This window comes from Phoca vitulina, unplaced genomic scaffold (assembly GCF_004348235.1).
Source record: "Phoca vitulina isolate PV1807 unplaced genomic scaffold, GSC_HSeal_1.0 scaffold165, whole genome shotgun sequence".
Lineage (NCBI taxonomy): Eukaryota > Metazoa > Chordata > Mammalia > Carnivora > Phocidae > Phoca > Phoca vitulina.
Window position 1 is genome coordinate 1 of NW_022589868.1, and position 139,582 is coordinate 139,582.

The following is a 139,582-nucleotide window of genomic DNA, read 5'->3' on the forward strand; positions in this document are numbered from 1 at the left end:
GGAAAGGCGCATCACTCTGGAGCAGGAGATAATAAAATATTGGAAAACCGAGAAGGGTGGCCAGAGAGGCATTTTAGCAGCTAAATAAGACCTCAGTGATGATGTGGAAGGGGGATGTAAGGAGCTTCACCTTCAAAGCACATGCGCAGATCTCTCACAGGTCTTTGCAATGCTTACAAAGTGCCTGATACAAAACAGTAGTTTCACATGGAATCCTTTTGATTTTGTGAAATCTGATACATGGATTTTATATTACCGGCATAAGTAATAATCCCAATAACCTAGATTTGAGAGTGTATTTTCTAAATCTTGATTCATACGGGCCATCAAAGCCAAAATGAGAAAATTCTGTAACATGAGGTGATAGAAAAGAAGTGCTTTGATTTCCAGGTAAAACAAACAGTGAATCACCCAAAGAAATAGTCACCCCATTAACCTGTCCTCACCAATTCTTTTATGTGCCGGAAATTTTCATTCTTGAAAGACACAGAAGGAGACATGTGTCCTATTTTCAGTGGATTTATTTCGGCATTACAGCTGATGTCACCAGCCTGTAAGGAAGGACATCCAATCAGTCTCAGGAAGCAAAATTATTTCTGATGTTCCTTTTAACATGTTAGGAAATCCTGAGGTCACATGTCGGGGCAGGGGAGGGATTTTAGGCTTCTTTCACCTCCCCGACCCTGCCACCCCTCCTGTAGCCATTCACGTAAACCTGGAAGTATTCAGATCCTCCTGATGCAACTGGGGGGGGGGGTGTGTGTGGGTGGCACTGGTTCTTACAGCCCGATACGTAACAAGACCATTTGCAATAATAATAGACTGTAACTGACGGAATTCAGGGCTCTCTGTGGACCATTTTAAGACTTTGATTTCCTGACGTCACCCGTGCACACCACAGGAGTAACTACCGGAGAGCCAGCTCTACGTGCCAGACAAAGGCGGAGCCCATGTCAAGGGGTTTGGCTCGACAGTGCTTCTCCACCCGGGCTGCACGTTAGAGCTACCTGGGGGTGGGGGCTCCTAAGGAATCTTTGGTGCTAGAGCCATCGCCCTGAAGATTCTGATTTAATTGACTGGGGGTGGGCCTGAGCCTGGGCAGGAAACCCAGCTGATAAAAACGAGGAGCCAGGGTTGGTCACTACCAGGTCAAAGTCCAGGCGGGCATCTTAAAGACCAGCTACTAATTGCAGCTGTGTAGACCAATTAGTCTCCCACAGTGGCAGTCAGCTAACATCTCCATAAACAGGACGCTGACAAAGATCTTCACCTGGCCAAAGCCGAGCTTTAGCAATAATTTCTGCCATCTGTAACTGTTTCCATATAACAATAACCTGCTTCTAATATGAAACTGACTGCTAGTTAATTGGCACTTAGGATGCAGAGCATTTATCTTCTCAGTTTTCCATCTGTACGATATCAAGACATGATCACCCTAACCTCATGGGGGTATTTCCATAATGAAAGTGCACACTTTTATAGGCAATTCAGTTGCCCTTACCTGATCTGTGTGCACCTCAGTCAGGTACATCAGTGGGTTCTTTTCTTTGGTGTACTGAGGGATGTGGATGATTACAGATGCCATGCTTACTGGAACACTCCCTGTTGTTACCTGCATAATATGGAAGAAAACATTCTGGTTATTGCTGCAATATGCACATGTTGCAAAGAAAATGATCAATAACCTCTATGTTGATGGAGGGCAACTATTAAGTGGTGAGATTGAGTCCATTTGAAAGTAAGTCTTGGGGCGCCTGGGTGGCTCAGTTGGTTAAGCGACTGCCTTCGGCTCAGGTCATGATCCTGGAGTCCCGGGATCGAGTCCCGCATCGGGCTCCCTGCTCAGCAGGAGTCTGCTTCTCCCTCTGACCCTCCCTCCTTTCATGTGCTCTCTCTCTCTCTCTCTCTCTCTCTCATTCTCTCTCTCAAGTAAATAAATAAAATCTTTAAAAAAAAAAAAAAGAAAGTAAGTCTTGTTAGAGTCAAACTCAGGTGGGTCTCTGTGTCTCACCTGTTCGTGGAGAATCTCAACATCTATAATGTGAACTGGTAAGTAATTTGTGACTTAGAAGTTGGTTAAAAACACTTAGTGTTGAGTTGGGCTACCAGGGCTGAAGTCCCACTTTGCCCCTGACAAGCAGTGTGGCTTGGGCAAGATACTTGACCTCTGTATGCTTGTTTTCCTCATTTGTAAAATAAAAATAGCAACTTAGGGGGTATGTGCAGGTACAGCATTTGTTCTCATTGGTGGGGAATCTGTTCTAATAGGCCAGTGCTCATGTCCTACTGGTTGTTAAATAATTTTTTAAAGATTTATTTGTCAGATATATATATATAGAGAGAGAGAGCACATGCGCGCGCAATCGCAAGCACGAGCAGGGGGAGCGGCAGGCAGAGGGAGAAGTAGGCTCTCCGATGAGCAAGGAGCCAGATGCAGGACTCAATCCCAGGACCCTGGGATCATGATTGGAGCTGAAGGCAGACACTTAACAACGAGCCACCCAGGCGTCCCTATTAAACATTTTAAATAACAACCATGGGGCGCACCTGGCTGGCTCAGTCATTACAGCATACAACTCCAGATCTTGGGGTTGTGAGTTTGAGTCCCACACTGGGTATAGAAACTACTCAAAAATAAAATCTTAAAAAGAAAATAATAGGAATAATAATCCTACCAATCTTATAACTAACCTGGGAATTAAATTCTTTCTACTTTTCAAATTTTCTATGATTTGTTATAAAATAGCAATTTTTCACAAATTTCTCTTATAATTGATAACAATCTTTAGATTATAATTGCTTATGAATGCTAATGTAAACTGACTGAAGGTATTTGTGTATAAATGGTTAGCTTCTCAAGAAGAAGTGGTCTCCAAGGATAAACTGGCATTTTAATTATATTCCAGAGACTTTTGCCCACAGTAATACCATTATATTAACACTTCGTTGATTAATGTTAAACATTTGCCTTCAAAATACATCAATTTTTTACCCAGAATACATAGCTATGCACAAAGCTCAGCTGTTTACTTTTTGGAAGTCCTAGGGGTTCTCAAAGTATAGCACTGGGACCAGCAGCATTAGCAACACCCGGAAACTTGTTAGAAATGCACACTTTAATTTTTTTTATTTTTTAAAGATTTTATTTATTTGACAGAGACAGCGAGAGAGGGAACACAAGCAGGGGGGAGTGGGAGAGGGAGAAGCATGCCTCCTGCTGAGCAGGGAGCCCAGTGGGCTCGATCCCAGGACCCTGGGATCATGACCTGAGCTGAAGTCAGACGCTCAACAACTGAGCCACCCAGGCGCCCCAGAAATGCACAGTTTTAGGCTCACCATAGATTACTGAATCAGAAACTCAGAGGATGGAGCCCATGACATGTGTCTTAACATTCCCCCCAGGGGATTCTATTGCATGCTCAAGTTTGAGAACTACTGGTATATTTCAACTTTTTACTTCTTCTCTTCCTGGTCTCATTTTTCCCCCCTCCCCCTCCTCCTGATTTAGTATTCTTATGACAGGCTTACCAACCTTAATGGAGAAGATGAATTTTGGACCAATATCTTGAAAACTGTGCATGACAGAAGGAACATTCCCATCTGAGGAGACTTCATAAAAATTTATGTTGGTGGATCTGTTGGATGATGTTTGTAAAGCCAAATATTTTAGTTTTGCTGTTGTTCTCGAAGCTTAATACTTCCTTTATTTAAATATCTTCTAGCTTATATTACAAGTAAACGTTTATATTTAGGTCTAAAAACCTAATGAAAACAAAAGCTACTTACAGGCTAATGTTTCCAAGACTAAAACAAATTCCTTTAAAAATATATCCCTTCATGATCTTTATGCAAGATTCTTTGTGTTCTATGTTTACCAGTTGTACTTTAGAACTAGTAGAACTCAAGATTGCTATTACACTGACTGGTGTGCTAATGCAGTGCACACTTAGTCCTTGTTGATCGGATGAATGGATTGATAAGCCAGAGGATTTTCCACTTGGGTGGCTGAAATGCAATGATAGGGTATGGAGTTTTAGCTCCTGCAGTATTTTGTACTGGATGCCTGTAAAATAGGGCATACATTTTCTTTGTTATTCCTTCTCCCTATCCTTCTCTGGTTCCAAACCAACTCGAATGCTTTTGGTCTGAATTGAGGTTGGTCAGTCTGTTGCCATGACTAGCGTAGAGACCGCGTTTATGAAGGCTGACCTAGAGGTTTCATCAGACTAAACTTAGAGGTATCAGATGATTTGATCTCTTTGCTTGGGGTTGCCAACTAAGGTTTGCAAGTGAAGGGAGGACCAGGTCACAGGAACCCCGACAGGACTGCTCAGACTGGAACATAACTGGATACCCTTCCCACTCCTCTTCACTCATTTCCGGGGCTAAGGCTGGATTCCAACCAAGCTAACCTCATTGGGACTGTGGGGGCCTCGGTAGCAGGCATAGGGGTCCAAAAAGCAGTATTTCTTCCCCCTGGGCAGTGTATCATAATTCTAGGATGATGATTCTATTTCAAAAAGAAATTTGAACTAGACATTTTCTGAGATAGTTTTTGGGCTTCTTTATGGAACTTCTGTCTTTTTTTTTTAATGCCTAAAACTTTTCCAAATTCTCTAAAGGAAAATATGTCCAAGGAGACTCAAATAGATGTGGCATTTGTCAAGGTTATGTAGATGAGAGGAAACAATGATTTGTCAGCCTTACATGGAAAATGGGAATACTTACTAGACTTTGAAACAGAAAGCCTAGCTGTATTTGCGTGAATTATTCCCTTTACCTTCCAGAAGACCTTTGTGTGAGCCCCTAAGAAGAGTTAGTTTCTAAGTTAGTATATTCCGCTTTTGCATTTTAAAGTGATCTGACATTTTTCCATTTGTTACTTAAGTTTTCCTTAAGTTACTTAAGTTTTCCTTAAGTTACGTAAGTGTGGATGATCAATGTATTTATAAGCAGTTAGCTATGCTCAGGGGGCCCCTGTTTTTAAAATAATTCTATCATGATTTCCACCCATAATATTTGCACAGTATAATTGCAGATTTATCAAAGTAGTTGCTACACTGCTTAATGATTGGGTAGGAATTTTTCAAAAAGTTTAAAAAAAATTTTTTTACAGTACTTGTGATGGTTAAACAAAATAAATCTGCAAAACAAATCTTATTGTGAACTGGTTACATAAATTATGATCCAGCCAGGAATAGGATAAGTTAGATCTGTATGTCCTGATATAAAAACTTCTCTAAGATTACATAAAAAGCAAGGTTAGAGAAGGATTTTATCATTCCATTCGGGTGTGTGTGTGCGCACATGACGTGTATATCCCGGTAGACAGACAAATCTTGCATCTGGAAGGTATTCTGAAAAATAGCTGAGTCATCTATGGAATTTCCAGAGGAGGTGGGAGGGATGACTTCACTTTTCATTGTCTTTCTGTAGTGTTTGGATTTTTGGTTTCTTTAAAAAAACATGAAGAGGAATTATCTGGGTGGTGGGATTAGGAGCCATTTTAATGTTTACATATCATAATTCTCCATATTAATTTGTAAAAAAAAACTTTTTGGTATATTTTAAAGAACATCAGATGGTCTTAAAATCCAGTTTACCATCACAAAAATACAGAGCTAAGATGTTACTGAAAGTGAAGTCCCACTTCAATCTTATATTTATTTCATGTTAAACTATCTGGAAAAACTGGCTGTGGTGTGAGACTAGAATCCTATAAAGGCTGTGTTAAGAAAAAGCATTTAGGGTAAGAATCAATGTAGGTAGGAAGAAAAAAAAAATCAGGTACTGTGGTAATAACAATCTCTCTGGATGCATTGGTCTTCAGTTCTTTGAGCACTGCGGGTCCTTTTGGAATCTGCAGTTACTGATTAATTTTTCAGGGATGGATGACTTGGGCTGTATTTTGTTCTGCTTTTGCTGTTTGCAGAAGCATTCTTTAATCTTTGCTCATGTGTCTCATGCTCTCGACATAATGACACATTTTCCTTTTTGTTTTTGCTCAGTGACCTACTGCATGATCTGTGTTCCATGCTTTTAAGGGGTGCGGCGATGTGGCAAGTTGGAGAAATTCGCTGTCCCTAAACACTGTTTGAGGCCTGGCTTCTTGGCAATACACTGCAGCGCATTTTCCAGGCATGACCGATGTGTGCTAGGAAGCTGCCTCCGTGCCTCACCAGGTGGAGAACTCTGGTTCCCAGGCTGGGAGCGGGGCATCACCTTCAGCCTGTGTACCTGCATAGCTGTGCTCGTATGTCTGCGCCCATGAACCTGCTTCCCTTCTTAGGGGGAGTTAAGGTGATGCGTCACCCTATTCGTGCCTATGGTGTTCCACGTGTTAGCCACTTCTCAGGACACCTGCCCCTCTGAACAATTCAAGATAGCTGCTACCAACCAGGATCATTTTGCCACTGCTTTCAGCTACGCTTGCTCTGGTCAGGCAAGAAAAGGGAATAAATACAGTATTTCTTTGTAGATGACTTCCTTTGGGAAATGCCTCATTTCCTCTCGGTTGGAAGAAACCCCTAATCGGTTATGTCAGGAATGTTCCACCCAGAAGCTGATTTTCTGTGATGAGATTTTCTATTTGTGGTGGACCTGCTATGTGCAAAGCATTGTGCTTGGGGCTTCAGTGTTTAGGGATGGGGCATTGCTTGCGAGCTCATGGGGATGGCAGGAAGCAGGCGTGGAGAAGGAAGTGGTGGCAACTCCTCAGGGCCCAAAGCGTTCTGCTGTGGCCCTTAGGGAAAGCGGGCACCTCATCTGAAGGCCCGCAGAGGTCTTTCCCTGTAGCAGGTGGCAGAGGGGCTGCTCCTCTGGCTCTTCTGGTCTTGCTCTCAGTCCATAAATGACAAAGTCACTCAAGGTTCTCCTAAGGACGCACTTGTCCCTGGACTTCTCTTTTAGTTGGCAAGGGGGAAATATTTAATTCAAATTTTCCAGTTAAGAATGAACATATAGAGGACTTCTTTAGTCACGAACCAAATGTGTTACAAACGGAGTGATATCAGTGGCCAGAGGCTACTCAGTGCTTCACCTACCTCGTTATGTGAATATCGGCATCATACCGCAGAGGAATTTTGAGGTTGACCAAATTATCTGCCTTGTTTTCTTCATGGCTTTCGCTATTGAAACAGACATTAGGAAACTACTTAGAGAGAAATATTATTAAAGCCCATCTATTATCAATTCATGGCTTCATTATGTTTTACCTTAAGGCTTGGAAATGGACAGATGCCTGATTCTGAAGGTTTTGAAGATTGAAGTCAAAGTTAATAGTGAAAGTCACCTATACACAAAATTAAAGTTCATTAATCTGGGATGGTTCATACACAGGGACCAATTAAAGAAAAAGTTCCCCAGAAAAGCAAACTCACCCCAATTTGATTCTGAATTGTATATGCCTTAAGCTTTCGAACTTGTAGAATATCTGTTCATCCACCTTGCTGTACTTAGCACGCCTCACCTTTAGAATTAGAGGGCCTACACCTTTCAAGTCGCGTGTACAGATCTTCACATCACAGGCATGGCTACTTGTCAGAATGTGAGCGTTCTGTGCCGAAGTGAAATTTGCTTACCAGGGGTTAACAGGATAGCCGTGACTGTACAGCACTCGGACCAGTGTTGGTCAATATACTCAGTAAAAAAAAAGAACTCTCCCTCTTGTATGTGCTTTTGAAATGAATTGCATGGGGGAAAATCCCACTTTTATTAATAACTTAAACCACTCAGATATTTTAAAAACTTCCTGTAAATATGCAGTTTGTGACACCTGTCAAATGATGTTACCTAACAATGAAGATGGGATGGTGGCGAATGAACACTAGTACCGAGACGGGCTAGTGTGGATTTGAGGATGAAATGCAAGTTGTACCTGTTGCTCCCTCTTCAAAGCAGGGTAGCCAACATCACAGGTAACAGTCTTCTGAGATGAAGCAATCTGGCATGTTACTTCTGTCCCATCAACCTGAAAGAGACCAAGGAAACCATGATCAATATGTAGAGTGCATGTGTGTGTGTGTGTGCATGCACACGTGTGTGGGCATGCATGCGTGTGCACATACATGCTGAAGGATGTATAAACCACATGGGCATTTTAGCAGTAAAGCTGGTTCACAATGAATTTATTGTCCCCGAAGACTCAAAAAACTTACATTGTCCGGGTAGCTATTCTATTTTTATTGCTAAGCAGGACACCCAATAAGCCAAAAGTGAGGTCAAACACTGGAATTTTCCCCCAGAACTATAAATCATAGTTCTTATATTTCAGAAGCACAAAAAACTTTAATCCAATATTTAGAAAGGCTGTCTTTAATACATACCTTTCTCTCAATATATTTGAAATTTGTACTTTCAAGAGAAGAAAGCAAATCATATGTTGGTGTTTGTATTTTAAATAATTTAAAGAATCTTTTTTAGTTCTCCTTGTTTTTGTTTTTTTTTTTTTCCTCTTTAAAATAAGAAGTTCCCATTTGGCATAGGAAATTGAACACCGAAGTCAGAATAGATTTAGAACACGAAATCTGTTAAGTTCGACTTTAACTGGGAGGAAGCCATTTTTAATCCTTTTATCAAGTAGTGAATTTGGGAAATCTCAGCTTTTCTCTCCTCTCCCTTTCATTGCTTGGTGGCAATGGAGGGGCCAGAGGGGCATTCATGGCCAAGTGTGTTCCTGGTATAGTGATCAAGTCAACGTGATTAACTGACCTCGCTGGAATGCAGCATCCTGGCAGTAGCAAGACTTGTGGTTACAGAGCTTGGCCCGGGCGCTAGGGGACTCTAACTTCTCGGAGCAAGTGCAGCTCGGAGCCTCTGTGCGGCACCACGGCAGCCTCATCCCACAGATGGCTTGAGAAGAGTTATGGTTGTGTCTGGCCAAGTCTCAGGGCAGAGGAAAAACTGACCAAGCTGTGAAGCAGAATTGGTCTAGATACAGAGCCAGGCTACGCTCTCATGTGGTTTAACTAGTTGGGAGCCCCAAAGTTAGGATTGATCGCACTTAGGCGTAAGGTGCTTCTTCAGATAGCATACAGGACACGGGGGTGTGGGTGTGAGCAAGGTGGTCACTAATGTCAGGCAGGAAACACAAGAGCGGTGAGCCTGGAGCGTCGTCACCTACCGGCATGGACCAGGAAGCAAAAAACAAGTTTTCTGAAAAATCAACAACAATTCTAGTGTTGTATGCACTTTCTCTTTTGTTTTTCAGTGTTATTGAAAATGTTAACCTTCTGTTTTGGTTGCTGACAATAAAGAGTTGATCTCTGTTAAAAGGAAAAAGGTAAAAAAGAGAAAAAAAAATTAAGGTTAAAAAGGCCAGTGTTCAAATACTTCACTCATTTTAAAAATAAGATAAAACTCTTTAGATTTGGAGGACTGAGAAAGTTGTTTAATAAACCATCTTCATAGTAAAATGATGCAGACAACAAATAAGTCAATGCTATTAGATCTTCTTCTTCATTGATTTTAATTACATTGCAGGGAGAGGAACGAGCCCAAATACAAATGGTTTGAGATTTCTTACTGTTTTACTCCTTTATGGATGGTAGAAACTGAAATTCAGATTTTAAGGGTCTTTATTAGTTATGGATGTTTCTTTTGTAGAAAAAATCTCCATAAACATTCACTTGAATAAAGTGATCTAACGTGTCTTATTTCTACATTTTACACTGAGCTCAAGAGCAGACTTACTGAGTGGCTGACAGTTGTTGGACATCTAGAACTAGATCCGAGATACAAACTCCATCATCCCCACAGTCCTTGTAGAAAGGGATCTACAAAAAAGGAAAAACAATCCCACACATTTGCTCTTGAGTTAAAAACCAGACTGTGGAAGAATACATGTAGAATTATTCCATTTATATAAAGCTCAAAACCATGCAAAGCTAAACAACATTTTAGGAATATATACATGGTTAGCAACATAGGAAGAAAGGCATCAATAAAGGCAAAATGCAAGGTGATGATTTGCCTGGGGGAGCAAGATGAACGTGGATGCAATGGGGGTAGGGAGGGATGCCGAGAACATAGGTTTTGGTAACATTTTTTAAGTGGGTGGTGAGCACAAGGTGTTTGACTTTATGGTTATTTATTTCTTCAAAAAATATTTATTGAACACCTCTGGTGGGCCAGGCACTGCTCAGGGGGCTGGGAACAGAGCAGTGAAGAAGATAAAAATCCCTGTCCTTCATGGAACTTGCCCGCTGGTGAATTTTGCACATATAGGTATTTTCACGTAGAAGACGAACAGTTGAAAAATTATGTCCTAGGTAGCTTTCAAACACGACCGCAGCAACTATGAAGCTTTCTTAGCCAGTCTGAATTCCAGGAAGGGCAAACTGAACTCACACTGAAGACCTTGGCCTTCTCAGAGTAGACTTCAAGGGCGGGGCTGGTGCCAGGGTTTTCCAGACTGATGTTCACACACAGATCCAAAGAGTTGACAACGTCAGAGGGCTTCTAAACACAGACAGAGCAAGGCAGTTTACTAGGGCACGGCAGCTTCCAAACAAGAAAATGACCACCAATGTGTTCATAATTAAGAACACAGTCCCCTCTCCATTATGGAGAATATCCTTGTTTTGAATTTTCCAGACTCTTGCTTCTTTTCTGTCTTAATTCTGCCCTTAGCCTCTCCACTACCAAGAAACTTAGAGACTTGGGTTCAAGTAAAAATCTGAAGCAGCAATTCTTAGTTAAGCTCACCAGTAATCTTGTTATTCATACACAATTTATAAATATTTAGAGGATATGCCCAGTTTTAATACTTGAAAGTCCTATCAGTACACGGCTCTCAGGTTGTTGGCTACAGTCTTCCCAGTTCCTACTGCCAAGACTTAGGAGTCCTTAGGTATCCTGACCAAGTCTCCGCGAGGGCCTATTATGACCTAGATGGGAAGGTGCTCAGGGCTGGCTATCAGGAAATGACAAGAGAACTCCCTTCCTTAGAGCCTAACTCTGCTCTATAGAACCAGGTAAAGGGGGGTTCCTCAACTGGCTGCAAGGCTGGCACACAGGATGGGCTTGGGATTGATACCCAATACGGTGTGTTAACTGAAACAAGATCTCTTCTCTGACCCAAATCACACACATTTTCTTAAAAACTTCACAAGTACACATCAGCATGAACAGGATATATATGCGAACAACAGCTTGGCTGACTTCATTCCCCCCCAGGTTTCATTTGATCTATGACTTAGCACAAAAATAGCAGAGAATGAGAGCCGGCTTTTAGCCCTTTAAAGGATGTGTATAATTGGCATCTTCACAACAAAAAAGGTCCAGGCCTTCCTAAACAAGACTCCTTTAACATGAGCAAGAAATTAAACAATGCAATTGATTTTAATTCTTCTATTAACTCTGTTTTTCCAACTCATATTTCGTAGTTTTTGATATGTGATCTCTGTATCATTCATCTATATCAAAAATATCTGGGAGTACTCCTTAAATCTGCTTTTACCTTCGGCCTTTAAACCCAAATTTCTGGTGGTGGGAACCCAGAATATGCACTTTATAAAAGTTCTCTTGGCAATTCTTATGGATCTTGAACTCTGAGAACCATGTTCTAGGAAAGTTCTTAAGCAGCTCTTTTAAAAATGGTTTCCTGAGGAAATCACACTTTCAAACACCATTACATGGTTCTGGGGGGAAACAGTCATATAATTTATAAAATCAATTTTCTGTTGGAAATTTTCCCCTGAGAAGCATTTTTCTTACTTGCAAGACTTTCAAAATTCATGTCAACTATAGTAACTATGGCATAAGACTGGAGCAAATAATTTTTACCTCATCCTTCACCTATATTAATTTAAATCCAATAGTGGAAATCACAAATGGAATTGTCCTTTTCAGCAGCTTAAAAATTTTCCCTGATAGGAAAATGCTAGAATAAAACTTACTGTCTACTAAAAGCTCCTTCCTGTTAAATGTTTAAGAAAGCACTGTGTTTGATTTCTTTAAGAATCCTACTTTTAGCCTTTCAGTTGTAAGCCCAAATAAAATTTCACGCTAGTAACATATTAATAGAAGGCGACCATATGCTAGCATAAAGAATATAGGATTTCCTACTTATAAAATTAGACAAGAAAAGCATTAATTAAAAGGGCAAGCATTTTCTAACTCCCAAGCTTCCTTTTTAGACTTTGACCATTCATGAGTCATTCAGAGGAAAAGATGAGAGAGAGGACTGAGGCCTCACCTGTATGTGGATGGTGTGCTCAGCGCAGCTCTGTGCTTGGCTTATGAGCATATTCTTCTGCAGGCACCTTTCATTATTTTCTTTAAATAAACCTCTGGAGGTTACTCTGGATGAATACAGGTCTGCATCTATTGTGATGTTGTAGATAATGGCTATGATAAAAATCACAAAGAAATTTTATTGCAAATAAACATTTACAGAAAAACCATCCCTGCCTTATTGTGTCTTACTGGGTGAAGTCAAGGACTTCAAGAAAATATAAAAACAGTCTTTCCATGAATGGATTGTGAGCAGTGGATGGCCACGGCATTTGTAATTCAGACTCTGGTACGATATAGGGGACTGTGGTTAGAGAGAGAGGGGATTCAAAGAAGCATGGCTTGAAGAGTGGGGAACAAAGTGGACTTGCCACCAGGAAATCTACAGAGGGAATTTGGTCAAATTATTCACATCCTCAAGCATCGGTTTTATCACCCCTAACATGGTGATATGATAAAGGAGGAGTTACTGAGTGCCTACAATTGAACACATTCTCAGATGTTCCCTTATACTGGAAAGTGGATATGATCTCATATTTCAGATACTAAACAGAATAAAAGAGGTAAAATAAACCAGCTCCATTCACACAGCTAGGTCACCGTCAGAAATAAAGCTAGGGCAATTTTGAAATCAGGGCTCATGTTCTTTCGGCTTCCATGCAGTTGTGAGGATTAACTGTTATTTGAGATCAACTCTGAGGGAACACCCTAGATGCTTTATTTGCGGGGTTGGGGGGGGAAGGCATGCAACTCCACAGTAATAAGTTTGGAGTCAGACAGACTTGGTTTGAATTCTAATCCACGATTTATGAGCTCTATGACTTTAGGCCATTTGTGTAACCTCTTTGAACCTCCATTTCCTCATCTATAAAACAGAGATAATACTACTAACCCAGGGAAATGAAAATGAAAAAAAAAATGCAATAACAACTGATGTTAGTAGCCAATATACAAAGTATCAGAGCCTTCAACTAGAGTCTGCTGTCCAAAACTGAGAAAGAAGACCTGATGATATTCAAAGCATCAGCTGCCTTATCTGGGGTTACTCCAACTTATTTTACTATTTTCAATATTTTAAAGGTTGAATGGACTTCCAACATACATTAATTCTACAGGTTACCTTTAAAATATCTATTAGAGATGTTGGATAATTTTTCTTGCTCCAATGACTTAATGAAGTTAACAAAGATAGATAAAATATAAGTGAATCAAATGAACTAAAAAGTGGTGAAAATGATATAAAGGAAAAATGCCAGGGAGGCGAACATAGCCAGGATAGAGTTAGTACACATGGTAATACTAGCTCATTTTCCTCAAGTAGCCTGGTGAAAAGGATAGCCTCATAGGCAATATATCAATTTTTTAGGTTATTAACTTTAAACTGGAGCGAGTACCTGATACAATAAATAATAAAGACCATATGCTTTAGAAATTTACTTCTCAAAGTTGTGAAGATGGGATTCTGGTCTCACATACTATTATTGCCAGACAATTAAGTGACAAATGATCATGACTGGCTTGTCTGTGTGGACCTGGAGACATCAAGGAAAAGGTCCCCTGTGGGAAGAAAGCCCAAGTAAGGACCTTCTCTGAAGGCGAAAAGCTGCTTTCCAGTTACAGCAACAAAGCCCCATCAAAAAGAGGAAGATTTAGGAGACAAATCCATGCTTTCAGGCCAGGAGAGTGAACCAGCCAGCCATTTCTGCCAACTAATATATTTCCCGACTTAATGTTTTAGGCAGACTAGCCACTTAATGTTCCCCCCCACCCCAAGCTTTGTTGAGATGTGATGGAGATATAATATTGTATCAATTTCAGCTATACAGTGTAGTTACCTTATATATGTAAATATTGGGAAATGATTACAATAAGGTTAACAGATCATCACCTCACACAGTTGCAATTCTGTGTGTGTGTGTGTGTGTGTGTGTGTGTGTGGTGAGAACTTTGAAAATTTCTCTTAGCAACCTTCAGATAGACAACCCAGTGTTGTTAGCTGTAGTCCCCATGCTGTACCTTGCATCTAGCCACTTAGTGTTTATACAGGAATGGTTTTTGACTCAACTCTCCTGGCTACTCAAACGGACCTGGTACAAGACAGATCTGTGAGATGTGCTACTCAGAGTTGGGTCAGCATTTGAACGCCTGAACGGAAAAATGCCAGAGAGCTATAAGAAGTAGGAAAATATGGAAAGCGTGCAAAAATGCGAATCTAACTTCTGCTTTCTGTTTTTAACCTATGTATTTCTTGGTATGAATCATGACAAAGACTGAAAATAGAGAGGCAGGTTAAGTTGGTTTGTTAACCACTTAATGAAACACTTGTAGGAACTACAGGTGTCTGAAGGTTAGAGCCCAAATCTGATGGAAGGGGGATGAGAACCCATGAAAAAGCAGCGAGAGGAAGAAGGCAGTGTTTAATCAAGTGCTAAGTCCATTGCCATGCTCTGTGGGTGCTGGAGCAGGAGAGATGAGAGTGAGGGGCAGTGGTGTGGAAGGACTCGGTCACACCCTGAAAGAGGGCTCGCTGGTCCAAGAGAGAGATGACAATTCCTGGTGACATTTGTCCAATTTTCCTCACTCTTCCTTGCTGGCAGGACACGTTTCAGATTTTTACCCACTTCTCCAGATTATTTAGAACATTTAAAACACTGGGCACAAACTACATATTGTTTATATTTTCTATTATCTCGTGCCTATTAATTCCTCAAGAATAGGAATATTTGGTACTTGTGCTATACACACTGTATCTAGATCATGTCATAGTGGACATATGGCATAAAATATGGGTGTAACGTCAGTGTCATCTGTGCGTGCCCAAGGTTTGAGGTAAGGAACCCATGGGTAAAAGACACTTAGATAGAGTTGGGAGAGCCTGGGACTAGGTCCAGAGATGGTAACATTCTGCTGCAGAAATTTACTTTCTAGAAAAAATAGAGGAAGATCTAACCACATCTTCCATACCTAATTAACCATTCTCAGGCACCTCAAATGTGTGGCAACTTAAATATCTGCAAGACCCTTATTCCTTCTGGTCTATAAGCCCAAAGTATAGGTTATATTCAGGACTAAAACTCCACAAGCAAACCTATCTCCACACAGATTATTTCAGGTCAACCCACCCACTTGATCATTTTGCTTAGTAGGTCTAAACTTGGCACTGAAACAGAGTTGGAGTTTTATGTCAGCATTCTTGTTGAACAAAGTAATTTTTTCTGGTGTGAACAAAGCTTCCACAGATACATCAGCAATACTCTGTGACCTGAAAGACATAAATGGAAACAGATAGGTTACTGCCAAGTGCACATGTTATAACCTTTACTTAGAGGACCCAGGGCCAGCATTATCAAATTATTCTCTGCATGATCTAAGCACTTGGGCAGTATTTCATATTTGAAAGCTCTAAAATGGCAGGTAGGAATAAGGTCTTCTGTGGTTGTGACCGCACTGCCAGCCCAATCCACATTTAATATTTTTTGTTTGTTTGTTTGATGCATGCATAAGCGCAGGATGTGAGTCTGCAACCTCTTTGCAAATAAAGTCAAAGTCACGGTCCCTGTTGCCTATTCCCAACCACAAACGGTGATGTTTGCTCTTCCACAAAGGAAGGGAAGAGAGCAGGTGGCAAGGTGGGAGTGGCGTGGCTGATGACCGAGGAGCGAGCGTGGCCGTGGCCGAGGAGCATGGCCGTGGCCGAGGAGCATGGCTGTGGCCGTCTCCCTGTTGCCTCCCTTAATGGCTGGCAGCAATTCTTTGATGTGTGGCATAGGACCATGATGGTGACAACTAGTCTGATATCAGAAAATGGCTGGGGAGTCTCTCAGGCAGGGTGCTAAAGACTTCAGACTCTGGCACAGCCCTTGAGATATCTAAAAATCTCTCACATACACATGGCCTCATTTGCCCCTATAACACTCCTGTGAAATACAATATTGTCTCCCTTTTATTAATGAAAAAGTCTGAAACAAACAAAAAACATTTAGTAACTTATCAATTTACTGAGTAATAGCTAGCATGTGAGGAGTTAGAGCTCATGATCTCCTAGTTCCTCTGCCAGTAAAATTTTGTACTTCAGCATAATGACCCTGTGTGCACACGCTCCGTTATTTACAGAGCAGTCAGTAGTGTAATTAGTAATTTCACTGTTCTGAGAAGTACCGCAAGAAGATGCAGAAGACATTTTCTCTTTCATCTCAGGTACCATCTGAAGGACTTGAGTCAACTGAAAAATTGTTTCATCAGTTAATCATGTACCTATAAGGCCCCCTAATAAGCAGCCATAAAACATCTAACAACAAGTACACCACGTCCTCAAACCTACAAGATCTAAAATATCTAAGTGAATGTTTTCTGTAAGTCAATCTCTTTAAGAGAATCTTTTATCCCAGTGGAGATGGTGGCATTGATTGAAATGATTTTGTAAACTTTTTTTTTTTTTTTTATTCTCAGGAAGTTACCCAGAAAATCTAGTCTCAGCACCTTATAGGAATGGGACCACAAAATGGCAAGAATCTAGCTTGACTGATCACCTCAATAAATTGACCTGACTCCATGTGTCTTGACTTTTTGAAGAATCAAATCCACCTTTAAATAAAAAAGTTTGGCCATCACTGGCAACATTAACAGGGAGTATCGGGGCATCTGGCTGGCTCAGTCAGTGGAGCATGTGACTCTTGACCTTGGGGTTGTGGGTTCGAAACCCTTGATGGGTATAGAAATTATTTAAAATCTTTTTTAAAAAAGGGAGTGTCATAGTATAATAATTACATAGGCTATGAAGGATGAAGCCTACCAAGATGGCTGGAGGGTGATGTTCCCTGGAAGGTATTTTTTAAAAAATTTATAAGAAATCGTAAGTCCTGTGACTATGTTATCACACCTTGTATTTTTCTAATGGCATGTTACTCTTAACTGACTTTATTCAGTAAATATATTTTTTTAATGTGTCAGTCTTAAGTATGATCTGTGCATTGTTTTCCTCCCAGGTGAAGTTTTCATTAAAATGATGCACTCAAAACAATGCACTTCATTTTTTAAAAGCACATGTGAAATATTGTAGTCTATGTAATGTTGTTCGGTTCTTGAAGTATTTGGACATTTAAAACACAGTTTTCAACAGAGACAAATGAAATATATTTGGGGGGACTCTTGATCGAATGCTCAATTTCTTTCTGATTCCAATCCCTGGCCAACCCAATATATTTATATTTGTCCTTGAATCACACAGCTCTTGAATCCCCTATTGCTCCTCCCTGCTCTTCAACTCCTACTGAGGTCAGTGAGAGGTCAGCTAAACCTAAATAATGGCTTCTTGTTTATGACTAATAATTTCAAAAGTTACTTCATAACCACATGAGAAGTTATACTTCACTTGTGTGGTCTGAGTGTTCAGTATTTTTAGAGCATTCTCATGAGGCTTCCTTTCTGTGAGCTGAGGTAAGGTTATTTGGAAGATAATATTCAGAAATATCTTGGATACCATTTCAAAGGCTCTGTCTTTTCTATGTCCTTTATCTGCTCACCATATAGAGAAGAGGAACTTGACAGCAATGTCAAATAAATATTTTTCTTCCCCCACAAGGAAAAACACATTTCTTCCTTTGACACAGAAACTATGACACATAATTGTCCTGGAGTCTTCTAGAATGCATGTGGCATTTCCACAATTTCAGCACAGCTATCTGCTCTACTTAACAGGTCATTTTTTTAGTTAGCTAGTTTGTGTCTGGCTCTCAGCTGACTCACCAGAGCTGAACGACTTGCCCAAAGGCACCAACAGACACATCGGTGATAGAATCCCCATTTAAGTCACCATAACCATCCAAAGATCTCCCAAAGTACTGGAGCTGGCTCCTAAAGGCTCCATCGGATCCCAAGATTTTCTGAAAGAGCAAGTTTGACATGAAAGTATAATGTGTAACAACTGAAATGGGGGGGGGGGAAAGGAGCTTCTATACTGCACTGTTAGATTTTCTATATAGCCACTTCAAGTTTTTTATTCTCCACAAAATCCCATTGATTTTTCAATCACAGCTTTTCTCATCTGTTTATCATGCTTGCAGCCACATTAAAGAAACAGCATGAATCTTTAAACATAAGATCACAAAGCAGCAGATCACTGGGCTGAGCAGGATTTAAAGCGAGCTCAGGTATGATTGCTCTCCTAGACCACGTCTTTTAGGACTTCCCTGGAAAGTTGCCTGATCAATGAGGCCCCCTTGGTCACCCTTTAAACTACCTAATAACTCCCATTCCTTAACATTTAAAAAATTTTTTAAATGCCTTATCATTTATTATGATCTGGAACACTTTATCTCACTTACCTTATTTTCCCCTCTGTCTCCTCCACAAAAAATGTAAGATCCACAAAGAGCAGAATTTTATCTGTCCTGTTCTTTTAAGATTTTATTTATTTGACAAAGATCGAGAGAGAACACAAGTAGGCAGAGAGGCAGGCAGAGGGAGAGAGAGAGGGAGAAGCAGGCTCCCTGCTGAGGAAGGAGCCTGACTCAGGGCTCGATCCCAGAACCCTGGGATTATGACCTGAGCTGAAGGCAGCCGCTTAACCGCTGTCACCCACCCAGGCACCCCACCTGTCCTGTTCTTTACAGTATCTCCAGACCCAGGACAGTGCTTGACACAGAGTAGGAGGCTCACTAAATGTTTGCTTAATGAACAAATGCAGTTCTAAAATAAGTGGGATGGATCAGATTGTCTGCATGGTACTCTGTCACTCTAACATGATGATACTCACAAGTGAATGCATCACTATGGAACTCCACGGATTACCTGAGAATATCTAATGCGAATGGTGCTCTCGTGACCGTTGTAGATGTACACAGCTCCAGAGTTCTGATTTTCCAAAGGTGAACCAACTATTACATCGTTAAAGCCATCCATGTTGATATCTGAAAGAGCTGCAATCGCTGAACCAAACCGAGCATTTTCAATACCCTCAGGGCCTTCAAGAAATTGGTGCCAATTCAAAACGCCCTTGCAAAGGGGAAGAGAGGGATGATTAAAGCAAACCTTCCAACTTTTATCATTAAAATTCACAGCAAATGATGCCCAAACCAATTTGTAAACTGTTAAAAAGCAGACAGGATTTCAAACCTAGATTTCAAAATTCTCTATGATGAGAATTATAAATGAGAATTCTAGCAAGTAAGCTCATAGGATGTGTGCTCATAAACCAAAGTGAAAGGAGCAAATTCCCTACTGTGGCTGCACAACTACATAACACTGCCCATATCTTTGCCTCTTTTCCCCCCTTAATATTAGAATCTTTACCTGTTTCTGAAACTTTTAAAATTTGCTGATGAAAATCTAGTATCTTGCATAAAATTAAGATGGAGACACAACAAAAAACACAGTATCTTATTTTAGACCTTTTCTTAAAAATTACTGAACAGTGGCATAATTATAATGGGACAGGAAGTAGAAAATGAGACCATTAGGTTCCAGTTCAAGATGGTAACCCTGAACTCACCCCCCTTCCCTGGAACCCATCAAATTACACCTATTAATAGAACAATTCCTCCTGAAAAACAACACAAAACAAAAAGACAAAAAACAACCGAGGGCTGACTGAACAGCTACTGAACAACCAAAGATAGAGAAAATGACAAAAGAACACAAAGAGAGGCAGAGACACAGTAACAAAGGGAAACTGATGCGTGGGGATGCAGAGTATGGTGAGGGCAGGCACAAATTCCTCTGTCCTTGGGCACAGAAAATAAGCCATAGTTTAAAAGAGCAATTAGCATCTGAAAGAGACAACACTAGAACTCTGCCACATTGTGGAGGAGCTGCACGCTAAGCTCTCCAAGTCAGAGGGACTGGAAAATGATGGTTTACATTATTACCATTCCACCTTAAAACCTCGGGCAGAACAGGGTCTGATCAGCAGATGGGCAGGTCTGGTTGTCTCTGTGAGCTCTCAACCTCACTGACCTCAACAAGCCCACGGTCCTCAAGCCCACACCAGTCTCAGTGGTGTGGTGCTGGGACACAGAAAAAAAGCCACAGTTTAAAAGGGCCAAGGAGTGGTGGGAACACTCTCTCCCCCTCCACCTTTAAGGCCCAGACTGGAGCAAGGGTCCAAACACAATCACCAGTGGATTTAGATGCCATAACATACAGGTCCCAACCCTATAAATGGTAGGGTTCAGTCATCAGAGGGGGCTTGCAACATCAGCAAGCCCAGGGTCCATAAGCCCATACCAGCCTCTGTGGTGCCAGGGCACAGAAAATAAGCTGTGGAATTTTAGTTCTTTTTTTTTTTTTTAATTTTTTAATTAAAACAAGTTTTTATTTTTAAATTAAAAACTTTTATTTCCTCCTTTTCTTTCAAATTTTATTATTTTCTTTTTTCTGCAAAAAGCCACAGTTTAAATAACTAGCATATACAGCCACAGCTCCAGCCACCAGAAAAGTCACCAAGCACACACAGTCTGCAAAGGGACACCAACCTTCAAGTTTAGGAGCAGTAGCTGTTCTGCCTAATCCACAGAAACAAACACAGAAAGTCAAGCAAAATGTGGAGACAGAGGAATTTGCTCCAAAAGAAAGGGGGAAAAAAAAAAACCTCAGAAAAACAACTAAATGAAACAGAGATAAGCAACATGCCTGGTAAAGAATTTAATAATTGTGAAGATAACTGGGCTGGAGAAAAAAGTGGAAGATCTTAGTGAGACTTTCAATAAAGATATAGAAAATATTAAAAAGAACCAATCAGAGTTGAAGAACACAATAACTGAAATAACAGGGAATTAACAGTAGATTAGAGGATGCAGAAGAACATACCAGCAACCTGGATGACAGGGTAATGGAGAACAACACAAGCTGAACAGCAAAAAGAGAAAAGAATAATAAAAAAAAAAAGATAGATTAAGAGATCTCATGGATGACAAAGTGAACAAATATTTGCATTCTAGGGGTCCCAGAAAAAGAGAGGAAGGTGTAGAAAACTTATTTGAAGAAATAATTGAAAACTTCCCTAATCTAGGGAAGGAAATAGACATCCAAGTCCAATAAGCACAGAGAGTTCCAAACAAGATGAACCCAAGGAGGTCCACACAATGGCACATAACTAAAATGTCAAAGGTTAAAGATAAAGAGAGAATCTTAAAAGCAGCAAGAAAGGAACAAAAAGTTACTTAGAAAGGAAAATCTATAAGGCTATCAGCTGATTTTTCTGCAGAAACTTTGAGTATATCCTGCTACTTTCTTCTGGCTTGCAAAGTGCTGAAAGGAAAACAAAACAAAACAAAACATACAGCCAAGAATACTCTACCAGACAAGATTATCATCCAGATTTGAAGGAGAGATGAAGAGTTTCCTGGACAAATGAAAGATAAAGGAGTTCATCACCACTAAAGCAGCCTTACAAGAAAAAATAAAGGGACTTCTTTAAGTGGAAAAGAAATGGCCATAATTAGAGATAAGAAAATTATGAATAAAAGATGTAAAATATGACAACATACACATAAAATGTAGAGAAGGGAGTGAAAAGGGAAGAAAAGGGGAAAAAGAAAAAGCCCCCCCCCCACCTTTGGAATGCCTTTGAACTTAAATGACCATCAAATTAATATAGACTGCTCTTTACTTGGAATGTTCTATGTGAACTTCATGGTAACCACAAGCACAAAACCTATGATAGACACACAAAAAAGAAAGAGAAAGAAAGCTAAATATAACACTATAGAAACTCATCAGTCACAAAGAAGAAGGAAAAGGAATAAAACAACCAGAAAACAAATTTTTAAAATGGCAAAAAGTATCAATAATCACTTTACATGTAAATGGCCTAAATGCTCCAACCAAAAGACATAGGGTGACAGTAGATAAAAAAACAAGACCCATCTATATGCTGCCTACAAGAAACTCACACCTCAGACCTAAAGACATATACAGACTGAAAGTGAAGGGATGGAGAAAGATATACCATGCAAATGGAAGTGAAAAAAAGCTGGGGTAGCAATACTTATATCAGACAAAATAGACTTTAAAACAAAGACTGTAACAACAATTATTACATAATGACAAAAGGATCAATCCAACAGGAGGATATAACCATTATAAATATCTATACACTCAACACTGGAGCACCTAAATACATAAAGCAAACATAAATGGACATAAAGAGAGAAATTCATGGTAATACAATAATAGTAGGGGACTTTAACACCCCACTTCTGTCTGGACCATCCAGACAGAAAAATCAATAAGGAAACAATGTCTTTGACCATCTTTGGACCAGATGGACATAACAGATATATATGGAACATTCTATCCCAAAACAGAATACTCATTCTTTTCAAGCACACATGGAACATTCTCCAGAATAGATCACTACCAGGCCATAAAACAAGCCTCAATAAATTTAAGAAGATTGAAATCATACCATGCATCTTTTCTGATCACAACAGTACGAAACTAAAAATAAGTCACAAGAAAAAAGGAAAAACACAAACATATGGAGACTACACACCATGATACCGAACAACCAATAGGTTAATGAAGCAATCAAAGAAGAAATAAAATACATGGAGATGAATGCAAATGAAAACACACGGTCCGAAATCTTTGGGCTGCAGCAAAAGCGGTTCTAAGAGAGAAGTATACAGTATACAGTGATACAGGCCTACCTCAAGAAATAAGAAAAAGCTCAAACAATCAAAACTTACACCTAAAGGAACTAGAGAAAGAAGAACAAACAAAACCAAAGCAAACAATAAAGATCAGAGCAGAAATAAAAGACCTAGAAACAACAACAAAAAAGAAAAAAAAAGAAAAAAAATCAGTGAAACGGAGTTGGTTCTTTGAAAAGGTAAACAAAATTGACAAACCCTTAGCCACATTCATCAAGGAAAAAAAAGGACCCAAATTAAAAAAAAAAAAGAAATCAGAAATGAGAAGAGCTGATACCACAGAAATACAAAGGATTGTAAGTGAATACTATAAAAAATTATATACCAACAAATGGGACAACTTAGATGAAATGGTTAAATTCCTAGAAACATACACTCTTCCAAAACTGAACCAGGGAGAAATAGAACATCTGAATAGACCAATTACAAGTGACAAAACTGAATGGCAATCAAAAAAATATCCAAAAAAAAAAAAAAAAAAAAAGAAAAGAAAAGAAAAGAAAAAGTCCAGGACCAGATGGATTCACAGGGGAATTCTACCAGATACTTAAGGAGTAATACCTATTCTCCTCAAACTATTTCAAACAACAGAAGAGGAAGGGAAGCTTCCAAATACATTCTATGAGGCCAGTATTACCCTGATACCAAAAGCAGGCAAAGACACCACAAAAATAAAACTATAGGCCCGGGGAGGCAGAGCAAGATGGCAGAGGAGTAGGAGACCTGGATTTCATCTGGTCCCAGGAATTCAGCTTGGATAGGGATCAAACCATTCTGAACACCAATGAACTCAACAGGAGATCGAAGAAAAGAATAGCAACAACTCTCTGAACAGAAAAGTGACCACTTTCTGGAAGGTAGGACGTGCAGAGAAGTGAATCTGAGGGGATATTCGGGAGGATAGACGGCGGGGGAGGGGGCCTCCATCAGCCACTACCGGCAAGTGATAGAGCAGCGGGGCACAAAATCAAAACTTTTAGAAGTCTGCTCCGCTGAGGGAAGTCACTCCAGCGGCTAAGCGGGGGGTGGAAACTTCGCTGGGAAAGTGTGGTCTCAGGACCCTTGGGGTCACAGAAAGACAGGGGGTGCCTGAGTGCAGCAGAGCTCCCCCAGGTATCAGAGCAGGGAAGCCGGCTGCAAAGACGGAGCGGAGGAGTGGGCTCTCCAGCTCGGGGTTGCCATAAACCGTGATCCGCAGCACAGTTGGGCCACTGCTCCTCCCGCAGGGACCCAACAAGCAGCAGATCCGGGGAGACTCCCCTTCCTCCCCAGGGAGGAGCAGCATGGGAGCGCACTACAGGGATCTGCTGGGTTTGGAGACTCCATACGGGCCGGGTGCCAGAGATAGAAACATTTGGTCACAGGCCGGGTGAGCACGGAGTATGGCCAGAGACCGGGGAGACGGGAGTGATTGACTGCTTTTCTCTGGGGGCTCACTGAGGAGTGGGGCCCTGAGTTCTCGGCTCCTCCGGGTCGGAGATTGGGAGGCTGCCATTTTCATTCTCGTCTTCCAAAGCTGTACGGAAAGCTTGCAGGGAACAAAAGCTCCCGAGAGAAACCCAAGCAGATTACTTAGCCCAACCCGGTAAGGGCAGGGCAATTCCGCCTCCAGCAAAGACATTTGGGAACTGCGACAACAGGCCCCTCCCCCAGAAGATCAGCAAGAACAGCCAGCCAAGACCAAGTTTACCGATCAGCGAGAATGGCAGAACTCCAGCGCTAGGGGAATACAGCACATAGAATTCATGCCTTTTTACCATGATTCTTTAGTCTTTCAAAGTTAATTTTTTTTAATTGTCTTTTTAAAAAAATTTTCTTTCTCCCTTTTTTAACCAACATCTTATCAATCCCTTTTTTAAAAAAATATTTTTTATTTTTCATTTTTAGAGTCATATTCTCTCCCTTCATAGTAGTTACCCTTATTTTTGGTATGTATATATATATATATATATGAGTTGTTCTCTCTTTAAAATTTTGAGATACAGTTTCTTCTAACAGATCAAAATGTACCCTAAATCTCTAGTGTATGGCTTTGTTCTAGTCTCCTGCCTGATCACATTCTCTCCCCCCCTTTTTTTTTAACCTTCTTTCTTTTTTCAACCAACTTCTTATCTAATCAATTCCTTTTATAAAATCTCCTATAAGTTTCATCTTCACAGTCGTATTCCATTCCTTCATTGTATTAACCTTTATTTTTGTACATATATAAGTTTTTCTTTCTTTAAAATTTTGGGAGGCATTTTCTTCTAATAGACCAAAATATGCCCAGAATCTAGTGTGTGGTACTGATCTATGCACCAGCCTGATCATATTTGATCATATTCTGTTTTTTTTTGTTTTGTTTTTGTTTGTTATTATCTTTTCTTTTCTTTCTTCCTTTTTCTTTTTTCTTTCTTTCCCTTTCTTTTCCCCCGGTTTCAGGTCTTTTCTGATTTGTTTAGTGTATATTTTCTGGGGCGTTGTTACCCTGTTAGCATTTTGTTCTCTCATTCATCTATTCTCCTCTGGACAAAATGACAAGACAGAAAAAATCACCTCAACAAAAAGAACAAGAGGCAGTACTGACTGCCAAGGACCTAATCAATACGGACATTAGTAAGATGTCAGAACTAGAGTTCAGAATGATGATTTTAAAGATACTAGCTGGGCTTGAAAAAAGCATGGAAGTTATTAGAGAAACCCTTTCTGGAGAAATAAAAGAGCTAAAATCTAACCAAGTTGAAATAAAAAAGGCTATTAATGAGGTGCAATAAAAAAAATGGAGGCTCTAACTGCTAGGATAAATGAGGCAGAATAGAGAATTAGTGATATAGAAGACCATATGATAGAAAATAAAGAAGCTGAGAAAAAGAGAGATAAACAACTACTGGATCACGGGGCAGAATTCGAGAGATAAGCAATACCATAAGATGAAACAACATTAGAATAATTGGGATCCCAGAAGAAGAAGAAAGAGAGAGAGGGGCAGAAGGTATATTGGAGCAAATTATAGCAGACAACTTCCCTAATTTGGGGAAGGACACAGGCATCAAAATCCAGGAGGCACAGAGAACCCCTCTCAAAAATCAATAAAAATAGGTCAACACCCCAACATCTAATAGTAAAACTCACAAGTCTCAGAGACAAAGAAAATCCTGAAAGCAGCTCGGGACAAGAGATATGTAACCTACAATGGTGGAAACATTAGATTGGCAACAGACCTATCCACAGAGACCTGGCAGGCCAGAAAGGACTGGCATGATATATTCAGAGCACTAAATGAGAAAAATATGCAGCCAAGAATACTAGATCCAGCTAGGCTGTCACTGAAAATAGGAGGAAAGGTAAAAAAGCTTCCAGGACAAACAAAAACTAAAGGAATTTGCAAACACGAAACCAGCCCTACAAGAAATATTGAAAGGGGTCCTCTAAGCAAAGAGAGAGCCTAAAAGCAACATAGACCAGAAAGGAACACAGACAATATACAGTAACAGTCACCTTACAGGCAATACAATAGCACTAAATTCATATCTTTCAGTAGTTACCGTGAATGTAAATGGGCTAAATGCCCCAATCAAAAGACACAGGCTATCATATTGGATAAAAAAACAAGACCCATTCATATGCTGTCTGCAAGAGACTCATTTTAGAACCAAAGACACCCCCGGAGTGAAAGTGAAGGGGTGGAAAACCCATTTACCACGCTAATGGACACGAAAAGAAAGCTGGTGTGGCAATCCTTATATCAGACAAATTAGATTTTAAACCAAAGACTGTAATAAGAGATGAGGAAGGACACTATATCATACTTAAAGGATCTATCCAACAAGAAGATCTAACAATTGTAAATATCTATGCCCCTAACATGGGAGCAGCCAATTATATAAGCCAATTAATAACAAAAGCAAAGAAACACATCGAGAACAATACAATAATAGTGGGGGACTTTAACAACCCCCTCACTGAAATAGACACATCATCTAAGCAAAAGATCAACAAGGACATAAAGACTTTAAATGACACACTGGACCAAATGGACTTCACAGATATATTCAGAATATTCCATCCCAAAGCAACAGAATACACATTCTTCTCTAGTGCCCATGGAACATTCTCCAGAATAGATCACATCCTGGGTCACAAATCAGGTCTCCACCAGTACCCAAAGACTGGGATCGTTCCCTGCATATTTTCAGACCACAATGCCTTGAAACTAGAACTCAGTCACAAGAGGAAAGTCGGAAAGAACTCAAATACATGGAGGCTAACGAGCGTCCTACTAAAGAATGAATGGGTCAACCAGGAAATTAAAGAAGAATTAAAAAAATTCATGAAAATAATGAAAATGAAAACACAACTGTTCAAAATCTTTGGGATAGAGCAAAGGCAGTCCTAAGAGGAAAGTATATAGCAATACAAGCCTTTCTCAAGAAACAAGAAAGGTCTCAAATACACAACCTAACCCTACACCTAAAGGAGCTGGAGAAAGAACAGCAACTAAAGCCTAAACCCAGCAGGAGAAGAGAAATAATAAAGATCAGAGCAGAAATCAATGAAATAGAAACCAAAGAAGAGTAGAACAGATCAACGAAACTAGGAGCTGGTTCTTTGAAAGAATTAACAAGATGGATAAAGCCCTGGCCAGACTTATCAAAAAGAAAAGAGAAAGGACCCAAATAAAAAAAATCATGAATGAAAGAGGAGAGATCACCACCAACACCAAAGAAATACAAACAATTATAAGAACATATTATGAGCAACTCTATGCCAGCAAATTAGATAATCTGGAAGAAATGGATGCATTCCTAGAGATGTATCAACTACCAAAACTGAACCAGGAAGAAAAAGAAAACCTGAACAGACCTATAACCACTAAGGAAATTGAAGCAGTAATCAAAAATCTCCCAACAAACAAAAGCCCAGGGCCAGATGGTTTCCCAGGGGAATTCTACCAAACATTTAGAGAAGAATTAATACCTATTCTTCTGAAACTGTTCCAAAAATAGAAATTGAAGGAAAACTTCCAAACTCATTTTATGAGGCCACCATTATCTTGATCCCCAAACCAAAGACCCCATCAAAAAGGAGAATTACAGACCAATATCCTTGATGAACATGGATGTAAAAATTCTCACCAAAATATTAGCCAATAGGATCCAACAGTACATTGGAATAAAAGGATTATTCACCATGACCAAGTGGGATTTATTCCTGGGCTGCAAGGTTGGTTCAACATCCACAAATCAATCAATGTGATACAATACATTAATAAAAGAAAGAACAAGAACCATATGATCCTCTCAATAGATGCAGAAAAAGCATTTGACAAAGCACAGCATCCTTTCTTGATCAAAACTCTTCAGAGTATAGGGATAGAGGGTACATACCTCAGTATCATAAAAGCCATCTATGAAAACCCCACAGCGAATATCATTCTCAATGGGGAAAAACTGAGAGCTTTCCCCCTAAGGTCAGGAACATGGCAGGGATGTCCACTATCACCACTCCTATTCAACATAGTATTAGAAGTCCTAGCCACAGCAATCAGACAACAAAAAGAAATAAAAGGCATCCAAATCAGCAAAGAAGAAGTCAAACTCTCACTCTTTGAAGATGATATGATACTTTATGTGGAAAACCCAAAAGACTCCACCCCAAAACTGCTAGAACTCATACAGGAATTCAGTCAAGTGGCAGGATATAAAATCAATGCACAGAAATCAGTGCCATTCCTATACACCAACAACAAGACAGAAGAAAGAGAAATTAAGGAGTCTATTCCATTTACAATTGCACCCAAAAGCATAAGGTACCTCGGAATAAATCTAACCAAAGAGGCAAAGAATCTGTACTCAGAAAACTATAAAATACTCATGAAAGAAATTGGGTAAGACACAAAGAAATGGAAAAAAGTTCCATGTTCATGGATTGGAAGAACAAATATTGTGAAGATGTCAATGCTACCTAGAGCAATCTACTCATTCAATGCAATCCCCATCAAAATACCCTCCACTTTTTTCAAAGAAATGGAACAAACAATCCTAAAATTTGTATGGAACCAGAAAAGACCTCGAATAGCCAGAGGAATGTTGAAAAAGAAAAGCAAAGCCGGTGGCATCACAATTCTGGACTTCAAGCTCCATTACAAAGCTGTAATCATCAAGACAGTATGGTACTGGCACAAAAACAGACACATAGATCAATGGAATGGAATAGAGACCCCAGAAATGGACCCTCAACTCTATGGTCAACTCATCTTCGACAAAGCAGGAAAGAATGTCCAATGGAAAAAAGACAGTCTCTTCAACAAATGGTGTTGGGGAAATTGGACAGCCACATGCAGAAGAATGAAACTGGACCATTTCCTTACACCACACACAAAAATAGACTCAAACTGGTTGAAAGACCTAAATATGAGACAGGAGTCCATCAAAATCCTAAAGGAGAACACAGGCAGCAACCTCTTCAACCTCAGCCACAGCAACTTCTTCCTAGAAACATCACCAAAGGCAAGGGAAACAAGGGCAAAAATGAACTATTGGGACCTCATCAAGATAAAAAGCTTTTGCAGAGCAAAAGAAACAGTCAACAGAACCAAAAGACAACTGACAGAATGGGAGAAGATATTTGTAAATGACATATCAGAGAAAGGGCTAGTATGCAAAACCTATAAAGAACTTATCAAACTCAACACCCAAAGAACAAATGATCCAATTAAGAAATGGGCAGAAGACATGAACAGACATTTTTCCAAAGAAGACATCCAAATGGCCAACAGACACATGAAAAAGTGCTCAACATCGCTCGGCATCAGGGAAATCCATATCAAAACCTTAATGAGACGTCACCTCACACCAGTCAGAATGGCTAAAATTAACAAGTCAGGAAATGACAGATGTTGGCAAGGATGCAGAGAAAGGGGAACCCTCCTACACTGTTGGTGGGAATGCAAGCTGGTGCAGCCACTCTGGAAAACAGTATAGAGGTTCTTCAAAAAGTTGAAAATAGAGCTACCATATGATCCAGCAATTGCACTACTTGGTATTTATCCCGAAGATACAAATGTAGGGATTCGAAGGGGTACATGCACCCTGATGTTTATAGCAGCAATGTCCACAATAGCCAAACTGGAAAGAGCCAAGATGTCCATCGACAGATGAATGGATAAAGAAGAGGTGGTATATATATACAATGGAATATTATGCAGCCATCAAAAGGAATGAAATCTTGCATTTGCAACGACGTGGATGGAACTGGAGAGTGTTATGCTGAGCGAAATGAGTCAATCAGAAAAACATGTATCATATGATCTCACTGATATGAGGAATTCTTTTTTTTTTTTTTAAAGATTTTATTTATTTATTTGACAGAGAGAGAGATAGTGAGAGCAGGAACACAAGCAGGGGGAGTGGGAGAGGGAGAAGCAGGCTTCCCGCCGAGCAGGGAGCCCGATGTGGGACTCGATCCCAGGACCCTGGGATCATGACCTGAGCCGAAGGCAGACGCTTAACGACTGAGCCACCCAGGCGCCCTGATATGAGGAATTCTTAATCTCAGGAAACAAAGTGAGGGTTGCTGGAGTGGTGGGGGGTGGGAGGGATGGGGTGGCTGGGTGATAGACATTGGGGAGGGTATGTGCTATGGTGAGCACTGTGAATTATGCAAGATCGTTGAATCACAGATCTGTATCTCTGAAACAAATAATACAGTATATATTAAAAAAAAAAAAAGATGAAGATAGCAAGAGGGGAAGAATGAAGGGGGGGAAATCAGAGGAGGAGATGAACCATGAGAGACGATGGACTCTGAGAAACAAACTGAGGGTTCTAGAGGGGAGGGGGTTGGGAGGATGGGTTAACCTGGTGATGGGTATTAAAGACGGCACGTTCTGCATGGAGCACTGGGTGTTATACACAAACAATGAATCATGGAACACTACATCAAAAACTAAGGATGTAATGTGTGGTGATTAACATAACATAATAATACAAAAATAAATAAAATATAAAAAATAAAACACAGCCAATGCCAATTAAAACTAAGAAAACAAAAACAAAACTATAGGCCCATATCCCTGATGAACATAGATACAAAAATCCTCCACAAAAAATATTAGCAAATTGCATACAATAATATGTTAAAACAATCATTCCTCATAATCAGGTAGGATTTATTCCAGGGACCGAAGAATGCTTCAATATTTGCAAATCAATCAATGTCCTACACCACACCAACAAAATGAAGGGTAAAAATCATGATCATCTTAATAGATGCAGAAAAAGCATGTGACAAGATTCAACCTCAATTTATGATAAAAACTCTCAACAAAGTGGGGGTAGATGGAATATACCTCAACATGATAAAGGCCATATATGAAAACCCACAGCTGACATCATACTCAATGGTGAAAAACAGAGCTTTCCCTCTGAGCTCAGGAATAGGATAAGGATGTTCACTAATCATTTTTATTCTACATAATACTGCAAGTCCTAGCCACAGCAATCAGACACAAAGAGGAAATAAGAGGCATCCATGTTGGTAAAGAAGAAATTAAACTGTCATGATTTACAGACAACATGATACTGTATATATACTATATATAGAAAAATCCTGAAGACTACACCAAAAACTTACTGGGAGTAATAAACAAATTTAGTAAGGTGGCAGGATACAAAATTAATACCCAGAAACCAGTAGCATTTCTATACTCTAACAATGACGTTGCAAGAGAAATGTAAAAAACAGAACAACAAGAACAACAAAAAAACCCAACACCATTTACCACTGTGCCAAAAATAAAATATCTAGGAATAAACTTAACCAAATAGGTGAAAGACCTGTACTCCGAACAGTATAAAACACCGATGAAAGAAATTGAAGATGACACAATTGAAGATGGACTAGAATATTGTTAAAATGTCCATATTGCCCAAAGCAATTTACAGATTCAGTGCAATCTCTGTCAAAATACCAACAGTGTTTTTCACAAAACCAGAACAAATACTAAAACTTGCACAAAACTACAGAAGACCCTTAATAGCCAAAGCAATCTTAAGAATGAAGCTGGATATATCACAGCTCCAGGTTTTAAGCTATACTACAAAGCTGTAGTAATCAAAACACTGTGGTACTGGCACAAAAACAGACACATAGATCAAAGGAACAGAGACTCCAGAAATAAACCCATGATTATATGGTCAGTTGATCTATGATAAAGGAGGCAAGAATATACAATGGGGAGAAGACAGTCTTTTAAATTAATAGTGCTGGGATTACTGGACAGCTACATGCTATAGAATGAAACTAGACCACTTTCTAACACGAAACACAAAAATAAACTCAAAATGGACTAAAGACATATATGTGAGACCTGAAACCATAAAAATCCTATAAGAGGACACAGGCAGTAATTTCTCTGACATCAACAATAGCAACATTTTTCTAGCTAGGTCTCCTGAGGCAAGGAAAACAAAAGCAAAAATAAACTATTGAGACTACACCAAAGTAAAAGGCTTCTGCACAGGGCACCTGGGTGGCTCAGTGGTTAAGTATCTGCCTTTGGCTCAGGTCATGATCCCGGGGTTCTAGGATCAAGCCTTGCTTCGGGCTCCCTGCTAAGTGGGGAGCCTGCTTCTCCCTCTGCCCCTTTCCCCTACTTATGCTCGCTCTCAAATAAAATCTTAAAAAAATAAAAGTAAAAGGCTTCTGCACAGCAAAGGTTTGAAACCACTGACAAAACAAAAAGACAACCTACTGAATGGGAGAAGATACTTACAAATGATAGAGCCAATAAGGGGTTAATATTCAAAATATATGAAGAACTTATACCACACCAAAAAACCAAACAATCCAATTAAAAAAATGGACAGAGGACCTGAATAGACATTTTTCCAAAGAAAACATACAGATGGCCGACACATGGAAAGATGCTCAACATCACTCATCAGAGAAATACAAATCAAAACCACAATGAGATATCACCTGACAACAATTAGAATGGTTAAAATCAAAATGACAAGAAATAGCAAGTGTTGGCAAGGATGTGGAGAAAAAGGAATCCTTGTGCACTGTTGGTAGGAATGTAAATTGGTATAGCCACTGTGGAAAACAATGCAGGTTCCTCAAAAAATTAAATATAGAAATACCATATGATCCAATAATTTCACTATTGGGTATTTACGCAAAGAAAGCAAAAACACTAATTTGAAAAGATATATGCACCCCTGTGTTTATTGCAGCATTATTTACAATGGCCAAGATATGGGGACAACCTGAGTGTCCATCAATAGACAAATGGATAAGGAAAATTTGTACACACACACACAAATATTACACAACTATAAAAAAGGAGGAGATCGTGCCATTTGAGATAACATAGAACTAGAGGGTATTATGCAAAATGAAATAGGTCAGTCAGAGAAAGAAATATTGCATGATTCCACTCATAAGTGGAATCTAAAAAAAAAAAAAAAACCGAAGCAAATGAATAAACAAAAAGCAGAAGCAGACCTATAAATACAGAGAACAAACTGGTGGTTGCCAGAGCCAGTGGGGGGAGGGGGGCTAGAGTGTCAGGCAAAATAGGTGAAGGGGAGAGGGAGATACAGGCTTCCAGTTGTGTCATGAGTAAGTCACAGGAATAATAAAAAAAAAATTACAGCATAAGAAATACTGTGAATGAACTGATGATGTAAAGGGACAGATGGTAGCTATAATTGTGAATGAACATAGCATGATGTATAAACTTGTCAAATCACCTTGTTGTATACCTGAAACTAATGTAACATTGTGTGTCAACTATACTAAAAAAAAAAAAAAATAGAGACTGTTAATGTCACATTATAAAAAATAATTCTGCCCAAAGACTTTTTGTTTTTTTTTTTTTCTTCTAGATTTTGAAATCAGGAATGGAAATATTTTATGACTTCACAAGAAAGCGATGCTTCTCAACCATGAAACTAGGTCAGTGTTGATTCTTCTCTATAATAATTTTACGGAAATCACTTTGTAACTGAGATTGACAAATTATTAGGAGATCTTCTCATCTTCAACAACTAATGATAATTCAGAATATTTGAGAAGTAACAAACATTTAAGAAACTAGGGATTTGTTAAATTTTTAAACAAGTATTTATGCCCCTTCCTTACTGAATACTCAATTATACATTCTTTATATGCTTTAGAATTTTTTTAAGTTGGGGGGGAAGAGAGAGAGAGAGAGAGAGAGAGAACACACTGAGTAGGGGGTGGGAGAGGGAGACGGAGAATCTTAAGTAGGCTCCATGCTCAGTGAGGAGCCAGACCCAAGGCTCTATCTCATGACCCTGAGATCATGACTTGAGCCAAAATCAAGAGTTGGATGCCCAACAAACTGAGTCACCCAAGCACCCCTGCTTTAGAATTGTTCTAATTGCTCCTGTTTGAGAGCTAATTTTTGCATTCATTTAAATAAATAAGGTAGGACAAACTATCACAACAGCAAAACATAATATTTACTATATTAATCAGCTACCCTTTTTTTCCCACCCTTTCTCCAGTTTTCTAGGTCAACTTGTGTCTTTAATTTTGGTTTTCTTTTCAGCTCCGAGTTCATTATACTATGGATGTGGATTTAAAGAGCTCAGTCTAGTTAGAGGCTGCTAAGTTTTAGGTGCAAGGACTAAAATTTCCAAGAGCTGCATATAACTGTTATATTAAACAACAGAATTTCCTGACTAATGTAAAAAACATCCAGGATTAAACAAAAATGTGCAAAGTGCCTGGTACAATTTGTTCTTTTCACTGTAAAATGTTAATAAGATAGTTTGTTCTGTTATTATGATCTCTTTACAGTGAAGAAGAATAATTGAAGGAGGTACTTGGGAAATACACAGATGTTTGTATGTGCATGCATTTCAAAAATGACAATACTTTGGATATATATTATATATATATCTTATATATTCAAAGACCTTTCATAGAAAACGACAGTGCAATAAACTCTTTCTCTGAAGGTTATGCTTTTTAATGTGATTTTAAAAATTATAAATAATGGTTATATCCTCAAAATGATGAAATATAAACCATACTACATATGAAAATCATTCAATAATTCTTTATTCTGCAAAAATGCAGATTGACTTTTATTTACCAATACTGAAGTAAATTAAACTAAGTCAGTTTAATAATTTTTCTTACCCTTGTGATGGTAAACAGGTAGACTCTTCCTTCCTCTTTCTTTAAGTCGTTCATGTACATTGGTGCACCCACCAAGAGCACATCTGTAATGGTGTCTTTATTCACATCGACGGAACACAGCACACTCCCAAAATAGGAGCCGATCTGGAATGAGAAAGCATATTAACCTTAGGATTCCTAGGACTCCTATACTCCTAATGTTACACTGAACTTTCATTTACTCATTCAACAAACAAAAGTCGAGTGGAACTGTCCGTGGCATGATATTGGACGGGAGGGAAGTTCTCAGATGGAGTGGGACCGAGGACCAGGTGGAGATCCAGTGAAGGAAGAGAGGTTGGCCATCTGAATGTTCAGTGCATGCCTACGTGACTACCTCTGCAGGATTCAGAAACGGATAAGAAAGCATTCGTTCTAGGGGCACCTGGGTGGCTCAGTCGTTAAGCGTCTGCCTTTGGCTCAGGTCAAGATCCCGGCGTCCTGGGATCGAGCCCCGCATCGGGCTCCCTGCTCAGCGGGAAGCCTGCTTCTCCCTCTCCCACTCCCTCTGCTTGTGTTCCTGCCCTTGCTATCTCTCTCTCTGTCAAATAAATAAATAAAATCTTAAAAAAAAAAAAAAGAAAGCATTCGTTCTAGAACACAGTCATCGTTTTTCTCAAAATAAAAGCACCCTTCTTTAAAGTAGTAAAGAGGAGAGAAAAATATGTGACCATAGCTGGTTTGTGGTCAGGGAAGTCAAAGACTCATGTCCTCTTACTCCTGGAAAATCCATAGAGACAGGAGCATCACACTTAATCCCGGAGAAGGGAAATCTAAATGGTTGGTTTCTGACTCAAGGAAGGAAAATTTCTGTTGGTTGTCAGAGATCAGGGTTGCCCGTTTCAAATATGTGCCAAGCCCATGGGCCAAAACTGCTTAGTAAGGAAATAGGAATCTGTCAGCTGGCCTCTGCTCCAGCAGGCCACGACTGGGAGTCATCAGCGGTTCTGACTACCAAACGGTCATGCTGAGGAGAAAGCGGTAGAAAAGAGAGTTGCTTTAATTTTAGAAACCTCAAAGCCACAGGACACCTAGACAGGCCCAGATGTAGTAGCTCAGTCCTGACAATGCTGTACTGCTCTCGTCATTTTTCCTCTAGATCATTGGCTCTTAGTAGGAGCTTGCCAACAGAGCCATGTTCGGTGCCTGTCATTAGGATCAAATAAGACCCGGGTGTTATCAATCTGGGGGAGTCAAAACCTTGCAGTTGGATATAACCAAACAGCATAGGCTTTGAGGCCGCACAGGACAGGGTTTTAATGACAACTCAACCCCATGAAAGCTATTTGACCTTAGGAAAGTAAACTCTCAGTAACCTGTTAGAAGAGGATGGTAGATCTCAGTGTTGTGAAGATTTGAGGAATATATATATTTTTTAAATTTTATTTAAGTTCAATTAACATAGTGTTATTAGTTTCAGAGGTGGAGGTCAGTGATTCATCCAGTTGCATATAACACCCAGTGCTCATGACATCACGTGCCCTCCTTTATGCCCATCACCCAGTTATTGATTTAAGGAATATTCAAGTAAATACAGATTACAGAACCAGCTACAGGTCGGTACTCAATAAATGCTAGTTTCCATTTCTATCAACTCCCACTCCTCCTCTGCCCCAGTCGTCCCTACAATTTCATCTGCTACACCATGGCATTTACCTGGTCACCTCGGTGAGCCTGAATAACTGTGACATTGCCATTCTCATTAACACTGTAGAGCACGATCTGGCCGGTATAATTTGCCCGAGGAGCACCAGCAACAAAATGGAGGTCTTTTTCAGTAGAAATCGCAGCCACAGAGTAACCTAGGAGAGAAGAGGTTGCAGAGTAGGGACTGTTGAAATGCTCAGCCAGATAGGCTCGAAAAGTTAGTAGAGATGACCAGAGGTCCTTTTTCGTTGCACGGTGGGGGGTGGGGGAGTGTGTTAGAAGGTGGAGAATGGTCAGTAGTGTATCCTCCAGACTGAGAAGGTATTTTAATGCTGAAACACAAAGCAAGCCGCTCCGTATAGTTTACAGGTTTTTTTTTTTTTTTTTCGGTGTAACTTACTGACAAGGGCAATCCAGCAGGCAGGCAAGCAGGCACAGACAGACGGACAATCCAAGACACTATGCAACTCCTCTCCACCCCTACTCAGAGCTTCATCTCCAGCTTTTATGGAGCAACAGACATGGTGGTGAGGTCACAGGGTCGTTAGCTAAAGTGGGGGCACCCGCACCAAAGGGCTCGCTCTTCGTTAGCTGAAGTGGTAGAATCTGTGTGCTGGAGAGGAGCTCAACGCAGAAGGCCAAGGAGGGAGTCGCTGTTGTCAGCACTCCTTCCCGGGGGATGCACAGTTCCCAGTGTCCCCGGGCGCATCACTGCGGGCTCATCTTCCTTTTCCTAAGATGAACTGCTCCTGCCCTGTGACGGAAGCACTGCCCTGCAGAGGCAGGACACCTACCTATAAACCAGGCCCTAGATTCGGGGTTGTCCCATCAGCCGCTCATGAGCTTGGCACTGAACAAGTATTTCTTGAATGGATAATTACATGAATTTAAAAGGTAATGTCACGCAGTGTAAAGAACATAGGCTTTGGAATCAGACCGTCCCAGGTTCGAATTCTGGATTTGCCACTTACTAAGTTATTTACCTTTGGGAAAGGTATTAACCTCTTGGGCTCTCAAAGTAAAATGGGGATAATAATACTTTCTTCAAAGGGTTGTTGGAAGGATTTTTTTTTTCTTAAGTAGGTTCCACACCCAGCTTGGGGCCCAATGCAGGGCTTGAACTCATGACCCTGAGATCAAGACCTGAACTGAGATCAAGAGTCAGACACTCAACCAACTGAGGCATCTAGGCGTCCCTGGAAAGATTAAAATGTTTATGTAGATAGATTTGCCAGCTCAGGAACTGTCCCATAGTAGGTGCTCAAAATCCGTGGCTGCTTATTATAGGAATAAAAAGACTAAGAACTCTAAAGTAATATAAGACTACCACTTACTATATTGGCTTTTAGGAACTATTTCCATTTTAGAGAAGCACAATCACAGCTGCTTGAACAGCCAGAAGAGATCAGCAAGTGTAATACGGTGTGTCATTAAAGTTTTAGGATAAGGCCCGATTTGCAAAGAGGCAACATAAACATGTGCAATAAATATAATAATTAGATGACACTTCAAGGGCTTTGCTGAACAGATCCCGAGATTCGGCAAGGGGCTCGTTTTAAAAAAGGGAACTTAAATTTGCTGAGTCAAATGCTGCTATGCCTTACCTAAATACGAACTGTGATTTTTATCTTGCAGAATTTGGTCAAAGGCTTGGTTAGGAAAGATCAAATGTCCATGAGATGTCTGCTGGACAACAGTCCCGCTCCAGGCATAAGCTCCTACTGCACCCAGCATCAGAATATCCTGAAATAATTGAAAAATGAAGATCATGAGCACAAACTACCTTTAAAGCACAAGAATGCAGCGTATGCAAAACATTGAAATAAATGGCCTAGATTTAAGGAGAAAATGATGAAGTAAAACGTATATGAATGTATGCTGATATATGTCCACATTGTTTTACTATATTTTGTGCTGGAAAACCAGCCTTCCCCCAGGCCATGTTACCGTGATACATTCTGTAGATAAATCTCTACCACCCTACAGGAGGAGCACATAGCCAGCTTCCAATTTCCATTCAAAGGTGTACATGGACAAATGCCAAACAGTTGTGAGCCTCCTGTCCCACATACTCATGAGTAAAGCTCAGGGTGGGATGTGAGGCATGCCTGAGAAGTAGGAAGTGCGGCTGGCAGAGGAGGAGAGGTGGGGCCCTGCTGCTATCCAGCCACATCCTCTTGGGAGGCTCTCTTCTGACCTATTCTATTTTCCAATGTTCTTCCTCTTTCCTCTTGACTCCTTCTCAAATGTTCCTCCATCATCTATATCCTAGTCCATCTATTGGAAGATAGCAGAGCTACAAAAGGTTACCATAGGGTGACATTCTATCTACTTGGAGAACAGCCATGGGTCAGCACAGCACCAGGAGAGGCTGGTACACAAACCAGGAGAGGATGCTCTGGACTGACTCAAAATCCAACCAGGATCGTCAAAGCTGAAAGTCATCGTAGAGGGCAAGGTTTGTCAGGATGGGATTTATTATTTTTAAGTTTTTGATCTTAGATCTCAGAAAACATCAAAGATATGGATTTTGGATTGAAAAATACAAGCCATTAAAAATAGAGCAAAAAGGAAAATGTGTCCCATTTTGAGGACAAGAGACCATGAAATTGTGTGAATGCCTGTCATAAATTTGGGACTCCACATCAGGGTGCAGGAAGGGACTTCAGGACATGTACAAAAACCTCAGGAAGTTGTGTGCGATATTTCTGAGGGAAAAACCCATAACTTTTACGAGCATTCCTAACGATTGGTGATCCAGACAAAGTCAGCACCTTTACTTCTAGAGCAAAAAACCAAGCCATTCCTGGTCCGTCCTTCTGGCAATCAAGTCCTCTGAGTTCATACTGTTCCCTAAGCTTTTCCAGTGTTGCCCATTCTGTGTCCCCCTGCTGCTCCACTGGGACCCTGAGCAGAGTTGGAACCAGAACCTGTGGAAGTGGATGTTTATGAGAAGGAAGAACACATTTTCTGAGCTAAGAAAGCTTTCCATCTCACATGTTTCCTAACTTCTCACTTTTTTCAACTATCTTCTGTCTCTGCTTGTTGAAAAGAGATACTTGGCACCTCAGAATTCAAGAGTGGCAGTGATGACAAGAGTTTGTGTTTTGTGTTTCGTTTTTTTAAAGATTTATTTATTTATTTGAGTGAGGGAGTGTGTATGAATGAGCTGGGGGAGGGGAAGAGAGAGAGAGAGAGAATCTCAAGCAGACATGCCACTGAGCATGGGGTGGGCTCACTCCTAAGACCCTGGGATCATGACCTGAGCTAAAATCAGGAGTCACTTAACGAACTGAGCCACCCAGGTGCCCCAAGAGTTTGTGTTTTTAAATAAACTTTTCCAGTAGTTAATTGATTTAAAGGAAATTCCTGCAACGATAATCCCTTGAGTTAATATAGTGCCTGTCCTTGGAGTACTCATACACTTTCTTGCATATTACCATTTTTTCCATAAAAAATCCCCATGAAACAGGGAAGGGAAGGCGTTATTATCCTTCATCTTTTAGATGACAAATCAGCAGCACAAAGAAACTGAATGACTATGACTGGGAATCAGAACTGTTGATCACTAGATGGCTGTTTTTTCCATTCTATATATAAAGCTACTGTGCCCCAAAGTGTTCAGCCAAATGACAGCATGGCCAGAAGTTATCTGATATACACACGTTCTGAGGAGAGTAATCTGCGCTGATTCCCACTTGTGACATTTCCATCTGGAAGTTGTCTCCTCCTTGAACAGTACCTGGGAGATGGTAATTTCAAGAATTATATCACTGTCAGTTTTTAAATCAAATTTTCAAACACACATGCATGTGCATACACACACAAACACATGTGCACATGCACATATATGGACACACACACACACATACCCCCACAGTGTTCTGATGTTCGCTCAAAAATATAGAGCTGGCAAATTCTGGGAGGGAGAAATCACTAAGGAAGTGTTCTAACAACAACCCACAAGACTTCCAAGGTAGTGTTTGAAATTGATGTTAATCTTGATTATGCATTAATGCACTTATTGGTATGCTTATGATGTTCCTGATATCAAAAACACTCAACATACGGGATGAGGTAAAATAAAACCTGAAGTGATGGCCTTTTTTAAAAATTATTATTAGTAGCTAAAAAACTAACTGAATTTTTAGCTTTTAAATATTGGTACTAGTAAGTGTACACACATCTTAGATGCAGTTGGAAGAGCCAGGCAGTTGATGTGTAATGAAGACCAAACAGATATTTGGGTTAGGCTTCAGGATCCAGGGTTCAAGACTGAGTAGGAATTTTACCAGTTAGGAAGTTTGTCCTCTTTCTACATATGTGCTTGCCTCTGACACTCAAACCACAGGACTCAATTAGTATTAATTTTCCATACAGTGTGGTCAAATGATTACACTTCATTAATCTTCACAAAAAGGAATAAATTCCTGGACTACCACTTGGATATAGAGGAGTGATATATATAATGTATACCATATGACACAGTCACTTGTTTAGAAGATGTAATAATGCACACAGGTTGAGTAGAGATAATTTTTTTAAAGGTTTTATTTTTAAGTAATCTCTACACCCAACATGGGGCTCGAACTCACAACTCTAAGATCAAGAGTTGCATGCTACACTGACCAAGCCAGCCAGGTGCCCCAAGATAATTTTTAATAAAGTAGAGCAGTGCTTCCCCAAAATCCAAAATAGCAGATAAGGCACAAAATCATTTCTAATTAGCATTTAGGTTGCATTGTGATTATTCATGTTCAGGCAACCACAAACAAGCATAAGTCATACCATAGGTAGCCAAATAATTTTATATTATTTTATATTATCTCAAGGCACATTAGATTTTGACAATTATTTCAACAACTCAGAAGTACCATTGGATGTTTAAAGAAGCAATAATATTTTTTGGGTAGAAGTCTCCGGTGGATAATCAGGAGGTGAAGATAAGACTAAGGAATGAATACTTAATTTAAGCAGTGCCCTTGGACCAAGTTTCTGAAAGAGAACCTGACCTATAATAGGTGCTCAATAAAATAAGCTCTTTATTGCTGAGAGTTATTTGGGTTAGCCACCAGGAACCAGAATTTGGGGACTTTTTACCAACTGGGAAGTGTGTTCCATACAGTGAGTTCTTGAATATGTGGTATTTCTACACTGACTAGACCTTCCAAGGCCATTTAAGTAAATTATTGTAGATCTGGGAAATAACAAGTTTCCTTGAAATCTGAACTATTAAAAATCTTCACTATGTTTTTCTAATTTTAAAAGTATACATGTTTGTTGTAAATGAATTCAAGAATTTCAGAAATTATGTAACAGTATAAAAAGGTAAAACTTTTAGATTATAAAAACTATGCAGGGTAAAAAGGTAAAACTGTTCACAGTTATAGTAGATATTACTAAATTGTCTTCCCCCCAAAGCTATACAATTTATAATCTTATCAATAGTGTATGAGCTTCTTTGCTTCCCCATAATATCTCCAAGATTATATATTACTATCTTTTAGGCACAAAGTAACATTGATTTAACTTACAATTTAAAATAATTACTGAAATTGGGAATATTTTCTTATGTTTATCAGCCATTTGTATCTTATGAACAACTCACTCATGTTGTCTATTTTTCTTACTGATTCATAGGAGTTCTTTTCATATAAGGTATATAAGTTAACATTAACAGAGCAAGAATACAGTAATAAAATCAAGAATTCTTGAAAAAAGTTTTTGAAAGATGTTCTTTTACCTTCAATGCTAAAAATTTGTTCTCCTAGTGTCCCAGCCTTTTCTAGTAGAGCTGCTTCATCAGACACGTTGAAAAAATATCTTTCTGTTGGAATACTGGCAATTGCTTTAATTTCTTTTATTAAATTTTTAGTATCAAGGGCATTTCTGTTTAAGTACCCAAGAACCTTAAAAATAGAGGAAGAGGGGAAAAAAGTCATTATAGCTGTACTCCAATATCCCTACTAGCACTTTCTAGTATTTATTTCTGAACACAATAGGACCTCTGGAGAAGTAAATCCACACCCCCTTCATCAACAGGACTGAAAATCAACAAGAAGCGAGACAGAGTGAAAATCTTTTCTATAAAGCTGTGAGCACCAAATGAGAAAGTGCAGTCTTGCGAAGTGATGTTATAAAGGAGCACTTACCCATCCACTGAAAGACAACTAAAAAGAAAATCTACTTACTGCTATGCCAAACCTCAGTATATTGTCATTGTTGCATTGATCAATCACGGCTTTCAACATTGAACCATCATGCGATTCACCGTCAGTCACAACCACCATTACTTTGGTGGCACCCGGTCGTCCTCCAGCCGCTGCTGCATAAGCAGAATCTCTGTGGCAGATAAGATTAAAGACTCACTATCAAAAGATGAAGCTAATATGTGGACCTCTGGTTAGAAATATAAATGTGAAACTAACTTCTTTGAGCATGACCTACTGTGACTTAGAATTTCTCTCTATAGGTCTGGTGACATATTTACCTACATTCTATTTGCAGCTTATAGGGAAATATATATAAATCTTACTTGGCATTAACAATAATTTCCATAGTTTCTATGGCATGTGTGTGTGTATTTACATCAAGAATCCTTAGAATTATCTTCTGATAACAAAATTCAATTCATTAATATTAATCAACAGAGCAAAGATATTCAGTCCTATCACCAGTATTACTCACTGGATCTGCATTTACTTTCTCAATATGAAATTGCTTTTTAAAAAGTAATAAATACACTTGGTGAAAGAATGTCAAAGCATTTGGCAAGGTATAAAATAAAAATCTGACACCAAGCCACTGTTCCAAAGGTAACCACCTTTATCTGTTTGTTTCCTTATAGAAAACATTTTATTTAGATGTATATGCGTAATCTACTCCTCAAATGTTCATGCAAATGGGGACATAGTCTAGCCAATTATTTTTCATTTTTTTAAAAGACTTTATTCATTTATCTGACAGAGAGAGAGAGGGAGAGAGAGAGAGCACAAGCAGGGGGAGCAGCAGAGGGACAGGGAGAAGCAGGGTCCCTGCTGAGCAGGGAGCCTGATGCAGGACTCCATCCCAAGACCCTGGGATCATGACCTGAGCTAGGGGCAGACACTTAACCAACTGAGCCACCCAGGTGCCCCAATACAGTAATTTTTCATTTTGATGGAGATCTTTCCACATAGGCACATACAAAGCTCTCTCTCTTTTTTAAGATTTTGATTTATTTATTTGAGAGAAAGAGCAAGAGAGAGTGCACAAGTAGTGAGGTGGGAAGGGGCAGAGGGAAAGGGAGAAGCAGACTCCTGCTAAGCAGGGAGTCTGATGTTGGGCTCGATCCCAGGACCTTGAGATCATGACCTGAGTCAAAGGCAGATGCCTAACTGACTGAGCCACCTAGGTGCCTCCAAAGCTCTCCTTTTTAATGGCTGCATAATATTTCATTATTTGGGGGTAACCGTAGTTTAACCAATTCTCCATTATTGTGCATTTAGGCCATTTTGAGTTTTACAAGTAATGCTGTAATAAATGTCCTTGTGTATATATCTTGGCATACTTTTCCAAATGTATCAGTAGGATAAAATCTTAGTAGTGAAATTACTGGGACAAAAGATTTACACATTTCAAACTTTGAAAGATATTGCAAAATTGGACTCTAAAAATTTCTACCAATTTGTATTTCCATAATGTAAAAGAATGCAAGTATCTCCATCTCCTTTCCTTAACAATGAGGATTACTAAACTTTTAAATTGGGGACATTCTGATAAGTGAGAATATATAATTGTCTTAATATGTGTTTTTTTTTCATTATGAAGAGATAATGAATATTTTATGTTTATTAGCCCTTTGTATTTTTTTCTCTATGAACTCTTGATTTTTCTTTATCTTTGACCATTTTTCTTTGTATTGTTCATTATTTTCTAATTAGTAAGAGCTCTTTGTTAATTAAGAAAATAATCTTTTTTCATATATATCACAAATATTTTCCTCAGTTCATTAATCTTTTAAATTTTAGTGGTATTACCTCTGTATATAAATTGCATATTTTGACATCAATTTTATTAGTTTTTTATGTGTATTCTTTTATATTTGACATGGTATTTTAAAAGGACCTCTTATCTCTAGACTTGTTTCTTTAATTTCCCAAGTTTCTCATAGTCCCTTAATAATTACATTTTCTTAGATTTAAATTTTGGTGCAGCTGAAATTTATTTTGATTCAAGGAGTGAGTCAGGAATTCAGCTTTATTTTGTTTCTAGATCGGTATCCAGTTGTCTAACAACTTTGTTCCTGTCTATTGGATACTGCTGTTGCACATTCTTTCTGGGGAATGCCACCCACTCCTTTGGACGACCTACCACCTGTATGATGACACTTTAAAGTCTACATCTATTTCCATTCATCCTATTTCATATTTATCCATTCAATGCCTGCTGAATATTTTCACCTGAATGTGCAAGGGACACTTTAATTTCAACATGTTTAAAACTGAGAATATCATTTTACTCCCTAAAACTTTCCTACACAACAGAATGTTGAAGTGTAGAAAAATATTTCATATTTGTCACCCAGACAAATTTGAATACAGTACTCACATGAAATACTTGTTGAGTGAATTATACTCTTTATGACACATGGTAGAATTCATGTATGATTATAAGATTTCTGAGGGTAGAAACTGTGCCTCATTTGTTCTGATTAACTTCAGGTCTTGGAATAATAAATCATAACCATAGACAGTCAATGAAATAAGATAAATGGAAAATGGCAATATTTACTAAAAGAGTGTCAGAATTCTATTTGATGTTGTAAAGAAACAGACCAAAAAGAAAGAAAGAAAGAAAGAAAGAAAGAAAGAAAGAAAGAAAGAAAGAAAGAAAGAAAGAAAGAAAAAGAAAGAAAGAAAGAAAGAAAGAAAGAAAGAAAGAAAGAAAGAAAGAAAGAAGGAAAGAAAGAAGGAAAGAAAGAAAAAGAAAGAAAGAAAGAAATGAAGAAAAGAAAAGAGAAGAAAAGGTAATTAACTTCTGGAAGGTGTGAGTAAGAAGTTAGGTGATTCTCCTAACAATGGAAAGGCTTCGATTAGCTTGGGAAATAGTGGTAAGAGCAAGATGATGGTACAGGAGAGAAAATCAAAGTTCTGAAAAGATGATAAAAGCCAAAAAGTCACATCTTAACAGACAGTGGCCATTCTTTTTGTGAGGAGATCTTACCAGGTCCCTGAGCTCCTTCCAGGGAAAAATACCACATCCATACTTCCTGCTGAAAACACAGGCCCTCTGCAGTTTGTAGCTCCTTCTAGGCCATTCTCCATGTCAACCTACTGTTCCTCTGAGTCTAGGTTACTAGGCCATAAAGGGCACTTTGCCAGTTAGCAACTGACCTATTGACTGGCCACAGCCTGTGAAATGGTGTGGCCCAAAAGAACATCTCAATAGGGACAATAGAGATTAACCAAATCAATCCACTTGTAGGAAATCCACTTTTGAGACATATAGGGAAAGTCACCAGTTGATAGAAACAGCAACTAGCATATACACCCAGAAAAAAGGAGGGGCAGATACAATAGGAAATGCAGAAATAGGAAAGACAGGATACATGGTGACTGGCCAGACGTGTGCTACCAAGGAAGAACAAAAAGAATAAAGAAAACCTGCAAGTGCTTACTTTGAATGACTGAGGGGAAAGGCAGTAGCATGAATCAAAATGGAAAAGTCGTGAGCATGGGTAGGGAAAAGAATAAGGCTGATTTAGGATGTACTGAATTTGATAAGTGAGCCAACACTCCAAATTAAACATCTCCAGCATCAGCTGGATGCCTGTGTGAATTCTGGGAGAGAGCTCAGAGCTGACCACATAGCAATGTGGTGACCTACACAGGGCTAATGGAGATGCCATGAGAGTGGAGACAATGCCTAAGAGGAAAGGGAGACAAAAAAAGAGGTCTCTGTTTAGTGAAGAAAAAATAGGAAAAGGAGCCAATGAAGAGGCAAAATTGTTGCAGAAAGTTGGCAGGGATTCTAAAAGTTTGTGATGTCATAGCAACCGGGGCTGGAATAGCAGTGTGTGCTCATCAGCAGCAGATAGTGAGGGAAGCTGAAGAGGATGAAGTTTGAGGCAGGACCACTGGGTTGCTGGCTGATAAAGAGGCCCACGTTTACCTGGTGGCAAGCCATATGTTTCAAGGAAGTGGAGGGAGGGAGTAAAGACAATTTTTCAAGGAGTATGGTAGTGGAAGGAAGAAATGCACAACACAATGACAAAGGCAGGAAGTGGGTTTAAGGGAAGGTGAGTTATTTTTCTCATTTATTTTTTAAGAATAGGAGAATCTTTAGCATTTTTGTAAAGGTACGTGATTAAAACAGAGTGAAGATGAACGCAGGAGTGCTGAGAAAACAGAGAAACTGAGCTAAAAATTAAGAGCGTTGCATAGTTGTAACATTCAAATTGCCCTGGGTTGTAATAAGCATAGTGAACCCATTCCATTTAATTCAGACTCCTAGGTCATTAACATTTAAGATTCTATGACCCTTCTTAATATGCATGAAGTGCTCCATTAGCTCAAGTCGTTTGTGGCCTTGATAAATATTAACAAATAATTGCAGATTGCTCCATTTCCTACTTAATCTAAGGTCTTTTAATGTCGTTTCATCTACTTCATATACAATCTTTATTTTATTTTTTTTAAAGATTTTATTTATTTATTTGACAGAGAGAGAGACAGCGAGAGAGGGAACACAAGCAGGGGGAGTGGGAGAGGGAGAAGCAGGCTTCCCGCAGAGCAGGGAGCCCGATGCGGGGCTTGATCCCAGGATCCTGGGATCATGACCCGAGCGGAAGGCAGACGCTTAACGACTGAGCCATCCAGGCGTCCCGCATATACAATCTTTAAAAAAAATCATGGAATATCTTTTAAAAGTCCTAGAAATCAAAGATTTTAAAATTTCATTTCCTATTGCCTTTTCAAAGTGTTCAAGTGACAGAACGTTTGAACTTTTCTTCTTTATTACTTCTGATTTAAGTGTTAAGTACAAGGTACGTTATTTTTGTCTTTTTTTTTTTTTTGGTCTTTCTTATTTACAAGCACTTCTATTTTATCAAAATATTGGGCTATTAGCATCATAACTTACTTTGCATATTGAATTGCTTTGAATGTATTTGTGAGGTCTCCACCATACTGGTATGTCTGGGATGTTGCTTCAATCATTTCAGCTTTGGTTTTGAAAGTGTTCAGGTTAAATACAACTCTTGGATTGTTGGCATACTGAATTAACCCCACCTTCAAGAAAGCAGAAGTTCATTAAAGGTTTGTCATTAAGTTATAAATAATTTCTAATTAACCAATATAATCAAAATCAAAAGTGCATCTGGATGTGGGCTGATAGTATAAGGGAATCATTTCCAATTTTGTTTTTAAGAATAGTTATTTTTCTTCCAATAGAATGACTTCTTTGTTAGAGGCTGTCAGGAAAAAGCAGCAGTACTTGTTGATAAGCAAGATGAGGTCCTATCTGGTATAATTTGGTTCTCAAGAGTAATAGTTACATATTTTCAACTATAATAGTTATAGATTATCTAGTAATAGATTTTAAAGCACTGTCTTGTAATATTTTAATATGGATAAATATTAGAATAAAGTTCATTAACAAGAAGATTAAATGATATAAATTTTCTAATTAACAATGGATATGAGCTAGCAAACAATTATAAGCAGTCATAGATGGAAGATAACAGCTCATCAATTGAGAATATTTGCATATTAAACAAAGAATTAGATTTGAATACAAAAACCCAAAACAAAACAGTGAGCTAATCAACACAGTCAATTTATTGTTCTGGATTTCCTCTAATCACAGACTTCAGCATTTTTGGAAGAAACCTGCTATATGAGCATGTGGGCAAGAAGTTTCTGGCCTTCAGAGAAGATGTCATTAGGGAGAGTCTTATTTGAAAGACCTGACAGAGAGAACAACTTCTGAACAAGATTCTGGGGCACATATCCTAATCCTTTAGATCAAGAAGGCCAAACACTTCTATTAACATCCTGGTTCTCAGCACTGAAATCATCCTCTATGCCTAGGAGTTGGGGGCTTTCAGAACAGGAAGTGGCAATAGGAGATTAGTGGTAAAAAGGTCTCTAAAATAGAGGTCAGTCTGTAAGGAAGGTGGAAGGTGCAAGGCCTGGATTTCTGAGTTCAATCAGCTACTTTTGCTAGGAAGCAATCAAGTAGGCATTAGGAAGAAGTGAAAAATATGATATTGCTGGAACCTTCTCCTTAGGATAGGATGTAAGACTTGAGAGAGAGGATGGATCAAAAATAACTCTAAGGATTTGAAAGTCTAAAATGAGAGGAAGATGTTAGTAACTCCCATGACAGCCCCAGAACTTCGGTGTGAGAAAGGGGAGTGATGCATAGAAGACTCAAAGAAATGTAGTATATTAGGACTTACAGAAAGGTCAAATTTAGATTGGAAGAAAAAGAGACTTTGTAAAGCACCTCTAGAGATGAAGAAGATGTATTAGGGTAGGAAGACAAGAAGAGGAAGGCCATAAATTCCTTGCGAGAGACTATGAAATAGAGTAAATCTTGTAATGGGGGTAATCCATTTAGAGACATAAAATAAGCAGATACTTAGGAAAACTTCTCTTATGATGGGCCTTAAGATGGTGCTATACAGAAATCAGTGCCATACCTAGTCTTTTTAAAAAAGAGTTTATTTATTTGAGAGAGAGAGAGCACGAGCTGGGGGAAAGGCAGAGGGAGAAGGACAAGGAGACTCTGCTGAGCATGGAGCCTGCCATGGGGCTTGATGTGGGGCTTGATCCCAGGACCCTGAGATCATGACCTGAGCTCAAGTCAGACACTTAACTGACTGAGCCACCCACGTGCCCCTACACATAGTCTTATTCACAGAAGTTTCACACAGCGAAACCTCCAAAGTTTCAGGGGACATTAGTGTCCTTTAGGTATTGAAAAGCAATGTCAATGGGGAAAACATATAATAATATTTTGTAATACTATACAGGAAAGCAGAAAATCAAATTTCAATATAGCTAACTGCAAAGCATTTAGGGGAAATGTTCCAACAATTGTTACTAGATGTTGGACACTAAGGCCTCAGATGACAGGAACAACCCAAAAACATACACTGGTAACTGTGAACTGGTTCCTGTTGATGTTGGTTCTACAACCAGAATGAGCCATGAAATGGCAAATCCAATAAAAAAGAAAGAAAAAAGACCCAAAACTTTAACAATAAATGCTATTTGGTTTTTGGAAAGTGAGAAGCTTCTGTTCCTGAGTTTTGGATGCCTATCTCAAGAAGACAGTAAAGCAAATTAAAGACTCATTAAAACACAGGCAGCTACACAAAATTATTTAAAAGACGTGTCCTGTGTAAAAAAGGAAGGAAAGACTAAAATATGATAAAAGACTAAAAAATAATAAAAGATAGGATTATACTGTCTATGGACTTCTTTATAAAAAATCCCAGAATTCAAGGACAATTGTTTTACCAGCAAACAATAAAAAGAAATTATTAGTCCAAGTGGCTGTCAAGAAAAAATACATACAGGATTTTAAAATGTATTAATAAATTCATGAGTTATAGGAGGGAAAAATAAGCAACTAAAGAGGATTAAATGCTATATCCCAGGGACTCCTGGGTGGCTCAGTCAGTTAAGCATCCGACTGTTGATTTTAGCTCAGGTCATGATCTCAGGGTCGTGAGATCGAGCCCCGAGTCAGGCTCTGTGCTGGGCGTGGAGCCTGCTTGAGATTCTCTCTCTCTCTCTCTCTCCCTCTCCCTATACCCCTCCCCCCACTTCCACTCTCTCTCTCTTTCTCACACACACAAAAAATGCTCTATCCCACATCCGATGCTTGTGTCAGAAACAGAAGTCTCAAATCTCAAAAACCAGCATTGGGCAAAGGCATAGACAGAACAAGTCAATGTAGTACAAGTTTCAATTAACTGTCAAGATTACCATTAAATGCATTTAATATGGGGATCTGACAAATGCAAAAATTAAGACGTCATAGCTAACAATATTTTCTCAGAAAGAAAGCTGTGGGTTAGTGTATGCATTATTCAAATCCATACCTGTGTTTTTTTGGGGCCTATATCCAGGCCTTGGACAAATTTTTCCAAAAAATTCTTTACTGCATCCCAGGGATAAATACTGTTTGATTCATCACACACAACCACAACATCTATGAGGGAAGGGCAGGCTACACAGGAAAAGATGAAAGAAACAGATTTCCATAGGTAATTCAGTCTTCACACTCATATGCAAATGGAACAAAGTAAAATGGACTTGAGGAGTTGGGTGGCACTTGATAAATCCCACCTTCCCCCTTCATGTAAGGCATTGCTCAGACCCTCTGCACATTCATCACTTACTCTGAACTGCAGGTGCAAAGCTGGTCAAGAGCTGAAAATCGGGACTGACGTCAGAACAAACCCCAGTTGTGTAATATTGACTTCCACACTGCTGTGCCCACAGGGGCCCACACGTCTTCAGAGAAATGAGAGCAATGACAAAACATGGAAAACATGAGTCCTCTACGTCTCCATTGGTAAAACTCAGAGATCATTTCTATGATTTTACCAGATACTAGGAATTGTCAACTCTTGTAACTAACTAACAGATCAAAAAAAAGCCTCTGAGAGAAAGTGTCTCAGAAAGAAAGAACAACCCGAAGTAAGGGAGAAAGAAGGTGGCCCCTGGGCTGGGAGGCAGGTCTTGATGGTGCAGGGAGAAGCCCCTCTGGTCACCCCCCAAGCTAGAGAAAGCAGGTGCTTTCTTTCCTCTTTGGTCTCTCAGTTACCTGGGCCTCAGGGGCTGAATCTGTAAATGAGGATAATCATACCTATTACCTTTTAAGGTTGTTGTAAAGATTAAGTGGGTCTATAGATATAAAACATTTAGAACAGTGCAGGGTAAATAGCAAAATGCTACATAATTGTGAGCCAACTTCATTGCTATTATTATTCTTGAACAAAGATTATACCATTCACCTATACTACTATGCTCTCTGTCTACTACCTCTTATTCTATTCAGCGGAAACCATAGGCCCACAAGCCCCAGGGCCAGGCAGGAACCTAGGAGTGTTCTGGGCTGGTATAGACGCCATGATGAATGAAGAACCCAGGGGCAGCCACCATGGCTCTTGCCCATCACCAGCCTTGCCAGATCTTTCCAATTTTCAAGGAGAGCCTGAGAGGACAAATTCTTTGTGAAAATTCAATTAAAAAAAAAACAAAAAACTCTATGGGCTCAACAAACACAATGATGTTCATGAACTGCCAGTTTCTGACTTTGTTCTAAAGTATTTATTTGAGGACTTCTGATCCCCCTTTTTCTACTACATAAAACCTTAGGTCATCCAAGCTACCACTTGTCTCCCTGCCCGCACCAGACATACTACAATTCTCCATAGTCCCGTCAACCCAGCCTCAAATCTCTCTTTTTCAGCAGCCCTTGAATGCCAAGAACTCCTGCTTCAGTTGTGATTAAATCACACAGAAAACGTCACATTAAATAATATTAAAATTGCTAGATGTAAAAGGACAAAAATGGGAAAGAGAAGTCTAGACAAGATCTTAAAGAGCACCTACAAAGTTTAACATTAGGTAAAGCTGTGGATCAATTATTAAAGCTTAACAAAAAAGTGTGAACTTGCAAAAAGCAATTGGAAGAATAAAAGGGAATTTATTTGATCCAGTTTAATTGTTGGTTGCTCGAAGGAAAAGCAGCTGTGGTCATGTTTCATGCTCAATGAATAAGCCATAGTTCTTCCTCCTATAAAACTGGTTCATTTTGCCAGTTAGTTAGGGGACAATCACAATTGACGGCTTTGGTTAGTTTACCAAATAACAGATACCAATTATTGATTCCTATAACCCCATCCCCAATCGTTCTTTTTTAAATCACCTTGAAAAACAGTAACTCATGAAATATTCAAGATCTTTTTTTTTGTTGTTTTAAAAGCAATGGAAAACAGCATTTAGAAGTTGAAATTAGAATATGCCAATTGTTAATGCCAGAACTACATTCCTGCTTTAAGCCCAGAACTTAAGAAGTTTAAAAAAAAAATGTGATGATTGTCAGTCTTTTCCACATAATTCTTAAGAGTATCTTAAGATTTTGACCTTTTAGGTATGTAAAGGAAGCTTTGGCTTTTTTTTCTTTCTTTTTTTCCTCTCTCTCTCTCCCTCCCTCCACCTTTGCGCCTTCTCTGCTTGCTACATTGATTGTTAAATTAATCTCTTAAATTCTCTAGCAATTTTAAATTACTTTACCTGAAGTCACACATTAAAATTTTGAAGCACAACCTGTAATCCCTATATCTCAATATGTTCCTCTTCCTGAATTTATTCAACCTTAAAAACAAACAAGCAAACAAAAAAAAAAAAAAAAAGAGGAAAGCAACGCTATTATAAAGACTTTAGGATATCATAAACTGTGAAGATTCATTGCAATATTCATTTTGCTTTGAATTACACATATTATAAGCAATACCTGATATCTGAATACCAATGTCTGAATACTAGTATCTATTAGTAAAAGTAGAATGATATTGTTAAAAATTGATTACATTTTTAGAATAATTTAGTTATTATACACATAGGCTTTTAAGTTAGCATGTCAATCATATAGCCATAACTAATGTGAAGTTAAATTAAGCATTCTATGGCTATTTTAACAGGGCGATATAACTAGGATCATCTATGAGCTGGTGGAAATGTCTAATAAAATTGGGTTTTTATTTGCCTTAAAAATTTTTTTGATATGTGATGGTTTTCATTTTTTAATATAGTCAGATATTTTCAACAATTTCCTATATTATTTCTCCTGTTAGTTCTAAGCTCAGAAAATTTTCCCTCTTTCAGAAAATTTCCATTTTCTTCCAGTTTTTAATATTAACTCTTTAATTCACTTGAAAGCATATTTGAATATACAAGTTATTAACCAATTAATTGTCCCCAGACCGCTTGTTAAAGAAGGTATTTTTTTCTCACTGATTTGTGATTCTTTCCTCAGCATTCTAGAAACTAAATGAGAGTAAACACTAATATGAAATAAGAAGAGACCAAGCCATGACTTAGATGGTATCAGATTTACCAACAGTTACAGCAAAGGATTAAAGACAGAAATACTCTTCAGCTTTGAAATCCACTCTCTGAATTAGCAGTACCTATCTTGAATGTTCCTACGGGAAGGAGAAATGAGACCTGGAATTCTGCTACTATCAACAAATGCTAAGAGTACTTTCCAAGGGCAAAGAATCGGTGTTCCTTGTGTTGCTTTTTTCTAAGACATTCTGTGGCAATGCTTTTGCTGAATATCTTAAGAAGTCTATACATCAACAGATGGGCATTTCATGTTGGATATCCACAATGGATGATTTATCCAAAAGCAAACTCTAATATTTAAGTGTCAAGATTTGATTTGATAGGTGGGATGGTGAGAAGACACTAACTTCATACTTTCTTGAAATAGATGGGAATTTGAAAGGTAAACACTCACGAGAAATCCTCCAGTGCCCATGTTCCTTGTGAGAGTCAAGCCAAGGCTCATGTTGGTTTTCATTTCAGTAACATTGGGAATGCTTGTGGCAGCTTTCAAAGGGAAAAATATTTTAAAAAGTGAATAAATCTTCACCATTTATTTAAACTTGTTTAAAAAAAGACCCACACACTGATGTTTATGTGTAGCATTGAATTTAGTGTCATATATCCAGGTACTCACATTACATAATCACATGTAAAGAAAGGAGGCCTTCAGTGATCTGGTAGCTTGTACACTTAAATGAGTGAGGTTACAGAATGTCAGATATTAGGGGGTAGTGACTGTAAAGGGCATGACTTATAGGCATTTAAATTTAAATTTTTTAAAAACAAAATGCTGGCCAAACAATACACACCTGAGGACACTATTCGGTCTACAATTTGCCAACCTACTCTTTTCAAGGTCACAACAGCTTCATCTAATGTTTTATTATGGATCCGAAAAAAAAAATCCTTAAAGTGTTATCAAAAAATGCATACAGTAGAATCTGGCCCAAAACATTAATGACTGAATTTTAAAAGGAAATCATGAGACTAGCCATGTAAAATAATAAATACAAATAATTACAAAGTATTCTAAATAGTGACAATTTTTTTATTAGAATGCAACAGAGTGTTTCTTAGCATCTCTAAAAGCAACACTAGTATTGACAGGTCTATACCTAATGGTTTGTTTTGAGGAGGGAAAGAGGTATGGTTAGACTTAGATATCTATAAATAATCAGCAAAATAATCCTGAACATTGATGGAAACTGGTCCACAGTCTGGGAGTAGATGGTCCAAGAGGCAGCACATTTCTCATGTATCTTATTAAATCAGGTCTTTAAGCTGTGTTGGAAATTTGGATACAATTGGACCCCATATGACTAAAGATAATAAAGGCAAAAAAGTTGTCTATGTTTCTTCAAGACAGACTATGATTGATTTTGTTATTTTTTTTAATTAGAGTTACATCAAATGAGATCTTGTTACTTGTAAAAAGTCATATTGCTAATTACTACTTACCTTCCAAATTTAGTTTTTCACATGTAGCATTGGACAGATCAACAGGACATTTATACACATCTCCCATTCGGTTCTCAGGAAAGCCACTCCAAGGTGAACCAACTAGTAACCTAGAAATAGGAATTATTTTTCATTAGATATAAAATGTTAGTATAGTTTCTTAAAGTTTAAAACTGACCACAAAACAATGAAAAAATCCCCCACATTTAATTTCAATCTTAATAAGAAAATAGTTCCTATTTGTTCAGTTATAATTTGTTCTTTTTCCTTTTCTCTTAGCTGATCAAGATTCTTAATGAATATTTGCATACAGTATAGAAATATAATGCAGGTCACAAATGTGATCTGCATATGTAATTTAAAATTTTCTAATTTAAAAATAGTAGTTTTCTAATTTAAAAATAGTAGTCACATTAATACAATAAAAAGCAAAGGTGAAATTCACTTAAATAATATATTTTATCTAACTTGATATACCAAACTAGGATGCAATCATTATAAATAAAAATTATTAATGAGCTATATGACATTCTTTTTTCCATACTAAGTCTTTGAAATTCAGTGTGTTTTATACTCAGAGCACAAATCAGTACGGAGAAGTAACATTTCAAGGGCTCAGTAGCCACATGAGGCTAGCGGCTGCCATATTGGTCAGCACAACTTTAAAGAATGAAACAATATTAAAACCAAAACAAAAACTAACATTTGTTGAGTGCTTTTCTTGTCCTAAGTATTTTCATATGTTAATTTACTTAGGGAACAGATGAGTTATCTAAGTGGTTTTACTGTTTATTGTCTATATAAGAGGATCCTTAGCAAAAACACAGAGCAAATATACTGTGGAGCTTTCTTTATGTGTAACGTGTTTGTAGCCAGAACACAGGATGCAGAGTTTGGAGACTGGTGCTCCCATCCTCCTTTTGGTTAGTTTCATTTCCTACCCAGCTTGTCCAACTAGAGACTAAATGTTTCCCTGTGGAGACACTCACCTAACATTTCTGGTTACAGAAGAATGGGCAGAAAGAGTCCATGTAAACAGTCTGATCTTCAGAATCTATAGTAGGTTAATTACTCAGCAGCATTCAGTTACTAAGGAAGCATATTTGATTCAATGTTTTTTTTCCCTGTCAAGGTTGGGCAGATTAGATGAAACTTAAATTCTTTCATGAGCCTTCTGCAAAAATATTTTATCATTGTTGATTAAACAACATGTGCCTCACACTAAGTGCCACAATGGATACAAAAAGACTAAGGTGCAATCTACTAAATCTAGTAAAACTATTTAAGATACATGACAAGTAAAACAATAACAATACAAATGAACAGAAAGATATAAATAAGTTCCTCTCTGGAACAAAGGTTAAAATGGTCAGAGGATGCAAAAATGGATATTGAAAGATGAAGGTGGCAGTCATCATTCTCAGCAGAGGGAAGAGTGTGAATAATCATGGAAAGAAGAAAATACCAATTATTTTGGAAGACAGTTAATGATTCACACAGTAAGTGAGAGCTAAGTATAACTGATTCTGATGCCCAAGCTCTTAACCCTTAGCTTATTCTCTTTCCTCTTAGCTGCACAAAGGCCTGGCATAGTGCCCAGATTGGGAAAACTATCTGGACAAATGGGCTGCGTTCCAGGATAATCAAGGAGTGGATCTGGAAACTGATGGTCAGGCCATGTCTACCATGATGAGGGTGTGGCTGTGTGGTGCGTAAGGAGGCTATGGACTGGAAGGACACCAGCCAAGGTCAACTTGTAAGAGCACATCCACACTGTGGGCCCAGGCTGTACTGTTCATAATGTAGGTAAGAGCAGATCACGTTCAAATAATACTAAATGTGGTAATTTGGGTGACTTTCATTATGCACATTTTCCATCCATCCTCACCAGCCCAAGGGCAAAAAACACACTGAAGAGTAAAAATTAAGTGTTTCTCACCTAAAATTTAACCATCTTGTTCTCCAAAGTCTTCAGCAGTAAAGCACCATCATGGTGTTACCTACTTCTCAATGAGAAAGCTCAAAAGGCTACTTGCTATCTCCTCTTGACTAAGTGCTCCCTGGACACACCTCCCCACCTCACTTCCTCCAACCTCACCAAAGAATTTGGGATTTGATAATCTCACATTCAGGAGGGGATATGACATCTCCACTACTGCTGTGAGAGCTGTGGCCTCCTACACGAATCAAATGGGAAGAAGAGAGAAAAAGAAACATCTGCACAACTGTGTGCCTCTTAACAAAAAGGATGTGAAAGTACTTGTAAATCTCTCAAAGAAAACATGTAAATCTCTGGCAGTATGATGCCATATTAAACTCTAACACAAGACAACAGGTAACAGTGGAAAACCAGATCATCTTGGTGACTGGTAAAGAACCAGGGTGTCCTCATCATATATGACTCATTCTTTCAATATGGTGAACCACATTAGTTAGTAGCCTCCAGGTCATGCTAGTGACTACAGAGAATGTTTCAAAGACCATTGTTACCTCCCTTATTGGCAACATTTCCAGTAGACTCTCCTCGCTTCTACCCGAGGCCTCGGTGAAATCCTGGTTCCTGACAATTCATCCTCATAAGGAAAGGCTACGACGTCACCAGTGGCTACTCCAAGGGAATTGTGACATTCTTATATTAATCAGACAGGAAGGTGAGGGAGGCTGGTATATTTAGCTATAAAATCTTATGTAATCAGCTGTAACAGGAAGAAACATGCCAGGAGAAAATGTTACAAAGGTGGAGAATAGGATAGGTGAGTGAGTAAACCCAGCTGCAGTATGGTAAAACATCTTTGAAGGAATGGATTTAACGTAATCACAACAGACAAAAGAGCTGCATGAACAGTCGTGTGTGCTGATTCTCAAAACAAAACAAAATCCCAAGATATAAACTCTCTTTCCTACAGTGAAACTGGGAATTCTTCCAAGATGACTTAAAATAACACTTACTGTTCAATTATCTTGTGGGGAAATAGTGATTATGTAGAGTTCCAAAACACAGCCAATTTGCCCACCTCCAGTGGAATTCAAAATACTTTGTTTAGTTAGTAAACAGTATTTATGGTGGTGTAGGTAGTTTAAACCCACAATCCAGGGGCTGTTATAAATATCTTCCTTTGGTCTGTGAGTCTATAAACTCTGCAAGTGTTCCTTTAATACTAGCGATTTTTCTAGAGATTATTGACAGAATGTACTTAAGATAGTAGGGCAAAACATGTTTCCTTTATTCAACAAACGTTTATTGAAATCCTGTGGGGCTGAGATTTTGCACAACTCCAGGGGATACCATTTCCATATAAATAGTGTGCTCTGGCCTTGTTAAGTATGCAGCCTGTGAGGCTGTACATGGTGGCTAGACCTACTATGCGCCAGACTTGATTCTAGGCACTGGAGATACGTCAATGAATAAGTCAGTCAAACATTTCTGGTCTCATGAAGCTGACATTCTAGTGGGGAAAAGATAGACAATAAATTTAATAAGTAAATAAAACATATCGTGATGATGATCAGTGCTTTACAGGAAAAAGGAGAAGGATAAGAATGTGGTGTGGAGGGTGTTATTTTGAAAAGGTGCAATTTAAGCAAAGACTCGAAGGAGGTGAAGGAGTAAACCATAAGACTCTGGTGGAAGAATACTAGGCTGTGGGAACAGCAAGTGCAAAAGCCCTGTGGTTGGACCACACTGTAAGAGGAAGAATGTGGGAGGAAATGTGGTCAGATTGGTAATGGGGCCAGATCCCATAAGATTGATATGAAATTCTAAGAACATGGCTTTGCCCGTGAGTGACATGAGAAAGCCATTGGAGGATTTTTTAACACAGTAGTGATGTGATCTGACATATTTTAGAAGGATTTGGAAGACTGCTTTGTTGAGAATTATTGCATTGGGCCAAGGTGAAGCAGGTGAAGCACTTCAGAGGCAAATGCAAAATCCAGGCAAGAGGTGATGAGGGGTTCCTACAGGGCTGTGAGAAGTGATCCTATTTTAGATATATTTTGAAGGTAGGGCCATCAGGATTTCTTGAGAGGTTAGTTTTTAAATACACACACCCACACCCATACTCGTGCAAACACACACACACACATAGACTCAAGGAGGCCTGGGTGGCTCAGTTGTTAAGCGTCTGCCTTCGGCTCAGGTCATGGTCCCAGGGTCCTGGGATCGAGTCCCACGTCGGGCTCCCTGCTCAGCGGGAATCCTGCTTCTCCCTCTCCCACTACCCCCTGCTTGTGTTCCCTCTCTCACTATGTCTCTCTCTGTCAAATAAATAAATAAAATCTTAAAAAAAAAAAAAGAAACTAAAAGGAACCAAGTGGTCATGATCAGATAAGGGGGATACTCTCAGTAGAGCAAGATTTTGAGATAGGATGAGCTCAAGAGCTCAGTGTGAGGTATTTTAAGTTTGAGATATCTATCAGACATCCAAGGGGATATTTTACTTAGGATTAGAAGCCTATTGTATATAACACATTAATATAAGAAATTTCAAAGTCTATAGTATATAAATATAAATATTGTTCCTTACATTGTTTAGTTCCAAGCCACTCACGACACAAGGGTTCTGGTGAGTTCTCTATAGCTACTTGCTTCCTGCTTGAAATGTAAAAGGAGTTTATGATGCAAAGAAATCACCCGGGAAGACTTCAAGTCTCCAGGAAGGAGGAAGACAGGTAAAGAGAGTTCATTTTTAGCTCCTGGTTGGGAAATACTGTTGCTATAAATTTAATAGTTAAACCCTTTGGCATGTGTTGAAAGGAAATTTTAGTTTCTAAGCTTCATTATGCTACCTCAGACTCCTTTGGCTGCCAGATTGCTTCCTTAAATAGGGGATGGCTAAACCCTCAAGGTCTTTCAGTTCCCTGATGTCGAGTCCACCAACCTCATTATTGCTAAAACATCTTAAGCCTATTGTTCTGTTTCATAAAAAGCCTGGAAATTAGCTTTTGTACTGTAAACAGATGAATCAAATAAAAGCTGATTCTGTTATGTTGACTCATCCAACATGCAGTTTTGCTAAAGTTAAAATCAAAAGTTGATATATTCAATTTAAAGCCTTGTGATGATATAAATTCTACATTCTTCGAAGGGAAGGAATGATTTTTAAGACCACCACATTTTTCTAAATCAAAGCCCATGAGATAGTACATTTCAACAAGGTGCTTAGGCAGATGGTTGTTTTATCAATGATAAAATTTGGAAAAATAACATTTATAAACTGTTTAATAGTTTATAAAGTACTTTTTATGTACACTGTCTTCTTTGATCCTTATAAATAGAGGTCAAGTGTTATAACTATTCCTGTTTTCCTATAAAAAAACAAGTCTAAGCGTCTAATTGGCAACAAAGTCTAGATCTGCACCTGTGTCCTTTCATTCCAAACCCCTGATTCTTTCTATCAGAGTAAGTTCTGTTTAGAACTCTTCTAGAGGACAGGTATTCATTGTTTGCCCATCCTATTAGCCATAAACAAATTAACAGTTTCCACCCATGCCACTTTGTATTCCCCAAATCCCTCTTCAGATGGAGCTAGACTGATGGAAAAGTTTCAGACAACTGGCCACCAGGAAGGTGTGCATATGTAAGCCCCATTCACTTTTGTAAATGAACTTTGTTCCAGGAACAGACATTCAGGCATCAACACAGTGGAAAGCTTTAAATTATAAGACAAGCTAGTGAGGCACGGAGAATTTTCACAGATCACTGAAGGTCTCCAGACATTTGGGAGTAGCAGATCTATCCCCTATGCAAGTCACAAAAGATGGGTGTGTGTGTGTGTGTGTGTGTGTTTGTAGGTATACACACAAATTTGTGTCCAGAGTGGGGGAAGGGAGAAAGAAGTCTGAGCTGGGGATATTTAAAGTGCCCTTTCTACTATAGACTTTTACTTATGATAAATAACAGAAACCATGGAAAAAATTTAGCCATAAAGATTATTTAAACTTAGTGGAAACGAAAAGGACAACTATGGTGTAACAAATGTAGGTGGATCAACACCAGGGTGGTTCATGGGGTTCTAAAAGATACTCGGTTCACTATTCTGCCCCTACTGGCTGCTTAGAGAAGGTCTTTGTTGGTAGGAGACATGATATTTTGCACATCTACATTAATAGTGTTGAGTGATGGTTTAATTATATGGCAATAACATAATAATTACTTATAAAAGTATTAAGTTTTTAGCTTAAAAGTGTAAGATTATTAGAGTCAGACTTCTAATGCCTTTCCAGAATCAAAAATTGGACTAAGTTACAAGTTAGTGAAAATAAAATGTAATGAAAGAACAAGAAGGAATATATATGTCATGGGTTTAAAATAAAAGCAAACTCTGAGAATAGACAAAGTAAGCATGTTAAATGGCACTGCCAGGATAACCTAATGGCAAGAGAATTTTATCTTTGGAAAAAGACATAAAGGATGATATTGGCTAATATTTAAAGGCCATAATGAAAGACAAAGACATGATTATTTTGGAAAAGGGATCAGAATAGCATTCTTGGCCAAGAAGAAGAAATGGACTGAAGCTAATCTAATATGCATGGAAGCTAATCGATGACAGATGAGAAATGGTTGAGAAACAGGCAGTGGAGAGAAGTAGGGAGGAACTTGTTATTAAAAATCCTGATTTTCTTCCTATGTATTTTTACACAGTGCTAAGGAGAGTACTTCACATATGCATAATGATTTAGTGTTTTTTTTTTTTAACAGTGGCTATGATTTATTTCTTTTTTTTAAAACAGTGGATATCGTCTATTTCTGTTTTTTTAAGTTTTTATTTCAATTCCAGTTAGTTAACATACAGTGTAATATTAGTTTCAGGTGTACAATATAGTGATTCAACCCTTCCATACGTCACCCTGTGCTCATCACAAGTGCCCTCCTTAATCCCATCACCTATTTCATCCATCCCCCCACCCCCACGTCCCCTCTGGTAACCATCAGTTTATTCTCTATAATTAAGAGTCTGTTTCTTGATTTGTTTCTCTTTCTCTTTTTTCCCTTTGCTTATTTTTTTGGTTTCTTACATTCCACATAATCATAAAATCATATAGTGTTTGTCTTTCTCTGAGTTATTTCACCTAGCATTATACTCTCTACATCCATCCATGTCTTTGCAAATGGTAAGATTTCATTCTTTTTTATGGCTGAATAATATTCCACATCTTCTTTATCCATTCATCAATAGATGGACACTTGGGCTGCTTCCATATCTTGGCTATTGTAGATTATACTGCTATAAACACAGGGGTGCATGTATCCCTTTGAATTAGTGTTTTTGTATTTTTTGGGTAAATACCCAGTAGTGTAATTACTGGATCATAGGGTAGTTCTATTTTTAACTTTTTGAGGAACCTCTATACTGTTTTCCAGAGTGGCTGCACCAGTTTGCATTCCCACCAACAGTGCAAGAGGGTTCCCCTTTCTCCGCATCCTTGACAGTATCTGTTGTTTCTTGTGTTGTTCATTTTAGCTATGTGGACAGGTGTGAGGTGATATCACAAAACAGTTTTGATTTGCATTCCCCTGATGATAAGTGATGATGAACATCTTTTCATGTGTCTGTTGGCCATATGGATGCCTTCTTTGGAGAAATGTCTGTTCATGTCTTTTGCCCATTTTTAAATTGGATTGTTTTTTGCATGTTGAGTGCCATAAGTTTTTTTTTTTTTTTTTTTGTAGGCTCCATGCCCAGCATGGAGCCCAGTGTGGGGCCCAAACTCATGACCCTGAGATCAAGACCTGAGCTGAAATCAAGAGTCAGATGCTTAACCAACTGAGCCACCAGGTGCCCCGAGTCTCATAAGTTCTTTATATATTTTGCATACTAACCCTTTATCAGATATGTCATTTGCAAATATCTTTTCCCATTCAGTAGGTTGCCTTTTAGTTTATTTGTTTCCTTCACTATGCAGAGGCTTTTTATTTTGATGTAGTCCTAATAGTTTATTTTTACTTTTGTTTCCCTTGCCTCAGGAGACATATCAAGAAAAAAATGCTATGGCTGATGTCAAAGAGGTTACTGCCAGTGTTCTCTTCTAGGATTTTGATGGTTTCTTGTCTCACATTAGGTCTTTAATTCATTTTGAATTTATTTTTGTGTATGGTGTAAGAAAGTTTCTTTTGCATGTAGCTGTCCAGTTTTCCCAACATCATTTGTTGAAGAAACTGTCTTTTTCCTGCTTTACTGAAGATTAACTGACTATATAGTTGTGGGCTTATTGCTGGTTTTCTATTCTGTTCCATTGATCTATGTGTCTATTTTTGTACCAGTACATACTGTTTTGATCACTACAGCATTGTAATATAACTAGAAATCTAGAATTGTGATGTCTTCAGCTTTTCTTTTCTTTTACAAGATTGCTTTGGCAATTCAGGGCCTTTTGGGGTTCTATACAAATTTTAGGATTGTATGTTCCAGCTTGAAGAATGCTGTTGGTATTTTGATAGGGATTGCACTAAATGTGTAGATTGCTTTGGGTAGTATAGACATATTAACAATATTTATTCTTCCAATCCGTGAGCATGGACTATCTTTCCATTTCTTTGAGTTATCTTCAATTTCTTTCATTAGTGTTTTACAGTTTTTCTAGTACAGAAAACTGCACTCTTTGGTTAGACTTATTCCTAGAGTGGTTTAGTATTTGAAGTGCTTTAATTTTTTTTTTTAACTAAACTACAGATTTTATTTGGATTTCACCAGTGAAGTGCTTTACTTTTATTCTCTCACAAGGTGCTCAAAACATTCCAGTTTGGTAGGAATGGCCCTCTCTTTGTGCTCCAGAGAGGTTGTGTGACTTTATCAAAGTCACCCAGCTAGTGGTGTGGAAACAGGGTAAAACCCTTGTGCTCTGGCTCCCGACTTACATGACAAATCCCTATGAGACAATGAAAAGGCAGATGTTAACTGTCATCTCTGTCCATGCAGAAATTTTAATTCAAAGTACTGAATGAAGTTGATCTTACTTTATAAAGTTTATATGACAATAGAATTAAATATTTTTTATAAATGCCAATTACCTTCTGCCGCTCTCCTCCTAGGATACTTAAAAAAAATATGTACACTTGGAACATCTTATCTCTGTTTTGCATTAATCTACCATATGCACATTACTTCTTAGCTCTGTAATCTTAGGCAAACTACTTAACATTTCCAAGTCCCAGTCCCCTCATTTGTAAAAGGAGTAATAATAGAGCTATTGTGAGTATTATGTGTTCAGCAAAGAAAGAGTACTCAGTACTTTTAAATATTGCAAATATCAGTAAATACCAAGTACTGTTATTTCCAACCTACATATGGCATAATCTTTGATATGTGTTATAGAATTGAATGTTTCTTATTCATCTAAAATTCTCTTCCATATCTCCTATAGACAAGCGGTTATATTTATAACACACATAGAGCTTTATTCATATTTTTCTTAGTTAAAAAGTTGAACTATAATATAAGCTCATATATAAATGGAATTTTTTATTGGCCATAACACATGTTCATTATACTTCTCTTCTTTACTTAAGGAACAAGTATGCACTAGTCCTTGCTGACACAAGAAATTACATCTCTCCCACTGGAAATACCCCTTGTTGCCAGACAGTTTTTGTTACACAAGTGACTGTTCTAAGGTTTTTGAGTCATATAATGAGCTCAGACTGTTCATGCAGCAGGCCTTTGGATTAGACAAACCGAGACAGTACATATCACCACAAGCTTCCAGGAAATGACTTTAAACATATCTCAATCCTTTGTATAATTGCTTCTGATAAGAATTGCATCATCTACATTTGAACATCCTGTGTGTACAATGGGGGCCTCAAAGTGACACAGAAGGGGGAGCAGACCACAGCTTTACTTACAGACAGAGGGGTGCTCTGCTGCTCTGCTTGGGAGTAATCTTGCATTTAAAATTATGCAGCTTGTTTGAGACTGTTAAAAAAACTCTAGAATTCTCAAAGCCACATCATCACTATTTCTAGAATAAAAGTCCACAGTGTAATAAAAGTATAATAAATAAAATGAGCAAAAGCATCAAGATCATTTTGTTAAAATCTTGTGCATCCCAATGTAAACTATGCCTATAAATTCTTAGAAACATGGGACATATGTGACAGCTGATGTTGTACTTGAAAAATAAGGAGTGTGGTTTAAGAAAACTCAGAGCCATAAGCGAGATGTCAGAAGGAAGGAAAGGGCTGAGAGATAGAGTTGGGGCTCAACAATACAGACTGTAAAGAAAGTCAAGGAGAACAGAGGAAAAACTATCCAAACAGCAGTTTCAGAACAAGCAGTAAGAGAGTAAAGGAAATAAAAGGGTGTGTGTGTGTGTGTGTGTGTGGTGTGTGTGTGTGTATGTGTGAGAGAGAGAGAGAGAGTGTGTGTTATATAAGTCCAAGAGAAAAAGACTCACAGTTATAAAGGAATTCACAGTAATCCCACTTTCTTTGCCCAAAGTTAACTTGATTAGTATCAGGAGGAAAGTTAATGTTTAAACAGTCCTTCCCACATCTGCTACTTCCATAATGTCTGTGCAGTTGTCATAAATTAGGAGTGGAGAAGGGCACAGTGCCAATCGTCAAAACAAATAGGCAATTCTGGATTCCAAGTTTCATATTATTTTCCTTGAGCCTGAGAGTTGTGAGGGCTGCCTGTCCTCACAGGGGGACACGCCATCCGCTGGATCCTCACTCCAGCCCTGCAGGGGGACACACCATCCGCTGGATCCTGCCACAGCCCTGTCCTCCGTGGCAAGGCACCTGGGCAGGGCCAGGCTAATGAGAGAAGGACCAGGAGCAAATCTTGTCCCTCAAGTGTCCCACGCTTTGAGAGGAGAGAATGAGCTCTTAATAGTAAGATAATACAGTTACGACACTGAAAGGTCACCCATACTATTAACCACACGGGGCTGGCCTTTATTACATCTCTGCCAGCTCTGCATATCAGTCTTCCGCTTTGACTCTACTCCACACTCCTTCAAAGGTAAGGTTGATGTTTTCTACTTTGCACCTCACACAGGGTCCAGCGTGTGGTGGATTAGCAGATGCTGTCCATGACGTGGCCTCTTCTGCTTCTTTGCTGTAACAAGGCCAGCACAGTGAAAGGGCAGACTGGCATGCCAGGCCAGCTTTGGGTCTCTTTCCTTCCAGCTTTTCACTGCCACAGGATTTAGCCTCTCAGGTAAGACAGGTACTCTCCCTTCTCCTCTTCTTGTGTGCTGGGGTATGCTCTTACCAGCTGGTGTTATAGACAGGCTTGAGGGTAGTAAGACTAACATTACACCTTACCAGAAAGCTCTACACTGGAGTTAAAAGCACTAGTCCAACCAACAATAGAGCGATGCCTTGTTCCCCAGTAGTCATTGTCTTGTGTTTATACATCTTTCAGGAATGTCATGAGAAGGCCGCAGAAGGACTTAGGAATGTCTACTGTCCTTGGTCTGGACATAACCTGATCAGCACCAGAATCTCATCATAAGTTGCTAATACACTCATCTTTTAACAATGTTTTGCATGCTCAGAGAGAATCATGGAGAGAGAAAGGATGTATGGTTATCTCTCACTTTCCTGGGACTCTGCCTCCTAGATTCCTGTCAACATTTTGTCCCTGTTGGTCTTGCTCAACTTCCAACCTGCAATGTGGCCAGTAGTTGAGTTACCTTCCGATCCTTGGTAGGCTTATCATCTCTAATAGCATCTCCTACTGATGGTGGCTCTTTCTCCCAGGCTGACCTTGTCCCAGAAAGAGCAACCTTTCTTTACCTTGTCACTTAAAAAGAACAATTGTGTAAGACTGTTGAATCACAGACCTGTACCTCTGAAACAAATAATACATTATATGTTAAAAAAAAAAAAAAAAAGAAGAAAGTAGGAAGGGAAAAATGGAGGGGGGGGGAATTGGAGGGGGAGATGAACCATGAGAGACTATGGACTCTGAGAAACAAACTGAGGGTTCTAGAGGGGAGGGGGGTCGGGGGATGGGTTAGCCTGGTGATGGGTATTAAAGAGGGCGTGTATTGATTGGAGCACTGGGTGTTATACACAAACAATGAATCATGGAACACTACATCAAAAACTAATGATGTATGGTGATTAACATAACATAATAAAATAAATTTAAATAAATAAATAAATAAAAAGAACAACTGCAAGCTTGATGGCAGATGGTCCTCAGCAAGGCCACACTTACGAAGCAGACCATCAGAGTCCCTCCAAAGGTCTTGTTCAGCTCACACTTAAGTCAAACGACTATAGTTCACTTTGTAGAGTACCTCAGGTGAATCATTTGGAAATAGGACTTTCATTCAGTCAATCAACTCATAACATTCTGGGTTCTGAGTACGTGCCATTGAAACAAACAATGTGCCTCTCTTCAGAGACAGGGCAGAAGACAGACAACGAGCATATAAACAAATAAAGGTGATTTCAGATACTAATAACTACTACCCAGAAAATAAATCAGCATGGAAGGCAGGAGAGTGGCTGGGAGGTGTGCTGCAGTCCTTGTTTAGGAAGACACGCTCTGAAAGGTTTCTATGAGGAGGAGACATTTGAGCTGAGACTGAAAAATGGAAACTGAGCAGCCAAGTGAAGATCCTGGGAAGGCTGCTCCTTCCAGGAGAAAGGCATGTGCAGAAGCTTTGACGTAGTAATGAGCTTAGTATGTTCAAGGGACAGACAGAAGACACAATTCATGGAGCACAAGGGTGAGGGGATGAATTATGAGATGGGACAGGCAGACTGAGACCAGATCATGGAAGATCATTTAAGGAATTTTAATGTATTCTAATTGCAGTAGGAAGCCACAGAGGGTTTTAGTCTAGGCAGTAACATTATTTGAATCACGTATTTAAGAGTCCACAAGGCTGCCCTGAGGGGTAAGAAGGGAAGCAGGGGGTGGGGTGAGAAGTGGTTGCCACAGTACCCACAAGGGCTCATTGGCTTTGAGCAGGGGCTGTAAGGAAGACGGGGGAAACCAATGGTCTGCTATCGCATGTATTTTGGTGGTGGTGTCAACAGGACTGGCTAATGGATGAGATATGGGGGGGCATGACAGAAAAAGAGGAGTCGAGGATTTTTGGTCTCATCAGCTGGTGCAAAAAATCAGATATTTGTTTAAGTTTGCTATGTTAAGCTTGGTATGTCTAGTAGGCATTCATGTAGTGATGGTTCTTATGGGTGTCTACAGTTCAGGAAAGAATCGGGGCTGGACATAAAAAATTGTGGGTCATCAGCAACTTCATCTTCTAGATTCCAAGGTCAAACTATACCAACCATAACATCTTTCTAGCCTTTTGACTACAGTTTATTGTTATCAAAGCATAATAATATAATTGTTAGAGATGCCCTCTCATATCCCAAATGATGTCAATAATTGCTACACTTTGGGTCTTCAACCAGATCATTCTTATCCTTCCGGATGACTGACAAACTGCAGCGTATCTTACTTTCCAAGTCTCCTCATATTAGTTAATGCTTTTCTCCTGACTATTCATCTCCTCCCCTTAAGACCCACCTCATGATTCACCTCCTTCAAGATGCCGTCTGAAACACAATACCCTCTTGAGTGATAATTTCATTTTGTTTCTTTATCACACAGATGGGGATGCTCCAAAATGTGAATAATTTGGATTTTAAATGTGTCTTTGAATTTAATTTTTTGAGCGTCAAACATAAGTTCTCACAGAAAAAAAGATTATTAATTATAGCTCTTACTTGATAAGTCAACAATAGCCTATTCAATCGTTGGAAAGAACTCTAAAGGATCCAGATTGGAAGCTCCAGGGGTAAGTCTGGAACCTTCTGCTGGAACAGGGAGTTAAGGTTCCAGTGATAGGACTCTTGTGACCAGTGAACATCAAGACTGGCAAGAGAGGAGCTACAGTTCTACCTAAAGACAACTTTCAGAATTATCTGAATACCCCTGCATGGATTTTCAATATTTTTATGGGAAATTTAAGCCAGCAATGGGAGTATATAGTTCCATATCCATGAAGGTAATGTGTTTAAATGTAACCATTACACAGCATCAAAAAACTGGGGGCACTTTCATGCAGAAACAAATGATGCAGATGCACTAGAGAAAGGCAACTTTATAATTTTGCACAAAGGCTTGTGAGGGTCCTGTGCCACACAGTGGAGGGAAGGTTGACTTAGAATGAAGCCAGTAGATAAAGCCTTGATGAAGGAAAAAATTTAGGGAAAAATTCTAGAAATCTAGAAATGGCCAAGAGGCAGCATCAGCTAGCTGACCATTTACAAAGCTCAATGGTGGATACCAGTTTACAGAATAAGAAATGAAGACAACTGTATCTATCTATCTATCTATCTATCTATCTATCTATCTATCTATCTATCATCTACCTATCTATCATCTATCATCTACTTATCTACCTATCTATCCATCCACCCACCTATCTATTCCTTTCTTCCTCCTTCCCTCCTTCCATCTGTTAATTAAATGGTCAAAACTGCTACTATGAATTTACTATGGAATATATAGGAAAAGTTTTCTATCTAGGTTTTTTTTTTAAAGATTTTATTTATTTATTTGACAGAGAGAGAGAGAGATAGCAAGAGCAGGAACGCAAGCAGGGGGGGGTGGGAGAGGGAGAAGCAGGCTCCCTGCTGAGCAGGCAGCCCGATGCGGGCCTTGATCCCAGGACCCTGGGATCATGACCTGAGCCCAAGGCAGACGCTTAACGACTGAGCCACCCAGGCGCCCCTCTATCTAGGTTTTTAAAAAGTACCATTACACCATCTCATTAATTATCAATCTGAAAGTTACCAACTCTCAAGGACAAATTCTTCATTTAAGGATATTTGAGGGCTATCTATTAATAATACATTCATGTACCAATTTGAACAAGCTATTAGAGTTAAATATTAAATTTATTTAGTATTTTTATTTAAATCATAAAAAGAATATTCTTACCAGTTGCCTTTTGGATTTATAAACTGCTGCACTGCATAGCCGAACTGTTCACTTGAAGGACCGGAAAATATCTTGGCTTCTAGGAGACCAACATTGTATGCCATACAACAATTTAAAATGCCTATTAAGAAAGATGAAAACATAGTCCATATTTACAATTTGTGAATATAAGTTTGTAATATAATTCCCAAAGGCCACTTAAAAACTTGTTTTATATAATAATTATTCTTCTTACTAGTGTTTACCAAGAAATAATAGCTACTGCTTTTTAAGTACTTATTTGTGGCTCTGGTACCATGCTGAATACTTTATATGCATGATTCATTATCTCATTCAACCTCATAGCATCCTTAGGAGATGATTATTAATATTATATTTGTTTTGCAGAGATTTCTAAGGTTCCTGGAGATAAGTATGTCTCACAGGTGGAAAGGAATAAGGGTAAGGGCAGGATTTGAACACAGGGCTGTCGGATTCAATAGCTTGAATTCTAAAACCACATATTACCTCTAGAGACTTTTTTTTTTTTTTAAAGATTTTATTTATTTATTTGAGAGAGAGAGAATGAGAGAGAGAAAGCACATGAGAGGGGGGAGGGTCAGAGGGAGAAGCAGACTCCCCGCTGAGCAGGGAGCTTGATGTGGGACTCGATCCAGGGACTCCAGGATCATGACCTGAGCTGAAGGCAGTTGCTTAACCAACTGAGCCACCCAGGCGCCCCACCTCTAGAGACTCTTAAGTAACTTCAATTCTGTTTGTCCTTCCTAACACAATAAGGCTCCAATCTGCCCAAGGGCAGAAGCTGAAGGCTATTTACTTTTTCTCCTAAATTCCCCTGAAGATTTTGATATGGATTCTATATGAAATATCTGTTGGAAATGCATGGCTTCTTCAAAGGAGGAAGAAAAATCACAGCTCCTTGAAAATTATATCATTTTCTTTCAGAAGAGATCATTTTTGAGGATGAAAATGTAGGGGATGGTGTCCTATCACTTTTATTCCACTGAGAACTGTCAAAGTAGTTTTGGTTTTTGATGCTTCTTTCTCAGTGCTCAAGAAACGATAATCATTTTCAAAAACAACAAAGACTTTGATAGGATAAGGCCCTGATAGACTTTTTGAAAAACCTTATTTGTGATGGAAAGGGAATAGGGGAACGAGTAAGGTTGATGGCTGTCAGACCTTCACTCTGGAGAAAGCAAGCCGTGTGGATATAAATGCCATCTGTGGAGATGGGGGTACACTTCATGCTGTCTGCCATCAGTGTTTATTTTTGCAGACACTGAAGGCAGAAGTGGGTTCTTTGAAACTGACATCCAAGTTCTATTAATATGTGTTTCCGTGAGAGAATATCCCACTTTCTGGGCAGGAATGAAAGTACAGAGTATTTCATAAATCTATTGTTTCAGGCATGGAAAGGCTGGAGGAAGAGGGCCTGCTCCTCCATGGGGCCTGGGTACTTCTGGGAGCTGATTCTGCACAGTGCACCAAAGGAATTATGAAGTCAGTGATAAAGCTTTGGGGACTTAAGGTAGTTAACGTGCTTCTCTATGTGCCAAAGTCATTCTACCACAGATCTCTTCATTCAAGAGAGCTCAGCTCATTATTTATTAGAAATGTCACCCAGGAAGAAAAGGACAAAGAGTAATTTTGAAATACTCTGTGATAAAATCTGCATAGCTCTACATTTGCAAATTTTCTCCTTAACATCTATTTTTCACATGTACCATTCTTCCTTCTTATTTTTCAGGAAATAAAATGCAGAAGAAAATAACGTAGCAAATTAATCATGGAATGAGAATTGACATTCAGAATACTGGTGTTTTCAAACAACAGTTTAACTTCACCCCATTGTGCAGAACTCAATAAATGCTATTTAATTATGTTACCAATTATCTAACATACTAGTAAAAGCTTGGGGAGATGATGTCAAATGCTCCTCCTTTTCTAATATCTAATGCTGGAAAGGCCATATATGATGTAATGGCATCATTTTAATTAATTAGAACCATTAATTAGACCTCAGCAGATCATGTAATGACACAAAATCACATTGAAATTCATTTTATCATCTAGCAGTTAAATTTCAATTTATATGTGTTATATATAAATATATACTTTATATATTAATATATAAATATATACATATATGTATGTGTATATACACATATACACATGTATGTATATATATATACATATATAAAATATTATTCAAAAATATAAATCAGATCATTTCATTTCTCTGCTAAAAATATCCCAGTATCTTTTATTTATTATTTTTTTTCTTAAGTATAATTAACATACAGTATTATAATAGTTTCAGGCATACAACATAATTCAACAGTTCTATACATTATTCAGTGCTGATCTCCGTAAGTGTGCTCTTAGTCCTTTGTATCTATTTCACCCATCCCCTAGTCCACTTTGCCTACCTCCCCTTTGGCAACTACCAGTTTGTTCTCTGTGTTTAAGAGTCCACTTTTCTGTTTGTCTCTTTTTTTTCTTTGTTCATTTGTTTTGTTACTTAAATTCCACATATGAACAAAATCATACGATATTTGTCTTTCTTAGACTGATTTATTTCACTTAGCATTATATACTCTAGGTCCATCCATGTTGTTGCAAATGGCAAGATTTCATTCTTTTTTTTATGTCCAACTAATATTCCATAGTAGTATTTATATATATGTGTGTGTATAAAAATGTGTGTATATATATACATGTACATGTATATATGTAAATATAAATATACATACACACATACCACATCTTCTTTATCCATTCATCTATTGATGGACACTTGGGTTGCTTCCATATCTTGGCTATTGTAAATAATGCTGCAATAAACATTGGGATACATGTATCTTTTCTAATTTGTGTTTTTGTATTCTTTGGGTAAATACCAGTAGTGGAATTACTGGATCAATGGTAACTCTATTTTTAATTTTTTGAGGAAGCTCCATACTGTTTTCCACAGTGGCTGCACAAAATTACATTCCCACAACAGTGCATGAGGGTTCCTTTCTCTCCACATCTTTGCCAACCCTTGTTGTTTCTTGTGTTTTTGATTTTAGTCATTCTGACAGGTGTGAGCTAGTACCTCATTGTAGTTTTGATTTGCATTTCCCTGATGATGAGTGATGTTGAGCATCTTTTCATGTGTTTGTTGGCCATCTGTATGTCATCTTTGGAGAAATGTCTGCTCATGTCTTCTGCCCATTTTTAATTGGATTTTTTTTTTTTTTTTTTTTTGGTGTGGAGTTTTAGAAGTTCTTTACACACACACACACACACACCCTTATTGGGTATATCACTTGCAAATATCTTCTCGTATTCAGTGGATTGTCTTTTTGTTTTCTTGATGGTTTCTTTCACTGTGCAGAAGCATTTTATTTTGGTATAGTCTCAATAGTTTAATTTTGCTTTTATTTCCTTTCCCAGGGGAGACATATCTGGAAAAACGTTTCTACAGTGATGTCAAACAAATTGCTGCCTATGTTTTCTTCTAGGAATTTTATTTTTTCAGGTCTCACATTTAGGTCTTTCAACCATTTTGAGTTTATTTTTGTGTATGGTGTAAGAAAATGGTCCAGTTTCCTTCTTGTGCAAGTAGCTGTTCAGTTTTTCCAACACTATTTGTTGAAGAGGCTGTCTTTTTCCTATTTTATGTTCTTGCCTCCTTTGTCATAGAAATATCCCAATGTCTTATCAGTACACTGAGAATAAAATCCAATTTTCTTACCATGGTTTCAAAGGTCATTCATGATGTGACCTTGTGTATCTGGTGACTTCACTTTCGCCACCCTCCTTCCTCACTATGTCTCAGCCACACTGGCTTTCCTTCTGCTCTTTGAGCACAAGCAGCTCATTCTGCTTATGCCCTTTGCAGCTGCTTAACCCACTGCTTACAACATTTTCTTCCCAGCTCAGCATCTATGTCTTGGCATCTATTATTTAGGTCTCTGCTCTCCTCGTAGAGACTTCCCCTGACTCCTCTATCTAGCAGCAACATTCTACTCCATCAATATACCATTATCACAGCACCAATTACCTGAAATTATCTTATGTATCTGCATTATTTTGTGTCTGTCTCTGCCTAGTAAGACCTAAACTCCTTGTAAGCTCAGATTTTATTTCATTTATTCACTCTTATTTTCTCAACACCTAGTATAGTTCACTTGTTGAATGAAATGAATTTTTAATTAATATATGCTCTTCAATGATAATTTGGAATATAGAGAAATTTAGAGGAAGAAAGATCACTCATAGCCATATCATTTTAATGCAAGTGCAGTGAATTTGTATATATTTCCTTCCAACATTTTTTCCTCATTTAAACTATAAACTTGTATCATACTATTTCTTAATGCTTATGTCTGCATACCTATTCAGAATCATTTTGACTCATTTGATCCCCCATGAAACCTTGTGAAGAAGCAAAATGTAGCTATTATTACCAATGTATAAATAAGGAGGTTAGATACCATTCTTGCTCAGTGTCACACAATTGGTGGCTGAGCTCTGAGTCTGGGTCTGGCTCATTTTCTCAACCTTACTGTCCAGAACTTCCTTCATAAATGGTCTGCTCATTTCCTCACTAAATATATCATTTTCCATTGCCAGTCCTTATTCCATTGATCCTAAATCTCTTCTTTCCTGCTAATTCAATCCTCCCCTCAAGACCATGCCTCTTTTGATAAACCTGGACAATCTCAGTTCACTATACTTATTTCTCTTCAGATATATATCTACAACTCACTATGTCATCATTTCACACTTAGCCTGTGATAGCTAATTAGCTTATGTAAATTTATTTATTTATTTATTTAAAGATTTTATTTATTCATTTGAGAGGGAGAGAGACAGAGAGACCACAAGCAGGGGTAGTGGGAGAGGGAGAAGCAGGCTTCCTACTGAGCAGGGAGCCCGATGCGGGACTCAATCCCAGGACCTGGAGATCATGACCTGAGCCGAAGGCAGATGCTTAACCATCTGAGCCACTCAGGCTCCCCTAGCTTATGTAAATTGAATGTATGTATTCTGTCTAATTCAATGCCTATTCCTTCTTTACAGTCCAATTGTGTATAGAAATATGTTTCTATATCTGTTCTTATAACTTAACTGGATGGTATGGAAAATAACAACCATATTTGGTTCATCGTGTTCCCTTCTCCCACAACCATGCCCATATGTCTGAACCCACTGATAAATGGATCATTCAATACATATTTATCTAGCTCCTTTGTGCCAGGCATTTTCTAGTCCCTGGGGATATAGCAATGAACAAAACAGACAAGATCCCTGTTGTCTTTGAGTTTCCTTCTGGTAATTTGAGTAAAAAACAAATAATTACATCATAATGGGATGAGTATTAAATTTCAGAGAACTACAAAGAACCCTAAACCAAAAGTTGAGAGAAGGGTAAATCTAAGTTTGAAGGTTTCATGGAAGAGGTGGCAATTAATCTGGACCTTGGAGGATGAGCTGAAATTCACGACATAAAGGGGAAGGCAAAGGTCATTCCAGGCACAAGGAACATCCTGCTCAGCCATATAGAGATGTGAAAGAGCAGCTCTATTTTCGACTTTTTAAGGAACCTCCATTCTGTTTTCCAGAGTGGCTGCACCAGCTTGCATTCCCACCAACAGTTACCCTACGACCCAGCAATTGCACTACTGGGTATTTACCCCAAAGATACAAATGTAGTGATCCGAAGGGACGCCTGCACCCTAATGTTTATAGCAGCAATGTCCGCAATAGCCAAACTATGGAAAGAGCCCAGATGTCCATTGACAGATGAATGGATAAAGAAGATGCAGTACACACACACATACACACACACACACACACACACACACACACACACAGGAATATTATGCAGCCATCAAAAATGAAATCTTGCCATTTGCAATGATGTGGATGGAACTAGAGGGTATTATGCTAAGTGAAATAAGTCAATCAGAGAAAGACAATTATATGATCTCAGATATGTGGAATATAAGAAAAAAAAACCAGAAGATCATAAGGGAAGAGAGGAAAAATAAAATAAGATGAAACCAGAGAGGGAGACAAACCATAAGAGACTCCAAACTGAGGGTTGCTGGAGGGGAGGTGGTTAGGGGGATGGGGTAACTGGGTGATGGAAATTAAGGAGGACACGTGATGTAATGAGCATTGGGGTATCATATAAGACTGATGAATCACACGCCTGTACCTCTGAAACCAATAATACATTATATGTTAATTAATTGAATTTAAATAAAAATGTTTTTAATTAAAAAAAAGAGATGTGAAAGAGAAGAGTATGGGATAAAAAACTGGCACAGAAAGTCATAGATTGTTCCATTAATTTATATATTTCCAGTTCTATGTTAGATGCAGTGAGTTTCAAGGTGACTTGAGCTTTGCCCTGCCAGGGATATATCATTACCCAAAGTGTAAATCGTCCCTCCTTGTCCTTAAGTGAATGCCTGTGAGTGCAATAATAGTGCCGCAAACTCAACATATTTAACAAAGGTACTTTGTTGTGCATTTGTTGACAGTAATGAAGTCCAAGTACTCCAGTGAATCTCAGTAAAATTTACTGCAAATATAAGCACTGTATCCCCTGGAAGTCTAACTCATTTCCTCTATGTCCACAATCCTTGTTGATTATAACCTGGCTTGTTGCCATTTTCATATCCATAGGCAAACCAGATAGATAAATCACCTTGATTAATGCAGAATTCGTTTATCTTCCATTCATTTAAAATTTTTTTGAGAACCACCTGCCCTGAGAATTCCTGCTTATCTCTGAAATAAGTGGGGAGCCTTAAAATTTAAGAATTAGCTTCAGCAAATATGAAATTAGTTCTCCCACTTTATTCTGGAACCCAATTTTAAGTTATAAGATAATTCAAAAGAGAAATATATGTTTGGTGATCAGATTAGTTAACCCAGTTTTGTTCTCATAATGTAGTGAAGCTCAGATAGGAAAAAAAATATTTCGAAAACCAGAGCAGAAATAAATATAAAACAGAACAGGTCATTCTATATTCAACAACAAAAATTTGGCAGCAGAAGTTTATTGACTTCCAAAATATCATTGTAAGAGATTAATGATACATATTTGTAGTAAAAGATGGCAGAAGGAGGGTCTAATTTGTGTGGTCAATGCAAAATTTAAACATGTCTACATATGTTGACGGGCTGGTGGGGCAGGCTTTGCATGGAAAGGCTTCACTTGCAAAAAGGTCCAAGGAAATATAAGGGAAGAAATTTATGTTAAGAGAAGAGAGTCAAGGCCAAAAGCAAGAGGCAGATTTGGGAAGAGTGTGGTGTTTTTAACTAGGGCACTCAGATTGCACTTTGGCCCATTCCTGCAGATGTATGCTGGCATTTCACGGGGGAAATATCTCTGTTAACCAGTAAACAAAAACATAAGAACTCTTCCAGTGATAAAATAACTAAGTCATGGAGATGTAATGTACAGCATGGTGAGTACAGTTAAAAACACTGTATTGTATATTTGACAGTTGTTAAGAAAGTAAATCTTGAAAGTTCCCATCGTAAGAAAAAACTTTGTAATTATGTGTGGTGATGGATATGAACTAGACTTATTGCGGAGATAATTTCACAATACATACTTATATAGAATCATTATGTTGTACACCTAAAAGTAATATAATGTTATATGTCAATTACATCTCAATAAAAAAATAAAATCTAAATTAATCATTATATAGATAGATATAGATATAGATGTAGATCTATAAACTGGTCCTCCTCAGAAGCTGCAGAGGGTTGGCGGGTGCAGGGGCACAGAGCAGTGAGTCAGGCATTGCGGGGGCAGCCGGAAGGTGTAGAAGTCACCAAGACACAGGGGAACACTCGTAGGGGACAGCAACAGTTGCCAGGAAAACTGGGCTTAAGAGTCCAGGAGAAACACTCTCATCTAAATCAGGGACAGGGGAGACTCCAGGTGTGGTCTGTCCTGGAGCAAAATTTCTCTCCATCTGTGGTTCTATGAACCTTGAAAAACAGAGTTGTCTGCTTCTAAAATATAGTGGTAGGACAAGGATGTGACAGACATTTCCATTTCAAAAGGGAGAAATTAGAAGGAATGATGGGTCACAGGTACCAAGAAAGTTTAACCTAGCAGGTCAAATTCCATTAGGTTTCAAGGCCCGAGGTCTACAACAGCTCTACTGGCCTCTGCTTCAGTACCAGGGGGCAGCATTCCTGCTGAAACAACATTCCTAAAAGCTGGTAGGTCTCCTGTGTACACCATGGGGATCTAGGCCATTACACAAGATAGCTCTCCACAGACCTTCCTTGGATAACTCCATCTCTATCCCTGGCCTCTGCCGAGATGGTTGAGAGGATCCATGGATCACATGCCTAATCTGTTCTGCAAAATTTTCCAATCACAGCTTTGGCCTTTTCTTCAGAGCAACACTTTCTTAACAATGAGTCTCCTAATATTAGCTTTTATTTTTGTAATCTGGGTGGGCTGAAAGTCTCTCATATCATTAAATACTGTTCTGTTTTGTTGAACAGTTTCTTTCTCAATTTATCTCCTTCGTCTTGCATCTTACTACATTCAGTTAGGAAAAAGCAGGGCTGCACCTTCAACATTTTGCTGGGAAATCTCCTCAGCCAAACATCTACATTCATTGCTTGAAAGCTCTGTTTTCCACACAACTGCAGGACACAATTAGCCCAAATTTTCTGCCATGATATAACAAGGATTACCTTCCCTCCAGTTTCCAATAGCATGTTCATTTCCTTCTTGAGAATTTCACCAGAAGCAGCTTCAACATTCCTGTTTCTACCAACGGTCTCCATAAGGCAATCTTCCAAGACCCTCTATCCAAATAAGGTAATATACACAGATTTTGGGGGCAAGGATGTAGACATATCTTTTGGGGGGGTACCATTCAACTTCATACAATGAGTATGCCAAGAACGTTAAGATCCTGACTGCTGTTTACGTCGGCCATTTCTCAGGGTCATGTTTACAGTGAGCAGCCTTGATGGATGAGGTAAGAGCTCCCTCCGGGACAAAGAATAGGCTTGATGACTTCTTGCTGTAAAATAGCAGGTTCTTGTCTTGTAATGCAGCCTAGTGTGGATGCAGGCATCCATTTGGACCCCTTTACCTAGTTACCATGAGACTTCATGGAGAAGCAGAAGTGTTCCTGATGTAAACATGCTCGTGTGCATGCTGCTTGTTGTGCGATAAGAAAGTCGTTTGTCTCTGACTCAGAAATATCATGTCATCTGTCAGCATCAATGAAACGGTAACAGGCTAATGTATTAACTTGTACCTAGGACGCAATCAAATACTAGACCTGACAGAGTGGAGAACAAAAACTCCACAGTCAGGAAGTTGGAGGTTGAATGACAATGAAAATGGATACCTCCTGGGAGTTCAGAGAACTCTTGGAATAACATTGTATTTTAAGGGTGGAATAGGAATTTGAAGGAGTCTTATCTCAATTTTAAGAAGTGGAGAGACTCCAATCTACATCTGGGTAATAATTCCCTGCCTCATGGTTTGTGTCTACCTTTATTTTTTAAAAAATCTTTAAAAAGATTTTATTTATTTATTTGACAGAGAGAGAGAGAGAGCAAGAGAGCACAAGCAGGGGGAGCTGCAGAGGGAGAGAGAGAAGCAGACTCCTTGTTGAGCGGGAGTCTCAATCTCAGGACCCTGAGATCATGACCTGAGCCAAAGGCAGATGCTTAACTGACTGAGCCACCAAGGCACCCATGTCTACCTTAAAAAAAAAAACAAAAAACAGTGTATGCATGTATCATTTATTTAACAATTACTCTGTGTTCATATTAAAGAAATACGTGCATCACTTCCATGGCCAGAGGTAAATCTATTAATATATTATTGAGGCTACAGGGGTGTTATGGATGAATTGCATCCCCCCAAATTCCTCTGTTGAAACCCCAAGTCCTAATGTGACTATATTTAAAGCTAGGGCCTTTAAGGAGGTAATTAAGGTTAAAAGAGGTCATAAGGGTAGGACCCTAATCTGATAGGACTAGTGCCCATATAAGAAGAGGAAAAGTACCAGAGAGTTCTCTCCCCATGTGATCACTGAGGTAAGGCCATGTGAGGACACAACAAGAAGGCAGCAGTCCACAAGCCAGAAAGAGAGGTCTCACCACAAACCAACCCTGATGGCCCCTTGGTCTTGGATGACCAGTCTCCAGAACTGTGAGAAAATAAATTTCTGTTGTTAAAGCCACCCAGTCTGTGATACTCTGTTAATGGTAGCCCCAGTAGACTAAGACAGGGAGAAATCAGCTTATATTAGAAATTTTCAATTTATTATTCTGAGTTTCAAAGATAATTCTGTCAATCCATATATGTGCATATATAAATACAGGACAGATATATACTAATTCCACTTTAAAGTTCATATTTTGTGTGGAAAAAAAAATCCAAGTTCTTTTCCTGACAAAATAACTGCGTCAAGTCTTGGACTACTGTGGCATGTAGTTGGATGATTTTGAGGTCCTTTCACATTTTTTGATCTTGCAGGCAATGAACATCTTCAAAATTCTCCTTAAATTTATTTATTATGACTTAGTGCCTCCTGATAACTCAATAGATTCTCTTTTTTTCATAAAGATGTCATCTGGCAGACTCACTGTCTCCTAGTGGCCAAGAGGACTGGGAATACCCACTCATCAATCCACTTCCTATTTTCACAGTTTATTCCTAAATTCCTTCTGTGTAAAAGGAGAAATTCTCCTTCTCTCTCTCTCTCTCTCATTCTCTCTCTCACAGAATAGCATTTTTGTGCATTTAGCAAGTCAATGCCTGCTGAATAACCTGCTCAGTGACAAGATATGCCTCTCATATCCTGAGGCAACGTATGGAAACAACAGGCATAACTGAAGTGAATATTTCCTCTATTAAATCTCTGTTCACAGGCCACTTCTCTATGAACTTTGGTTCTGGTCTTCGCCTACCATTCAAGCCTGCAGACACTCTACTTCTAACTCCCTTGATACTTGCCATTTGCATCTCCTGTTGTGTGTGCTGCCTTAAATGTTACTCCACTGTTGTCGTGTGTGAGTTCTTCCTGGAGAGCTGTGTCATCATTCCCTCCCGTCTGATCTCACCTCCTGCCCTATCCCCTCAGCCCACTCAGCTGGACTCTGGCTCTTCCTTAAATACACTCTGACCTCCGGCCTTTTGCATTCAGTCCCTCGGCATGGAATATTCTTTTCCCAGAAAGTGTCACCTTCACTCTCGCCGCCCTTCTGTTTGCCTCAAACACCCATCTATCAGAGCTGTCTTTCCTCTCTACCTGTGGCGGGCAGGGGGCTCCCAGTGATCCACATCTGCCGCTGTACATGCCTTTGTGTGACCATCTCCCCTGTGACTTCAAACCAATAGAATTGAAGATTCAAAACAGAATTGAAGTCTAGGATAGATCACTTCTGTGATTATATTACATAAGACTGTAACTTCTGTCTTGCTAGCAGATGCTCTCTCTCTTTGTCTTTGATGAAGCAAAGAGATGCACAGGGCAAGGAACTCAGGGCAGCCTCCAGTGGGAGCCAGAGAGGAACTGAGGCCCTCAGTCCAACAGCCCTGGAGAAAATCAATTCTGCCAACAATCAAAGTGAGCAGAAGTGGATCCTTCCTCAGGGGAGCATTCAGACAAGGCCCCAGCCCTGGCCCACATCTTGAGTGCAGCTTTAAGAGATACCCTGACTCAGAGGACTCTAGTGAAGCCAGGCCCAAATTCCTGACCCACAGAAATTGTAAGATAATAAATGTATATTATTTTAAGTCATTGCCTGTGTGGTAATTTGTTATGTTGTCATAGATAACTAATACATAAGCCCATTTAAAATGATACCTGCCCGTTTCCCACCCCCTGCCCGGCATTCTCATTCCCCTTATTCTGCTGTGTTTTGAATAATGCATCACTACCTCACATGTTATACATCTATCTCTTTTATTTGTCTGCCTCCCTCATTTAAATCTGTACAGGGAGATCTAAGTTTTGTTGGAATTGAAACTTCTACAATTTGGGGCAGAGTGACTCTTTAAGGAAAAAAAATTACAAAATTATGAAATAAAATTCAGGCATTAAATACTTAATTAGGATGAGAAAAGCAATCCTAGCAAATTACATATTTTTAAAAGCTGAAAAATCTGAAAAAACAATATATATTTTACTGATTGCCTAACATACTTCTGTAATACTCTTTTCCTACAGTTTTTGGCCTCTATATCTTTTAATCACCTCTCCACTTGACAATTTATGAAATCATGTTTTCTAAAAAGTATTCAATATGTTTTGGCATGGTAAGTTGAATCTTTTTAAAAAAAGATTTATTTATTTATTTATTTTTTAGAAGGGTGGGTGGGAAGGGGCAGAGGGAGAGAGAGCCTTAAGCAGACTCTGCACTGAGCACAGAGCCCAACTCAGGGCTTGATCCCATAACCCCAAGATCATGACCTGAGCCCAAACCAAGAGTAGGATGCTTAACCAACTGCACCACCCAGGTGCTCAGACATGGTAAGTTGAATCTTAAAAAACGTTTATTATTTATAGTTAAGAGAAGTTCCTTTCATTTTTATAATTCCTATTTGTAATGTCATGTGAATGTTTAGGACTGTTTTCCAATATCGTACAGGAGCTATAATATTTTAAGTTCCCTCAAGTTTTCTTTACAGGGATTAATCCAGAAAATCTTCGAATTGGTGACATTTCTCAACCACTTTGTTGTTGACATCTTTGTTGAAATATGTTAGGGCACAAAAGAGACAGTGACCTCAACTTTCCCATGTCAGGCTGTGTGAACACTTGGGAAGGGGCCTGCAGAGTGAGGGTCCCTGAAACTTAAGCTTCTCTTGTTTTATGGTAAATCTGTTTTTGTCCGTAGCAGTAGGGAATCTGCCTATGTTGTTTACTGCTGTATTCCCCAGTATTCAGAAGAGTGCCCAGTCCATGGTTATGGATCAATAATAATCAACTGGATTGACAAACTGCTGATTGTTTCACTTTCTATCTAACAATAACATATAATGGGAGATCAATATCTAACAATAACATATAATGGGAGATCAATAAAGACCAGCTTAATTAATAAATATGAGTTCTGGACTGGTTCAAAGGAAGATGCTTGAATGCAGGCTACTGAGAAGATACACAGATAGATGGATGAAAAGGTAGATTAGTAAATATACAGACATTTTATTTTCTATTTAGAATTTCAGAGAACATTTAACTTTGTTTTATTTATCTAGCTATAGGTGAACCCTGAAAAGAAGATGGACTATTTGGGGGGTGATGGGGTAGCAGAAGTATGCCAGTGCTAGAAGTATAAGGATTTTTTTTTTAAACTGAAAAATCCACATACTGGGCAAGACCAACAATATCTCATTGTGCCTAAGAGCTTAGGGTTTGAATAGCTCTGTGATCTTGGGCAAGTTCCTCATCCTAAATAAGCCACCACTTTTTCACCTGTGAAATAGATATAACACACAAATCTACCTCATCGTGATCAGACAAATGCATTTAAAACTCTCAACCCAGTGCCTAGCAAATGATGAGCACTTAGTAAAGACAGCTGATTTTGTTTGTTTTTTTCACTATTAATATCATTATATGTTACCAAGGATAGCATGATTTTTGTGAAGTTTACAAAGACATACCAATTTGTGATCCCACCTTCACCTCTACCACGAAAAGCATATTCTAAATGAATTTCCATTTAAGTTTTTGAGAACTGGTGTGTAATAGATAGGAGGATGACACATTACTGCATTTTGCTGAGGCATACCCAAAGTGTACCACAAAAGCCATCAGTTGGTGGATCCTTCAGGAAGTCACACAATCAGGAAGTGGGGTTACTCAGATCCTGACTTTAAACTTTGGAAACAGACTTCAAACTCTAAAGTGTAGCTAATCATTACTTAGAATATTTATGACAATGACAAATGGTCATAGGTCACATTAGATCATTTGAACACATACACAAGCACAGGAACTCATTTTCAATAGCATTGTCTTCATACTAAAAGGCCAAAAATGCAGAAATAATGTAGAAAGCGCTCTCCTGCCCCTAAAAAAACGCAAAGCAAGTAAACTCTCTAGAAATGACCATATACCGTATACAGATTTAAGCTCTGTGATGGCTGGCTTATAGCTACAGTGCTTAAAAAAAAAAAAAAAAAAGGTTGTGCAAAATCCAAAAGCATAAGGTGACCTTTACAACTGCTTCTGGACTACAGCAGCATAACATTTTCCCTCTTTCATTAAGAAAAATGCAATTTTTGTTTAAAAGACTGTTTTCAGTGTTAAATTTAAATTCAGTAAGGATCTAGGTGCTACCCTTTACCTCCACAGGTGATGTTAGAATTGAAAAGCAGAGCTCCTGAGGGGCTGCCTTGAATCCTCCCCAATTCCCCCAGGGTCTGACACAGCTGCTATCGGATAGGACTATAAAGTTCCTTAAACAGATCTCTTCAACAAACGAATGATGATAAAAATAGATGAATACCAAGTATATGGACTTTTAAAAAATAGCATCATATATGCTTTTCCAGTTTGCAAAATACTTTGCCGTTCATAATCCCCTTTGATCCTCCCATTGACCCAGAAATGTAGGGAATAGTTCACTTGTGATATGCAAAGTCACCAGGAAAAATGGCATTTAGTTTGCTCTTCAGCGCTGGAGTTCTTTCCACAAGGCCATGAACATTAAATGTGCCTAATACGGGCACACTTTGTTGTATTGCACTTCACTTTATTGAGCTTTAGGTTGCGGTTTTTACCAATTGAAGGACTGTGGCAACCCTGGGTCTAGCAAGTCTATTGGTCACATTTTTTCCAACAGCATTTGCTCACTTCATGTCTCTGTGTCATATTTTGGTAATTCTTGCAATATTTCAAACTTTTCCACTATTATTATATTTGTTATGGTGATCTGTGATCAGTGATTATGACTTGCTGAAAGCTCAGATGATGATGAGCACTTTTTAGCAATATTTTAAAATTAAGGCATGTACTTTTTGGGGACATAATGTTATCACACACTTAAGAGATGACAGTATAGTCTAAACATAACTTTTGTATACACTGGAAAACAAAAAAATTATTTAACTCACTTTATTGCAATATTTGCTTTATTGTGGGGGTCTAGAACTGAAGCCCCATTATCTCTGAGGTACATCTCTACACGTTTGTTTATTGTAGTTGTTCTCAGCTGGGAGAATTTTGTTCCTCGGGGGCATTTTGTAATGTCTGGACCTATTTTTGGTTGTCACACTTGGGGGGTGGTGGCTACTAGCATCTAGTGGGTGAAGGCCAGTGATGCTGCTCAACATCCTACAGTGCACAGGACAGCCCCTCCACCCACCCCCACCTGCCCGGCAGGAATTATCTGGCCCCAATGTCAATAAGGCCCATGTTGAGCAACTCTGATGTAAACAATGAACTGTCTTGTAAGCACCATTAAGTTGATTAAGTTACTGTGGTGGTTTTAAAATCTGTCTGGGAATTACCTGACACTCTTCCCATCAAGAGAATAAGTGTCCTTCCTCAGAATCTAGACGAGACTTTATGATTGCTTTGATGAATAGAGGAAGTTGCATGATTTCTGAGTCTACGTTAGAAAAGGCCATGCAGTTTCTGCCAGTTTGGGGGGAGGGAGGGAACACAAGCCTTTGGATCCCTGAGTCATCCTGCAGGAAGTCAGGCTATCAGAGGGTGCCATGAGGGCAAGGCCCCCTGATGGGGCCACACAAAGAGAGAGCTGCCCGCCCTCTGACAGTAACCACATGAGAAACCTCAGGCCAGAACGGCCCAGCCAAGCTATTCCCAAAGTCCTACTCAAGAAACCATGAGAGATAACAAATGATGGTTGTCATTTTAAGCCACTAAGTTTTAGGGTGAGGGCTTACATGGCAAAAGCTCACCAGAACAATCTCCAAATTTGGTTGCTTGAAGTCAAGTGCTCTGGCAAACAGAATGTCCTCTCTCTCCCCCTAAACCGGTCTGACCCATGGAAGCATGGAAATCTTAACTAGAGGTCTGCCACTTCCCAAGTGAAATGGATTATAATCAGCCTATGGGAAATAGGTCACCAAAGGGGGGAGGGGGTTGTCAAAGAGATTTTCGGAAGAAATTCTGAAGAGCATTTTGAATGTTGGACAGCACACTGCAGGCTGGAGTCTTGGGCTTCAGTCATTTCAAAAACTGATTATTATTAAACTGAGGCATTTACTAGATGATCTCTTGATGTTCTTCTAGGCCTAAATTCTAGAATATCCTAATCTACACATATTTTTCAAAAGACAGGCATTTTTACATTGTAACTTAAAAAGTACACCCTAATGAATATAAAGAATGAAGCATCATTTTACATCCACCAAACTAAAAAAAGTTAAAAAAAAACTACAAAAGGTGAATTAAAACCTAATGTTGGTGAAATTTGTAAATTCACACATTATTGAGGCCTACACTGTTCACTCCACAACAAGAGCTAAAAAATACAAATAATCTTTGACCCAGTAATGCCCCCTCTGGAAACTGTCCAAAAGGAAAAAGGAAAGAAAAAGCTTCTTGCACAATGATATTTATAGCCACATTATTTACAGTAGGGGAAAAAGCCCACAGGAAACAACCTAAATATCCAACAATGAAACAATAGCTAGCCATGATACGGCAGGATGCATTAATGCAAAGCTGTAAATACGAAGCCCATATAGAATTGTACAAAAGATATCAAGTGAAAAAAAGTGTATTTTTTACCAATCATTTCCATACACATGGTAAGTGTATCTATAAAAAGTTACTTTCACACTTATAAATGTCAAAAGAGAGAAATACAAATACTTTTTCTGTTAAGATGACTATTTTAGTATGTGTCATTTTTCTATAAGGATATTAAAACATTCAGCTTTAATATTCTGAAACTATTAATCAAGTTTAGTATTTCAATGGACTTATGTACCTCACAGTTATCTGAATTCTAGTTTTATGTTTATTTTTATATTTTTAAAAAATTTTATTTATTTATTTGTCAGAGAGAGAGAGAGAGAGCACAAGCAGGGGGAGTGGCAGGCAGAGGGAGAAGCAGGCTCCCCGCTGAGCAAGGAGCCTGACACGGGACTCGATCCCAAGACCCTGGGATCATGACCTGAGCCAAAGGCAGACACTTAACTGACTGAGCCACCCAGATGTCCCTAGTTTTAGGTTTATTTAAAAAATTTTTTTTTACCAATTGGGATGCCTGGGTGGCTCAGTCGTTAAGTGTCTGCCTTCAGCTCAGGTCATGATCCCAGGGTCCTGGGATCGAGCCCGGCATTGGGCTCCCTGCTCTGTGGGAAGCCTGCTTCTCCCTCTCCCATTCCCCCTGCTTGTGTTTCCTCTCTCGCTGTGTGTCTCTCTGTCAAATAAATAAATAAAATCTTTAAAAAAATTTTTTTTTTACCAATCATTTTTTTGAGCACTTACTATATGCCAGGTCTTGGGAATACTGTGATAAATAGGATTGAAGGTGATTTTAAAGAAGGTATTCAGTGGAAGAGAGAGTCCGCTGAAGCCAAATTATGGGTGCTGCTTTATGAAAAGAGAGTAGGGAAATGAGACAGCGCTTTGGGGACAAAAGGATGTTTACACCGTGCTCATGCTTTGATTCATCTTGTTACTTGTCAATAGAGCTAGCCTAGTTGCACATTTCAAGGCAAAGAAGAGACATTTTAAAAGCAAACAAACTCTGCCAAAGAAGTGAAGAAAGAAAAAGATCGATGAAAGAAATATTTTAACCAATTCAGATAAATCTGCACATAGAGGCTTTTTTGCATATTCTAACTGGAAAGAACTAGGAAGTTTTCCACTTGGCCTTCATTCAGAAAGTGTGCCTTTCCTCCGTGTATGACAGGAATTGCCATACATGTCTCAGACTGTCATCACTCACTCAACAAAATTCAGCTGGGCCCAAGTGAAAAGGACATGGGCCCTGTCTTCTCAGAATTTGCAATTGATGGGGGTGAGAGCTGAGTAAATGGATTTTTGAAATAGAAAGTGACAAGTGTTATGAACATGCGGGGAACACCCAAACTGAATTGGGGTTGGGAAGGTTTCCTGGGGTGCATGAGCCTCAATGCTATTGACACATAAATGATGTGCAGAAGATGGGTTGAGGGATAGAGAGTATTTCACAAAAAGAGAACACGGACGAAGGTAAGAGACCGTGAGGACTGTACTCTTAAAAAGGGTTAAGGCCATATCTCACTTAGACCATAACAAAAAAGTAATGATAAAATGATGTCTGATAATTTCGGGGCAAAAATTAAATACTGTGATGATAAAGGGGTTTCTTAATTACTATGTGCTATGGTCTGAATGCTTGTGTCCCCCTTCCCCACCCTAACTTCATATGTTGAAATCCTAACCCCCAAAGATGATGGTGTTAGGAAGTGGGGCCTTTGAGAGGTGCTTAGGCTTCACCCTCATGAATGGGATTGGTGCCTTATAAAAGAGGCTCCAGAGAGACTCCAGCCCCTTCCACCAGCTTCGAAAAAGGGGAGGCCTCTTGCCAGAAACATGACCAACCGATCTAGAGGCTTGGACTTCCAGCCTCTAGAATCCTGAAAGCCACCCAGTCTGTGGTATTTTGTTATAGAAATCCAAATGGACTAAGACACTATGACATTTACATAAATTATTTATTTAATCATCTTTCAATTTTTTATTAAGGCTTTTTTATTCAAGCTATTACGTTTTTATGCTGAAAAGTAAATAAAGATCACATAGAAGTATCCCAATTTCCAAGGCTAAGTTATTCTTTTTTTCCCCCTCAACAATGTTAATAAGTACAGAGAAAAACTAAGTCAATTGTTCTGAGAGATCTGTTTATACACTAGCGTTTGGAATATGGCTTTGGAAAGGTTATAGAAGCCCAAAGATTCAGTGTCCATATTCTAACAAGCGTCCATGAAGCTATTTGGTAAGGACCTGAAGGTAACTGGTCAACAATTTGGAATAGAGTTGTCTGACTGAGCTGACCAGAAGCCAGTCTGCATTTCTACACTGTATCCATGGGAATGAGATCAGGCGTGCACAAAGACAAACAAAGGCCACCTTCAAATGAATGAGAGGGAATGACAACTGTCAATGTTCAAGGCATCCATGGGCGCAAGAGCTTTGCTCATGCTTTTCAAAACACAATGAAATAATCTCTTATGCTGACAATACAGTGTCTATCACTCCTTTATTTCCATGGCTCTGTTTAAACATTAACCTCATTTTTATACAGAAAGCTTTTCAATGATCAGGAGTTATGTATGGCTTCTGTGGTAAAAACTGTCTCTAGTCACTTTAAACTCCTAAAAGGAAGAACTGCAGTTACTCTTTCAGAACACAGAATAATAATGTGGGAATTTTCACCAACAAAATTGCACAGTTGCGGTGAACTGTTTGGACAACAAAGCAGACAACTCTTTCAAAGGAAGAACAATATATTTGAAAACTATTAACAGTCCCCATATTCTGTGGCCCTGAAAACATTAGCAAAATATGCAGTTCAAGTTTGTACTGGTTAGTTAATGTAATTTATATGTACAAGAGTCAGCAGGTACAGACTGGAAAAAATATTTGACTATAAGTACTTTGAACTAATGATAACTTTAACAAAATTAAGAGTCGGCATTAATTTCTTTTCTAATTTGTATGATTAAATGAAAATGTTTTAAAACACTTTGAAAACACCGCTGAGTTACACAGAATAAAAGGCTTTAATATTTTACTAACAGAACCTTTCAAAGCCAACTCTAATTCTCTGTGTTCTATGGGACTATGATTTCTGAAAAGATGACTTTGAGGATATTTATTATACTGGATAGAAATAAAGAACTAAAAGCTTAACTGGAGAAACCTATCTATAACTCTAAAAGAACTTCTTTGTTTCTTCAGAAATCTGACTAAAGCACAGATATTAATTCTGCGACCAGAATTTGAACACTGTTATATATTATGCACCCTAAAAACCATGCAAAGCTTATTAATTACAGCTATTTTAGCATGGTAAGTCTGCTCTGAAACATAAATATATACAAGGGCTCCCTCATCGGTCCAAGCAGCCACCCTGGAGGGTGGGGGGTGCCAATTCCCACGGCTGGGCTGTCTCCCTCTGCACCCCTCAAAGTCATCAACTTCACCTGTCTCATCAGTTCAAGTCTTCTCCATGTCAGACCCCAAAACCCACTCTGCCTTCCTTCATACAGGCATCTGTGGCTTTGAAGCTGTTGCCAGAGCTGCTGCTGTTGCGGCCCTACAATTCTGCCCCCCCTTTCTCTCTGATGACCCCTTTGCATTGGATGTCAGCGCTCGTCCTTTCCCCCAGTCTCTCCCCCTCTAGGGACTCCTGCCACATATACAGATGCCTCAATGCAGTTCTCAAAATTCACAAGTAGACCATGCAATAACCTAAGTAACAGAAGCAAAAAAAAAAAAAAAAAAAAAAATCTCATTATAATCATTTTTATGCAAGTCTCTCCCATGTTTGTTGGTTTGTTTATGCAAGTCTCTCCCGTCCTGTCCCTCTGCCACTCCCTCTCCTCTTTTAGTGCCTAACTTCCCGATGCTGCCTGCATTTCCTCACAGTGAACTGACTCCTCAGCCCACTCCCCTCTGGCTTCAGCTTTTCGCCCCATGGAGACTGCCCTCGTCAAGGCTGTTCGACATGTTTGACTTCTGTGAACAAGCTGATCCTACCAACCAACTCTTCCCTCTCAAGATATTTGTGTGGCGCCCTACTTCCTGCAGTCTTCTTTCTGCTTACTACTCTCACTGCTCCTCTCTCCCTGGCTTCTCCTCCTCCTCACCTGACTCCATCAGGTAATCCCTCCTGTTGTGGCCAAAGCTGTCTTCTGGTCTCTGCCTGACTCCTCAACACCATGTCCTCAATGACTCTAGTTGCCTCTGACTCCTAAATCTCTATCCCCTGTTGTTCTCTCTCCTGCTTCTAATACTGCTGTATATATAACTATCTACCTACTAGACATGTGCACCTGGATGTCTCAAACAACCCGTCAAGGTGAACTGATTATCTTTTTCATCTAAGTTGCCTTTTTTCCTTGCCTTCCCCGTCTCAGTAGCAGCTCACTGAGTTGTCTACAGCCAAAACCTAGGGCTCAGTCTTGTCTTCTCCCTCACTTGCTGCCATCATAGTAAATCCTCACCAAATCCTGTCCACTCTCCCTAACTACTTTTCAAATTTGTCCCCTGTGATCTTTCTCTACTGCTACTGAATTTTGCACCATCATCCCCCAATTGTGTACTAAGCTAAAACCAAGACCAGAACCAGTTTTTCCTAAGTGCTTTTGGTGCCTTCAGTCTGGCCTCCATTCAATCCACCATCTTCCTTGCCTCCAGAGTGATCTACCCAAGGAGCCAATCTGATCATGTCACTCCCCTGCTAAGGCTCTTCAAACCTTCCCATTGTCCTCAAAAATCCATGCTCCTTACCACAGTTTACAAGGCCATTTAGGGTCAGGTGCCTACTAACTCTCACCCTCTCACCCTTTCACCCTCTGTGAATACCTTGAACAGTGTGTTCTGGACATAATGACCTTCTCCTTTCCTAGTCAAGCATCTAAAACATCTGATCCAGGAACTAGGAGACTTTGGTCCCATTCCTGGCTATGTTACTCTCCGTCCTATATTATTATCACTGGCAGCCATTTTAAAGGGGGAGAACTGGACTCTGACCTCTGAGGTCCTTCACAGTAGATTTGAATTGTAAAGATTCTTTCCTGTGCCCATGAAGACATACCAGGAGGCTTGATACTTAAATGCATCACAGTGACATTTCTCCATCCTCTGAACTCAACACTAAATTCCGTACTACCGATTTAGCAATTAATTATATATCAATATAATTATAATTATCAATAAATGATATCTATTACATCACAGAAATATATGTTAGATATCTCTGTTATAAGCATAGACAACAACACAATATGAAAACAACATAACCAAGTTTTAAATTATACAGACATTTTTTTAGGCACAAAGAGAGGGCTCTAAATTTCAATAATTCAGAAACTCAAAGACCATATCAAGGGCCTGCTTTCTATCTTTCCCCTGGGCCAGTGTACTGGCTTTACCCTCAAGCTAGCTGGTATCATGGCTGTAAGATGGCTATAGCTATCCCAAGCTTCACCTTTAGACCTGGCAGTATGTTTCTTATCCAGTATCTCTCTTAAGAATGAAAAATTCTTTCCCAAAAGTCTCCAAGCATATCTCCCTCCATATCTCATTGCCATCACATGCCCACGTCTAAATCAGACACTGGAGAGAAGCATGGGACAACTAGGAATGGCCCAGTGCAAGCCCCTTGAGGCCCCCTCTCCCTTAGCTGCTCCGACTAGGAGGCAGTCACCACACTTCTGTCAGAAAGGAGGAGGGCAGGGCTAAAATTGGCTAGGTACCTTCCAGGGGCTGAGACAGTGTCCTTCCCTCATGTTTGGACTTGTTTCCAAATAGACTGTAAACTCTCTGGACCATGTTTCAAGTTTCCTATGGCTGAGCCTAGCACATTGCCTTCCATGAAACAGTTACTGCATAAAAATATGTTCAAATGCTAGTTTTATGGAATTCACTACAGCCAGATGAACAAAGCACCTATGGATCATCTGAAGGGCCATCATAGGAATCACTTTCACATACAGAATCTCTTGTTTCAGGATTTACAGTATTAAGAGTCTTCTTTTTAGAGAGATATTCTTCTGTGTGTTCAGGTAAATCATTAGTCACCATAACAAATGAAAAAAAAACAAAAAACAAAAAACCCACAAAACCCCTCCTATCTTTGACTTGCCAATTAGAATGACAGCCTTCTGTGGTTCCTTCTCTTTTATGCTGCGCTGAATCTTTCAGTAACATCCCAAGCTAAGCAAGGCTGATAGTCCAAACCAAAGCTTTTAACTTAAGTGGGAACATTCACACGACATCAGGATGATAACTTTGGTCCCTGATATTTTCCCCATTCTTCCTGAAATACTTTATTTTTGATATACTGACTTGAATTTGTGCCTTTATTTTGCTAAATGTCTAAAATTCCATCATTGGAAGCTCATCTCTTTACATTCACAGGCTTATCCCTTTTAATAGGCCCATGGCCATTAGCACATTTAGACAGGAATAGTCATCACCCACTATAGAGGGAATTCATTTGAACTGACGCATTCCCTGACTCTTGGTGTTGAAACCTACCTGTCTTGGAGGTCATCTCATAACAAGGTGGTACAGGCAATACTGGAATTTTAATTTGTTAGGAAAGACGAGATACAGCCCTAATATTTAAGCAATTACTTTCAAATCTGGCTGTACATCAGAAATGTTTGAATAATTGTTTTTAAATACTGATCCTGAGCCCCAGTGCCTGAATTTAAATCAAACAGAGGCTCATGAACCAGGACTTAAGGGAGCAAAGCATAGTCATGGCTGGGCAGGTGCAGCTGGAGAGCCATGCGGTGGGGAGTTACTTTGTAAGATGGTGGTTTATGGCCATGGAGGTGCTGAAGCAGTTTAGGGTCAGTCCCAGAAATGAGAGATGACCTCAGACTTCCCTTTGAGTCATAAAAGAAAAACTTCCCTACTTTATAATTTTGCTTGGGGTTGTCTTGGGGCAATGGTGAGTTGCAAAGGGATAAGAGGAAAAGGGAAAAAGCATCAAGGCAGTGAAGGCAAAGGGAATAGTCTGGAAAATAACACTAAATATGGTCTGATCAAGTGCAGTCAGAACACAGAAGGGTGTGTATAGGTGTATCTCTACGGCTTTGGGGCATGTGCATCATGCCCGTGCCTATGTGCAGTATGTGTACTTGCGTTGATATGTGTGCATGAGGAGTGTAGCAGAGAAAAAGCCAGAATAGGCAGGACAGACTGCAGCCAGATGGCGAAGGACTTTTTAGGCCAGGCCAAGAAATCTGGACTTCACTCCGACAGGAGATGGGGAGCCACCAAATTTTTGAAGCAAGGGGTTGATTGGATACAAATAAGTGTTTAGAAAGATAACGCTGGTGACCACGAGAAGAATGGAGCAGAGGGATAAGAGATAAAAACAGGAAAACCAGTTTACAGTTGTCCAAATACAAAGAAAGGGCCTGAACTGGGTGGTGGCAGAAGTTGCATAAGGTGGGGAAGATGGCCAGAACTTGGAGATAGGCTGTCAAGTTGAAACAAGGGAGAAGATTTCGGGTTTTCGTGTTTGCATGCGAATGCTGCTGCCCTGTAACCAACAGCAGACAAGACAGGAGAGAATTCTGGAGGGCAGGTGTTTTGACTTCAGTTGAGGATGCACTGAGCTCACGCTTATTTGACATCTGGGTGGAGATGGCAGCGGATGGAAATACTGATCCGGAACCAGAAGAGGAGTCTGGCTGGGGATTCTGACTTGAGTGGGGAACTGGCCCAGAGAGTACTGGGAGAATGAAGACAATGATCCCAGATGGAAGTCAAAACACCAAGGACTGGGCTAAACAGATGAGCTTGTGAAAGAGACTGAGGGAGAGGATTTGAAAGTATTCGGTAAAGAGGGGGGACTCTGGGGCAGGGAGAGAAGATGAGGATGATCTGTGGTCTGGCAGCACACTGGAGAATATAAGTGTCACTGTGCACTTTAAAATTACATTTTCCTTTCCGCTATGGACCTATCATTTAGATTATGAATGATCTAGGCCCCTTATGGCCTTTCTCTTCCATCCTGCATCTGCCAGTTACCGTTTCAATGACTGTAAGCACTTGAACCAAGGACTGATCAATGCAAGGTGATAAATAGGAAACTGAACTTTGAGCACTGCTTTCTCTTAAACACCTATGAGAAGGTTTACAGAAAGTAAATTTGACTCTAAATGTTAAAATGAGATTTGAGGGTTTTAAGTTTCCACAGTGGTTGGCATGTATGCTGGACAGGATGTGAGATGTATAAACACACATACATACACATATGCTTTTTACATTCTCATTTTTGGTATTTATATTTGTAATATTTATATTACACAGTTGTACTTGTACATAATTTATAAACACTTATATATGTATGTGTATAGTAATGATGAATACTCAAAAATTTTACATACGTAGGGTAATGCCAAAAAACTTCAGCTATCACTGACCTAGAGATTTAATTATTCTTTGTTAATTTGGGATATTCATGGTATTAGAAAGTGATGTTGCTTCTCTGGGAACCTGGACTGATATCATAAATGACCAAGCTTGATTATGATCATCCTGAATTTAGAGAAAATTTGTTTTTGAGTATGCAAATAACTGGAACAGAAGGAAGGAATAAATATTAAAAAATCATTTTTACAGATGTCATTTTAAATCACCTCTGCTTGCTTGCACTGATTTGTCCTTATTAACTACCTCCAGGTTAAAAACCTCTATACCTGACTTCATGCCTTGCAGCAACACATTCCACTAAAGTATTTCTCACTGCTCTTTAAAAAACAAGCCTCAACACTTCAAAGATAAGAAAATGATGTTATGTTTCCATAGCTTCTGTTAATAATGGGTAATTAAAGAGAGATGTAAACCTTGGATTTAAATGTCTATTAGTTCTTGGGAAGGTCGTGGTGTTCCAGGGACTGATTTTCAACGTGAATCCAACTTTATTTGAAACCCCTAGATTAGGTTGATGGTCCCTCAAAACACTCTTTGGGTACCAGCACAGAATATCCACGAAGCACCACACAAAGGGTTGGACAGAAAACCTAATGATGCCTAGTTTCTGCTGGGGTTGGCGATAGTGGTGCTATTTCTCTATTATCTCAGACTGGGAGAAAATGCTACAGGGTTATCTGGATTAGGTTTCTTCCATAATAAAGAATAACCTGGCTAAATGCCTCAAAGGAGGATAAGAAATATTTATATGTATTAGGAAATATTTATATTCTTTGTAAAAACACTTGAAAATCAGAGACCATTTTTTTGTTTTGATAGCTGTTCAGACTACAAAATACAAATGTGGCCCCCTTCCTCCCAGTAAACTAAAGTTCTTACAGTAAGCACACACTAGGCTCTGGAAAACGTCTGGAGAAGGTACACTTGATGGATGAGGGTCGCACAACTTAGTGCAGAAGGCGATGGGTGGGCCTCACTCTCACCGCCCTGCAGTTGGAGCTACCGCTTTAGTTAATTCTCTTGTTGGCAGCGGCTATGATCAAGAAAGTAAAAAGAACTTTTCCTGGCCTAAGTTTATATTAAGTTGAACAGAAACGTTACAATAATTAGAGGAAGGCAGAAGGGAAGGAAGAATTCCCTTCTGCCGAGTATTTAAGAGGCACTAGGTTTTTCTATGTCCTCTAAGGTTAGAAACATCCGTGCTGCAGCCTGAAGAAATGGAAGCATAATTCACACCCTCGGGTTGAAAAACAAGCATTTCGGGCCCCCAGGCTCCTGCAAAGCCACCGGGTATGGCGCTGAGGTGGTGCATGCTGCTTCCCAGAACCGGGACCCGAAGAACCCTCTGGTGTGGGTCCCGGGCGGCACCTGCTGTCAGCCGGGCTGCAGGACTCTCCATCTTCAGGACACCCCTTAGTCTCCACTCCCTCTGTGCATGTGTGTGCGTGCGCGTGTGTCTAAAACCAAAGCGCGCAGGAGCTGACTTTGAAGGGTGCTTCACAGACAGAGTGAGACACGCCTTATGGGGACACCAGGCGGGGGAGAGAGGGAATGGGGAGTCTCTCTCTATCCGGCTCTGGATGGCTGGGAGCCTAGGTCCACGTGGAATCCGAGCAGAGAGGCGCGCTGCCTGCCCCCTCATCCCGCAAAACTCCTCCCTCCTGCCCCAGGGACTCGCGCAGGTCCCTCCGGCAGCTGATGGAGAGCGAACTCCTCGCTTACCTTGACTGAGCACTAACACCAGCCGCAACGGCGCGCCCCCTGTCCGTCCTGGCCGCATCCTGAGCCTGCGGGGGGACGGTAGCTGCTCTCGGTTTGCGGAGGGATTCCAGAACGCGGACTCCAGAAGCTGTCCCGAGAGCTTCTCTCGCCCGCGGGGTGAGGGCAGGGAAAAGTTGCCTGGCAGCTCCTGGGACGCCAAGGCCCGCCCCGGCCCGCCCCTCGGCCACGGCAAACACCGGATCTGCCCCGGCCCCGCCCCACCGAGCCCACTCCCTGCGGCCCCGCGGGCACCTGCGCTCAACCACACCCCTGGAAACCACACCTTAACTCCCCCGCGCGGTTCCGGCCCAGGCCTGGGGGAACCCGGAGGCCGCGGGGCTGGGGTCCGCGAGCCTGGCCTTTTTCCTGCCCTGCACCAGACTGGCCGGGCACCTCCGACGGGCGGGAGCCGGCCTGTCACTACCCCGCCCCTCACGGCCGGCCTGCCGCCCGCCCGCAGGAAACCCGGGTCCCCCGGAGAACCTTGGCCCTTCTGCAGCCCTTCGTGGCTCTAGGCTCCAAACAGAGGTGGAAGGCGGGGGGGGGGGGGGGCGCCGCGAGCCCAAAGCCACGCTTTTACGGGTGGCGCCGTGCGTGGCTCTCTCTGCTTTTCTCAAGTGGGTGGAGAAACGGACAAAAATAAGTGCAGAATGACCAGGTTAGAAACTAACTCGACAGGAAAGAAGATCTGCTCACAAGTTATGATTATCCGAGGTATATTTAAGCAAGACCTGTTGCAAAAGCACCGTGTGTGTGTGTGTGTGTGTGTGTGTGTGTGTGTGTGTGTGTGATAAATCCTCATTCATTCCTCTCCTCCAAGATAATAAGCAGCTGATTTGATTACTAAGTTTAAGCGATTTACTTCAAGACACAGAGACTAGTGAGAACCCATATATGAACTTGTGACTCTTCCTTTTTGTATTACAGCATGACCATTTTATTCCATTATTTGAGTTTCAGATCTGGAAAAAAGGACATTCTGTAACCATATCTGAGATTTTTACTTACCAACCTAAGAAATAGGATATTCTCTTTTCTTTAAATCTGATTTTTCCTCCAAAAGTTCACCCACAAATTCCCAGCACATTGCTGAAACCAGAATTCTTCCAGTGACCACTTTTATGAAATAATCCAATGTTTTAATAAATTAAACTTAAGGAACTATTAGACTAATCATTATTATTATCACCATTCCAAATATTTATGGAGCAGCTAGTATGAGCACTATGGAATATTTGGGATACTGCCACTCAAGTAAAGTGGTTCATGGTGGAAGGACTTAATTAATTGGTAAAAATCAAATGCTCTCCTTTACCATAGTGGAGGCTGGAGTCTTAAAGCACTAAATTGGTATTCACCAGATGTTACTGCTTTGCACCATGACTATAAACTGAATACCTTTGAATTCAAAATGTATAGCCCCTGGTTCTTTCCTGTTTTCTTAATCTGTCCCTTACTAATTCTACTTACTAATCCTGACAAACACTTGAAGGAATTTTTTTTTTTTGACCTGTCTATGGTACTCACCTGCTTACTAAGACTCCAGATATCACCTGAGAGCTCTTAGGTGGCCATTCACTAACCCTGACACCAACTTAGCCTCTCCTCACAGCCTTCTTGCAGGAAGTCAGCCAGGTTTCAGGGAGATGAATATCTGTCTGTTTCCTTCTGACTCACTGAAATGTGAGTAAGTGTTTGGAACCGACCCTTGTTTGGGAGGCAGTGTAGCTCCCTTCATGTGAGACAGGAATCTGTGCTTTGTCTCTGGGTGCTGGAGAGGAAAATGCACCCTTCTTTGCTTTTGTGCTCAGAACTGGACAAATTAACATTATGCTGGCATGAGGTACAGAATAAATCAGGAGCTATATTTTTCCAGAGCAGGCAAAAATTTCAAAGTTCAAGAAACAAAGAATCGACTCCTGCCCCACATTAATTTTAAAAGTAGAAAGGGTTCTTGAGACCAAACAGTTTGAGAACTCATGCCTTAATCTTCCTGGGAACTGTTCTGCTTAGGTATAACTGTGCTGGACACCACATCCTGAGGAAATAAGATTAAGGCAGGGCTTTTTAAATCTTTGGTCTCAAGGAGGCCTTTACACTTAAAATTATTGAGAATCTCTCAGATGAATGGATAAAAAGATGGTGAAATATTGTATATATTTTCTAACACTTCCAAAGTCCTTTATTGGGCCAACAAGGCTGGGAGCTGCTCTTGGAGTGGGGTCCCAGTCCCAGGCTGGATTTTCCAGGTCTATGGTGCCTCTGCCTCTGTTCCTAACTGGGGCAGGTGGCCTCCTCTGACAGGCTACTTGGTTTGCTCTGTCAGGTAACCCCAGACCTCCTTGGAGTACCCCTGGACCTTGGACGGGGCCACCGAGAGAGCCAACATCAGCATAATGATGCCTGGATTCCAGGACTTGCAGATGTGAGAGTTAAACTTTGGAGGTACTGGGAGCTGGGGTATCTTCAGACTGGTCTGCTCACACATGTACTGGCTGAACTGATCCATGGCTGAGGGGTGGGGGGGGCTACCTCCTCAGACTTCTGAAGGGCAGTCTGGCTCTTGCCACTAGGCCCCAGCAGCTCCTGGTCATACACCAGGTAGATGGTGCCCCCAGCCATACTGCCCTTGATGAGGAACCTCCTCAGCAACCATGCTTGGGGCACTGTGGTCGCTCAGCTCTGTGTGCAAGGAACAAGATGATGGAATATTATTCAGTCATAAAAAAGAAGGAAATCTTACCATTTGCAATGACACGGATGAACCTGGAGGACATTATGTTAAGTGAAATAAGCCAGAGAAAGACAAATACTGTATGATCTCACTTACATGTGGAATCTAAAAAAGCCAACTCATTGTACAGAGACTAGAATGGGGTTACCAGAAGCTAGAGGTGAGGAAAATGGGGAGATGTTGGTCAAAGGGTACAAACTTTTAGTTAAAAGATGAATAAATCCTGGGTGTTTAGTGTACAGCATGGTGACTACGGTTAATAATATTGTATATTTGACATTTGCTAAGAGAGGTCTTAACTGCTCTCACAACAAAAAAAATGGTAACTGTATGAAGTGATGGATATGTTAATTATCTTGATTGTGATAATCAGATCACTATATATATATATATCAAAACCTAATGATGTACACCTTATATATATATACAAATTGTAATTGTCAATTATACCTTATTAAAGCTGGAAAAAATATGGAGGATCCCAAAGAACTTTTGTTTATGTGGATTATTTCTACCCGTGTTTATCATGTAAGAAATTGAAACAGATACATTTTCTAATATTTATATATTAATTCAACAATAAGGCTCTTATGTGTTAATGTAAATACAAAAAGTGTACAAAAAATAGCTATATTTCCCCAAATAAAGAAAATCATGAGAAGAATGGCATTGTCTTACAATTTTGCCAATCTTTTTAATGTCTGGCTTAAAAAATAAACACTTGATTTCTCATATCTGCTCCTGCATCCAATCTCTTGGGATAGGTAGTTTCAGTGAAATTATATTAATTTGGAATTAATCTGGTAGTTAGAAAAAACAGGACATAATTGTGGATATTCCTGATACTGCCCCCAACTCAAAAAGTGGTAGTTTCTTAAAGACTAGTTCCAATGGGGAATCTGAAACTACATCAATAAACTTTTCTTATCCTAGTGTTGATTTGCAACCTTGGGAGTTCCTGGGGTTGAAATCTGAAACTGGCCTTCACACATGGAGGGCAGGGAGAGAGAGGAGAAAGAGGCAGACCTCTTCCTATTGGGGGGTTGCAGTTTTAATAAGCAAGGGAATTTATATTCTAGGTTTGTCTGGAGTGGCCACAAGATGAGTGAATTTCCACACTGCTGCCAGAATCTCAAGTTTATGTAGAGCCCTTAACAGGCAGGGTTCAGTCATATATACAGTTCAGATAGTCTCAATAACACATTACTTTCTCAAAGCTGTGTCCCTGAAGTGGCTACTAGTGTGGGAACAGTAGGCAGAACCTACATTTCAAGGACAAGGGAGGAGATAAGGAGCTTCCAATTACCCAGGTCCAAATTGAAGGTCAACCAGCTGTCACATCCTCCTGATAACCTCCTCCAACATGTTGTGCATTAAAATTCATTGGTCTATCGAGCACTTTGAGTAGATCTTTCACCCACACAAAGTTTTGTCGCATCATATATTGATCATTTGGAAAATATTGGTTCACTGAGTTATGCAGATTTTCTAATTGTTGACACATTTCAGTACACAATATCAAAAAAATCATATCATCACCTATCTCATCAGAAAAGTCTTTATATATTGGGAAGCTGTCAAGCTCATGCTGGCATATACACATTTTCCAAAGTTTCAATTTTAATTTGAAAACTTGAATTTTATCATTGGCAGCACATACTATCAGTTGTTCTATGTGAAATGAAAGGCCCACTTCATTCATTTTTGAGAAATGTCTATACAATACCCAAGACTGAATAATCATAGTTTGTCTATCAATTGTTCTTTCAAGTAAAACTGGTGTTCCATGAAAAATGTGGCTAGTTCAGTTTATGGATCCTTGAGACAACCATCCTATTTCAGTGTGCAACACAAATGCTTTATGTGTATTACCAGGTTTACTCATGAAAAATATTTAAAAGACATGTACTGAAGAGTTGAGATTTAATAAAGGTAGTTAATTTTTCCTGCTTTGTCAAGGACATTCTCTCTCTCTTTTTAAGAGATTTGACAGAGAGAGAGTGCGTGAGAGCACAAATTGGGGGGAGTGTGGTTCAGGGCAGAGGGAGAAGGAGAGAGAGAATCCCAAGCAGGCTCCAAGCTCAGCATGGAGCCCAATGTGGGGTGTGATCTCATGACCCTGAGATCATGACCTGAGCCAAACTAAAGAGTTGGATGCTTAACTGACTGAGCCTCCCAGGTGCCCTGTCAAGGACATTCTTAAGTAAAACTATCTTTCTCCTCCCTCCCTCCCTTCCTCCCTCCTTCTTTCCTCCTTCCTGGTTTCTTCTCTCCCTCCCTCCTCCCCTCCCCTCCTCTGTCCTCTTCTCCCATACTTCCTCCTTCCTTTCTCTCCACTGCTCCCCTTGCCCTCTCCCTCTCATTTTTTCTCTATGAGTGTCCAGTGGTGACGAATGCAGTGATTACTCTTACTGATCATTGTTCTTGCACCATAGAGCAAATGCAAACACAGTGAAAAATGCAAATAATGTCTCAATATTAGTATGAAAATATTTTTGATCTACCAACCACCAAAAGGATCTTGAAACACCCAGGGGCCACATTCTGAGAATTACTATGGGATGGAGTGAGGCCTCTCCATTCTTCTCTTTCTAACTCTAGGCTGGAGTTTTTTAGGTAGGAGGCTCAGATGAATTTTCCCCAGCGTTCTCTCTGACCTCTTTGTATCTTTAAATCCAGCTCTTTGTTTATCTCATTCCCCCATGTACAATCACCTAAACTAGGATCCTCTGCTTTCCATCCTCCGGGCTACCACCAGGCCCCCCCCGCCACCACACCATATCAATTTTGTCCTTATCCCAACAGAATAGAGAGCCCAGAAATGGACCCTCAACTCTATGGTCAACTAATCTTCGACAAAGCAGGAAAGAATGTCCAATGGAAAAAAGACAGTCTCTTCAACAAATGGTGCTGAGAAAATTGGACAGCCACATGCAGAAGAATGAAACTGGACCATTTCCTTACACCACACACAAAAATAGACTCAAGATGGGTGAAAGACCTAAATGTGAGACAGGAATCCATCAAAATCCCAGAGCAGAACACAAGCAGCAACCTCTTTGACCTCAGCCGCAGCAACTTCTTCCTAGAAACATCGCCAAAGGCAAGGGAAGCAAGGGCAAAATGAACTATTGGGACCTCATCAAGATAAAAAGCTTTTGCACAGCAAAGGAAACAATCAACAAAACCAAAAGACAACCAACAGAATGGGAGAAGATATTTGCAAATGACATATCAGATAAGGGGCTAGTATCCAAAATCTATAAAGAACTTAACAAACTCAACACCCAAAGAATAACTAATCTAATCAAGAAATGGGCAGAAGACATGAACAGACATTTCTACAAAGAAGACATCCAAATGGCCAACAGACACATGAAAAAGTGCTCAACATCGCTTGGCATCAGGGAAATCCAAATCAAAACCTCATGAGATACCGCCTCATACCAGTCAGAATGGCTAAAATTAACAAGTCAGGAAACAACAGATGTTGGTAAGGAAGCAGAGAAAGGGGAACCCTCCCACTGTTGGTGGGAATGCAAGCTGGTGCAGCAACTCTGGAAAACAGTATGGAGGTTCCTCAAAAAGTTGAAAATAGAGCTACCCTATGATCCAGCAATTGCACTACTGGGTATTTATCCCAAAGATACAAATGTAATGATCCGAAGGGGCACGTGCACCCCAATGTTTATAGCAGCAATGTCCACAATAGCCAAACTATGGAAAGAGCCAAGATGTCCATCAACAGATGAATGGATAAAGAAGATGTGGTATATATATACAATGGAATATTATGCAGCCATCAAAAAACCCAAAATCTTGCCATTTGCAATGACATGGATGGAACCAGAGGGTATTATGCTAAGCGAAATAAGTCAATCAGAGAAAGACAAGTATCATATGATCTCACTGATATGAGGAATTCTTAATCTCAGGAAACAAAGTGAGGGTTGCTGGAGTGGTGGGGGGTGGGAGGGATGGGGTGGCTGGATGATAGACATTGGGGAGGGTATGTGCTATGGTGAACGCTGTGAATTGTGTAAGACTGAGGAATCACAGACCTGTACCTCTGAAACAAATAATACATTATATGTTAAAAAAAGAAGAAGAAAGAAGATAGTAGGAAGGGAAAAATGAAGGGGGGAAATCGGAGGGGGAGATGAACCATGAGAGACTATGGACTCTGAGAAACAAACTGAGGGTTTTAGAAGGGAGGGGGGTGGGGAGACTGATTAGCCCGGTGATGGGTATTAAAGAGGGCACGTATTGAATGGAGCACTCGGTGTTATACGCAAACAATGAATCATGGAACACTACATCAAAAACTAATGATATACTTTATGGTGACTAACGTAACACAATAAAATAAAATTAAAAAAAAAATTTGTCCTTATCCCTAACATTTCCATCTTCTACTTTCTGTGTGTATTGCTACTCTCTTTAGTTCAAGCCCTTTTGGTCTTTCCTCACAATGTCAGTCTCCTATGCAATCTCTCTGTGCTTTCTCCTCTCCTGTCTCTGATCCACTCTATACCATCAAAGTTCTCTTCCCAAAATGCAGGATTGATTTGCTGAAAATCTTTGGAAGTCTACAGGATGAAGTTCAAGCACCTTAGTGTTTAAGGTCCCAGTTGAACCTCAACCTGCCTCTGCTATCTCTCTTACCAAAACTCTTTCTTTTGTATGTATTATGATATGACTTGAATTTAGTAACGTGTATATACTCCACCTTCTCACTTAAATGTTGGATCTCTGAAATCTTACATGTTTACATCACAAGTGTCTAGTCCTGTACCTGGCAAATAGTTCCTAAAAATAATTACTACATTGAATTTCTGAAGAGTTCTACATTCTTCTCCCTAGACCTAAAAAGGGTAAGGAATGTGAAATTCTATGTTACTTCTGGAAAATTTGCAATGAAATAACCAATGACTCCTCAAATGTTACCCAGTAAATCCATGACAAGACTGAGTAAAGTTCAGAATCCATTGCGTTTGACTCACCCACAGGTCTCCCGGCACCTGTTGAGTTGCATGATGTCCAGACACTTCCAACTTAAAAACAAAACAAGTAAACAAAACAAATAGTTCTATGTTCCTCAGGTCCCTGGAGCCATCAATTCATCTATGCATTTTATTCATACTTCCATTCTAGCACTACTAGGATTAACTGTCCTTATTTGTTTTCATGTGTGTGGCAGACATGCAACACAATCAGCCAGCTCTGCCCACAGGTTGCTCTCTGAGTTTGCCATGATTTCCCTCTGGGAGTCACCCTGCCTCCTAGGGATACGGAGAGACACCTGACCCTAGGGAGTTGTATTCAGGGTACAGAGATTCTAGAGGGTCTTTGCTGGCCACATGGACTAGGAATTCAGGTTCACTTGGGGCAGCCATTTTTTAAATGAGCATAGAAAAAGCCAATTAGTAACTTTTCATAGAAAACAGAAAGGAGAGACCAAGACACTGAGGCATGAATAAATTAGAGAGAGAGAGAGAAGGAAAGAGTGAGAGAGATTGCTTTAGTTCATTTTCTCTTTCTGTTTTCTATTTCTAGTCATTTGAGAGATCTGACTGCTCATTCCATGAAATTCCCTGGTGTCTTCTTAATATTTTCTTTTTATTTTTCCTATTGAACATCCTTGAGGACAGTGACCATGTCTCATTAACTTTACTCACAGTCCCCAAAACAGGGCCTGACACCTAGTTGGTGGTCAGTAAATATTTCTTCCATTAATGAATAAACACATTTATTCAACTAACACCTAATTATTAAGATGAACCAGAGAAAAGGAGAAGTTAGGAAGTTTATCTCTTAGAACATGGAAAAGCTCAATGAAGGGAAAACGTTCACATGAACTTCAGGATTTTTTAATTTTGTTTTTTATTGTTGTTGCTTTTTTTTTTTTTAAAGAAATGTGTCATATGATGGATCAAGCCAGCTGTATGGTTATTTGTTACTCTGCTGTCTCTGGAAAACTTGGATGTTTCAGTTAGAGATATAGAAAGAAATGACTGTATTTTTCAAGGAGGAAAATGCAATCTTACTTAAACTAGCCTAAGTCAAAGAATTGAAAGGATATGAGGAAATTTCAAAGAACCCAAAGATGTGAATTAATTACAGCCTGGCCTCAGGGACCTAAAATGGAGACTGGAAAAGGCAAGAGTACAGATCATTTTATACAACTTTGAGCAATGGTGTGAGTTGTTGGCTTTGCCTCCCTGCCTGTACCTGCTCCATTCTCCTCACTGTGGACTTACTTCCTCTTTAACTCTTCATCACTTCCATGGCCCTCTGTCTTCAAACTGCGAGTGCCTTTAGTTTCCATGGCACGTCTGTAGCCTTGATTCTATGAGACCTAATTTTAACTCAGTACATGGTCTTCTTCAGTTTGACACATTTATAAGACCACTCACAATGACAATTTTTTTTTTTCTTAAGTCCTCTGCCAAGAATACACAATCTTTGATTCTGCAGGTAGCTTTTACTCTTTTCTGAAGCCGAGACCCCTCCTTTCTCAACCATTTTGCAATTTAACATTGAGTGCCTCCTATGAATCACGGTAACTCTTGTTTTAGTTGAAGTAATTTTGATTGTGCCAGTTAGATTGGAGTCTGTCCTTTTAGATGGAAACACATTTCAAATGTTTAACATCAAAAAGTCAAACAGAGCCAATTTTGCCATTAGGATTTATTTGACTGTCAGGTTAATGAGCTTTGTTTACACATCAAAAGAATGAAATCAGTGAAGATGGGAGAGCCTCAGAAGATTAGGAATTTAGGTTTTGCCAGGCATCTTAGTCTTAATCATTAAATCTTTTCTGCTTCTACGTCTTCTATTATGCTATATAAGAAAGCAAAACTTTTATTCCTGGCTCACAAACTTTGGTCCATCTTATGGTCTTCTAGTATTTGTTTTTAAGTTTTTTGCATAATTCTCCTCCAGACTTCTTACCTCTCTTTCCCTCTTACATTTTTATAATTTCTAACATGATCCTTCACTTGGATTAAGTTGAGAATCTTGCAAAAACATCACTTTTGTCATTTATTCATTTACTTAACACATACCTACCATGTGCAAAATAATAGTCTAAGCACTGTGGTAGGAACCAATATGTTACCTGGCTATCCTCTATGAGCTTGAAATCTCATTACTTAATATTATCTCCAGAGTCTTGCTATAGATGAAATCATATGAGATATATAAGCAGAGAATACAGAAGTTTGGTCCGGTTTATGCCATTTAATGTAATGAAAGAATATTTAGGCACATTTTCTTTAGATTCTCTGTATGAACCTTTATAAAAGTACAGTTATGTGGAAAGTAGTTTCTTCTATCAAAAACCTCTAGATCTAAAGGTAAATGAAGATGTTTCAAGGCTTAAATTCATGGAGCACTAACATTTTTCAAGTCTATAAAACCATACATTTTCACATGGTATAGTATGGTAATGTAGTTCATTTTCTTCTTAGAGTTGTGGCCCATGACATAGACATAGAGGTAGTGGCTTTCACACAGTTATAAACGGAAACTCATCAGCCTTGCAAGTCTCTGAGTGCAGATGAGATCCCATTCAGGCAAATGCCCCCAAGTGTCCTCCTTTCACTGTTCCCACTTTTATAACTAGGGCTCTCAACTCATGAACTATTTCTTATGTCCGTGGGTTATGACTTCCACACCTGCACTGGGAGATCAGTGCTAGTTGCTGTTGGCCCCTGCTGTTTGAGGCCCGTGCTCTCCCTCACCACTAAATGGGCATAGATCCTTTTCCATTTCAGCAACTTATGATGACTTCAGGCTTCATGTTGCCAGGTTTGCTTGGGACTCTGCCTTAAAATGAGGCGGCTGCTACCTCCCCTTGGACTGACATTCTCTTAGATGGAATCCCCAGAAGGCTTTCTTATGCCCCAGTGCATTACAAGATCCAGTCAGATTTACCTGTGGCCATTCTTTCCTCCCCAATCCCCCCAGGATGCATAGCTGGGTCCAGAATAGCTGGGTCACAAAGTGTTCAAACAAGTTACCACATTTATCCAGAAACACTATTTCCTCTTGACCTTTGGCTCTGTTTTTGAGTCTGGCTCAGAAATTTTTTCCACCATATTTCCTTGCAATTTGGCTTCTGTTCTTTTCCATTCTCTGCTTTCTCCTTCCCCAACTACCTAATTCCACATGACATATATGACTAAAACTCAGCTCCAGCCCTAGCACAAACTCCTTCCATATGTTTATATATATTTTTTTAAGTATAAGATTTTAAGTGATTATATTTGTATTTTAACAGCTGCATTGAGGTATAACTGATATACGATAAATTGTACATGTTTAAGTTGTTCAATTTGATGTCTTGGCATTACATATTTATATCTTAGTACACTTTTAAATAATATTAAAAGGTTTTTAAAAATACATGCAGTTGTGTAGGGGTGTGTGTATGTGTACTCATGTATGCATGCATATCTGTGTGTCCTTCAACTAGAGGGCCCAGGGGAGGTACTCAGAGAAGGCAAGCTAACTTGAGGACCCAGACAGAGACTGAGGGTTAGTCTGGCAGACTCATATATCCATTTGAGCTATGAGACTTCCAGGAAAAGAACTACCCCTAGGGGAGGGTAAGGTGTAAAACATTGATCCAAGAAACAAGAGGTTTTTAAGGGGCAAGATTAATTTGAGTAAAACAAGGTGTCCATTCTAAATCCTGGAGTGGGGGGTAGATATTAAAAGGATTACAAAGCAAAACGGTAAAAATGGTACTAACATTCCAGTGATAGAGTAAAAGATAGTGAGACATTTTTGGCTAAGTTATAACATGAATGGAGTGGTAAATATTCTCATTTCAATAGAAACATTACTGGACCATGGACCAGAGGAGGAAATGGTTATAAGTTAGAAGCCCCTGAAAGGGTTCAGAGTACACCCCCCAAAATATGCCACTTTGACATAAGGATTATTTTGAGTAAAGGCAATAGAGAATAAACAGGCACAAGAAAATCTCTCTGCCTTTTCCTTTCTACCAGGAAGGTCAGGACAATTCTTCATCACCAGGGACAACTCTAGACTCTTACTGGCCTGGAGAGGGCACCAGAGAAATCTACATAACAAACCTTATCCACTAGCTCTTAACTTTCATGAGTTTCTCCATATATTTATCTTTCCATTATTTGCTGCCCCCAAAGCCTAACTTTTCCTTTGTCTTGTAATCTGTCTACAAAATTGTTGTTCTTTGTTAAGATGCTATATAATCCCCACATTCTAACCACCCCTTTGAGTTACCATCACTGATTTTCCCATATGTATGCTTGATGGACATGTTAATAAACTTGTTTTGTTTTTCTCGTTAATCTGTTCTTTGTCCATATAAGTCATAGGGCCCTAGCCCTAACACCTAGGAGAGTAGAGGGAAAAGTTTTTTCCTTCCTCAAACCACTAAGCATGTACAAGTGATCAACACTAAGAGCAGGAGAAGACCACAATGACCGGGACACCATGCCATGCAGTCCAGGTTGAAAGTTGGGACCATCATGGTAGTTAGAGGAGCCAAGGAAAAGGATGACAAGAGGACACTTTTGCTGCTAATTGGTATGTGCGAGATATACATTCTAGTAACCCACAGAAGATCAGAAGGAAAGATTTAGGCCTGAGGTTCCTACACATCTCTAAGTAGGACTTGAGTCAAAGAAATGTTATTGTAATACTATAAGCTAACTACTGAATGCCTCAGGTTGAGAATCTAAGATACATACACATCTGCTTGGTACATTATACATTACTGTGTATAAGTTGCCTTTCATTTTTGATTATAGTCTGTTTCCATCCCACCTCCCAAATTAGGGTTACTTTATATGCTCCTCTTACTGGCTTTCCATATTTGCAGCAAAGCAGCAGAACTTCCTGTATTTATCATGTTTGGGTTGTAGGTTGCAGAGTGAATATGTGGATGAAGAAGATAAGTGACAAACATCAAGGCTGATCAGAAAAGATTAGATCAACCAGTTCCATAGTCAGTTTCTGTACATTAATATATAACTTAATTTGAACCAAAACAAACACCAGCTGTTGCTCTTTTACATGGTTAGAATATAAATGTATGTTCTATAAACTGGGGCAAAAAGAAAATGTGCAGGGCACCTGGGTGGCTCAGTCGTTAAGCGTCTGCCTTCGGCTCAGGTCATGATCTCAGGGTCCTGGTATCGAGTCGCACATCGGGCTCCCTCCTTGAGGGGAAGCCTGCTTCTCCCTCTCCCACTCCCGCTGCTTGTGTTCCTGCTCTTGCTATCTCTGTCTCTGTCAAATAAATAAATAAAATCTTAAAAAAAAAAGAAAATGTGCATATTTTTGACTAAAAAATAATCATTTGTTATTGCCATCCACAGTGAGAATTACAACAAGCCATTTAAAATAGTTTAAATAAGTCATTTGAAATTTAAAGGAAAAGCCCTAAATTGTTGCCCTAAATTATTACAGAAATTAAAAATCCATATATACCAAAGAGACTACTCAGGATAGGGAGCCGAGAAGAGGGGAGTAAGATAACTATTTACTGTATACCAAGTGCTAAGAATGCCACATGTATTATTATTCCAAATTTATTTGATTTTGGCTTTTCATCACAACTTATGGGCTGGTATTATGTTCTCTACTGTGTGAGTGAAGCTCATTCTTAGAAAGCCAAGGTCAGGACACTTGTCCAAGCAAGTGCAGCTCTCAGTGCCAGAGTGGGCATGTGGACCCAAGTCTCCCCTATTCCAAAGTTCATTCTCTTTATTAGGTGGCCAAATTACACTTTGAGATACAATATTTCAAAACTGCTTTATAAGGAAAGCATCAAATACATTTATCAGGTTGTTCATGCAGCTTATAAAATCTGAGTACATTTCAACTCAGGCAATACAAGGCATATAACTATGTTGAGTACTAGGCATGATGGTCTTTCAAAGCCATATTGTCTCATAGGAAATACAAAACAAAAATAGCCAATTATAATATAATCACAATCCCCTCCTGCCACCACCCTGTAAGTTTCAAAGACAATAAAAACTAACTAATAAATATATCATAATCACAAAATACATCCATACAATGGAATACTTTTCAGCAGTAAAAAGGGAAAACACATATATAAGGAACATGGATAAATCACAAACACGTTATGTTGAATGAGAAAAGGCAGATACTTTATGAACCCTCTGATATGACCTTCTGGAAAAAGCAAAACTAAATGGACAGGAATCAGACCCATTGAGAAGGCTGGGACGAGGAGAGAAAAGTGACTAAAATGAGCATGTGGAAACTTTTAGGGCAATAGAAACATTTTATATCTTGATTGTGGTGGTGGTTACATGCTTTTGCGCATTTTTCACAACCTGTAGAACTGCTGATTTGAAAAGGATAAACTACTGTATGTAAATATCTGAATCATCATGATTTAAAAACTTTTAAAATCCAAAGTAAAAAGAGAATATGTTTATAGAAAGAGAGATAGGTGGGGTAAAGTCTGGGCTACAGAAACGCCGTCTGGAGAAAGAGCTCGGAGGGAAGTGAACTTAGGAAGTGAGTTAAGGAAACAAAATGCCAATGTTTATGCCACAATGTCTAGGAAAGGAAAGAAGAGAGACTAATTCTTCATATTTAATTACATCTTTAAAAGGCACTTTCAATGTAAGCACATTTGCCTGACTTGACCTTAAAAATTGATTAAAGAGAATGGTTGTTTCCTTTTATAGTCAGTGGGAGTAATACTTAAACATAATGCAAATGCCTCATTGGAGAAGTAGGTAGCCCTAGGATGTCTGAGCAGTCCCCTCTTCCTCTCTTATTTCTATCAGTTCGGGATGTCTTCCTGACAATGCCATCAAATGCAATTCCATCAACATTTCTGGGAAAATCTTGTATTCATTTTCATTTTTGCCTCAGCTAACTTCTGAATTCTGTGCAGCAAGAAAAGTTACTCTCTTCATGCTAAATAGGTCTGGTCACATTCAATCCAGCACATGTTTACAGAGTACCTATTGTGGCTAAGTACTGCACAGAAAGCAGACGCAGAGCAAAACAGAAGTACAAAGCATCCTGCCCTCAGGAAGCTGACAGGAGACTTGTAGGGTAAGGCGTGCTCAGGCAACAAGGGCCCCTGCCTGGACTTTGCCTGTGTAGGTCTGGAGGACCGAAGGGAGAATTCACTGGGAGTCAGTCTGCTTTCAGTTTGAGGAGCTTTATAATTGGAGTTACCCTAATGGAGGAGCTAGATAAACCAAGGTCTGGCATCTGAAAAGAGGACAACTTTGATTACAGAAAAGTGTCTGTCTTGGCTTCTGTTGGTTGGTTAAGATAGAAAGTGTGTCTTTTCTTTCTTTCTTTTTTTTTTTTAAGGATTGGGACCACAAGTGTATCAGAGAGAAATATAGGCAGAAGGAAGGTATTCTCATCCCCATTTTAGAAGAGAAGACAGTACAGTACCTTTGTATTGAGGATGCCATCAGCAAAAGATGCCACTGGCAAGAACTAGAGGAAGAAAATGGCAGACACCACTTGATAACCAAGAAGTTGTGCTCATGAACATAAGACAGCCCTTTGGGAATCCCAGAAAGAATTGGAGGGGGTATATTTTTAAGGACCAGGAATAGGTAGACTGCAGGTCAAAGAACAAAGGGTTGGATACATCCAAGGATATTTGTAACTGTTAATGTGAGCCCAGTTTTATCTTCAGAAGGGACTGGAATAGGTATAGATGCGTAAATGTGTATGTATAAAACTAAAATGTCATTTAGTGCCATATGGACTGGGACAGACCATAGGAATTTAGAGAAGAGAGAAATCATAGTGTGCCATTCGGTAGGACTTCCTTGAGAAAGAGAGACTGGAGCTTGAGAGTCAACACATTTAACTCAAAACTCTGCCAAAAGCATTTTCCAAAGAATTGTCAGAAAAGATTACCCTCAGGTAAAAACCATCTTTTGATATCTCTTTAGGGGAATGGTGACTGCTCCTCAGTTTTCAGGTATAAAATTACTTGCATACAGTAGATACTTAATAAATGTCTGTTAAATTAATATTTTTATAAATGAATAAAGTCTTAAATATTTTAAAATAATATTATGGTTTTAGAATTTTAAATGTTAGATGAGCCTTACAAAGATGCTATATAGATTCATGATATGAGGAACATGTGTTAAATCATTGTGAAAAATATTTTTAATTTTTCCTTTGTACTTCCATAGAGTTTTGGAGTTGAAAAGGCTTTCAGAGATCCTTCCTCGTCTGAAGTTCCATTCATATAAGAATAAACTTGATAGTAATCATGTTGATTATATCTGAAATACCATTTAAGTGGACATTATGAGTTTAATCACTTAATACCAAATCCCACCCAACTCATCTCTAGTATATGTGCTGCTGAAGCGAGCACTCACCCAACTCATCTCCTACTTCTGTTATAGACGCTGGAAGTTAAATATTCTATTTCCCTTGCAATGTGGAATGGTCATGTAACACTATTATGCAAGGTATAAGTGGAAGTCTGCTGGGAGGAAGGACTTCTCGGAAATGTTTTACAATTCTGATTTTTTAGAAAGAAGGATTGGCTTTCTACCTAACTTCTTCAAGCTTGGGACACAGATATCATTCTGGAAGGGGCAACAAACTGGCTTGTGACAAAGGCCAGCAAAAAGGCCAAGGGAATCAGGATTTCTAAGAGCTGACCATTATATCTAAGATCTTAAATAAGTGGTACTAATTTCTCCACCTATGGAAGTGCCATACATGAGCTAATATATTCTTTGTAAAATGCGTTCTTTCATTTTATAAACTCTCATAATTCTACCTTGTCACTATGAAAAAAGATTGTTAGATGCAAAATGCATCATAGCTGTGTTGTATTTTATGTTTGCACTGTCATATGTTGTCTTGATTTTTAAAATAGTTTATCATATTGTAATGATCTTAATATCTTAATCTCCAATTTTGTTGATTTTTTTTTTTTTGGATAAGTTACAACATTCATCTGAGAGTCTTGACAGTTGGTAGAAGGAAAATAAATTGACAGACATTGAATTTTTTTTTTTTTTGGGTAAGTTAAAACACTCATCTGAGAGTCTTGACAGTTGGTAGAAGGAAAATAAATTGACAGACATTAACTTGAGCAGCAATTTTAGATATTAAAATAATATGGAGACAGAAAAATTAAACTAAGTGTTACTTTGCACAAGAAGTAGTAAGTTTATGGGATGTAATACTCTAAGATACAATTAATAGGTTAAATAAGATTTAGATAAACGGACTAACACTTTGGTTAATACAGAGTTAATATTAGAATTTGAGATACAAGAGCATGCTTTCAAACAATTAGTGCTTCTCAAAAGCAGAGCAGGATTTCCAGCTGGAGTGGTGAAAACCTCACTCTTGGAAGAGCCTGAAATAGGCTGGGTCATACTATCAGGATGTTGTAGAGAAATTTCCAGTACTGGATGACTTTTAAATTGCCTTCAAATCTACGAGTCTATGATTAATGACCATATAATATGTTCACAGCTTTCCTCCCAAAGAGATACAGATAAATAAAACTTTACTCAGATTATCAATTCTGGCATTCATTCAATAATAAACAAATATTTTCTGAGTACCTACTATGCGCCAGTAATTACAAAGATAGATGTGTGTTCTTTTGCATCTCTCTGTGTTTTCATTTCTCTTCCCATGACTTCTGAAATCCTTGCTGTTGGGGGAAATGATTTTGGAACCAGATAGAACTTGGTTTTTATTTCAACATTACCACTTACTAGCTTTATAACCTTGAAGTAGCCCCTTAACTCCTGTGAGTCTCAGTTACATCACCTGTAAAACAAAAATAATAATAATATCACCACAGTGTTAGTGATAAGATGAAATAACATGTTAGAAAATTGCCTGGCATGTGAGATGTAGGCAATAAATGTTGATTTTCTTCCCTTTTTTCCTCTGCTTGTAGAAAAATGGGAGACTTCACCCAGCCCCATCAGTTCCATTCAAAACTACCTGCTTCACATGTGCCAATTCTTATAGTTCTTACAGAATACAAATGACTTTTCATTTAAACATACAATCTTCATTCATGAAGATATGGTCCATCTTAAAAGGTGAAAAACTGCTGTGCTGTCAAATAATACACTAATTGGAATCTTTGCCGAATTACCCACCTTGTAATGATGAGGCATGCAGAATGGGTAGGAATGAAAGAAGGGTTTGAAAAGTGAATGAAAAGGAATAGCAGATGGTACTTGGGTGCTAATAGAATATAAAAGTCCGAGAGTAAAGGAAGGAAGAAAATAGAAAATGAGAGACTCAGCATGTGAAACTAAAGAGCCCTGGGCATTTCATCGAGGACGGTTAGAGTCTCCAGCATGGCTAATTTCCAGCTCCACTAATTATAGTCTGATGACCAATTCTGGATACTATCCTTTATTTACCAGGTTGAGGCATTTCCACTCTTGCTTTTGGAATGTCATTTGGGATTGTAGGATCTAAATGAATTCCTGCCACACATGCTCGGTTGAAAGATACTACAAAAATAAAAAAAATAGCTGAGCAAAGTGGAAGCTAAAGACCAAACCTGCAGATGTTTCAATGCTGCTTTTATTAATTCAAGCCAGTTCTTGCCAGTCAAGTACGAACTGGGGCACCGGCACATGACCAAACTGCATTCATCTGTGAAGGGGCTGGCAGCCTGGGTGCCTACACACAATGGTGCTCGTTCTATTACTCCTGCCATAAGGGAGGAATTGGACCATTGTAACTGGAATTTGTGCAGGTCAGGGACTCTACACACTAATTTAAGACTCAACTCTCAGAGTGGAATGACTCCATGATTCTGCTCTAATCCACACAGAAATTTTCATTTCAGCCACCAACGAGTCCTTGAAAATCCGCAAGACATCAAATTCAGCTCAAGGATAAACTTGGATTTCTGTGTACTGAGGAATTCCAGGGATCTCCTTCTCTCTCACAAAATTAGACTCTTCCCAAGTCTGGAATTGTACACATCTTATAGTTCATTTTGTCTGATATTCATACAGCCACCTCTGGCTTTCTTATGGTACCTCTTGGCATGACATATTTTTTTCCCCCCATCATTTTCCTTTCAACTGATTTGTGCCTTTGAATCTAGTCTGTCTCTTCTAGAGGGCATATAAATGGACCTTATTCTTTTATCAGACTGACCATCTCTGCTTTTTGATTTGAGTGTTTAGACCATTTACCTTTAACATAATTATTGATATGGTTGGAGTAACATTAGCTATGTTGCTGTGTTTTCTATATGCCTCGTGTTTTGTTTGTTCCTCTGTTTCCCCTTCACTGTCTTCATTTGTTTGTAATGCTTGTAATGTAATGATGACAGCTCTTGTTTCTGGCAAAAATTCTTTCTTTTTCAAGGATTGTTAATAAAATAACCCAGTTGATTTTGCATAATCAGTGGGGCCACACTTGCTATTATACTTAGTGAGACCACCTTTCCCATCTTTCCATATCCACTCCTTGGTGTCTGGCCCATCCCACCCCTGTTTGAAGAAGTAGGTAAAAAAAGTAATTATTTGACATCTGGACTATGGAGAATTCTAGTATAGCATATATATGTGTGTATAATAATTATTAACTTAGAGAGAATGTGAGAGGGGTAGTTTTTCTTCTTGTTGTCAGCTCCAGAGTGAGGGAAAGAATTTGATGGCTATCACCATTTTAATACGAAAGAAAAATTAAAAAGAGAATGTAAGATTTTTATTTATTTTTTTTTTAAAGATTTTATTTATTTATTTGACAGAGAGAGACATAGTGAGAGCAGGAACACAAGCAGGGGGAGTGGGAGAGGGAGAAGCGGGCTTCCTGCGGAGCAGGGAGCCCGATGTGGGACTCGATCCCAGGACCCTGGGATCATGACCTGAGCCGAAGGCAGATGCTTAACAACTGAGCCACCCAGGCGCCCTGAGAATGTAAGATTTTTAGAAGGTACAGGGTACCATGTTCTCTGTGATATCAAGCATATCAAAGTAGAAATATGTAAAAAATAAGCATGTATGCCCAGAAGAAGGACAATAGGATGTTAGCAATTTCTGGTGTTATGACTCTTTTTAAATTATTTTTCTGTTTTTCAGATATCCTACAATGTGTATATATTCCCTTTTACCCTAATTCTTTCCTGATTTAAAAATGGATACTCATTTATTTAAAAACAAGTCAAATAATATAACTATTCTAAAGAAGAAAATAGAAGTCACCCCTAGTCCTCATTGATCACTTCTCTTCGGTGAAAATTCTTCCTGACATCAGCCTGTGGATTATTACATTAATTTTATAAAAGTGAAAAAGACACCACAAAGGACAGGAAAGCAAATGTTGTGCCTATGCCCTAGGCCTTACAAATAATAAGTTCTGATGTATGCCATTTATTTTATAGTGGATATATCTAGATTTTTTCCTAGTACCTCCACTGTGTATTCTCATCCTGGGCGAAGGGTGATATGGCAGAAAAACTACTTATCTCACAGTGGAGAGAAAAGACAGGGCATTGGAGACATGTGCTGACACAAATTAGTACAAGACTTTGTAAATAACTTCCTAAGTCAGCACATTTCTTCTGTGAAAGTACCTCAGTCATCCTTCAGCCTGGGTTGAGGATGAAAACAGTGACAAGATGAACCTGTGTAATTACTGCTAAAACTCCTTCCTATATTTTCTTCCAGTCCTTATATATTAAATAATTATATTTCTTTGAATTATAGATTAAATAAAGAAAATAACTTTTTTTCATTTCTTAGTTTTTTTTTTGTTTCTCACCATGTGGTCCAATCTATTGCTATACAACAGATAATTTATTATTAAAACATCCCATTAGAAGAAGATATGTAGTAATACGGATTCTGTGGCTTTTGTGTCAAGTTTGCAAAAGACTAATCACATTGCTATATTGTGTACAGGAAACAGCACAGACACACTTAATTTGCTTTTGTTTTTTCCTTTTAGACCATCAAAGTGAAAACCTACTAAGGAGCTTAAAAAAAAAAAAAGCTGGAGCTTTGGAAGAAATACTAATCTTGGATAAAATTTATGTACTTAAAATCACAGCAATCACATTCTTCTTTGAATCATTTAAAAAAAATTCCTAGATAAGACAGGATGCTCCTTTACCTTGACGTAAGATGCACAGCTGATGCACAAGATAAGAAGGAATTATTCCAAAAATACCAAACCTCTGACCTTAAATCACTGTACGGGATACACCATATATTGGATATTCAAAATACTCTTTTACTCTCTCAGCTATTTCTAACTCTGTCACTTTAATGACTGTTACCTGATAACTGATTTTTAAAAATGGTTTTAAGTTAGGCATCTAATAAATTACTAGAGTCAACAAAGGTTGTGCTTCTTTGTTCTTGAGGAGATGAAAACATTTTCTTCTAATGAGTTTGTCCAATAAAAGTCTTACAGAAATGCACATACCCTTAAGTTATTCATTTTAATAAGTTTATTCTGAGGTAAATAAAAAAATACACAATGCAATACACCTTATGTCAGACCATGTTGAAAACTTTATTGGATATGATACACGTTTCAGGGCAGTAGTTATTATATACAATATTTTTCTTTTTAATCAAATGGATACAATTCTTCACACTGTTAACAATTTTACACCCTCACAGTAGTAATACACAGTACACCATTCTCTTCACAGGCCAATGTTTCCTAATGAAGACAGCTGTTGCATCCTGCAATAAGGCCAAGAGATGTCAGAATTAAATGCGAAGTATCAGGATGTCCTGTATGAAATGATTCCAGTATGAAGAAGATCTGATGTGTTGCTGCTTCAAATGATTGTTTTTACTTGAGACAAAGTGTACTAAACTCCAGGAAATTAGTCCCAGCTAATAAGCAAGGAAGAATATATTTTTATTTGATCAACAATTTACTTGTGCAAAGTACATGTGTTAGTATAGCATGTGGGTACGATGTGGTCTAAGGAAGCTTGCGGTATTTTGAGAAAGAAGGGTGTATATATAAAAGATAAATAGCTTTATTTCCTCTCCCCAACCCCCTCCATTTTTTTTTTTCTGTCTCTCAAGATGCAAGAAGCCTTGGGGGCATGACAGGAAGACTGCCAGTCTCAGTCTTTTGCAGAAGAGTTTCTAAAATTCCACTTAGTCTTTTTTTTCCCCCTAACGATGTGACTTGAAATACAGTAAAATCAAATATCATCATAGTTCGGAGTGTCACTGGTCCCTAGTTTACGGCCAGGGTTTCTGTGGTGTGTCAGATAATTAAAGGATTTCCAAGTCTCAACTCACCAGAAAAAACATGCAACCATGCAAGGTCCTGCAAGGGGCACGAAGTTTATAATGGCCTTGCCAAGGAAATTCCAAATCAAAACAAACCATCCCTAGTGTGCACTTGAGAAGAGAAGAGACCAACTGAAAGGCAGAAGGCAGAAGGCAGAAAGATCCTGCAGATGGGCTCTAGCTCCTGCTGTCCGGTCCTCACGGCACAGAAATTCTCCAGCCCGCAGCAGGAGGCAAATGCAAGGAAGTCTTAGGTAAAGTTCAGCACTCATTAGTTATGGGGGAAAGGTTCTGATATATTTAAAAAGGCAAAAAAAAAAAAAAAAAAAGCTGACCTCAAAGCAGAGTACATTTGAAGTGATAACTCACCCTTGCATATTTTTCAGTATGGTAAATTTTCAGCAAGAAGTGCTTATGTGTATATCTGATATGGAGTGGGGCCAGGCTGATCTGGGGTGCAGTGAATTCAGGAGTTAAGGTCAGGCCTTTTCTAGAGGCAGAGGTATCCATCCCCATTGCTTAAGACCTGGACTTCCTGGTGCCAGATGTCGCAGGGAACGATGGGGCTTAGGAGCTCCTTCAGGTTTCCTCAAGGTAGATCTTGGAATTTTTAAATTCAAGGTTAAATTTTAATATGATGATCAAAGATACTGACTTGTTCACCAGATTACAATGTTAGATGTTAGCTCTATTTTTATTGTTTTAGATAAGATGTTGCACAATAGTGCTTCCATTTGGGTAACAGCAGAATTGAGCCTTTTGTAATGTACTACAGAGTTAACATCTAGGGGTGATTTCAGAAGTTCTGTGTAGGAGAGGTTTAGGGACAGCAGTTTGATATTAAGGGGTTGCCGAGTGGACTCATCTTGAAGCTGTGTTTGCATTAAAAAATTTCTGCTGTTTACAATTAAATTACGTTAAAAAATAGTATCAGTCTGAAGATTTTAGAGCCCTCTTTTAATTTTTTGGATTATTATGCCCATGGGTGAGGATGGAGATTGTAGGGTGCTGGTGGCTACATCCTACCCTTGGCATAGTTGCTGACAGCGTCCCACAAAGGTTGGTAAATCTGTTAAAGATATTACTTCTCTGAAATACAGGGCATTTTGTCCCTATTACACTATGCCTATATCATGTTATGCCTTTAGAGTGTCACAGAAGAACTGAGGCCTGAAATCCTGTATAAATGATCAGTTCACTGAAGCTGGTATTCACAGCAAACAGAGAGCACATATAAACAGATTTTCCTCCAGTAGTCTTCTTGAAAATCTCCCTTGGTGGTGGTGGGGGGAGGGGTGATCACTAATGCAGAGGACTTGAGAGGTGTTGAAAATAAACGAAGGATGCAGAGGGTATTATTTTCTAAAAAAGGATTTGCCAGAAGCCTCCTTATTTTAACAATAACGTGACTGCACTAAGCACATGAATCATGCTCTAAACCTGGGTCTTGCCTAGTTTTCTCAGTGTTGTGCCAAGCAAGACAGTTAATTCGCACAGAGCATATTACCACGTTTGACAAAGGCATTATCCTCTATGAAAGCACACTGCCTGGAGCTGGAGGTGCGGCCATTCACCCTACAAGCTGTGGCCCTTGCAGGGGATGCCTGGGGAGAACGTGGGCACAGCTTTTCACGGCCGCTACAACCCAGCTTGAGTCAAACACGTGCAACCACCTTTTGCTTTTGGTACAGATATTTGTTTTCCAATTGAGTCTAGATATTGGTTTTGTAAAAGGAAAAGAGAATATATATATTTATAGGTATTAATAGGTATTTGCAAGTGTAGGTACATTTATTATGGTTGAGTAAGCATCAAATTTTACAAAAATATCTCCCTCTATAAGCCTCATTTTAAGCATACTGATGACATGGAAATATTCAGAGATTAAATTGCCCATGACTTTAAGGCTCAAAGAAAATAACTGAATAAATTGGACCACTGAATTTCAAATTGGATCATAGAAATTACAAATATTTGCAAAGGATGAACTTTCACAGTATCGTTTCAGGGTTCTGGATTCCTCGAGAAAGTAAGACAGCTTCTTTGTGCCTATGAAGGTCTGATTTTCATTGTGTCACCCTTTGTATTTTCTTGCTTTCAACTCCTTGCTTCGCCTGAAAGTTTATATCATTTTATTAATATTAAAGGAAAGCTATAATTCTAGAAATTGAAATTGAAGAATGAGGGATAGCATTGTCTGCTGGGCTTGAGATGAGCATTTAAAGCATAATTTGAAATATGATTATATGGTGTGTATTTATGTATGTATATATATTTAACACGTTATATCTCTGTATCTATTATCTAACTATCTATCTATCATCTATCTATTGTCTATTATTGTCATCTAATCTATTTCAATGGTGTGCTGAAGCCAGCTTAACTGGTTCATGAGAGTTGACAGATCAATTTTCAGGAATTTTGCAAGCTGGTTAGGGTTATATTGGTAGCTTGAAAATGGCCATGGCAAGCCTATTTAAATCATGGAAATTGGCAAGTTATACAAATCAGGGATTTTTTTTCCTTCTGAAGAGCCAGTTGTTGAATAATTTACCAATATACCATTCTAAGTTTGGTCTGGAAAGGGACTTCATACATATTTTAGTTCACAATGGAAGAAATAATCAATTTTGTAAAATACCAAAGTTAAAAAAAAGTTTTTGGCATAAACTCATATTCTTAAATAGCACTCACTTTTCTTATTAAGTGTTTTAGAATAAAATGATAGTTTAGTATATTTCTTAATCATTGATTATGTTTTAGAACATTTGTACTGTTGACTTATTATTTTAATCAAAGCTTCCACATTTACATCTTTTAGATAGTTGCAGAACTGTGCACTAAAGTTAAATATTAATGAAAATGAATGAATGAATTAATGAAAATGGATGAATCAAACTTTTCTTGTTGGTGTAGCTTTTGTGTTTATTTTTTTGTCGTTTTTGTCAAACCCCGTCATTTGGTATTATTGAGGTATTTCGTATTTGATTTGTGTTTGTCCATTCGTGTGTGTGTACATGTGTGTTTACACACACATACAGATGCTCACACATATACACACATAAAGCTCAACAAATAATAGTATTAGGGAAAAGGGATATTGGTTCATTAAACATTCTATTTGAAAACTGGGAACAACTTATGTTAAGAACTGTGCCAGGCTTATAAGTAGCTATTTGATCTGTCCAAATGGTTCTTCCTGTCTTTCCTAACAACTTCAAAATGCCATTGTTTCCATCTTTCCCCTCTGGGTTAATATCGTATTTGGTTGAAATGTGCACATTCCTGCTTCAGTGAATGCTTTGCCTAGCAGTCATAGAGGCCAAGTGTGAATTTAAGTTTACCTGTTCAATTTACTTCTAAGAATGTGCTGAGATTGGAGCTGAGCTGCTGAGCAGGCTGTGCAATGTGGCGACTCTGAATAAGAGAGACCTGAGTTCTGTTGGGCAAAGAAAGAACAGGTGGGAAGAATGACTTCTGAACCTGGAGATAGGTAGTGGGAGTGAAGGAAACTCCCGAAGTGGATATTTCTGAACAATGACCAGCAGGAGGATATCAAATCTCTGGAAAGATTGAGCTTTTCTTCTAGTATTGATGACCTCAGCACTTCCCAGGTGCATGACTTTGATTGTTGGGATCTTAGACATAGATGTGGAGAGCTACGAGGGAGGCCGACTCTGAGTCGGCCTTGGAAATTCCTTGGAAATTAGTTTTAAAAATTAAACCTATGTCATTTAATTTCTCCCTTGATTTGATGCTTTTTGAGAATAGTAGAGTCCAGGACTTCCTGGATAAGTTGCTGGACAGGTGCTGGTCTTGTGATGGTCAGCCCGGTGGAGAGATGGAGCTGTTACAGAAGTATCAGCAAATTTTACAGCAGTAGTTCACACATGCGGCTATAATACATTCATCCCCTGTTATTTTCCTAAGAAACGGAGCAACCTACGAGCTTATCTACAGTAGAGTCCGATGCACCACAATGATCACTTCAGGAGCAAAGAAGCTCATACAGAGGTGTGATATCTTTCTGTTGGTGCAAGTTCAAACCTCAGATTCTTTAAAATACATTTCCAGAGTTCTATTTAAATATGGATATGCCACACTAAAAAAGCAGTGGCTTCTTGGTAAAGCGCAATACTGAAATGGAATACTGACTTTCATAAAAATAAGAAATGTGTTTGGAAATTTAAATACCTTTTAAAAAATTAAAAACAAACATACTCTCACAGCTTGAGGGTTTAAATGAACCATGTGCCAAGGAGCTGAGAAAGCTCCTACTTTGGGTTACATCCTGGGACCGCTAACGTTCAAAAGCTGCCCAGCTGGGCATTTCCGCGGCATCTGCATGTTCCATTCAGAAGCCATCTTAGCATATCCCACGCACAACACGGCTTTTCATGACAAATCACTGGTATGCCCCACAAAACTGCTGTGAAGTGTTGTTTTCAGCATAAAAGTTTTGAGTTTTAGGGCTTATGTCAAAATTAAGCATGTTCTGTGAAAGCTTAAATTAATCCTTCCAGTGAGTTGCCTTTAAACAAGTCTATCTTCGTTTTCCATCAGCTCAATTGTTTCTAAACACTTTGAAAACAAAAACCAAAAACCAAAAAACTCCAAGTACAGAACCGAACACAAAGATGCTGAATGCATTCTCTGTGACTTAATTCTATTTTCAGTCCATATTTTATATATACTCTATCCAGGAAATTTTCTCATTTAAATAGGGAGAAGTGATCTTTTTCAGTTAATTCCTTTCTTGTCATTTACAAATGTTGACTATCATGCTGAATGTGGATATCCATCAGGAACCAATGGAAAAAGTTTAATTTATCAATGATCATAAAAATCTTTTTATGCATTCCTTAAATACTCTGGATGCTGATTTAATATATAAACATATTTGTACAAGTTATTCTTCATCTTCAAAACACTTTGTAATTTTACTTAAATAACACAAATGAGTAATTATTTAAAAATATTTTTCATCATTTTACAAAATATATCTTTATGGTATTGTTTTTGGATCTTCCTTGATCTGTCATTTTCCAAATGATTAATCCCTGATGGATTACATATAGTTATGTGACTATATCTTTAACTGTAATAATAAATTTCTTGTCACATATTTGAGGCAAACCTGAGGATAGATCATTGAATAATTGTTATTTTTTTCCTTCCTCCTGTAAAATATGTCATTTCTCCATTTTCTTCTTTAGTGGTCTTTTGAAGAATCCAATCTGTTGAGAAAATACCAAACATAACACAATTAATTATTTGAATTTAGATAATAAGTACTAATTTCCTTGGATAAAATTTAATACTATGTTAGTGATTCTGGGCACTCAAATAATTAATATAATTGAGATTTTTTTTCATTGACCTATTAAGTAATATTGACTGTCAAGAAATGACATTTATCAAATTGCTATTTCATTTTAAAAACTTTTTTGTTGGTTAAATATATCATGTCTCCTAGTAAAAACTAGTACATGTGGTTTTTACTAGTACTAGGGAAAATATTTGGAAAGACATATAAACTACAGTTAGCTGGCATTAAATGGCACTTTGCCATCATCCTTTTTCTCAGGGATGTGGCAGAGAAATTCCATCAAATAACTGATGGTCATAAATTGAGGTCATTAGAGCTGGGGGAGGGAAACTGGCACATGCACCATGGCTGAGGGTGGGGGAGATTTGAGTTGTCTGGATTAACTTTAAATGTGTTAGAACATCTGCCTTTATAGGCTTGACAGGAAGTGCCTCTTGAAAACATGCTGTATCATTTGGATATGAAAAGGAACTCACTGAACATAGAAGAAATTTCACGAAGGGGTGAATGTGGGTTACTTTTCATTATACTTTGTAATTTGGGTCATTATAAAAATTATAAGTGCTTTATTTATTTCCTATTGTACATTATAATAAAAATAAGTATAGGGGCTGGAAGGGATCTTTGTAATAATCTCATCTAAAATGTGGGTATTTTAAATAAAAGGAAATTAAGCATCCTAGAGAAGTGTTTTTTTAAGTCTGTGTATTTTTTTTTTTTATTTGAGAGTGGATTATAATAGTTCAAGCAGACAATGAGTTAATTCTTTGAAAGTATAGTACCTCCATATCATTTTAATAATGAAGTTATGGTGAATTATGCAAGAGAATGGTATATTTAAAAAAAATCATTATTGAATAATTGAGAGCTTAGATGGGATAAATGATCAAAATGCAGTTTTAAGCTACAGAAGGTAACTTCTTCATGTCTTTCACCATGACAGAGCTTTATGTCTTCCATTATGTCAGAATCTAGTTGGTGGTAGATGAGGAAAAGGTGACAACAGAGAAATAAATGTGAAAAAACAATAAATTTGTCCTGCTTCGAGTGGCAATTCTATGTCTCAGGATTTTTTCTTTGAGCCAACAATAAAAGTTCTGGATTCACAAACTATCAGTCTCCTTACCTTGTGCCTGCAGGTCCTGAGTTGAAAATAAATCCAACAAGGCTTTCACAGGAACAGGTGGTGAATGTAAGACTTTTCTCTCTCCTGTCCTGTCCTGCTCTCTCTCTTATCCTTTCCCTCTCAAGTCTTTTTGCATCTTTTCAACCTTCCTTTGCTTTCACATACTAAATGTTCTATTTTATTTTATTTTTTATTTTTAAGATTTATTTATTTGAGAGAGAGAGAGTGAGCGAGTAGTAGGGGTGGGGGAGAGGGGCAGAGGGAGGGGGAGAGAGAGAATCCCAAGCAGATTCCCTGCTGAGCATGGAGTCCCATGCATGGCTCCATCTCACAACCCTGAGATCATGACCTAAGCTGAAATCAAGAGTTGGACGCTCAACCGACTGAGCCACTCAGGCACCCCTAAGTGCTCTATTTTAAAACTAAATTGTGTTATCTGAACTTTTCCACTCAACTAATTCTATTAACATGGGTTGTTAGTGGAAGTTGGGTCATAAGAATGGAGACTAGGTGAATGCAGTACATAGCTTCAAACTGGCTGGGGCCAATACTAGTTAAAATTAAAAATGAGTTAAGTTTGTTTTCAGTGCCCAGACTTACAACTTTCACTTTCCTTCTTTGCCTTTCCATATTTACTTATCAGTAAGTGCTAGATCTTATTTATGCTTATCCCTAGTTCAAAACCCTATGGCAAAGGGTCAGATTCAACAGTACCTGGTAGAAATTACGGGCTTACTGACTATAATATGGAATAAATGTTGAATGAATAAATTTAACTAATATATAAAAGACTAAAAAATGGTGGCGCTATTCCCCGTCCACATCCACCAAGGATATGTATATTGGATGAGGAATAAAGCTTTCGGATTAGTAAATAAATCGTCAGTGATGGAACTTCAGCCATTAGTATGAAATCAAGTTAAGAGAGAAAAACGTTCTGCTTTCTTAGGGCTTCTCTGTGGGCTGAGTCTCATTTCAATCTATTGGTTATATTGGCCTGACTGGGCTTCTCCCTCAATGTGTGGTACTATATTCCGGAACGTGTTTCTCAATCTATTTAAACCTGTGCCCCCTAAAAGCCTTCTCTCTTCAATATTAAGTATAACAAGCTACTACTAACATTTTGAAAAACTTTATTTTCTACCATGTGTACTGCAAGGATAAATTATATAAAGACAGTGCTTTTTGAAATAGAGTCACAGCTCCAGGAAGAATCTTTGGCCTGTTCCCTGTATGGACCCCGGGAGTTCCAATGAATTTCCAGAGCGGTCAGATTTTGTTGTTGTTGTTGTTATTTTAATTTTTAAGTTTTATTTATTTATTTGAGAGAAAGATAGCGAGAGAGAGAGAGAGCACGAGCAGGGGAGGAGGGAGAAGCAGGCTCCCTGTCCAGTAGGGAGCCTGATGTGGGGCTTGATCCCTGATGCGGGGCTTGATCCCAGGACTCTGGGATCATGACCTGAGCCGAAAGCAGACGCTTAACTGACTGAGCCACCCAGGTGCCCCAGAGTGGTCAGATTTGGAAGAAGGAGGAAGAAGGGATAGTCCTGAGGTTTCTGCTCCAGGTCTAGTAAGTATAAAAAAAGTCCCTGGGTAGCTCTTCTGAGTCTTCTGCAGACCAAATACATGCTTCAGGGAAGTTCCATATGGCTTTAAGCAGGTGGAGGGGCAATTAATCTTTTTAGTATAATGGAGCTGCCGAAAGTCTGAATCCAACTAGGGACTCTCATTCCAAAACAAAATGTTTTTATACATTTCAGAGAGTTCATGACCCTCTTGAACAAAACCCAATTCCTGGAGCTCCAGAATAAAGAGCCCTGCCTAGAGGTTTCTAGCAGTGAGAGATACTGGAAAGGGATGGGCTTTGCTGATAGATCTTTGCTTGCATCCAGTCCTTTACTAGCTGGTAATCTTGGGAGAGTTACTTAACTTCTCTTTGCTTTAATGTCCTCAAATATAACATGTAGTTAATATACTTTGTTGAAAAGGTTGTAAGCACAACAGAGTGAATAAAAGCAAGAGGGAACACAAAGCAAGGGGTTAACAGTGTTGGCAAGGAAGTAAAATGGTCCGGATTTAGGTCCTTACTCTGCATCTGATAAACCATGTGGCCTTGGGGAACATATTTAACTCTTGTACGTCCCAGCATCTCATTAATAAAATGAGGTTCATAGTCGTGTCTTTCTCAGAGGGCTGATGTTAACATTAAAGTGGAAAAGTTTAAAACAGTTCCTGGCATGTAGAAAGCATTCGGTATGTCCTAATTCTCTTCCCTCCCAAATTCTCTTCTCTTCCCCCTCCCTGTGGAGTCACGGATCTGATCACTGGATCTCCCACTGAAGTGGTTGAACTAACTGCACCTACTGGTCAGAACAGTCCAAAGGTTGCTAAATGACCTTCCTTCCTGGGCCTAAAGGGATCCAAGAAGCCAGCAGAACGTATTAACAAAACATTTACTGGATGGAAGAATGTGTTTATTTTTACCTTTACGCTTCTTCAGACCGGTGACCAAAAAAACTAGATGAATAAAACTTAATTGTTTTAAGCAGAGATATGCCACCAGAGAAAATCTATCCAAATATCAGCTCTGGCTTTCCTTTTCTCTTGTCAGCTGTCTCCTAAAACTACATGGGCAAGTGCAGTGCTCAGAATAGAAAAGCACACTGAAAGAAATCCGTAAAATGCTCTCTGGAATAGAGGTGCATCTAAGTGAAGAAACCACATTCTTTGTTTCAAGCACAACCTTGACACCACTAAGACAGGTCTTGGGGACCACGGTGTGGCAAAGCCGGGTATTACAGACAGAGCACTGACGACCCTGCAGCGTAGAAGGAGCTGCAGGTTTGAGAGAGCCAGGAATTCTTAGAGACTTCGCGAGAGAAAAGCTATGGTTTCTATTTACTGAACTAAATGTTACTGACCTACACCTTTAACATGGCTTTGTTTATCATCCTCTCTGAGTGCAATCCCCCCAAAAGAGGAAGTTAGGCATTGTAAGCGAGTCAAAAGGGTAGAACTGTTGGCAATTTGGTGGGACAGAAATTTATTATTTAAACTACTTGATTAAAGAGAATTCTGCTGCTCAGGTATTAGAAAAAAACGAATATGTAACCACAACCTGTATTTTTAACAGAGTTTAGTTATTTAATAAAGCAATTTGGTAAAATATAGGGTGGTATTATGTTAGAATTAATACCAATTTGATGTTTCATTGGAAAAAAACATTAAATTCAACTTTTTGATAGGATTTTGTTCTCTATTAAATTTAGTGTAAATTCTGTCATCTCAGTTCTGCTTAATTTGAAAGTGATACAGCTAAGAGTTTGAAAAATCTCACACACCTCAGTATAAGCAAAATATCTATGTAAATATATGGATTTATCCAATAGTAATAGTTTTACAAGAGGATTTGAAATAGGAGTCAGTAAAACAGTAAGATTTCTCTTTCATCAACTAAGTAATAAATTTATCCTCTCTCACTCAGGCACACAGCTATTGCATAAAATGTGGCATATTTCTTCATATATTAAAGAAATCTTAGTTTTTAAGATACATAGAGATATGTATTTGGACAAGGCTCATCTTAACCATTCTATTGTTTATATATTCTTAAACTGATATAAGAATTCATTTTGTTCTTTTTTTATAAAAGAGAGTTTTCATTCTTCTTTATTTATAAAAGTAATGCATACTTAATTTACAATTCTCAATGTTATAGACATATAAAGGTCTTTTACAATCCCAATCTCCAGAGAGATCCATCATGATTTTTGGATTTGTTTATTTATTTTTTTCTTTTACAAAACTGGGATCGAGTTGTGCGCAGTGTTTGGGATATACATTTTTTTCTTTTGTCTTGGTCATCACCTCAATATTTTTAATGGTCGTATAATACCATATTACACAGCATGGATAAATAATAATTTATTTCACCAATTTGCTGTTGATAGTTGAAATAGAAAGTCAAAGGAACTTTGGTGCTTACCTTCCACAGTGCTAATATGAGCAGCATTAATAGCAATAATCCAGCAAAAGCACTCAATAGGATGACCCATAATGGCACTCTGCCTGGCAGTCCATCTTTGGATATTTGAATAGCAAACTGAAATTTATTAAACAAGACTGTTAACATTGATAAACACCTGTTATAACTCTTGGTACATTGAGTTCTTGCAGGCTATAATTTTCTACCAAACAATGTACTTAATCTGATTACTACATACAGAGAAAACCTTGAGTTTACATTTAAAAATGTCCATCTATTAAAAATCTCTAAGCATGTCAAATTTATTATTACCCAAAATATTTATAATCTTATGCTTTAGAAATGTACACATAAAGAGTAAACTGTCCATGAATCAGAATGTGAGGGAGCAGAGGTGAATTTAACTCAGTGAGAACCAAAAGTATTACATATTTTAAGGATTTATTGATTGACTTTAGTGCATTATCATGATGGTAAAAGTCTAGGCTGGAGCGTTACCACAGGTTGTCGACATAATCAACCTGAGTAGGTCGTCTTCTAATTCTAATTTTCATGTGTTTTATTTTTTGTCTACAAATTTACATATAATTTTCATATGATAAAATGCACAAATCTCAAGTAGACAGATAACATGAATTTTTGCACATATATTCACCCCTATGTATTTTTATTAGACTGCACTGTCTCTGCCAGTCGACTTCTCTTCAGTCTATATATTAGGTCTTAAACTGAAGGAAAACTTTGAGGTAAACAGCTGTTAGTGTTGCAGCTACTCAATGCGGCACCCAAACCGCAGCGAGACTTGTCTGCGCTGGGTCTCATCCCAAGGTTTCTGAGAAAAAAACTAATTCAGTGTAGATCTCAATGACTAATGATAGCTCAAGTTTCTGTGTTTGCTTGTTGGAGGGAACATCTCAATTCCTAAAGCTAGAGGGAAGACTGGAGGTAAAAAAGAGAACAGGGGAGATATTTATATATATTGGCTGCTGGACAAACTCCTCAGATGGCGACGGGTGGGTCACTGCTGATGCTTTGGGGACACAGAGCCGGCACGAATGTACATATGTACAGAATAAGATCTTAGAAGACAGATTTCAAATACATCTAAAACAACTGCCTGAACTGATAGATACAGAAGCTGAACTCTGGATGGGATCAGTGACTTCTCTAAGATCACACAATTACAAAATGATCACTTCTAGTAATTTTAACGATGTAGGTATAATTTTCTTTTAGGATAAGATGTTGAATAATAGTTCCGTGGGGAATTTTAAGCTAACATTTAGGGGAAATAAAGCTAGTTATAAAATTTCAACAAAACATATCCAGGAATCAAAAGTACTCTTTTCCAATATAATTTATACTCAGTTTTGGGGGGGGGGCGGTGCTACTGGTAAAATTTTGGCTTCTCTGCATGTGGAACAACTTTGCATTTATCAGTGTTCTTTATAATGTAAGTAAACATTATATGCATATGTTCTTTAAAGGTGAATACCTACCAGGGGTCATTGACACTGGAATTATTTGAGATAAGTATTCATTTGAAATAAGAAATTTTTAAACAACATCTGAATGTTACATAGCTTCCAAATAAAATTATATGACTCATACTATCCACATGGGACATTTAAACTCTCCCATGATAAGAGGAGAAATGCTTACATATCCACTTCTGTAATAAGTATTCTGGCCTTATTTTATAATAAAACAGGAGGAAAAACATCAAACCATTTTATTTTTACCAAGGACTGAAGTGTGAATTTGTATGAGGGAATAATATTTCATTTTTGCTTCAGATTTCCCAATGACTAAATGAAGAAAACCTTTCAAAATTTACATTTATTTCTGTACAGTGTACACTTTGTAAAGTGTTTTTCAAGTCTGCTCTTCAGATGTCAACTGCATTTTATAATGTAAGTTTTTAAGGAGGAAAATCACAAATGCATCATTCGTTTTCAAGGTGAAAGTAAAAACACCAATTTATTGTGATAGTTACAAGCGGTAAAGTCAAACATGGCATGTTAATTGTAAATATCATGGTTTTTCCCAGTTTCTTACAAAGAAGACTGAAATCACACTTGAAGCTAATTAAGTATAATTTGAAGCAAAAAGTGTCTGTTACTTAGTGACTAGCTAGTCACTGCTTTAGGTTCTATAAGCAATTATAAAACATTATGTCACAAAATTCAGAGTGAAATGTATAATGTTTTCAAAACTTAGAGTTGCTCTTACCTCTCTTTTTTGATTGCCAGTACTTAAAATCAGTGATGTATTTTCACTCTGAAGGTCTGCCCTTACAGTAAGATTTAAGCTGGAAAAACGTGCCTGAAAAGCAAACAGGATTTATTTTCAATATATTATGCTAATCACAGTGAGAGCTAGTCATGTTTGAGTAGTGCAATTTTTAAAATATAGATTTTCCCGAGAGATTTAAAAACACTGGTTTTGTTAACATCCAAATGGAACTGGTGGTTTCAAATGATGACCCATCCCTCTTCTCTCCACTCAAATTGTCACTTAGGTCCTTGTTATAGAATGAAACAATTCTATATCATTTTCTCCAGATTTATCCTTAGCAAAAACAAATCTCAAACCCTGCCCCCCTTTCATATAGCTAGGTATGAAATAGCTACACTCTGGTAATGAAGTTTATATAGGAGTTCGTGCAGGATTAAACATGAAATTGCCAACATCCAACAGTTTGTGATTTATAAAAATTGTAACTTAATATGATCGAACCTAAAAATTGGAAATTTCATATAATTAACTAAACACTTCTAAGAGAGAAAGAAATCATACAAAATACAATGGATTAAGTTTTTTTAAAATTTTTTATTGTTATGTTAATCACCATACATTACATCATTAGTTTTTGAAGTAGTGTTCCATGATTCATTGTGCATAACACCCAGTGCTCCATGCAGAACGTGCCCTCTTTAATACCCATCACCAGGCTAACCCATCCTCCCACACCCCTCCCCCCTAGAACCCTCAGTTTGTTTTTCAGAGTCCATCATCTCTCATGGTTCATCTCCCCCCTCCAATTTCCCCCCTTTCATTCTTCCCCTCCTGCTATCTTCTTCTTTTTTTTTTTCTTAACATATAATGTATTATTTGTTTCAGAGGTACAGATCTGTGATTCAACAGTCTTGCACAATTCACAGCGCTCATCACAGCACATACCCTCCCCAGTGTCTATCACCCAGCCACCCCATCCCTCCCACCCCAACCCCCACTCCAGCAACCCTCAGTTTGTTACAATGGATTAAGTTTTAAAGTAGCTTGTTGTCAGACAGATTTGACTATTAGGAGCTAAAAAATGTCCTCCTATTTTATATATATACATATATATGTGTGCATATATATATAGTATATATAAATGTGTGTATATAGTATATATAAATGTGTTTATATACATAGTATACATAAATGTGTGTCATATACATATATATATATATGTAAAATCTGATCTAATACAGTGAGTCCATAATACATGTTAGCTCTATTGTTAATGGTGTCAAGAAGTCAAGCACTGTCTCTCTATAATTCTTTGTCCCTTAACTTAGTTCTACAGCATTAAGATAAATGCAAACTTTGATACTGTATAGGTGTTTATTTCTAGAGGTACAAAAAAAAAAAAAAAAAGAATAAGAGAGCCTGAAAAAAAAGTATCATCTGGAAGGAGACCTTGGAGATAACTTCGTTACTAATAAACAAGGAAAATGAGATCCGAATAGTTGGTTAAGTAGAGCTGGGGCTTGGACCACATTTTTTTACGCTTCCAGTTCTTCCTACAGAAGCACTCTGCTTTGCATATACTAAGTAATGAGCAAATATTTGTTAACATAATTCAATAATTACAGAGAACAATGCAGTCACTTACTTTTATAAAAGTTGGTTTCCATAAGATAAGTGAAACATTCACTTGGCTTATGTCAGAAGGAATCAAAGTACACGTAATGGTAGCAAATTTACACGTACTGCAGTCCTGTTTAAATGTTCAGAGGTATATATTAGTATCTTTGCCATTTGACAAAAAGATACCATATTAAAGTATTCTATAAGATAGCTATTTTTAGGTTGATATTGAATTTATTCACTTAAAAAGCATGAGATAAAACTAGCACTTGTCTTGGTTATCTGAATTTACCGGAATTGTGCCTCGTTTGAGATCTTCAGGTTTGGATATAATCGTTTTCTTCCCAGAGTTGACACCAAGAGGGTCCTGAAGGCTACTGGGTCTGCAGTTTGCATTCTAAAAAGTGAAAATATTTCTTTTATCAGACAATGCCAGGTGTCAGAGGGAAAAATGACTCGGTACAATAAGGTGAAGAATCTGACAGCCATTGTCACAGAGGAAAGATCCATCTTCAGGAGTGTGCAATATGGAAGAAGCTGTTCTGGAGCATCCATATACACCCACTCCCAGATAAAAATTACTGTTAGAATGCTACTTTTGAATTGTAATAGATATCAGGGAGGTTGTTATCAAAAAGGAAGGATGTGGGGCGCCTGGGTGGCTCAGGCGTTGAGCGTCTGCCTTCGGCTCAGGTCATGATCCCAGGGTCCTGGGATCGAGCCCCGCATCCGGCTCCGTGCTCCGCAGGAAGCCTGCTTCTCCCTCTCCCACTTCCCCTGCTTGTGTTCCCTCTCTCGCTGTGTCTCTCTGTCAAATAAATAAATAAAATCTTTAAAAAAACAAAACAAAAAGGAAGGATGCTAGTGGAACTTACTATTGCATAACATAACTCATTAATTTATTGTTTTCATCAAACATTAGTTGTTAATTCCCATAATACAGAGAGAGAAAAGAAATTAAAACTATACTAAAAAAAAAGGTTAGCATTTGTTATTCATTATGTTGGCTCATACGATGGTTTGTGAAACAAATAAAAAAAAGAGAGGGGCTTTCATCTGTATTTGTATATTCATCCAATAATATTTTAGGAGTCTCTAAACACCAAGGGTAAGATAATTGGTCTATGTGGAAAGAAGATGTAAGTAAGCAGACCTATAAATGTTAAGATGCCATGTTTGTAAGACAGCTCGTTCTTGGATTGTTTTACTAGACTTACTCTAATAAACCTTTCGTTCATCAAGACTCTCTACATCCTTGATAAAAGGTAATAAGGATAAAGTTCATAAGTAATAAGAAAAGTACAATTTTAGTCTTCCTACATCTTCACAAACCTGCTTTTTTGGATTAGAGAGAAATGGTAGAGGTTTAATTTTTCCTTGCCTTTAGGGAAACATTTAAAGATTATAATCCAACTATCACTCTTTCTACTTCTTGATTTTTGAGAGTATTTTAACTTAAAAAAAATCTCTGAAGAGAAGACAGATTGTCAAATGCTGATAATATGCATGCATTACTTCAACATTTATTGTGATTTTCTATGTCTTAGAGACTGAACCATAACAATTTACCACATTGACTCATTCAAAGCTATAGGTACAAAGTGATATTGCTATTGTTTGGGATAAGTGAGTAAAGATTACTGTACTGTTTTATGTGCAGCTGTGTGTTCGCTTAGGAGCAATTAAAAAGTCTCTTTATAGAGCTGTTTGATCATCTCAAACAAATTAAAGCTGTAACAAACATTTTAAGGCACAAGTCAACAAGTAGTTATCTAAAATCTACTCCAGTGGATTGGATAGTATTTCAAAAAGACATGCCCAAGTCCTAGCACCTGGAACCTGTGAATGTGACCTTATGTGGAAAAAGGGTGATTTTGGGGCACCTGGGTGGCTCAGTTGGCTAAGTGTCTGCCTTCAGCTCAGGTCATGATCTCCAGGTCCTGGGATCCAGCCCAGTGTGGGGCTCCCTGTTCAGTGGGGAGTCTGCTCCTCCCTCCGCCGCTCCCCCTGCTAGTGCTCTCTCTCTCTCTCCCTCCCTCTCAGATAAATAAACAAAATCTTAAAAAAAAAAAAAAAAGGAAAAAGGAAACAGTGTCATTGCAGATGTAATTAAGGATCTCCAGATGAGGTCCTTCTATTTAGGATGGGCTCTAAATTCACTGATGAGTGTGCTATATGAGACAGAAGAGGCAAAGACCCAGAAACTCAAGGAAGACAGGCATGCGAAGACAGAGGCAGAGACTGCATGCAGTTCTGCTGCCACAAGCTAAGGCATGCCAAGGGTTGACAGCAGCCCCCAGAAGCTAAGAGAGAGGCATGGAACAGATTCTCCCTGTGAGCCTCCACAGGGAACGAACATTGTTGACACCTTGATTGTAGACTCTGGCCTCCAGGACTGTGAAAGAATAAATTTCTGTTGTTTCTAGCCACCCAGTTGGGTAATTTATTACCACAGCAGTTGTAGGAAACTAATACATCTACTAAGTAGCCAGTGGAAATTGTTATTATTATTTAAAATTTTCTAAATGCTTCTCCATGTCGCTTTTGTAAAGCTCTTTATCACAACTGGCATGCAGAACAAAAGGGTTTAAATACAAATTGAAAAAGATAATAATTATGATGTAATTCCAAGGCACACATTACTTACATTAGAAGACGACCATCCACTTGGGTATAGCACAGGATAACCATCTGATGTCAAGTTGGGAAACGAAATTGACAGTTTAAGTTCTGGCATTGGAAAATGTCCACTCTTTCTAATCTACAAGAAAGAAAAATAAAAATGTAACCTCTCTTCCTCTTCCAACAGCATCCTTTCTGTATTAGGTAGGACATCTGTTCTTAATTGATGAATTAAGTTGTGTAATATTTTGAATCTGAAAGTGAATGCAGGCAATTTACGGCACTGGATAGAGAACTGGCATAATTAAACAAGCAAAAAATAGGGATGTTTAATAGTGGCCGTATGCATCAGCTATAATGTATATTGTTCCTTCATCCTCCCACTCCCAAAGTAGGACTGGGATTAAGGAAAATCAGAATTAAATTTCTTTATGCTCATCATCTTTTTGGACATACTGGTCTTTTTGAAGGTGGGAAGGAGGGAGAACATTTACTTGATCCACTCAGAACAGGTGAGCATATTTTGGATGCCTCAACCAGCTTGCCGTAACTCCTTAAACCTACAAATCATTTCTTAGCCCAGCCACATGGGATCTGCCACCACTGCACAGGCAAACCAGATACCCATACGCTTCCCGTCACTATTTTACCTCCAGCTAAGGCTACTGTGTCAATAATGATTGTTAATCCAGTTGGATGAGAGTCACATTGATTCTGCTTTCAATGCCCATCTGTTTTTATCCACTAAACTACAATTCCTGCTTAATATCACATCATGCTGCCAATGGTGAGTGTAGCTCATAGGGAAGGAAAGCCAGGCAGGATGAAATTCAGCAGAAAGCTGAATTTGCTATTCAAAAGTCCTCACAAGTAGAAGAGGTGCAATGGAATTGGAGCAACCAGGTGCTATGGCCCTCCCTTCTTCCCACTCAAGCATAATTTCCAGGACCTACACCTTCTTCACACCCTCCCTAGGCTGAATTCTTAGGTGAGTAGGGAGCTCCTTAATTGACAGATGCCAGAAAATCAACTGATCTATCTAATTGAGCCTTCTGGACTGGGAGTTACACAGTAAGCAATTCCCTGTGTTTGCCTAAAACTAAATGCATCCCTTAATCTTGGAATTCTAGGAATTTCTGACCAGCTGTGCCTGGCCTCTTAATCACGCTCCTTGACTCTTGCCCCTTCTTATTGTAATATGTCTTAAAATTGCCTGCCATGGTCTCCCACTCTAATTCCATCTGTTTTCTGCTAAAGAATAAAAAATCATGTAATCTGTAATTAACATTTATTTTTTTCTGATTAAAAACAATGTTATTTACAGAAACATTGGAAAATATTGAAAATAAACAGGAAGTAAGTTTTCTATAATTCTACTACATTGGTAACACTTTAGTGTACAACTTACCTGTCTATCATATATGTATATATTATATACATATATATTATAAAATATGTATCATATAAAATACAAGATTTGGCACCCCACTTATAAAATGTATTGTCATGGTGTTTTCCCATAAACTTAGAGATTCTTTGAGAATATGACTTTCATTAGCTGCTTAATAATAACCACAATATCAATATTTATTTATGTTCAACATTTATTTATATTCTAGACACTGTGCTAATTTTCTTACTTGCATTATTGCCTTTAACCCTGTTAACAGCCTTATGAGGTAGATTCTCTTAATATCCCTATTTTACCTATAAGGAAACAAGGTTAGAATGAGAATGAAGAACTTCCAAAATCACAGAGCTAGTAAATAGCAGAATTAACTTTTTTTAAAAATCTAAAATGTGTCCTCTTTAGCTGTCTTTCCATTGAATAACTATCTGATAATTTATTTAAGCAATTATATGTGGTTAAACTTTTAGATTGTGTCCAGGTTTCAATTTTTAAACTATAAATGACACTAATAACAGTATCTCCCAGGGGTGCCTGGCTGGCTCAGTCAGAAGAGCATGTGACTCTTGATCTTGGGGTCATGATTTTGAGCCCCATGCTGGGTGTAGAGATTACTTAAAAATAAATAAATAAATAAATAAGTACAAAAATAAATAAAAGAGTATCTCTGAGAATAAATCTTTGTATCACCAGTAATTTTCTATGGTACATTTTAAGCAATAAATTCATTCACTGGGTCTCACCTAAGAAAATGTTCATATTATTTTTCAATTCTATTACTCCAATTTTTTATTTTATCTCAGCAAAATAATAAGGTACAAAGGATTATGGTCAGGGGTATTCTTTTTCTTTTTTAATTTAATTTTATTATGTTATGTTAATCACCATGCATTACGTCATTAGCTTTTGATGTAGTGTACCATGATTCATTATTTGCGTATAACACCCAGTGCTCCATTCAATATGTGCCCTCTTTAATACCCATCACCAGGCTAACCCATCCCCTAACCCCCTCCCCTCTAGAACCTTCAGTTTGTTTCTCAGAGTCCATAGTCTCTCATGGTTCATCCCCCCTTCTGATTTCCCCCCTTCATTTTTCCCTTCCTACTCTCTTCTTCTTCTTCTTTTTTTTTTAACATATAATGTATTATTTGTTTCAGAGGTACAGGTCTGTGATTCCTCAGTCTTACACAATTCACAGCGTTCACCATAGCACATACCCTCCCCAATGTCTATCACCCAGCCACCCCATCCCTCCCACCCCCCACCACTCCGGCAACCCTCACTTTGTTTCCTGAGATTAAGGATTGCTCATATCAGTGAGATCATATGATACTTGTCTTTCTCTGATTGACTTATTTCGCTTAGCATAATACCCTCTGGTTCCACCCATGTTGTTGCAAATGGCAAGATTTCATTTTTTTGATGGCTGCATAATATTCCATTGCATATATATACACCACATCTTCTTTATCCATTCATCTGTTGAAGGACATCTTGGCTCTTTCTATAGTTTGGCTATTGTGGACATTGCTGCTATAAACACTGGGGTGCCCGTACCCCTTCGGATCACTACATTTGTATCTTTGGGGTAAATACCCAGTAGTGCAATTGCTGGGTCGTACAGTAGCTCTATTTTCAACTTTTTGAGGAACCTCTGTACTGTTTTCCGGAGTGGCTGCACCAGCTTGCATTCCCACCAACAGTGTAGGAGGGTTCCCCTTTCTCTGCTTCCTTGCCAACATCTGTTGTTTCCTGACTTGTTAATTTTAGCCATTCTGACTGGTGTGAGTTGGTATCTCATTGAGGTTTTGATATGGATTTCCCTGATGCCGAGTGATGTCAAGCAAGTTTTCATGTGTCTGTTGGTCATTTAGATGTCTTCTTTGCAGAAATGTCTGTTCAGGTTTTCTGTCCATTTCTTGATTGGATTAGTTGTTCTTTGGGTGTTGAGTTTGATAAGTTCTTTATAGATTTTGGATACTAGCCCTTTATCTGATATGTCATTTGCAAATATCTTCTCCCATTCTGTTGGTTGTCTTTTGGTTTTGTTGACTGTTTCCTTTGCTGTGCAAAAGCT

At 38.7% G+C, this 139,582-nt stretch overlaps 2 protein-coding genes across 2 annotated transcripts; both read right to left on the minus strand.

Annotated features, from left to right (window-relative positions):
- Positions 1 to 14: 14 nt before the first annotated feature.
- On the minus strand, positions 15 to 97,161 carry LOC116628987 (integrin alpha-2). Its single transcript, XM_032399284.1, has 26 exons — positions 97,104 to 97,161; positions 70,219 to 70,339; positions 55,301 to 55,410; positions 54,255 to 54,346; positions 51,124 to 51,238; positions 50,824 to 50,951; positions 47,850 to 47,998; positions 42,920 to 43,070; positions 42,472 to 42,637; positions 40,394 to 40,470; positions 38,333 to 38,471; positions 36,738 to 36,883; positions 35,043 to 35,186; positions 19,024 to 19,227; positions 17,980 to 18,116; positions 15,357 to 15,496; positions 12,197 to 12,348; positions 10,348 to 10,458; positions 9,691 to 9,773; positions 9,122 to 9,263; positions 7,877 to 7,969; positions 7,215 to 7,291; positions 7,044 to 7,127; positions 3,533 to 3,635; positions 1,502 to 1,612; positions 15 to 551 (listed from the first exon to the last, which is right to left on the minus strand). The coding sequence occupies exons 1-26, from the start codon at positions 97,159 to 97,161 to the stop codon at positions 432 to 434; spliced, it is 3,153 nt and encodes a 1,050-aa protein (XP_032255175.1). The 3' UTR covers positions 15 to 431.
- A 21,246-nt stretch (positions 97,162 to 118,407) lies between these two features.
- Positions 118,408 to 136,479, minus strand: LOC116628988 (integrin alpha-1-like). Its single transcript, XM_032399285.1, has 6 exons — positions 136,120 to 136,479; positions 133,765 to 133,869; positions 133,498 to 133,602; positions 131,847 to 131,939; positions 129,615 to 129,731; positions 118,408 to 124,411 (listed from the first exon to the last, which is right to left on the minus strand). The coding sequence occupies exons 1-6, from the start codon at positions 136,207 to 136,209 to the stop codon at positions 124,367 to 124,369; spliced, it is 555 nt and encodes a 184-aa protein (XP_032255176.1). The 5' UTR covers positions 136,210 to 136,479; the 3' UTR covers positions 118,408 to 124,366.
- Positions 136,480 to 139,582: the final 3,103 nt, after the last annotated feature.

Bases quoted from the DNA above. Each gene is read 5' to 3' on its own strand.
- LOC116628988 (XM_032399285.1), bottom strand. From the start codon at position 136,209: ATGCCAGAACTTAAACTGTCAATTTCGTTTCCCAACTTGACATCAGAT. The intron at 133,603-133,764 runs GTAAATTCAGAT...ACATTTAAACAG, and splicing joins TCAAACGAGGCACAATTCCG to GACTGCAGTACGTGTAAATT. The intron at 124,412-129,614 runs GTAAGCACCAAA...TTTTCTCAACAG, and splicing joins TCATATTAGCACTGTGGAAG to ATTGGATTCTTCAAAAGACC.
- LOC116628987 (XM_032399284.1), bottom strand. From the start codon at position 97,161: ATGCGGCCAGGACGGACAGGGGGCGCGCCGTTGCGGCTGGTGTTAGTG. The intron at 54,347-55,300 runs GTAAGTAGTAAT...TCCCTTTGAAAG, and splicing joins TGAAAAACTAAATTTGGAAG to CTGCCACAAGCATTCCCAAT. The intron at 9,774-10,347 runs GTGAGTTCAGTT...CCTTTTTTGTAG, and splicing joins AGAAGGCCAAGGTCTTCAGT to ATCCCTTTCTACAAGGACTG.